At 44.7% G+C, this 142774-nt stretch overlaps 4 protein-coding genes and 1 long non-coding RNA gene across 8 annotated transcripts in view; 3 read left to right on the top strand and 2 right to left on the bottom strand.

Annotated features, from left to right (window-relative positions):
* The window catches only part of POLG (DNA polymerase gamma, catalytic subunit), a 35187-nt gene extending 18063 nt beyond the window's left edge, over positions 1–17124 (top strand). The window contains exons 13-23 of the mRNA XM_080980287.1: positions 477–581; positions 1286–1446; positions 1910–1963; positions 3040–3157; positions 3585–3720; positions 4393–4639; positions 5443–5565; positions 7263–7431; positions 8566–8774; positions 9362–9522; positions 16733–17124. Of these exons, the coding sequence (XP_080836413.1) occupies positions 477–581; positions 1286–1446; positions 1910–1963; positions 3040–3157; positions 3585–3720; positions 4393–4639; positions 5443–5565; positions 7263–7431; positions 8566–8774; positions 9362–9522; positions 16733–16797 (1548 nt within the window). The 3' untranslated portion in view covers positions 16798–17124. The remainder of the gene's footprint in view (positions 1–476; positions 582–1285; positions 1447–1909; positions 1964–3039; positions 3158–3584; positions 3721–4392; positions 4640–5442; positions 5566–7262; positions 7432–8565; positions 8775–9361; positions 9523–16732) is intronic.
* On the bottom strand, positions 16082–45557 carry FANCI (FA complementation group I). Of its 3 annotated transcripts, XM_080980281.1 has the most exons (39): positions 45471–45556; positions 45103–45173; positions 44493–44587; positions 43246–43318; positions 42394–42524; positions 40976–41132; positions 40825–40882; positions 39949–39990; positions 39320–39443; positions 38752–38837; positions 38460–38592; positions 37033–37125; positions 36715–36851; positions 36189–36369; positions 35608–35695; positions 34300–34430; positions 33618–33688; positions 32691–32805; positions 32455–32577; positions 32013–32081; positions 30356–30457; positions 28579–28776; positions 28362–28483; positions 27696–27860; positions 26636–26815; positions 24767–24933; positions 24235–24314; positions 23811–23927; positions 23492–23543; positions 22450–22577; positions 22005–22073; positions 21505–21595; positions 20708–20892; positions 20218–20274; positions 20050–20109; positions 19159–19245; positions 18655–18750; positions 17693–17818; positions 16082–17273 (listed from the first exon to the last, which is right to left on the bottom strand). In XM_080980281.1, the coding sequence occupies exons 3-39, from the start codon at positions 44574–44576 to the stop codon at positions 17208–17210; spliced, it is 4044 nt and encodes a 1347-aa protein (XP_080836407.1). In that variant the 5' UTR covers positions 44577–44587; positions 45103–45173; positions 45471–45556; the 3' UTR covers positions 16082–17207. The 3 variants fall into 3 exon arrangements, with proteins under 3 accessions (XP_080836407.1, XP_080836405.1, XP_080836406.1); XM_080980279.1 differs by having other exon boundaries at positions 16082–17818; positions 45471–45557; XM_080980280.1 differs by lacking the exon at positions 45471–45556 and adding an exon at positions 45369–45448 and having other exon boundaries at positions 16082–17818.
* Positions 45558–52245: 6688 nt separating this feature from the next.
* RLBP1 (retinaldehyde binding protein 1) lies at positions 52246–68860 on the top strand. The gene is made up of 8 exons (XM_080980519.1): positions 52246–52541; positions 54043–54082; positions 55896–56024; positions 58614–58818; positions 61617–61795; positions 63266–63424; positions 66362–66472; positions 68136–68860. The coding sequence occupies exons 2-8, from the start codon at positions 54071–54073 to the stop codon at positions 68292–68294; spliced, it is 954 nt and encodes a 317-aa protein (XP_080836645.1). The 5' UTR covers positions 52246–52541; positions 54043–54070; the 3' UTR covers positions 68295–68860.
* A 3351-nt stretch (positions 68861–72211) lies between these two features.
* Positions 72212–76923, top strand: LOC308462737. Its single transcript, XR_013979289.1, has 2 exons — positions 72212–74960; positions 74992–76923. It is a non-coding gene; the product is annotated as an uncharacterized lncRNA (long non-coding RNA).
* A 996-nt stretch (positions 76924–77919) lies between these two features.
* On the bottom strand, positions 77920–116884 carry ABHD2 (abhydrolase domain containing 2, acylglycerol lipase). Of its 2 annotated transcripts, none has more exons than XM_080980476.1 (11): positions 116529–116884; positions 107276–107357; positions 104860–105061; positions 97293–97468; positions 95940–96107; positions 93349–93532; positions 83390–83482; positions 81539–81649; positions 79894–79963; positions 78986–79070; positions 77920–78127 (listed from the first exon to the last, which is right to left on the bottom strand). In XM_080980476.1, exons 2-11 carry the CDS (start codon positions 107322–107324, stop codon positions 77934–77936), a joined length of 1332 nt encoding a protein of 443 aa, XP_080836602.1. In that variant the 5' UTR covers positions 107325–107357; positions 116529–116884; the 3' UTR covers positions 77920–77933. The 2 variants fall into 2 exon arrangements, with proteins under 2 accessions (XP_080836602.1, XP_080836603.1); XM_080980477.1 differs by lacking the exon at positions 116529–116884 and adding an exon at positions 109395–109455.
* Positions 116885–142774: the final 25890 nt, after the last annotated feature.

Genomic DNA, 142774 nt, shown 5'->3' with positions numbered 1-142774 from the left:
CTAAACCTGTGTGCTTTGAGTAGTGGATCTTGAGACTGCTAGGCAAAAGCCTGAATGAGGGGCTCGTCTGATTGGGGAGGTAGTAGGAAGAGCGTTCCCCAATGCCCCAAACCCTTTGTCTACTCCAGCAACCCTGATGTTAGGTATAATGGGAGGGGAGGAACCATAGCAAATTGGTGGCATCAAGCATTGCAGAATTTTGAAAGCAGCATCAAGAGTTCCTAGAAAGATTGAGAGGGATTTATTTCCACAACTTTTTGGTGACTGTTCCTTTTAAATATGACAGAGGTGGTTGAGACCTTTCTGGCATGGATGGTAAAAACATCATTCAGATATCTAATCAAGAATGCTTCTCTAAAACTTTTTGCTTTGCCTTTATGAGGTGGGGCATTCCTACATCTTGAGTTGTCTATTTTGTTTTCTTGTACATCCTTGTACATTCAGGTCCAACTAACCCTGCATTGGTTTGCCAACAGGATGAGCTGGACCATTCAAAGAGTCATCCTGATTATCACCATGGCAATGGTCCTTACAATGAGGTCAATATCCCTGGGTGCTGGTTTTTCAGGCTACCTCACAAGGTGAGCAGGAATTTCTTGTATATAGAAATAAATTGATAATTTTCTCAAGTTCAGTTAATTGAACTTTAAAACCAGAAATTCATTAAAGTATATATGCAATAAGGTGTCTGTGATATATGGAGGATGTTAAAAACCAGACAAGGAATATTCCCCCACCCCCTTGAGTATACACTAATTTTTTTCCACTTGATTATTTTTCTTTTTTCTAATATCCTTGGGGGGGGGGGAATAAGAGTGTAGTTATGGTTTTATAGACCTCTCAAAGCTATGCACCTTTGCCACTGAAATGAAGCCTCTTATTAAATTCTTTTGGAAATGTAATATTTCTTTCCTGAATAGAACAAAGTATGTGCAAGAGGTGCCAAGTATTCAGATCAGCCTGGAAAATGCAGTTTGTGATCTAGAAGTCTTTATCCCTATTGCCAGATGTTCTGAGTGGTGTTAAGGATTGTTCCTTGGGAAAGGAAATACATCCTACCCATGCTCCAAGGCATTGCTTCTTTAACATTTCACAAGTGTTAAGGAGGTCATAATCCAGTTATCGGAGTTGCTGCTGGTCAGAATAGAAGCTGCTGGACTGGACCGTTAAGGGTTTCTGTAAGGCAACTTCATATGTAGTAGGGAGGAGGGTTTTATGCTGGCTAATCCCGTTTTATAACCGATACCTTAAGCTAAAGCAAACTTCCATCTCCTGCTGTTAAAAGGATGGGAATGAAAACAACGTTGGAAGCCCATTTGCTAAGGATTTCTTGCCCAAAATGGAGGATGGCACCCTGAAAGCTGGCATAGGGGCCACAGAAGGGACACAAGCTCTTGAAATCAACAAGAAGATCTCCTTTTGGAGAAATGCTCACAAAAGAATCAGGTGAGGGGTGACTTCCTTTGAATTAAATTACCAGTCTGCAGAACTGCAGGACACTTTAATCCCCGCTCCGATGCTGTATGGTGATAATTCAAGTTCTTCTTTCAGTACCAAGGTAAATGTGCTTCTTGTGCCATGAACCATTCAGTTTGTATACTTTACTCCAACCTTTAAATTTTAATCTTTGCAACAAGAGAGGAGCCCCTCCCCTGAGTCATCTTCAATTCGCTAAGTGCTATGGGGAGGTAGGTTTTTGGGGTGTGTGTGCTTGGTATAGTTCAGTCTTATTACTGGGCTTGTTGAGCCCTGGATAAAACGCTAGCTCAGCTCAATTCTTCCTTTTATGGCCTGCTAAGGGCTTGAGACTTGGTGTGGTCAGGCAAGGAGACAAGGACCAATGCAAGACATTAGTTCTTTAGCTTCTGCTGTTTGCTTTCTGAAGTTTGTTTCCCTTTTGTTTTGTCAGTTCCCAGATGGTGGTGTGGTTGAAGAAAGGGGATCTGCCTCGATCTGTGACCAGGTACACATACAGAGATGTCATTTTTTTCCTTTTATTTCAGCCAAATTTAGTTACCAAAGTGACTTACAACAACAACAACAACAAACAACACAATATAATTTGGGATGCGTTCACAAGTCTCTTCTGATCTCTAGAAGTAGGTGGTGTGTCTAGGTTCCAAACTTCTGTTTTTCTGCTCTTCAAAGATCTTCAGTCTTACAAATCAGACTAGCAAGTTGCAAAGCTGGCTGCTCTCAGAAGCAGCGTTTTTGTTGATTTCTGTTGTACTACCTCTCAGTTTTCCCTGTTCCTGCCTTTTCCAGCTCCTGCGGAAAAATAGCAGCCCTGTTTTGCTATCTGATCTGTATCACCTCCAGCTTTTGCTGCCTGTTGGTGGAGAATCTTTTGAGCTCTCAGCAGACAGTTTCTGCACATTCAGGCTGCTCTTCCCTGGCAAGTGTAATGTGTAGCCATGCTGTAAATTATCTGGACTGTGAAAGTAAAAGGATTCTGTTTTGGGAGAGCAGCTGGTATTCAAAGAATCATAGAATGGTAGGGTTGGAAGGGACCACAAGGGCAATCTAGTCCAGCCCCCTGCAATACAGGAACCACAGTTAAAGAATCCCTGACAGATTGCCATCCATGTTTTTGCTATTGGGCATGGGAGGGGGGCTTTATCCCAGATACTGGAGTAATTGCAGGATACATTTCTACTTCTGGCTCACAAAGGACTTGCCTGCTGAGTCTGGTTTATTTAACCAGATTTGCATGCCACTTATTCCATAAGTCTAGATGGGCTAGTAGTATGACTTGGAATAAGTTCTGCGTTCTCTCAAGAATCTCCACCAGGTTATTGGGTTTCAAGCAAATGTCAGAGACGTATATTACCTGAAGAGTAACAGCCAGTTAAGAGTGATGAATGTTCATGAACAGCTGCTTAGCAGCTACTCCAGCAAAATCTTTTAGAACCCTTCGCCTCTGTAGGATGTGTCGGTTTACCTGCAGTCTTAGCTGTTCCTGTCAAGTAGCCACTTGATCACTAGCAAGGCTGGCTTCCTCATGTTATATGAAATGGGCTCACCCTGATGTTTCTGTAGGCACCCAGACTATGACGAGGAGAATAGCTATGGAGCCATCCTGCCACAGGTGGTAACTGCCGGGACAATAACTCGTCGAGCTGTGGAGCCCACCTGGTTGACAGCCAGTAATGCCAGAGTATGTATGGATTTTCTAATGCTTTTTATGCTTACTGAGAGAGAGAAACTGAAATACAGTTGCCCAAATATATGTCCATCCTGCTTTTCTTGTCCATAATGAGAATTCCAGTCTATAAGAAATAGACACCTTTGGCTAATTTACAGGAATAGAGAAGCCATTCTGGCAAACATAATTTATCGGTTCGTTTATTCATTACTACAAAGTCCAATTAGTTCATTAGCTATTTCGATTTTTGGAGCATTGATTTCCAATTACGAGCTCGGGCTATCACTGCTGTAACTAGAAGATTCTGTAATAATATATCCATGAGCAGGAGAGTGCTGTTGCACTCTGGGCCTGCTTAGCCACTGTGTGAACACAGTGATGGACTAGGTGGGTCTTTGGTTTGATCTAGCAGGAATCATATGTTCTCTGTGTCTTGCAGACTGACAGGGTGGGCAGTGAGTTGAAAGCTATGGTCCAGGCCCCTTCTGGCTACCATCTGGTTGGAGCTGATGTGGATTCCCAGGAACTTTGGATAGCAGCTGTCTTGGGAGAAGCTCATTTTGCTGGCATGCATGGTGAGCGTTTCCACTCACAACGGCCCTTCCCTGTCTGTTCCTTCAACAGCTGATAGTCAGGGGTATACGAACTGCCTGGGAATGTGAACGCTCTGTTTAGCTATCATAGCTAATGCTGTGTTTTTGAAATACAGTATTTTACAGTACAGTCTGTAAACTACATATTAGAAATTCCACTTTTTGCCTTCTTCAGACCAACATATCTCTTTAAAATAATTTATAGGGGTCTAGAGACTACCATATATTTGTGTCCTAAGCTCACTCAGCCAAGGAGGACAAATGGCTGGCGGTTTAATTCTTTATTGACAAAAGCAGACACTTACAGAAGCTCCTAAGGTGCACAGAATACACATGCACACACACTTCTGGCAGCTACATAGCTGGCATTTTTTCCAAGCTTGTGCCCTGGCTGAACAGTTGGAGCAACAGTGGGGCATCCCCCAGGGCTTAAGTACCCTTGTCCGACAGTGTGCATTATGGTATCTAGGCAACCATAAGGACTACAAACTTGTTTTTAATTGACATCTGAGGTTCTGAGCTCCATTTTGTATCCAGTGCCATATTTTGTTCCTGTACAGAATTACGGAGATACACCTGGCCCCGTTTCACTCCAAGGTCTCTTTTATCACACCCTCTTCAAGACCACACTAATCCCTTCTTTCTCCACCAAAGGCAGCACGGCTTTTGGCTGGATGACCCTTCAGGGGAAGAAGAGCAATGCCACAGACTTGCACAGCAAGACGGCCTCCACGGTGGGGATCAGCCGAGAACATGCCAAAGTGTTCAACTATGGGCGCATCTATGGGGCAGGGCAGCCCTTTGCAGAGCGCCTCCTCATGCAGTTCAACCATCGCCTGACACAGCAACAGGCCAGTGAAAAGGCTCGCCAGTTGTATGTTGCTACAAAAGGGATTCGGCGGTAAGAGCCCACCTCTGATTGGATAGTATCATGTTCATGCTCTGTAGTAATTTCTGCAACCTTGATTTAAAAAAAAACCTTTGATTAGTTAAAACAACTCATTGTAATTGGGCAGTGTATTTTTTAAACAACAAAAAAGTGATTAAAAATACTACTGCCTGCAGTTTTTATATCTGGAAAGAACCATTCCGTCTCATTGAGGGAAATGGCTCTTCTCTGGTGGTGCCTTAGGGTAAGTCCAGTCTCATTAGTATTTCCCTTGTCTTTGAGAATGTCAGTGAACATAGCGATGGTCAAGTAGACATTGCATACTTGGACTTTCAAACAGCTTTTGGTGCAGTATGGGATAAGAGGACAGGTCCTCTTGTGGATCACTCACTGGTTAAAGAATAGGAAGCAGAGCTTGGAAATGAATGGACAGTTCTCAGAATGGAGAGATGTAGAAAGTGGAGTCCCCCCAAGAATTGGTACTGGGACCTGTGCTTTTGTTCATAAATGATCTGGAATTAGAAGTAAGCAGTGGGGAGGCCAAGTTTGCTAATGACACCAACTTTTTCAGGATAAGAGGATATTGTGTGAGGAGAGTAGGGATGTTTCTTTCCCAGATCATGTGACTTAGCTCTAAACAGTTTACCCCCAAGGCTATTTGCTCACTCTAAGTTCCTGTTTGGCTCCAACTTGAACTATTGCCTGAACTGCCATGCTGAAGGTCCTACTTAGTTTGGACTTTGGGGGTGTTTTGTGTTGGCAGTTTTGGGTCCCTCCCAACTCCTGTGGTTTCTTATTCCATTCTCCTCTTGCAGCTGCTATCTGTCCGAGGAAGGGGAATGGCTGGTGAAAGAGCTTGGCATCCCCGTAGAAAGGGAAGAGGATGGTTCTGTGTCCCTGGAAGATGTGCGGAAGATAAAGAGAGAAGCAGGGAAATGGTAAGGTGTTTTCTACTGGAACGTTATGCTTGAGCTAAGCCAGGGCTGTTGGCACTAAAGTAAAATAAACCTTTCTTAAAAATCAAAATTCTGTGCCATGGTCATCTAAACACCATACCACAAAAATCTACAGTGGTACCTCGGGTTAAGAACTTAATTCATTTTGGAGGTCTGTTCTTAACCTGAAACTGTTCTTAACCTGAAGCACCACTTTAGCTAATGGGGCCTCCCGCTGCCGCTGCGCGATTTCTGTTCTCATCCTGAAGCAAAGTTCTTAACCAGAGGTACTATTTCTGGGTTAGTGGAGTCTGTAACCTGAAGCGTCTGTTACCCGAGGTACCACTGTACATGCTTCTGCTCCATTTTACTCAGTTCCTTCTCCTGCTGGTCACAGACAAAGGCAAAAGGTTATGTGGGCCAATGAAGCCTGGCCACTGGAAAAATTATTTAGCCATCCTTGTGGCTTCTGAGTATCACCAAGCACTCTTAGCCAAAGGGTAACAAATGTGTTTTGGAAAATGGAAATCCTTGAGAAGCTGAAGCCTATCCCTCCTATCACCACATAATGTCCTCCCCACCCCCCGTGGTGGGGTGGCATATGTGCTGTAGCTATTCAGTCCTCCTTTGGATTTCAGAAAAGTCTCTGGTGCTTTGCAGGTTTATGTGATACCATAACACAACTGGGTTGTGAACAGCCATGGCCTTTTCTCCAGAAGATGATGAACTTTTAGAGATAATTTTTGACGTTCTCTCTTACTAAAGGAGAGTAACCCAAAACAGATTATCTGTTCCCATTCATGGTCAAGGCACAGTTTGTGCAGATTACCGTATTTTTTGCTCTATAAGACACACCAAGTTTTTGGAGGAGGAAAACAGGAAAAAAAAAATTCAGAATCCCAGAAGCTAGAACAGCAAGAGGAATCTGGCTTCTGAGATAGCCTCTTACTGTTCTGGCTTCTGGGATAGCCATGCAAAACCTCTTCAGGGCAGAGGGATGAAGGCTCCCCCAAGAGCCACGCTCCCTTTAAAGAGTGCATGGAACGTGTGTGCGGCTCTTGGGGGCTTTTCCCCAAGGAGGGAGAAGGGCAGCCCTTCTTCCTCCTCGGGGAAAAGCCCCCAAGAGCCGCACACACGCTCCACGGGGCTCTTTAAAGGGAGCGCTGAGCAGAGCCTCCCGCCTGCATTCGCTCCATAAGACGCACACACATTTCCCCTTACTTATAGAGCGAAAAATACGGTAGGCAAGCTTGAAGCATCCATAGGGAGGAGTCCCTCCCTCTGCCCCACCCCCTGCCTGCTAGAGACAATGCATTTATCTGAGCAGCTCGATCACTGGGCTTTAATGCCTTGCTTTTGATTAATTTGAATTTTTCTTTCTCCACTCTAAGCACTTAGTGGTACAGGACCCAGGGTTTATATTTTGGGTGGTGGCTTTAATTTGTGAGGCCTACAAGTAGAGACTGCTACAAAACTTCTGCAATGTAGGTGGGAGAAAGAGAGGTGTCTAATGGAGAAGAAATAGGTGGGCTGGAGTTCCAGCTGCATTTTCCATGCTGCAGAGAAAAATGTCAGGAAGCGGGTAGCTGGTGACGGAGTAAGCACAATCCATGCACCCTGGTACCTGCACCTTGACAAATCCCTAAACAGAAGTCTGTTGCTGAATGACTTGTTCAGCTCTTATGTTCTTCATATTGCAGGTCTCGAAGGAAAAAGTGGGATGTGGTGAACCGACGAGTGTGGGCCAGTGGGACAGAGTCTGAAATGTTCAATAAACTGGAAAGCATTGCCATGTCAGAATCTCCTCGCACCCCTGTGCTGGGCTGCCACATCAGCAGAGCATTGGAGCCAGCTGCTGTCAAGGGCGAGGTGAGAGGGAACCCTCTTGACTCTGAATTCCAGCCCTTGCTTCATTACAGTGTGTTTTGGTGGCAGCAGTAATTTGCCCAGCTTGCATTGTGAGGGTTTTCACTGGAAAGGTGGTATTAGGTGAATGGGAAAGGAAAGATGGAGGTATCTAGCCAATGACCAGCAACACGTAGGAACAGTATTTCATTTAAATTCTCCAGCTGCCTGTATGAAGCAGAGCATGCAGCTAAAACTCTTGCTGTTGGGCGTTTTTCCATGGTGTGCTTCATGCCACACAGAGCACGCCAATATTCATGTACATGTGATTGTCCATGCTGAAGGCGGGGGGTGGGGTGCATTCCTTTCCAGGTCTATGATTGTGGAGAAAGGCTGAGAATGATTCTGGCAGCCTTCCCAAGAAGAGCAAGAGCTGTAATGCGGGATTTCACTGCCTGCAGTGAGTAAAAATCACCACTAGACAACCAGGCAGGGGAGATCTACAAGGGTTAGTAATTTATTACATAACAACAACAAAAAAGCAACACGTATTTGCAGGAGGTTGGATAGTAGAAATTGTACACCTAGTATTGTAAGTCTTAAAAGTTACAGTGGTACCTCTAGTTACGAACTTAATTCGTTCCGGAGATCCGTTCTTAACCTGAAACTGTTCTTAACCAGAGGCGTGCTTTCACTAATGGGGCCTCTTGCTGCCGCTGCGCCGCTGGCACACGATTTCCGTTCTCATCCTGGGGCAAAGTTCTCAACTCGAGGTAACTCTTCCAGATTAGCGGAATTTGTAACCTGAAGCGTTTATAACCTGAGGTGTTTGTAACTCGAGGTACCACTGTATTTGCAAGGTGGTTGTGCGTTTTGGTTATCTGTAGGTAGCGTAGCAAGCTATGTCGTGGATTAAGTGTTTGCAACAAGTTGTCTTTTCCATGCCAAGTGATTTCATTTGTATCTCTATGAGCAGTGCAAGCTCCAAGCCACCTTAAAAATGTGTTTGGCAAATTCATATATTGTGCAGTAAAGATCAGGGCTCAATAGTTTTCAGTGGTTGTGTACATTGATATGCTGGTCATGCCTTTCAAGATGCAGGCAGCCAACAAGAAAAGCAAGAGGTTTACAATAGAAAACAGTATCTCTCTCTTCCAGTTTATAACCAGCAGAATAAACTGGGTGGTCCAGAGCTCGGCTGTAGATTACCTGCACCTGATGCTTGTGTCAATGAAATGGCTCCTTGAGGAGTTCAGCATTGATGGGCGGTTCTGTATCAGCATCCATGACGAAGTGCGATACCTGGTGCAAAGTGAGGATCGCTACCGGGCAGCTCTCGCCCTGCAGATCACGAACCTCCTTACACGGTAAGCACCATTTTTGTCACGGCATTCCACAGGCCAATGTTCAGGATATCTGTTCAGCTGGAAAATAAGGGATTGCCTGACAGATTTCTTATAATACTAGCCTACCTTCCATGGCTGAGAGCAAATGTATGAAGCACTTGGGAAAGCAACTACGTAGAGAAGACATAGTATCAAATTTGGGGTTGTGGGACTCTCCAAATCCTTGCAATAAATACTTTTTCTGGGTTGAGTGAACGAGGTGTCCATCTCCACCTGGGAGATATGAGGAACCACATGACCAGCTTTTATAGACTATCCTCCACTGGTGTGTCACTCCTGTCCTTGCCTCATGTTCCTGTGAGTTCTGGCTGGGGAAAAAGCGCTGACTGTCCGAGGCATTATGCCTCTGAATATCAGCTGCTGGCAATCACAAGTAGAGAGAGCACTACTGCACTCAGATGAGTTCAGGTTTGTTTGTCTTTAAAAAAGAAAAAGAATTGTAAAAGCATGTGAGGATTTGGGCCTGTAGTTGATGTGATAACTGAAAGCTGACACCTTTCAGAAGAATTTCCTAAATTCTGTACTACTTGCATTGCTTGTATTTTCAGGTGCATGTTTTCATATAAACTGGGTATTCAAGATCTGCCTCAGTCAGTGGCCTTCTTTAGTGCTGTGGACATTGATCGGTGCTTAAGGAAAGAGGTGACGATGGATTGTGTCACTCCATCTAACCCAACAGGGATGGAAAGAAGATACAATATTCCTCAGGGTGAGTATTGTGCCACTTTCTTAATTCTAGAGAAGCTAGCACCTCCTTTTCTCACAGAAATATTATCTGAATCCTGTTGTGCTACTACTGAATAATAAATAATCTATGTCTACTCATTGGAATAGCCATATAAACCAGGAGCGCCATATATATTGATCCACTTTGCATATAACACTAAGCCAAACCATGGTTCAGCACCAATGAGTGAGTTCTTGGAATGAAGATCATAGTTGCTGTCCTACTTCCCAGCAAAGGGTAGCTTGTCTCATTATGGATGAACCAGTTTGTCTAGAGTGAGGCAAACCACAAGACTGGCTTCAGATGCAATGCGGGAAGCACAGCAGCAAGACTGGCATGAGCACAACAGCCATGATCTGCACTTTGGGAACCCATGACTGTTCATTTGCACTAAGCCATGGTTTTATGTGCTAACTAGACTGTGATGGGACGATGAGCTGCTTGTGTGTAAAATCCTAGTCCCTCAGAGTTTGGTCAAGTTTGCAAACCTCTGTCTGTAACGGAGCCCCTTAAACATGGCTCCGTCAGTCGCTGGCAGATTCCGACAGTGGTTGCTTTCGGAATCGCTTCCAACATAAAAGCTCCTTAACGGAAACACGTCTTCTGGACTCTCTGCGTGACAGTTTCCGGCGAGGAGTGGGTGTCCCTACAGGAGGTCCTGAAACCTCCCCACTGTTTTCGCTGGAAGTGTCTCTGAGCCATCCCTCCAGCTCCCTTTCCCTCAGCCCAGCTCCTCTCCCCCTACTGGTTCCCTCTTCAGCTGCTGAGTCTCTCCCAACCTGTGTGAGCCCTTTCACTTCCCTTCCTTCCGATGGCAGTTCCCTGACATCCACCTCCCCTCCAGGGCCCCCTTCATCCCCTCTCGCCCCCTCCTCTACTGGCGGTGAGGAGGCAAAACCCCGGAATGAACTTCCTTCATCTTCCGATGTCCCGAACACTTCTCTCCACCTGTTGCGGTTCCTGGTCTCGAAGTACTCCTCCTCCTCAGAGTCCATCTCCCCTTCCCCTTCCGATTCCGAGAATCCTTCCAACTCATCCTCCTCATCGGTGGTCCCAAAGTATTCCCTCCGGAACCTCTCCACAGGCTGAGGTTTCCTTGGGAACCTTTGATGGAACGTTTCTATCAATACCTCGTCATTGATATCTTCTGCCATTACCCAAGTGTTTTCTGACTCCGGTTCTCCTTCCCACGCTACCAAATACTCCACCTGATCCCCCTTCCATCTGGCGTCGAGGATTTCTGCCACATGGCTGCTGCATTCCCTTTCTTCTATGACCGGTCCCCGAGTGGCCATCCCTTCTCGTCCCCCCTCATACGGTGACAGTAACGACCTGTGAAATACTGGGTGCAATTTCATGTGGTTGGGTAACCGGAGCCTGAAAGCCACTGGGTTGACCTGTTGAATGACCTCAAAGGGACCCAATCTCCTGGGTCTTAATTTCTTACAACCTCCTTTGAACGGCAACCCTTGGGTTGACAGCCACACCCTATCTCCCACCCTTATGGTTTCACCTTCCCTTCGGTTCTTGTCTGCCTGCCTCTTGTATTCTTCCTTCGCCCTTTCTAAGTTGAGTTGGAGCTGACGATGTATTGCTTCCATTTCTTCTACAAAATGCTCGGCTGCCGGGACACCCCATCTCTCCCCTTCTCCCCCTGGGAAAGCCCTGGGATGACACCCATAATTAGCCAAGAAGGGGCTCATCCCTGTGGACACATTCTCGGCATTGTTGTAGGCAAATTCCGCCAGCGCCAACTTTTCTACCCAGTCATTCTCTCTGTCATTGACATAACACCTCAGGTATTGCTGGAGGACCCCGTTTGCTCTTTCCGCCTGCCCGTTGGTTTCAGGGTGCCGGGCAGTCGAAAAGTTGACCTCCACCTGCAGTAAGCTCATGAGCTTCCTCCAGAACCTGGAAGTAAATTGTTTTCCTCGGTCTGAGACCACCCTCAATGGCACCCCGTGCAACCTAAAAATGTGTTCTACAAATAACTTCGCTGTCTCTTCCGCCGTGACTGCATGCGAGCAGGCTACAAAGTGGCACATCTTTGTTAGTAGGTCTACCACCACCATGATGGCTGTTTTCCCCTTGGACTTCGGCAGATCAGTCATAAAATCTATCGACACTGCCTCCCAAGGTCGTTCTGGGGTTGGTAAGGGTTCTAATAGCCCCGCCGGTGCCCGCCTCTCCCCTTTGGCTCGCTGGCATTGCTCACACCCTCTTACATACTCCCGTACATCTTCCCTCACCTTAGGCCACCAAAATTCCCTGGTGACCAACCACATGGTTTTGTGTTGTCCAAAATGCCCCGCCGTGGGGCTGTCGTGCAACTGCTTGAGTACCCTCCCCCTTAAGTCTCCTTCAGGGATATACAGTGCCCCTTTGTAATACAAAGCTCCATTTCTTTCCTCGAAACCCCCTGGTTCCTCTCCCTCACCCCTAAGACCTCTGAGCTTATTCTGGGCGTATTCATCATTCTCTGTTTCCTCTACCAGTTCTCTTTGTCCCACCAATGCCGCCCCACACACCCAGCGGTCCTCTGGAATGACATGTCTCTCTTCGGGTGCTCCCTCCTCCTCCAAATATTCAGGTTTGCGTGAGAGAGCGTCCGCCCTAATGTTCTCTGGGCCTGGCACGTAACAAATCTCAAAGTTAAATTTGGAGAACTCCTGGGCCCATCTCACTTGCCGTTGGTTGAGCACTCGTGCCGTCCTCCAATACTCTAGGTTCTTGTGGTCAGTGCACACTTGCACCTTATGTTGTGCGCCAATTAGCAGGTGCCTCCATCTCCGGAACGCCTCATGAATGGCTAGTAGTTCTCGGTCATACACCGTGTAGTTCCTCTCGGATTTGTTCAGCTTTCGCGAAAAAAAGGCACACGGTCTCCACTCTGACTCCTCCTTCCCTGGCTGCAGAAGCACCGCCCCAATCGCTCTGTCTGATGCGTCAGTTTCCACTCTCATCGGTTTTTGTAAATCCACATGCAGGAGTTGTTGTTCCGAGGCGAAGGCCCTTTTTAGTTCCTCAAATGCTCGCTCCGCCTCCTCAGTCCAAACGAACTTCTTCTTACTGCTGAGACAGTCCGTAATGGGCGCCGTCAGGTGGGCAAAGTTTCGGATGAACTTACGATAGAAGTTCCCAAATCCTAGGAACCTCTGCACATCCTTCCTTGTTTTGGGTGTTTTCCATTCCAGCACCGCCTGGACCTTGCCGGGATCCATGGCCAATCCCTTGTCTGACAGGCGATACCCCAGGAATTCCACCTCCTTGGTATGAAACTGACACTTCTCCAGTTTCACCCACAGCTGGTTGGCTTGCAGCCTGCTCAACACTTCTCTGACGTCTCTCACATGCTGCTCCTCATTCTCAGAATACACCAACACGTCGTCTAAGAAGGCCACACAATTCTTGTAAAGCAAAGGCCCCAGGACGTGGTTCATAAACGATTGAAAGCACGCGGAGCCTCCTTGTAGGCCGAAGGGCATAACTAAATATTCAAATGCCCCCAAAGGGGTGAACATGGTGGTTTTCCATTCATCCCCCTTCCTTATTCGTATCAGGTTGTACGCCCCCCTTAGGTCCAGTTTAGTAAAAATCTTTCCCTTCCTGACCCTTGTCAAAATGTCGTCAATCCTGGGCATAGGGAAAGCCACTGGTTCTGACACTGCATTTAAGGCCCTGAAGTCACACACAAGCCTCGGCTTGTTCGTGTTTTTTTTATCCACAAAAAACACTGGGCTGCCCCCCACCGCCCTGGACTCTCTGATGAACCCTCTCTTCAGGTTCTTGTCAATGAACTCTCTTAGCTCCTGCATCTCTCTGTCTGACATGGCGTACAGCTTGCCTACAGGGAGCTGTGCCCCAGGGAGTAAATTGATTTGACAGTCAAAGGGTCTATGCGGGGGTAATTGGTCAGCTTCCCTTTCGCTGAAGACGTCGCGGAGATCTGCGTATTGTCGTGGTACCTTCACGTTCTCCGTTACTTCAGTCCCTGCTAGGGTGGCTTGGGCCCCTGCCAAACCCTTTCCCTCTTTGCAGTGTTCTAAGCAATGTGCTGAACCAAAAGAAACCACTCTCTGATGCCAGCCCACCAGCGGATCATGTAACGCTAGCCAGCTCATCCCCAATATAATGGGAGCTCCTCCCAAGGTGGCCACATTAAACGCTATCAGTTCGGTGTGCCTTGCCACCTTCATTATCATTGGGACGGTCTGCAAGCTGACTTCTCCTCCCAACAGCTCCCTGCCATCGATCGTGGTCACCTGCAGGGGGTTGCTTAAAGGGATCGTCTGTATCTGGTGTTCAGCTGCAAACTCTTTGCTCATGAAATTGCAGGAGCTGCCTGAGTCCAACAGCGCCTTTATCTTTAGAGGGTGTCCGTTTGGCAGCTCTAGCGCCACTTCTATCACTAGGGCGGGTTTAGGAGGTTCTGGCGTGGGCACTTTCACTGCTCTTTGGCCTGACTGCTGTGCCCCGACGGTGGCAGCCAGGCGTTGGCTTTTACTTGCTTCGGTATTTCTTCCTCTCTTCCCTCCACAGCTCCTACCATCCCTTGCCATTCCTTCCTCTGGGGGCAGACTCTGGCAAAGTGACCTGGCTGTTGGCAGAGATAGCATTTCCGGGCGCCTTTTCCCTCCTTCTTTCCCCCCTCACTGGGCTTTGAAACTGCGCGCGCGCGCGCTGTTCCGATTTCCATCGGCTCTGCCGGCGGGAAAGTTGGCTCTGGAATGTCTGGAATGCGGAACTCCTTCCAACGTTCCCCCTTCCCTTCCCGCCTCTCCAATGCTCTCGCCTCCTGGCGCGCTCCTATGGTCAGCGCTGATTTGGTCAGCTGGTCCATAGACTCCGCCCTGGGCGCCCGGGAAAGTTCGTCTTTCACAGCCGAAGAAAGCCCTTCTTCAAAAAGCATTTGAATGGGTTCCGCCGATAGATCCCACCCCAATTTATGGATCAACATGGTGAATTCAGTCCAGTACTCACGGACAGATCGGCTCCCCTGTTTGCAAGCCATTAACTGTCTGCGGACCACTCCCTGTTCAATATCGCTGGAAAACATCAGATCCATGGCGCGAAAGAACTTCATCGTGTCCTTTAGGACGTCACTATTCGCTGCCATCAGGGGTCTAACCCAGTCTCTCGCCCCCTTTTCAAGATGCCCAATCACGAAAGCCACTCTTGATTCCTCGTCAGGGAATTCATCAAACTGCAGATTGAGGGCATATTGCATCTCTGTCCGAAAGCCATGATAGTCTTTGGGCTCCCCCCCAAACTTCTGCACCAATCCTGGTACCTTTCTGACGAGCTGGGTGTCTTTCCCCTTTTTGTCTGCATCCTGAGCCCTCCTCTCCTCAAGCCTCGCCGTCTGCAGCGCTAGCTGGACCTCCAACACCCGGTACCTTTCTTCCAGGCTTGGACCCGCTCCAGCTCCTGCTTCTCCGGTTCCGGCTGGGTTGCTCATGATGCCTTCTCCTGCACAAGCTGCTCACGAAGACTGTCGGAATGCTGTGATGGGACGATGAGCTGCTTGTGTGTAAAATCCTAGTCCCTCAGAGTTTGGTCAAGTTTGCAAACCTCTGTCTGTAACGGAGCCCCTTAAACATGGCTCCGTCAGTCGCTGGCAGATTCCGACAGTGGTTGCTTTCGGAATCGCTTCCAACATAAAAGCTCCTTAACGGAAACACGTCTTCTGGACTCTCTGCGTGACAGTTTCCGGCGAGGAGTGGGTGTCCCTACAGGAGGTCCTGAAACCTCCCCACTGTTTTCGCTGGAAGTGTCTCTGAGCCATCCCTCCAGCTCCCTTTCCCTCAGCCCAGCTCCTCTCCCCCTACTGGTTCCCTCTTCAGCTGCTGAGTCTCTCCCAACCTGTGTGAGCCCTTTCACTTCCCTTCCTTCCGATGGCAGTTCCCTGACATAGACCATCCCCAGTGTATGGTTTTGGCCAAAAACTTGTTGAACTGGAAGGCTTTGCTTGGATCTCCTTTCTCCAGAATTTGTCCTCGGAGTGAGTCCAGGAGCCAGGCTTGCACTTGCATGTTCCCTTCGCCATAGGAAGAAGAGTGACAAAATAGATCCCTATCTGCTTCTGTAGCACTGGGGCTGCCACTCCTGCTTGTGTTGCTCTGCTACCCCTCTTGTTTACACAAGCACCATCACTGTTGCAAGGCTCATTCCCTTAATGACAAGCAGCCCTCATTCAGCCAGGCCACTCACTCATTTGGATCTCGGGCTTCCGTGTTGTGTGTGTGTGTGCACACATGCAAGCAGGCAGCGACAACACAGGGAACATGGGAAGGCCTTCCTGGGCCACCTGCCTGCTCACTCACCTCACCTGCTGTTGTCATGTTGTTTGTGTTGCTGCCACAAGAACTGAGTATGATAGCACCTTACATTGTTGTGCATGTAGAAAAACAGCCCTATTACCCAGCAGAAAACCTCACTCAATTCACTGACACTTATACTTGGGTAAGTATGCACAGCCTTAGTTTCCCACAGAAAGGAGAGAGTCCATCTTCACAATAACTGTGGGATGTCCCAGTCAGTCTTTGTTTCTTTGCCCAATGTAACATTTTATTATGCTTTGATACATTTGCATAGGGAAGGCGTTCTGCAACATCTGGCTTTCCCATATTGCTTGTTCTCACTCCATCAGCTCTAGGCTTGTTATCCAGCCACTGACTGGAAATAGTGCAAAGGTACAGTGTAAAAAACAGAGTGCTTACAAACACTTCAAGATGAAATCTTGTCTCACAAGTAGTAATTATGCTCAGCACTTGACATAATCACTTTTTAATTGGCATGAATTAATGAGTGTTTAAACAACTTATAACTAAAGCTTGTTAATTATTGAGCTGCAATGGCAATTTTGTTGCAACTATGACAGCTTGAGAAGACACCACTGCAGGAGAAGGGTTCATGTATTTTATTAAATTAAGCTCTGGCAGGAATGCTTTAAAGCAAATCTTTTAGGGAAAATGCATTTTAGAAAAATGGCAGTCAGTCCTAGATTTGGGAATATTCTCCACCATTCTCTTGTAATATCAGTAGTTTTGGAATAAACAGTGTGTTGATTACTTGTTCTATTCCCTTCCCAGCTTGCTAGCTATTTGAAGATCAACAAGTAGATCTCAAAGTGGTTTTCAGTATCTGTTGTGTGGCTGGGGCGTGTAAACATGACTTATTTAATTTCTTTCAGGTGATGCTCTTGATATATATCAACTTCTCAAAATAACCAAAGGGTCATTGCAGAAACAAAAATAGGGTGCAAGACTTCAACTGATGGGAAACCTACCAGCTCAGTGGATCCTCCCAGAAGCAGCTTAAGCAAGGAGACCTGCCCACTCCCTGTGATTTGCGCTTTTTCACTGAGAAGAGGGAGAAGACTTCGGGGCTATCATTAAAACAGGCTACAGCTGCAAAGGTGAATCACTGACAGAACATCCAGACAGGGCCAGGAGGACAGATTGCACTTTAACTGGGCTGTGCCAGGATGGTTATTCAGTAGCCTGTTGTGGTACAAGCATTCAGAGAATTGCATGTCATTCGTATGGCAAGCAGAAACCTAATTAAAGCCCATCTTAAAAATGAGACCTTCATCTTTCTCCATTAATGCTTCGCAGGGCAAGCAGAACCAAGCTACAGTAGTCACTTGGGAATGACCAAGGCAGCTCTTATTTTTTACGTCGCCTCTTAGTTTTGGGTTCCTGGCTGGTGTTGGATTGGGTAGATGCAGTGCTCTAAAAGAGATGAAAACAGGCTATTAGTAAATGCGCCAGAGGAGTCCTGAGTTACTGAAACACAATTTTAAAACCTGCTGTTTAAAGCAATTTTTACTCTGAAAAACACCTCTGAAAATTAACTTCTGCTAGAAAAGTGTCATGTTCTTCATTTTTGTCATCTCATTAGCATTCATGTGTCTTCCTCACCCCCACAGAGGCTGCTGAGACTCAGTGGTGAAATTGAGTAGTCAGGATGATGCAAAGGGATATTCCCCACACTTCAAAACAAGTTGCCATTGTACAGAAATGGGTATTTACCATTAGCATACAACTGACTAAGCTTCATATGAATTTCATAGAAGGCACTTTGGAAGTACAGATTTACATTTATATTGGCAGAAAATAGATTGCATCTTTTTAGAATGTCTACTACTGACCTGGTCGTTGGCTGGCTCATTCTCCCTATCTTCAGCATTTTGTTCCTGTAGAGCGTTCTCCAAAGTAGACACATTGATACGGAAGTCCCGGGAGGTGCTCAGTTTCATATATTGCATCAGGTTGACCTGCAGCAAGCAGCCCAAGGAGTAGTCAGAGTGAAAGCTTGCACCACCTATAGGCATAGCTTATGAAAACTTAAATGTAGAAGCAAAAAAACCCCAAGTTTATCCACAACTTTTCATCACAAGTTACCTCAAAGCCATTTACATACTGAAAATTACAGAACACAAATAGTAAGAGATCAGTAGTAAAAATCACAGTGTCAAGGCTCAAAAAGTTAGTGAAAACATGTACTTTTTGTGCCAAAAGTGACTCAGACCATACCGAATCAATATCATAAATATTGGATACATAAAGGAGCAGGTGTCCCTTATTCTAAGATCTATATCCCTGATGAACAGCACTTTGAAGCACAGAAGGTATTTGTCTATTTACAGAAAAGATTACTAATTATTTCAAACATTACTTTTATTCTTTTTGTCTGTATTCCTTGCAAATGGTAGACACAGGCCTTTCTGGGTTTCATCTTGGGTTCTAACAGACGTGACTCATTGCACCAAAGTATTTGATAAAGATTACCAATTACATATACAAAATGTATCTGATAAATGAGTAGTCTATTCAGCAAGGACAGTCCTTCATTTGAACTGCTTAGCTTTTTAAGTGTCAATAAAAATAATAATTCAATTTCCTGTTAACTTGCATAATTTTCATGGAATCAGAGTTGGAAGGGACCATGGGGGGCATCTAGTCCAACCACCTGCAATTCAGGAATCTCTTGGCCCAGTGTGGCCCCATGACCCTAAGATTAAGAGTCTAATGCTCTACCAGCTGAGCTATCCTAAGAAGTTGCCAAGGTGTGCCCGAAAGTTGCAGCTACATTCTTAGACTAGAATGTTACCTTTGACTTTTTTGAGAGATGGATCAGAAAATTCTCATATTGTTCTATGGCAAAAATCAAGTTAGGAATTGGCTTGGATTCCCGCAACACTTTGGCCTACAGAGGGAAGGAAAGCATTGAAGTGTATTAAATACAGTGGCAGCACAATTACAGGATCTCACAGTAAATAGCTATGTAGGCCTTTCAAATATTTTTAATATCGTTTCAGGGTGAGTATTATCCACATGATTAGGGAACCAAATGCTAAGAAGATATAGATGCTCTGAATTTGATTAAACCCTGAGCGACAAAACTGACTTGAAAAACATAGCTATTCAAGGCTTTGTGCAAGTTTTATCTGTCCTCCACAATTCAAACTGCACCTGTGAGTATTCAGTGGTAGTTTATGCTGCCATCCTCTGCTACTGAAGGAGCAGAGACTTAAGGCTTTAAGTACATCCCATTGAAACTCAAGTAAATAACTAAGGGTCCAGTGTATTTCTGGGCAGAAATAACCATCCTCACCATGACGGTGGACACCTCAGCTGTTGTCTTCTCCTTTTTCTTCTTTTTCTTTTCTCCTGCCAAGCTCAAGGTTTCACTCTGGATATTCTGAAAGGAGAAGTTGCTTGGCATGTAAAGATAGGGGATTGAGTTTCTGTATTATAGGGTTAACAAGCTGGTATAAAATGTTGGAGCAATTCATAAAAAGAGAAAGCCCCTTTTACAGGGAGTGTTCATTGCTGAATTTATATTTGGGTTTAATCCAGACCTATCCTCTCCCTTCTTGCTACTCCAGTTCTGGTCTTCCCATTGACCTTTCCATAGTCCTCACTCTGAAGAAGTCATTTTTTGCAATCGTAATCCATCTTTGCAGGAAATACTGAGCCCCTCATCCATACCACACCTTCGTTAAATAAGGGCAGGACAGTTCTGTAGTCTGCAGGTTTTTGCTGCACAGAACACAGAGTAAGAGTAGGATAGTGCCAAAATTCACCATATCAGTACCTCCCAGATTTAAAACACGACTTGGTCTAGTCAGAAGAATACGTTCCATTCTTTTCTATTATTGTTAGGATTCTCATTTTCCTGTCTTGCCACTGATAACAACATTCTCTGCATTTATGAGCAGGGCTATTTATGCTGAGAGCATAGGAAATTGTGCCGGGTACAGAATTTAGCTTCCTCAGCATCACAGCTTTCACCAAAACAGAGCAGTCTCTTTAAATGAACCTCAAGGCAGCAAGCACAGGTATGGTCCCATCTAGGCACTGACCAGACCCAAACCCACTTGGCTTCAGCAAGGTTGATGCCTCCTGTGCTGTCAGCATATGTAAATGCTGTTTTCCCCTAGGTTAATAGATGCACTGTTTGGGATTGGGAGTGTGAAATGGGAAATTCAAATTTTTGGCTTACCTGCACATATGTGATGAAGGCATAACACTGGGGGGTCAAGTGGGAGCCAGAGAGTCTAACCTAGAGAAGATAATGCCACTTATTTCAAGAATTTTCTTCGGAATTAAAGCAGAAAACATTTATTCAGCACCTACTAACAGGCATTGTACAGGATCACGTAACACCCACCAGCTTTTCTAGCCGTCCTGGAATCGCCCATGTTGTGGTTCGGCATACTTGGAGATACTAAAAAAAAAGCAATGCAAGAGGACATGGTATATGAGCCACAGGAACTCCCTGCTACAGAATGCAAATGGTCTGGGCATCCTTGCCTGTTGTTAGCATTTGTGTTGTGTAAGATCAGCAGCAGAGATCCTACAGAAATAATACTTTTGGCGACCCCCTCAACTGAAATTTGGCAGGTAGCAATTTATTAAGAGTCAGGATATTCTTAGTAGTGGTGGCCTTCCACTGGGATTTTCTGCCCAAGTAGGCTAACGTAAACTACCGTAAGAATTAGTCAGGCTACATAGCAGGTTATACATTTTAGAAACAAACTTGCATGATCTATGCACTACTGGCTACCTGAGAGTAGCCCACCATCAGTTTTTAGGCATCTAGGCTAAGAGGGCTTAGGCCCTCAAACCCAAACCTCATGCCTCAGGTCAAGAGCACTCACATATTTTACAAGACTTGTAAGAGTGGTGTACATCTTGCTGACACTCCTGAGCAGTGTGTCCACACAGCTTCCCGGAGGCAAGGCTGTTTGTACCAGCTCATGGTATGCAGTTAACAAAGTCCCAAGCTGAAGAATGATTGCCTTTTCCAGAGGCTGGGTTGGGTTTGTTGCTTGAGAGGCATCTTCTACAAAAGGAAGGAAAAAGCTTCGTAAAAACCACAAAGACAAAGGTCCTTGAGATCTAGAAATAGTCACATAGCCTGTTTGAATGGGTGTGCACTCCCCTTTAAAAATCAGGTACACAGTTTAAACGTGTTCCAAGTTCAAGCCCAGTTCCTGGTTGGTCAAATAGCAGCAGCATCAATTAAGTTCACTTCTTACAGCTTTGATTTATGTGTCTTTTCCTTGAGATGCTCGCCTTGATCATCATATCCTGGTCACTACTGGAACAAGCTCTACTTGGTGGTGTCCTTGAATTCAGTTTGGAAATTTCAGTTGGTCTAGAATGTGGCTGTCATCTGTACTGATTAACAAATTTGTTCCTGAGCTTAATTCAAACAATTTCACAGAGTTGACCATGTTTGGGACAGATGGACTTTTTTTGTCCTATGAAAACTTGTTTCTCTTGGGTCTTTTCCTAAAAACTGTGCCAAAAGGCCTTTTGTCCCTGATCCTGTGTTGTTTTTTCTTGACGACAATAAGGATGAGAGTGGGAATCGTCAGCTGAGCTGTTCATACTTCTTAACAAGAGACAACCCAATAGGACACCATTTGAGAACTACTGTTCTTTTTCTTACCTGCTGCCTCCGGTCCCAGATGACTCTTCATCTTATTGATCAGCCAGTCCACCTCTTCGAGGACCTTCTCTGCTCGACTCAAAATCAGTAACTAAGAAGAGAAGAAGAGTTTGGATTTGATATCCCGCTTTATCACTTCCCGAAGGAGTCTCAAAGCGGCTAACATTCTCCTTTCCCTTCCTCCCCCACAACAAACACTCTGTGAGGTGAGCGGGGCTGAGAGACTTCAAAGAAGTGTGACTAGCCCAAGGTCACCCAGCGGCTGCATGTGGAGGAGCGGAGACGCGAACCTGATTCCCCAGATTACGAGTCTATCGCACTTAACCACTACACCACACTGGCTCTAAGAGAGAAAGAAATTGCTTTGAATAGCACAATGGGCCTTGCAGCCATAGGAAATTCCCAAGTAGAATTTACTTGTCACATTTATGTATCACCTTTCATTAAATTTGAACCTAGTTTTGTGTTGTGTTTTTTGTTTTGTTTTTACACCAACTCACACAAGCTGTAGGAGCTGCTGTCTTGGCATTCACAATAGCAAAGTGGGACTGGTGCTCCATTTCAATATCCTAGGTAGAGAGTGGGGGATTAAAAAGATGAAACAAACAGTAATTTAGATACCTATCTTTTATTATTATTATTATTATTATTATTATTATTATTATTCCACCATTCCTTTTTATCTTCACAACAACCCCACGAGGTAGGATAGGATAATAGTCACTGGTTCAGTGTCACTCAAGTGAGCTTGGTCTCTAAATGGGAATTTGAACCCAAATTTCTCTGGTCTAACACTTTAACCACTACACCAGCCTGATTCTACGTTCTTTCAACAGCTATATCCAGGAAGGGGATTTGGGGATACAGAACAAGTGCACAAGCACTGCATTGGCAAATGCATGCAGACTGATAAGCTCAGTCTAAAAGGCCCAACTGATAGGTTACCTGGTCTATGTCCCCAAGCTGAGCATGGATATCCTGGGCAAGCTCACGCAATACACTGCCTGGGCTCTTGATGAGAACATGCAGACTGAAGAGCAGGGCTAGCAAGCCCTTGCAGCAAGGGGCGTCATCTGTGGAGAGCGAAAACACAAGTCAGCTTTGGAGACACCATGGCTGGTCTACTGGGTCAGGCCAACAACCAACCCAGCCCAGCCTTCCATCTCTTAACAGGCCTTCTGCAAATCTAACACTGCTTAATCTGCTTTTCTCATGTTCAAAGCAAATTAAAGTTAGCATACTCGCAGTCTATCATAATTTTCACTAAACAGGGCTAAAGGTAAAGGGTAAAGGGACCCCTGACCATTAGGTACAGTTGTGACCGACTCTGGGGTTGCGTGCTCATCTCGCTCTATAGGCCGAGGGAGCCGGTGTTTGTCCGCAGACAGCTTCCGGGTCATGTGGCCAGCATGACTAAGCCGCTTCTGGCGAACCAGAGCAGCACATGGAAACGCCGTTTACCTTCCCGCCGGAGCGGTACCTATTTATCTACTTGTGCTTTCGAACTGCTAGGTTGGCAGGAGCAGGGACTGAGCAACGGGAGCTCACCCCGTCACGGGGATTTGAACCGCTGACCTTCTGATCGGCAAGTCCTAGGCTCTGTGTTTTAACCCACAGCGCCACCCGCATCCCGTAACCAGGGCTAAAAAGTGCTATTTAGTGCTGCTTTTGACAAAAACACCGAAACAGGCATAATGCTGACCAAAAATGGTAAGTAAGGAAGGGAGAGAGAAAGAAGAGAATGTGAACCCACAGGATGCAACCTAATCATGGCAAGGAAATCAAGCAGTGTTGCACTTGCATTGGGTCGCATGAAGATGTTTAGTGGCCTGAACTTCTGTCAAACAACTTTGGGTACCTTTTCTCCCATTAATTTATTTAACCCTTTCTTTAAACCTGGATGCTACATTTCATTTGATGACCTAAGCTGCAGATGTCATAAGGCCTAAGGCAGGGGAACGAAGTCTTACCTGGTCAGAAATCTTACCTAGGCTAGTTTCCTTGCAAATCTTGACTGTCCAGGATAACAGCTGCATGAACTGCACAAGAAGAGAGAGGGTGACTTTACTCAGTACAGAATTATTAGTGTTTATGTTGTTGTAAAGCCATCATGAGAGCTGTTTTCAATGTGGGTTGAAAGGCAGATCAGAAGAGTTAAGAGATAATAAATAAATGATACGTATTAAAAGCAAGAGTTTAATCAGATAGATTGGACTGAGGGCTGGTCCACATGTAACACAGAGACCAGCTTAAACATGAGGAACGGCTGATGGATCAGGCCAGTGGCATCACTCTGCAGTATATACCTGGAGGGAGGAGGGCTCCAACAGTTTGGAAAGAGTTGCAAGGATGTTGATTAACAGAAGTGCTTCCTTGCTGCTGAAGTCATCGTCAGCGTTGCTGAGCTGGTTCACTAATGACCTCTGAGAAGGAGGGAGAAAGGAAAATAGATTGCATGAGCAAACAACAAATGTAGGAAAGCAATGAAAGGAGGGGAGGAAGGTGGGGTGAACACTTTTTGAGACTCAAACTTTCTGTTCCTATCCAAGTATTCTTAGGCAGTTCCCTAAGTAGGAGATGCTCCTTTCCTAGATCTGCTCCAATGGCTTTGCAAATTGTAAGCAGCAAACTGAGAGCACAGGCCCAGTATCTCTGCCTGCATCCTCCTGAACAAGAGTCAATCCATCCCTTCAAGAAGTTCAACCCTAACATCACCTTTCTGCAGTTCACCTGAAACTGTCGAATCTGAAAGGCTGCTTTCTCAGTGACGTTAACGTCTCCGTCTTCTTCCGCATCTTCGTTTGCAATATCTGGCAAAAAGGAAAAAAAGGAGGAGGGAGAATGGCAACAAGGTAGAAGCTGAGATCAGGAGAGAGAATTCATCACAGCTATGCACATGGAGATTATCATTACTTTGAAAAGCAGTGGCCGGCAGTATATTTGTTTATATTTATAAAAATACTTGTATGCTGCAGTTTCTTTAAAAAATATCAGTAGTCTACAATACTTTTATATGCATATACAATAAAAACACCATGCAAAAACTTAAATTCACAGATCATCAGCTCACTTTGACAAAAAATAGATTTATTAATTGTCTGCATAATCTTGGCAGCATAGAAAAGTGTTTAGTAGACACCCAGAGGTTAACAAAGAAGGGGCCTGCAGAATCTTTACAGAAAGAGCATTCCGCAGGAGTGTTCCGATGACACTTCCAGCCCCTTCACTGACAATTCAGCAGAAAACGAGCCTTAATGCTTACCCAGTGCCTGCAGAAACTGTGGGATCTTTGCTGGATACAGCTGTTGCACGGTGTTAAAGATCCGCAGCAAACCCTCCAAGCACAACAGTGAGATGCTCTTGCCCTTCTCCTTCTTGCCTGATTCTTCAGCTGCGGTTGGGATTGAGGTGTATCTCCACAGCAGGACTCTTTGGGGAAAGGGGGAAAGTAGGGGGTGATTTAAGGCAGGCTTAATGGCCATGTGTGATGACTAGGAACAGCCAACTCTTGTACCCAAACTACTCATCCGCTATTACTGTGCTTAACTCTCTATTCATGCATGCAGAGGAGGGTGGGAGCAGAAGTTCACGTCAAGTCATCTCTTACATGCACCTCTTGCTCAGTACTGTCAAAGTTAGTACAGTGGTACCTTGGGTTACAGACGCTTCAGGTTACAGACTCCACTAACCCAGAAATAGTACCTCGGGTTAAGAACTTTGCTTCAAGATAAGAACAGAAATCGCACGATGACTGCGCAGCGGCAGCAGGAGGTCCCATTAGCTAAAGTGGTGTCTCAGGTTAAGAACAGTTTCAGGTTAAGAATGGACCTCCGGAACGAATTAAGTTCTTAACCCGAGGTACCACTGTACAGTCAAAGTCAGGCTTGCACAGTTTGTGGCCAACAAAACCATGCACAGCCAGCAAGCCACACACTGGGCATGCCAGCTGCTTGATAATTTCTCAGGTTTCTGCCGTCTCAGGCAGGCAGCAAAAACAGAATGAAAATCAAATCCCTGGTTGTCCACTATATATAGCTGACAAGCTGCACCCTGCTGAATGGGTGCATCTTATGACATCTTATGACAAGTCCTTCATTATGGCTAGGACTTCCTCAGTCTTCAGTGGCACAATGTGATCCCAGTAAGAACTGGCCAGGAGTCCACCTAGTCCAGCATTCCATTCTCACAGCGGCCAGCCTGTGGGAAGCCTGCAAGCAAGAGCTGAGTGCAAGAGCATTCTCCCCTCATGTGGTTTCCAGCAACTGATATTCAGAAGCGTCACTGCCTCTGACGGTGGAGGCAGAACATAGCCATTGGGGTTGGCAGTTGTGTACTTAACATGCTGCAGCCTGTGCAGGGAACCTGGCGTGGGTGGACACAACTTAGGCAAAGAATTCCTGCCCCAGAGAGATGGAAAACATCTGGTTGCTATTAAGCCTAGAAGCCTACCTCCCCACCCCCCTGGCTTCTGTGGGAGTCAGCAACATCAGCAAGAGGGTAGGGGAGATGATTTTAAGAATCACTGCCTCTGCATTGCCTCCAACAGTCAAGAGTGCTGAGGACTGGGAGTTATGGATACCAGTAACAGCAGAAATGCCTGATGGACTCTTAACTTCCCTTTGCCCCCACTGTCCCTGAGGAAGAGCAGAGTCAGGGGAGGCATGGCAGATGAACATCTGTTCAGGTTTGCTTGCTATCATTGGGAACCACCGGCATACCTAAGACAGGCAGCTTCAAGAAACAGCTCATTTCCCTTGCCTTGGGGATTCTCTCAAGCCAGAAGGATAAAAAATATTCAGGATGCATATTCTTCTTGCCTAGATACACTTTATGATGGCAGTATCTTCTGCCTGTATTATAGAGCTGAATTTATTATTGGAAACCTCTATACAATATTGTTTACAATATTGCAAAAACTGTACAAAACAGTTTGACTTAACTAACTACTGCAGAAGTCTGCTGCTCAGTGGCCTCAAAGACCAAGAGGCTACTTGCTCAGAATCCCAACACTGGCTTAGTTTCAAACTCCTCTTTGTTTTCTTTCTCCATTTTTTAATATGTAAGAGCTTGAGATATTTAAGAGGTACCCTTTACTAATACCACACCAAAGTCTTCAGGCCATGGGACTCACCGAGTGATTCTACAGAGGTTCTGGAACATCTTATCTCTGTTCTGCCCATCAGGCCCATCTGTTTGTCCCGTCTCCTCCAACTGCTGTACTTTCTGCAAGGCCACACTGACAGCATAGCGCATGAACTCACTGCTGGAGCGCAGAACGGCCAAGCTCTCCTCATGGTTCTGGGAACAGTCCCTGGGGCATCAGAAGAAAGCAAATTCTCAATGGTTGTCAACATGGCAAAAAAGGAATCAGGGATGGAGCCAGAGGAGAAAGTGGTGTAATCTCAGGTGACTTACCGTATTTTTCGCTCCATAGGACGCACTTTTTCCCCTCCAAAAATGAAGGGGAAATGTGTGTGCGTCCTATGGAGCGAATGCAGGCTTTCGCTGAAGCCTGGAGAGCGAGAGGCATCGGTGCGCACCGACCCCTCTCGCTCTCCAGGCTTCAGGAAACCATCCGCAAGCCTTGCAAGCCCGGTGGGAGTTCCCGCGGGCTCACAAGGCTTGCAGGCAGCAGCCTGCAGCCCCGGCGATGTCCGCAAGCCTTGCGCGCCCGGCAGGAGGTCCCACCGAGCGCGCGAGGCTTGGGGCAGCAGCCTGTCGCCCGAAGCACAGGGAGCCCTCCGGAGGGCTCCCCGTGCTTCGGGCGAGTGTCTGCAAGCCTTGCGCGCCCGGCAGGAGGTCCCGCCGAGCGCGCGAGGCTTCGGGCGGCAGCCTGTCGCCTGAAGCACGGGGAGCCCTCCGGAGGGCTCCCCGTGCTTCGGGCGAGTGTCTGCAAGCCTTGCGCGCCCGGCAGGAGGTCCCGCCGAGCGCGCGAGGCTTGGGGCGGTAGCCTGCAGCCCGAAGCACGCGAGGCTTGGGGCGGCAGCCGTGGCGGGGGGGGGAAATAATTTTTTTTATTCATTTCCCCCCCCCAAAAAAAACGAGGTGCGTCCTATGGGCCGGTGCGCCCTATAGAACGAAAAATACGGTAAGCTACCACTAAGATTGGGTAAAAGCACAATCAGGTATCAAGAGAGATACAAAATTTCTAGATACCCTAGATGAATGTGCCTTGAAACATAGCTCCTTACCTGAAGAGACTTATAAGTAACGTGCACACAAAGCCCATGGAAAGGAAGCTTCGGGCAATTTTATTTGCCGAAGTGGGTTTGTTCTTCCCAGCTTTCTCTTTCAGGATTTCGCAAAGTTTGGTATAGCACTTGAACAGGCCCAGAACATCTTCAAACTTGCTCTTGCTGCGACACACATTGCAGAAATAAAAATGCAAAAAACTATGAGACAAACGATTTCAAAACAGAACCTAGGTATTTTTATTTCGTGTTTCACTCATGAAACACACAGACAAACATGCAGATATTAGTCATTCACTAGAATGGACAGGTAACTTAGTTGGACCCATTTGCAAAGCTGTTTTAAAAGAAATTGAGGGAGGATAGGACAAAGTAACGTCTGAACTAATTTCCATCCTACTGGGATTAAAGGACCACTACTACACGAGGAGAGCTGGGATGAACACCACTGGCAGTCACCTGAACCCAGAACCTCCAGAGACTTAGTCACGGGCCCAAGTGTTAAGCTCAACAAGACCATCTAGGTTTTCTCACTATTTCTGCTATCAGGAATTGTGTTGAACTTGCAAGATCTGTCCCATGTAGTTTGCAGCTGGGAAGTCCTGCTGGCTGTATTCGTAGATGCTGGTGGAGGGCAGAGGGAGGGAGGATAATTTCATTCCTTACCTGAAATTCCCTATGCTAAAGTTGTACTCAATCAGGACCTCACAGACGCCCATCACTAAAATAGCGTAGATATTGTTCTTCAAGCCCACTCCTGTAGACTGAGAGAAGTCTGCCGACTTATCCTGAGCATAAAAAGCAAAGAAATTAAAATCTCATCTCCAGGACTTTGCAGAAAGAAAGAAAGGAGCAGTCTTCTCCCTTCCTGTTCCTAACTTACAAGTTCAAAATCTTCTAATTCACTCTTGATCATTCGCCGTGTGATCGACTCCAGCATCTCCTCCAAGTCTTGCTGGAGACCTTTATTATCATCATCATCTTCTTGTTCTTGTTCTTCTTCTTCCTCAGCCTGTCGGCGCAGGCTTAAGGTGCTCTTATACCAGGTCAGACAATGCTGAATACAGCAGAGTAAGTGAGCCTGAAGGAAATTGCAGCATCAATCATTAATGGTCATGCAGGTTGCTCAGATGCCTCCTCCCTCCTCAGGAAAATGTTCTTGCAACAGATACCAGCTTCATATAACCACCATGCTTAAGTCAAATTAATGCACAGAGGGGTTAATACTATACAGCAGTGGTTTTCAACCAGTGTGATGTGGCACCCTGGGGTGCCTTGAATGATGGCCAGGGGTGGTGCGGGCAACACTGGCCTCTGTCCCTCTTTCTTTCCCTCCCTACTCTGATGTCCTCTTGCATCTCTGCATCCCAAAGGCTTGTACAGCTGTTTATTGCAGCAATCCTGGCTATAAGCTCCACATGCAAATGGTGCCTCTGGGAGACCAAGGAGAGGGGAGAGGAGGCTGAGGGAACCCTCCACAAGGGAGGATGTTTGAAAAAGGGCAAGAGGCTGCCAGCTCTGCAGGCAAGGGGTGGCATAACTGGACTTCTGAGCCCCACAGGGGTGCTGCAGAAAGAATGGAGTTGATCAAGCCGTGGACCCAAAAAAGGTTGAAAACTTCTGCTATACAGTAATCTGTTCTGCCAGGGCCAAGCTGGACAGGACACCATTCACGCCATTTCACTAATAGTGCGGGTGGGCCTTTAACCCTCCCCCAGCCTCCTCCCTTGTGCTTCTGATTCAGGCCCAGCAGCTGCTAACCGCTCTGGAAGCTTTTCTTCCAAAGCTGTGCAGAGTTAATGCATTGTTTAAGATAAAAGGACCTGCAGTTTATTTATTTATTTTATTTAATAAATTTATATATTGCTTGTTAAAAAGAACAAACAAACCTCAAAGTGGTTTACAAAAAAGATAAAACAATAAAATGGAGGAAAAAATCACAACCGTACTTTAAAAACATACAAAAGTAAAAATACTGAAACGGATTAAAATTACCCCAACTTTCTAAGCATCTGGTTAGGCTTGTCTAAAGGTAAAGGGACCCCTGATCATTAGGTCCAGTCGTGGCTGACTCTGGGGTTGTGGCGCTCATCTCGTTTTATTGGCCGAGGGAGCCGGCGTACAGCTTCCGGGTCATGTGGCCAGCATGACTAAGCCGATTCTGGCTAACCAGAGCAGCACACGGAAACGCCGTTTACCTTACCACCGGAGTGGTACCTATTTATCTGCTTGCACTTTGACGTGCTTTCGAACTGCTAGGTTGGCAGGAGCAGGGACCAAGCAACGGGAGCTCACCCCGTCACGGGGATTCGAACCGCCGACCTTCTGATAGGCAAGTCCTAGGCTCTGTGGTTTAACCCACAGCACCACCTGCATCCCTTGTCTCGTAGGTGCCAAAAAGAGTACAGTGATGGCACCTGCTTGATCTCTATAGGCAGGAAGTTCCAAAGTTCAGGTGCTGCCACACGAAGTGATCAAGTTCTTACAAATATGGAATGGGTATTATGTGGCGTCTGTAGTGGTGCCAGTTCTTAATTTATGAGAAATATGCTGGCACTTTCCTTTGAAAGATGCTAGTTACAAGCTCCAGATATCAGTGGAACTGAAAACAAACTTTTAACAGCCATTATCCAAGTGACTCAATCCTTCAACGCTCTCACCAAAGGTTCTTGCAGGAAGATTTGGTCTCTCTGTGCCAGGATGCATCCCTCTAGTTTTAACGGGGGCAGCAGGTCAGGTTCTGGCTCATAATACCGCTTTATCTGCCACAATAAATAAGGAACAACATTTTACAAGTGAGAATCATCCCACTTTACTGCCAGGCAGGAGAGGGAACAGGGGAGAAAGGCTAAGCATCTGAATTAAAGTTAGAAAGAAAAAACAAATCTTCCCTAGCTTAGGATTGCTGAACTAGGGTGAAAACAGATACATACTTCCTACCCACACTTCTCTGCCCAGGAACAGGAATAGTCTTTTTCCACCACCATGTGTGAAATCCACTGACATACATACCTGGCTCAAATATACATCAGTACAGATTTTCAACCCTCTCCTCCCACTACCCCCTGCTCCCATTTAAAACAGCATCCCCCCCCCCCCCAGGTGCCTGACATGTTTTTCTATTTAAATAGTTAAAAAAACAACCAATCACCAACTCTATGCTCCTTTGTTTTTAAACTTAAAGCAATGCTCTGGGCAGCGAGAGAGGGAGGTGGAAAGGAAGTGTCTTTATGACTGACACAAAGGGAAGCCAATTAACCTTCTGCACAGACAGCTTCACCTGGAAACAGGAGAGACAGCTTACTCCCAAGTTTGGGAGTTTGTACATCTGTCCAAAAAGGAGGGGGAAGCATGAATCCACATCTCAAGTGCATTGCTCAAGATATGTGCATTTGCCTTCTCTCTTAGGAAACTGATGCACTGCTTACTGACCTTCCATTCGTTTTATTTCCCCCACCACCATGCGGCTTCTAATACTTGTATTGAGTTTCAGGTGCTTTGAAGCAGAGTTGGAGAACCCCAGGCCACAACCTCCACTGACAACGCTTTGCACCCACTTTGAATGATTTTGCCTAGCTGGAACGAGTCCCTGATCTGTGATAATATCTCTTGCTTGCATGGATGAAGGATGGAGAGCAAACACACACAGTGTCTACCTTAAGAGTCACTTCTGTTGCTCTGCCCACTTTTGCCCCTGGTCCCACCCACTTTTTACTTCTTACTCTGCCCGCCACAAGCTTGCATCCCTGAGAAGGTTGCCAATGAGGGAATGAGGTCCATGGAAAGGTTTTCCATCCTTGGTTAAACCATCAATGACTGTACATTTCCCAACGGTGGCAGCCAGAAACACAGGTATAAGCAGCAGTTTTAAAAAAATAAGAGAGAGAAGGATAAGATTCTAAGTTGATGCACATCCTCACTTCATCTTATGAGTTACCTCCTCTTGCTGTGTAAACTCTGCTACCCCACCAGATAGCAAAAGCAATGAAGTGTCCTATGGCATCTTAAAAACTAACAAAAAATGGTAACAGAAAAACCTTCCGGGTCTAAGGCTGCCATTTTGTCTGAACCAGGATGCTCTGGTTTGTGCTTTCCCTATTAACCTGAATTTGAAACCAGAATCGGAAACTAAGATTGGTAATGGCCCTTGGCTATGCACAATAAAGGCCTGACTTGACTGAGAAGCCAAGATCACACAGGGAGGGGAAGACTGGGGAGAAGAGAGCATGTGAGCCTGGGGCTGGGACATGCAATACCAAACTATGGTTTGTCATACTGTCTGAACCAAGCCTGCAATGTTTTGATCTTGCCATATACCTGAGACAGCAGCATCTCCAGAATGGAATTACTCAGTTGGGAGTTTCTCCGCAGGACATCATAAAAACCCTGAGAGGAAAGAAAGGTTAAAATAATAATAATAGAGCCTTAAAAACACTCACAGGCAATTTTCATCACTGTAGGCAATGGAAGACAACCATGTTGCCTCTGCTGCCTGCCACTATGCTCAGAAGCAAAAACTGATCCTCACAATGTAACACACAAAACCAAATCAGGTCCCATCGCACTGCCATGAAGCACAGCAGAGGTGCGGAAGGGTATTATACAACTAGAGCGCTACAACACACCAGCACACAAACACTTACAGAACACCAGGAACCAGCTTCCCAAAGGCCTGCAGATGCTGACATTAATCCACAACCTCGACACTGCTTGAACCAAAGAAATTATGTGGAACCACGGCCAAAAGGATCCTCCTTACCTCATAGAGCATGAATCTGACATCAGCCTGCTGACTTAAGCATCGCCTCAAACTGCCCAGGATTTCTAGGCAGAAGGCCTCATTGGCTGCTGCGTTATAGCGGGTATGAACATCCACCTGGACCTAGAAGGCAGTAACAGAGTCATGAGAAATCATCTCCAATTTATTATGACTGAAGCCACAATCCTATGTGCCTGGGGCTGCACAGGACCTTTGGGAAGCTGCTGGCTGCTTACCTGACTCGCACCAATTGCCTGGCTGCATTGGGAGGAGGTCAAGCTACCCAGAACCTTAAAATTCTTTAAGAGGAGCAGAAACCCAGCAACTGCTGACTTACGGGCCTCCAGCTGCCTGCGATGGAAACAGAGGCAAGGGAGAACAATTAAGGACACCCATGGATGCTTCTTCTGAGAATTCTGGGGTGCCCTGTCCTCCCTACCTTGTTCATGCTGGACAAAGCTTGATGAGCTGAATTCCCTTAAATAAAAGTTGGAGCGAAGAGATAAAACGACTAACAAACAAATCTAGAGTGGAAAACCACAAAGGTGTGCAGGGTTGCTTGTTTACAGTATGATCAAGTGGATAAAATGTGCTGTGTGTTGTTTTTTAAAAGACAGCAACCCTGTTTTTTAAAGACAGCTACTTTTTTTTACATTTTATCATTGGGACCCATTATAAATAATTATTTCTATCAACCAAGCATGATGAACTTTGGTTCATTTTTCATGTCGTGGAGAAACTAATTCCCCCGAGGCTTCAGGAAAGGGCTTGCCCACACTTGTCCTGTGCCTAGAAAGTCATGGGTCCAAGCAGAAAACCTACTATTTTGTGCTAAATCAGAACAAACAGCAGTCTGCAGAAAACCCAGTTGCTGTTTGCTCTGATTCAGCGCTAAAGACTGGGTTTTTCCAGCCAGGGGGTGGGGAGAGGCAGGGCAAATGGAGTTGTGGGTAAGCCCTTGGGTAAAAAAACTAACGCAAGCAGAATTTGGAGCGTATGGCACTCCTGGCGACCCCATCTGGCTCTTGGGACTCTCCTCAGGTTACATCCTCCTTTCCACATGTGTTGTTTATGTGATAAAAGCAGTGAGGGGTGGGGGTAGGGAAACCAAGGGACTCCATAGATGTCTATTTACTTTGAAAGCATGAAAAATGGCAGCTTACCCAGAAAACATTGATTTGCGAAGAACAAGGATCAGAGAGTCCCTCATGGACATGCTAATTTTCAGCAGGGGCTGGGAGAAAAAAAGGACGTATTAAACCAAGTGTTCTGCAGTTTCACTAAAGGAGCAGCAGCAGCAGCAGCAGCAGCAGGAAGGCCAAGAAGAGAGGGGTGAGGAGGACATTGTATCAGCCTAATCAATGAGCCACCTCAGTCATTCCCAATCTATGAGCCGCAAGAGAACTGCAAGAAATAAACGGGAAGCCCACAAGCAAGAACTGAGTGTAGCGTTTGGTTGACATACAGGTGAAAGCATCACCTAGACTTTAGAATGCCTTGTCAAGGGGAACCTGTCCCACATTCTCCACAACAACTTTATGCCACTATGCAGAAACATCAGTTTTCTAGCAATTGTCTGGCCTGCTGAGTTCTTTGATCTCTGAAACATTAACTTTATATCCCATGCCCTTTCCATCTTTTATTGATTTTTAAATATACGGATGAGATTGCAAGGTGTCTCAAGGATTTGTTTTAAATGGAAAGAAGGGATAAAAAGATATTTTAATGAATGAATTTAAGAGTAGTAATATATTTTGAAGTATTTTTTTTAATATGCTGCACTCTTTCGTAAGATATTTTGAGGACTTTTTGAGCTGAAAACTGACCAGTATAAAAGAACTTTACCTGCACGGCCTTAAGCAACCCTTGTACTGTGTCAAGAGGCAGGAATGACAAATGATCAAAGGCCTCTGCGACTTTTGAAGAAGACTGCTGAAGGATGAGCGGGGCAGACAGGATAATACCGGACAACAGATCTGAAAGAGAAAACGGTAACAAGGAGAGCTGCAGCCTTCAATAAGAGAAAGAGAAGGCCAAGATGTCAAGAACCAGGGACAGAAAAAGAAGTGCATTTGATTCGTAGGTTTACAGATCAAGAAAAGACAACTGCACAAATTATGAAGTCACCTTCCAAAAAAAGTAGAACATTGAAAGATAAGTGGTCATACAACTGACTTCTTCAAATATGTACTCACTAAGGATTGAGGGCCACACACTAAGTATTTCAGACAAAGACCAAAAAGACTCATGTTCAAAGCCCTAATCAGCCAGGAAGCTCAGTTAGCAAATGAGAGTCAGTCTCCATCTGTCAACCTAACCTACATCGCAGGGTTGTTATGAGGATAAAATGGGTATGGGAAAATAACTTTGTATGCAACTGGGGCTCTAATTGGGAATAAACTGCATTTTGACTACAACTGCTACAAACCACTGGTTTTTAGGTTTGGCAGCAATCTGGTGTGATTTCCTTTGCATAAACTCCCTTGGACTTTCTTTGCATAAACTCCCTTTCTGTAAATGGAAAGACTGGTATAGTTTTTCAAAAACAACAAAACATATAATAACAATAAGGTACATGAGAGAGTGTCTAAACCACTGAGCCTCTTGGGCTTGCCGATCAGAAGGTCGGCGGTTCGAATCCCTGCGACTGGGTGAGCTCCCGTTGGTCTGACACAGCTCCTGCCAACCTAGCAGTTTGAAAGCACACCAGTGCAAGTAGATAAATAGGTACCACTGCAGTGGGAAGCTAAACAGCGTTTCCTTGCGCTCTGGTTTCCGTCATGGTGTTTTGTTGTGCCAGAAACAATTTAGTCATGCTGGCCACAGGACGCGGAAAGCTTTCTGTGGACAAACATCAGCTCCCTCGGCCTGAAAGCAAGATGAGCGCCACAACCCTATAGTCGCCTTTGACTGGACTTAATTGTCCAGAGGTCCTTTACCTTTACATTTTTACACAAGAGAGTATGACTGCTATGTGAGACTTCTACTTCTTAAAGACAGACAATTACGGCTCTGGAAAACAGATGGAGCACCACTCCCTTCTGAAGTTGAGGGAGGAAAGAAACCAAGAAGCTGTTTTATCGAACTGTGCAGACATGAGATCATGAGATTTCCCTTGCAATAATGTGCCCCCTTTGCTCATTTCACAGTTACCTAAGAAGTGGCTGATAGGGGAGCCTGCATTTGTGATGACTCTGTTCAGGACCTGTTCCAGTATTTCACTTCTGATCGGTTCATGGACCTGAAAGCAGACAGGACACTAAAATTCAGTCATAGGTCGACTTTTGAGGCTGTAGCCAGACTTGCAGATTTATCAGACCATAAAAAAAGTTTACTCCAATATTGCTGCTATGACTAACATAGCCCTAACGATGGAGCAAGTGGAAGGAAAGACCCTCACCCGAATTAATGTCCCTCCAGCAAAGGATGATGGATCAGTCACTTTTGGTGCAGACAAAGGCAGCTAGCCAACCTCAAAATGTGTGCATATCACTACTGTGTGCTTAGCTCAGCCTAATCATAAGTTGTGCTCAGAACTGTGACTCGTGCAGGAAAGTACAAGGGGTGTGCAATTCCTTCCCTTATATGGTGTAAAAGTAAACATTTTTGGATTTAAGGAAGAAAGGTGTGGCTTCAATTTTAACTGGAAGATTCAACAATGTTTGAAATGTTATCAAAGAACTGGAGAAGATAATATAAATCACAGCTGTTTCCCTATAATGGCATCTCCTTACCTTGAAGGCTTCCAATAGGAGATCAGTTCCCAACTTACAAGCTTGCTGGGCTGGAGTTTTGGAAATGCCGTGGTTCGTTTCCATGACTTTGCCTCCCAAAGTTCTTTTTGGCCCATAGGAGTCCATCAGGATGAATCCAAGATCCACCAGGCCCCGAGTCACATGATCCCAACCGAACACACTGGATGGAGTCATTAAAAGAAGGGAGAGGGAGACAGCAACTTTAAAAGAACATTTACTTTTTATTCATTTGCTTACGGGCTTTGCATATGCATATAGTTCACCACTGTAAGAATAGGTTGCTGAACCAGATGGGCATAAGCAGATTCTTTTTATGTACATTCTTGGGCATGGGCAGAACCGGGCATTTTTGCAAAGGCAACAATACTCTACAGCATCCTTATCTCCCCACTTACTAAATGTGTGCATTACTATCGAAGAATAATGCCAGGGGTTGAGGAGAGAGAAGAGAAACGGTGATAAATTTGTCCATCAAGTTCTACATTGGTAGACTGCAGAAACTCACCTGTTTGCCACAACTTCCAAAACCACGGCAGATATGTCATAGTTTTGAGGAGCCAATTCCTGCAGGAACTTGGAGCCCTGAAGAAACTGCTTGTCCTTGAAGCTCCTCATAACTGAAGATTTCAAAAAGTCAAAGACCTAAAGCACAAAAGTTGAGTGGGCATGAGAGATTACGCTTGTCCAATTTCCACCACTGAGAGTCCCAGCCAGAACCAAACATTGCGTGAACAAACCTGCCAACTAAAAGCTCCATCAGCCCACCTAAATATTTTCTATCAGGCTCACTGATGTAGTCAAGCGCTAGCAGGGAAAGACATACCTGGTCTTCAAATCGGTGTATTCTGGTCACTGAGAGCAGAATGGTTATGCTGAAGGGACACAAGACCTTGCTAAGATCCCCTTGTTGCTCAGTCTACAAAGCATCAAGCAAATGGAGAAAGTTAGAGAGCTTCATATTTATCATGAGATGATTATATATATACTGTGTGTGTGTGTGTGTGTGTGTGTGTGTGTGAGAGAGAGAGAGAGAGAGAGAGAGAGAGAGAGAGATTTATAAAGTAAATGTTTCATTTTTTATTTAAAACTATAGTTAGAATGGAAGTTAGACCAATAATGAACATGAGTGTTCCTCTTGTCTCAGCGGACTAAGCTTGGCAGCTATGTCACTGAATCTGTTTCACCATGTAATTTATTCCACATCGAGCTGTCTTATAGTGACTCAGACCACTGATTCATGTAGCTCAGTGTTTTCTGCAACAGCTAGCATTGGCTTAGTTATTCGGACACATAGTTCTCAGCTTTGGTTGAATGTCCAGCTCTTCTAAACAAAAGTCAAAAGCCAAGTTTGCACTTGGATGGCAGAAGCCATCACAGCATTCCCAAAGCCCCTCTGGATCCTTGTGCCCCAAATACTTTTCTCTCCAAAACTTCAACAAAAGATGGGGATGGTTAGGCAGCAGAGTTGGTTCAAGCCTGTGTAAAGCCTTTCGCTCTCCTTTTTACAGGAAAAGAGACCATCTTGCAAATAGCCTCCCTAACACAGTCCTCTTTGAGAAACTGCTCTGCTATAAATGCAGTGCTTGGGACTGTTTTGCTCCCACAGCTGTATAAATGCTACAGAGCTGAATTCTGAATCTCCCTTCTACCCCTTTCTCTTTGTCTTGCAGGGAGAAAGAGCCAAAAAGAGGACACAAGTCCAGCCACTAGGTCCATGTGGTTGGGTTAACATGAGCAGGGCTGCCAGATTACTTTGATTTTTGTGTCTCTCTTTCTGCAAAAGAGGGGCTCCATTTGGATGTAACATTCCTGATTTAATAAGTCATAATTTATTAACCTGGGAACAAGCATCAGACCCACAGAGCCACACCCCCCATTTCAACTGCCAGTTTCATCAATGCAATTGTTTAATGTGGTAAGATGACATTACACCACAGCTCCCTATAAATCAGATATAAAGAAGTGTGGCTTAAAACAACCAGGAACACAGTGCCAAAGCCAGCAAGCATTTCACCCAGTTTAAAAAAAAAATGAAAGCAGGTAAGACATCACAGAATTCTAGGAGTGACTGGCATTCCAAGCCACAATTAGCTTACGTCAGAACAATGTCCCATGGGGTGAGCTCAGTCCTAGAAGACTGCTATCAACAGCTATCAATGTTATATCTAACATTGGCATAAACAGATTAATGCTACCAATATCTGGCATATCAGCGACATCCTCAGCATCAACATTATGCATTTGATATACCTTTAAGTATTTTATTAGCTCTTTTCCCAAATCCTGGTCCAGAGTAATAGCCAGCACGATATGCAGAATGACGGTGCCTTCCACATGGCGAAGTTGGTCCAGGGGCACTGTGGCTTCTTCAAGGTCCATTGATCTGAAAAGAATCAGTCACAGAGAAGCCAAATATAGAAAGTCAGTTGTGGCACAGAGAAACTAAGACAACACATTTGCCCCAGAATCGAAGGTGTCCTTACAGGGAAAAGAGAGTAACAAATATCAGGGCAAAAAAATGAGAATATAAGAGGGGACTCACTCTGAATTTCCCTGCTCTTCTTTTTGCTTTTTATCCATCTGATTGAAAAAGCTGATTATCCCTTCCAAAATGTTTTTCTTGCTGCCCTGAAAGATCACAAGACAAAGTAAACAGAAAGTGCACCACAGTATTACAGTAATAAAGCACAGTAACAATAAACATTCATACAAACATTTGGAGCGAGATTGTGTCTCAGTAGTGCAGTGCATGTTTGGATGCAGAAGGTATCAGATTAAAACTTTCTGGCATCTCCAGTTAAAAGGACCAGGTACCAGGAGAGCTCTTCCCAAGACCCTGAAAAACTTCTAACAATCAGACTAGGCAATGCTGGGCTGAATTGGAAGTTGTTAATGTTTAATGTTAGATAATGTTTTTATATGTACTGGAAATCACCTAGGGTATAAATGAGTAGGGTATAAATAATAATTATTAGTATTATTACTTATTGTTGTTGTTATCATCATCATCATTATCTGACCTGAGTCATCCACAGAACCTACTGCATGTCAGTTGCAGGGTCCAGGTTTTGAGATTTGCGGAGCCTGGTCAAATTTTCCTAAAAGCTTACCTTTGCCGAAAGCAACAGAAGCTGATAAACTAAAGGAGGGATTTCTTGGAGGTCCAACTGAGAGAACATCCTTAAGACCTTTTCCACCACAAACTGCAGCTCTTCTGCACTCAGTGGGATGTCCCTGCAGAGTAAAGATAAAAGCCAGTCCAGATCATCTACCCAAACATCAGTCCAAAACATCAGCAGAGAAGCCTCTGGGGCCACAAACACCATGGTACAAAAACCAGCAAATATTATTTATGATTTACATTCATAGCCCACCTTTCCTCCAAGGGGCTCAAGGCAGCCCCACCCCTCAAGTTATCTTCACATCAATCCTGTGAGGCAGGTTAGGTGGAGACTGGCCCACAATCATTCATGGCTAAGTGGAGATCTTAATCCAAGTCTCCATACTCCATGTCTGATACTGTCTCCACTACACTGGCCCCCAAATGGTATATCCCAGAAATCAGCCTTGGATCAAGTACCTTTCCCACTTAGGAAACACTTGGCCAACTAGAACTTCTTCCAAAGTGCAAGCATGGATTATGACTGACATGCCTAGTGACACTGCTCTCCCCTCACCTCTGTAAGTGCTCCCCAAGTCAGCAATGAAAAAAGAAAATAAAAAATTGTAGAGAGGCTACCTGAACATGGAGGAGAGATGTATCACATGTTGAGGACTCCACCTGCCCATATAAAAATCAATCAGAAGGTTTGAAAACAGAAAATAAAGTACTAACAAAAAATACTTCCAGCAGGGATAGTTGTGTTACACATGACAGTTTGTGAAATAAAGGGGTGATGAGAGAGATGTCTGCCCCAGTGCACCTACAGTTGGATTAATTGCAATAGCTGCCCTTGAAGATGACTCAGAAACTTCAATAGCCAGATTACTGGCTGGGGGCCTAGTTACAACACATATAACTGCCCCCCCCCTTTCTAAAAAAGAAAGCAACAACCCTGTACAGGTTGCCAGTTCATTTCCAGACGTGATTCACGATCCTCATGTCGGTGTTCAAAGCCCTAAAAACTTAGGCCCTAAATATCTGAAAAGACTACCTCCTTCCTTACAGACCCTCTTGGGTGTTAAGACTGGCAGAAGGAGCCTTCTTTGTTATTCTGCCACCCTCAGAAGTTCAGTGGTGGCAGCCCAGGAGAGGCAATTCTCTGTGGCAACCCCTAAGCTGTGGAATTTCCTCCCCAAAGAGTTGTGCCTGGCTTTTCTCATACGATGCAGACACACTTCTTTACCCTGGTCTTTGACACCTAAAAATATATTTAGGACCAACCCTGTTCTTTTGAATGTAAAATGTTTTAACTGGTTTTGCTATTGCATTTTTATGTTGTTGCAACTCACCATTTTGGTGGAAGTCAAGTGAACACCAATAAAAATCAGCAGCAGAGTTTAACATTTGACTGGATAAAACATAGCAAAGAGTTGCTTACATAAAACTGGTGCATTCTGAACAATTCTAAAGGCAAGCACAGAACTGTACATAACCTGCTGAAGACATGCCTACCTGCTGGAACACAGTGTATTGATCAGCTGTTTCTTAAACTCTTCCCCACTCAGCTCACCTGAAAAGGGGTGGGAAAGCACACAGTGCAAGAGCACTTAGGACAAGTTGCTAGTCAAATGAAAATAAGGAAGAAAGAAGGGATAGGGCTTACCTGCCCCATAAACCAGCGTCTCTTTAGCTGTCGCTAGTGCAGTCAAAACTGTAGGGAAAAGCTCCAAAGACCTGCCACTGAGCAAGATGCCACCTTTGATAGCTTCAACAAACGAAGTTGCCAGGTCAGCCAATGCAGAACCTGGCAGCTCATGAGCCTGAAAAATGAGGGACAAGATATGGGAAGATGCATATGAAAATATGCACCAAGGGGGGGACAAAAGTATTTTAAAAATGCAATCTCAAGTTGCCAGTGAAAGCTGCATTAGAAATAGTTGTTGCATGAACACACTGGGATGTCTTTCCTCGGGTGAAAGGAAGTTAACGGTATCACTTATTTATTACATGACACAATAGCCAATAAGAACCTGAAGGCTTAGAATGTTCTAACTATACAAACTACCTTTGATCATAGATTCAAGTAGGTAGCCGTGTTGGTCTGCTATAGTCAAAATAAATTAAAACAATTCTTTAAAAAGATAGTTAAAAAGACTCTTCTTGAAAACCTAAAAACTCATTTAAAAGAATCAAGTCTTCAAAAAAGTTATATGATCTAAGAAAGTCTTTAAAAGAATCCTTCCAAAAGAATTTAAAAATTATAATGTAGCACCTTACAGACCAACTGAGTAGTTTTAGGTATAAGCTCTCATGTGCATGCACACTTCTTCAGATACACTGAAACAGAAGTCATCAGACCCTTATATATAATGAGAGGGTGGGGAGAGGGAATGGGTGATTGGCTACCTTTGATCATGTTAAATATGCACACGTGCAGTGGGGTCCCGATCCTGTACTTCAAGCACAGAAACTGAGCAGATGAAAACTTTCCTGTGATAGACCTAAGTGGTAGGAGAAGCCTCACTTACAAAATTACACTGTGCTGAACTGTTGTCAAAGGCACAGGTGTAACACCAGGAGGAAACCTATGACCTAGAAATGATTTCATCACCAAGGAGATGGACAGAGTAATGGCGTGTGTGTATGTGTATAGAATCCGTGTCTGGGGAACAAGGAGGCTTTGGATCTGGAAAAATCACAGCCTCCCACAATGTGTCCCCATTCGTGGCTCCACCACACACAGAGCATTGGTGGCAAGTCAGTGACCACAGCACCGCTTTCTTCCACCACACTGGAGACTCCTCCATCTGCAGAGAAGGAGGCCCACAATATCAAATAACCCCTTCCTTACCTACCCTTCTTAATAGTTAAGGATTGCTCTCTAAAGCTGCAATCACATGTAGTGTCTTGAAAATCAGCCCCACTAGATAACATGCATGTTCCGCAACATGCATAGGGTCAGGATTCTCAGGAGATGACCGCAATGTAATTTAAGCGTGGAATCTAGAAGTGGAAGGGAACCATCATCTCCATTTCACTTTGCAGAGCTGGAGAAACCAGTCTTGATAACTCCATTCCTACCTCTAACATAAGCAGCCGTATAATTTCAGATGCAACTTCCACATGCAGGTCCCCCGACTCCACCAACTGGACACAATGCTTATAAACACTGAGCCTCCTAACAACACCCGTCTGTTGGAAGCAAGGAGAACCTGGAGTGGAATTTCCAAGGGAAACATTAAAGAAGTTACTTGAGCAAACATTTTAAGACAGCTCTTACAAGAGACAAAAGAGCAGCTGGTGGCCTAGACTTCACCAACACTCTCAATAATTTTTCTGACCATTTACTCACTTTCTTCTGTGCAATTTAAACAGCTAAAGGGTTCTGCATGACTCCCAAATTCCTTTATTAACAGAAGCTCCAAATTAAAATATCCCCTTTCATAGTCTATATTTTTGTATCTTGTTCACAAATAAACATCAGTTGTGTCTACATGGAATTACTTAACACTGGCACATTTAAGTGGAAACCCAACTGCTGGGACAAGTTCAAAAGAACTCTCCCCACCTGCAAGCAATACTGTCTAGAACAAGGGTTCCCAAACTGTGGTCTGGGGACCACTTCATTCAGTTGGTCCACAGTATGTCTCTTAAAAAAAAATCTACAAGATTCTTTACAGCACAGCCCCATATTTCTCTGTTCAGTAGCAAGTCCCACTGACATCAGCTGAGTTTACTTCCAAGTAAATGAACATAGGATTGCAGCCACACTCAAGTACTTGCTTAAGGCTGCAATCCTAACCCAATTCAACAGGACTTGCTTCTGAGTAGACATGATTAGGATTGAACTGTAAGATATCAATGTCATACATTGAACAGTTGGGTAAAAAAAAGGATTCATAGATCAGTCTATCACAACTCATTGTGTGGTACCTTTGAAGATTCCTCTCAGGAGGGCACCAATCTCCTTTCCCTTCAAAGCCTGCTTTGTGATTAAGGCTTTCAACTGCAGCAAGAAGAGGAGGAAAGCACAAGATTCATTTATCATCACTTTAAGCTTCTACATCTAATGATAATAGAAACACTGTGTGTAACCAGGTACTAATTTCCATACAATCATCACTAAGGCACATAAATTTACCGTCCTCTTAATACGGCCTTGCAGATACATCCAAAATATTTACTAGCCTACATACTTACATTAATCATTTGTGGCTGCCTAACCCTAAACTTTTTTCAGTTCTCCATGCCTGGTCACCTGGAAGCAACCTCCACTCATCATAGATGACTAGATGAACGGCCTGTTACTAGATAACCTAACATGCAGTTAAAATACACCATGTTCATGAAAAGGGAGAACCACAGAGGAATGAATGCACCCAAAAATATTTTTGTGAATTATATACAGTACTACAGTAACACTTGAAGGCCATGAAAAACTGGAAGTGGCAATCCACTTGCCTATGATTTCTAAGAGGAGCAAGAAATGCATTGGATATAGATGTCATTAGTAGTTAGTAAAAGGCAGGAGACTTGGCAACCTTAACACAATGATGAAAAATGTAAGCAAAACGGCATTATCTAGCTGTCATAAAACTGTACAGGAGGTAACATTGCAGAAGGAGGGAGACGTATAAAAACATACAAATTGCATGAGATTCTGTTTTGGTTCCAGATACTGCATAGTGCAGAATGCAAAAGTTGCAGAACCTGGGCATACGGCAGATGCATAGCTGCCCACTGACAGTCACCACAATTTTTACCATTTTCCCAAATGCACGGGACATCCCACAGCTATGAGTTAGTAGAAGGAAACGGAAATACAACAGGAATAAATACAAATATCTAGCGACTTGCAACTCGTGCAATTAGCAAACTATGAATAAAGGTCCATTAATGTACTATATATGGATGCCTCACAATTTGGACACAAAACTACTGATCATGGAAGCCATGATGGTGAAACAATACACTGAAGAGAATGAGAAATGTCCAAATGAAGGGATAGGAGTGGTTCTCCATGTGTTTTGGGTTGATGGGAGTTGCGAGTTCAGCTACATACATAGGACCACAGATTCTCTTTCCCTCTTTACAATCAGCCCCAAACAAGGGCACTATCAGTGGATCCACACACACACACACCCCCCAACTGAAATGCTGTGAGAATCACAACAGCTCACCTCATTTTCTTTCAGGCTTTGCAGGCATGCCTGAAGTTGCTCAGCTTTTTCATCTGCCGCTAAGGTCAGGATTTTCTGGTCCATTGTTAACAGAGCTGGCGAAACAAAAACAAAAACTTATGATCTGTAAAATTAGCAAAAAGAGATTTAACCTACAGAAACAAACAGAGGAAACTCAGATTGGCTCCGTATCTAAGGCCTCGAAAGGTAAACTGATGCGAATGGCAGCCTCAAACTGTAAAGCTTTTTGTGGACTGCACCACTCTGCACTACAAGCGGGGATGTGTTTGAATCCAATAAAAAAAGTGCATTACATAGGTTGGAGTGGGAGGGAACTGAAGCTTGGATGACTCCTTAATGACATGCTGGGGTTGTCTTTGTATTTTTGTATGACTGCAGCGAGTGGGAAAGTATTCAAATGTACAGCCATGTGCCACAACTTTGCTGCAACCGCTGGGTTTCTTTTCACATCTTCTATCAAGCTTCCCTATCTGGGGTGACACAGGTGTATCCATGATGGTGCAGCCAACCAGGAAGACTCTTGTTTCAACACACACACCACACATACATAAAGCTCAATAGGCCAATCTCAACCCTCAGCCAAACCTACCTCACAGGCTTGTTACGCTGACAAAACTGGAAATATAGGGAGTGGGAATCATTTATGCCACTTTGAGCTCCCTGTAGGGAAAAAAATTGGTACAGAAACCGTTATAAACAAAAGAGGCACTCTCCACATGCTCAGAGACACAGTTTCACCTTCCCCCTTTTTTTCTAACCTGGCTCAAAGGAAGCCCCCCCCCCCAAAAAAAAATACTTGTCATTTTCCTTTTTTTGGCTAATGACCAACAATCACCGCTCAGCCTCGTGACCCACCTTCGGCCACGACCCCGGCCACGTGACCCTCTCACGTCCGCGCCCCCTCCCGCTGCCGACCCTCTTCTCTGTTTTGCCTCAGGCGCGGCTTCCCGGCCTCACCTTCCTTCAAAACTTCCCCGAGCGCCGAATTTCCCGCCTGGAACTTCGTCGGCGTTGCCCCGGCAACGGAGTCCCGCCCCTCTCTGAACAGCTTCCGTTTCCCTAGGCAACCCATGCGCCGCCTCCGCTTCGCCGTTGATCTCCCCACCCCACGCCCCGCGCTGCAAGCTAAGTCCCCGGATGGTGCTGTGGCGCAGCGCGTAGGGTGGCCGGCGCGGTAATGGGAAGATCGCGCGTTCGGGGCTTGCTGCCTGCCGATTTACGAAAACGGTGGGGACAGGGACAGAAACTAGATAAAAGGGGCGCTCACTAAATAATAAGTCCAGAGAGACTCTCCTATGAAGAACGGTTGCAGTGCTTGGGGCTTCTTGCTTTTAGCAAGTTCTTGGTACTTTTTATACAATTATGCAAGTTCTTGGTACTTTTTATACAATTATGCATGGATAGAGAAAAGTGTTTCTCCCTCTGAACACAAGAAATCATCGGGTGAATCTGAATGCTGGAAGATTCAGGACAGATAAAAGAAATTACAATGGTACCTTGGTTCTCAAACTTAATACGTTCTGGAAGTCTGTTCCAAAACCAAAGTGTTCCAAAACCAAGGTGCGCTTTCCCATGGAAAGTAATGTAAAATAGATTAATCCATTCCAGACTTTTAAAAACAACCCCTAAAACAGCAATTTAACGTGAATTTTACTATCTAACGAGACCATTGATACATAAAATGAAAGCAATAAACAATGTACTGCAGTCACACAATCAATCAGTAGCTGAACTGAGTTCCACACAGTCACAAAAACAAAAAAGCCGCAAAAACAGAAACGCAAAATAGCAAAAACAGACAGACTTCAGCGTAACACTCAAAACGGAAGTGTGGCACTCAAAATGGAAGTGTGGCATTCAAAACGGAGCACGTTCAGCTTATGAAAAAAGTGCAAACTGGAACACTTGCTTCCGGGTTTGCAGTGTTTGGGTTCCAACTTGTTTGAGTACCAAGGTGTTTGAGAACCAAGGTACCACTATACTTCTCAGCACTGCACGTAATTAAACTATAGAACTCATTCCCACTGGAGGCAGGGATGGTCACTGACGTGGATGGCTTTATAAGGGGATTGGACTAGATTGGGCTATGGGTGTCATTCAGTAGGTTCTGCTGATGGCAGTGAAGTATTTGTTGTTGTTTAGTTGTTTAGTCGTGTCCGACTCTTCGTGACCCCATGGACCAGAGCATGCCAGGCACTTCTGTCTTCCACTGCCTCCCGCAGTTTGGTCAAACTCATGCTGGTAGCTTCGAGAACACTATCCAACCATCTCGTCCTCTGTCGTCCCCTTCTCCTTGTGCCCTCCATCTTTCCCAACATCAGGGTCTTTTCCAGGGAGTCTTCTCTTCTCATGAGGTGGCCAAAGTATTGGAGCCTCAGCTTCAGGATCTGTCCTTCCAGTGGGCACTCAAGGCTGATTTCCTTAAGAATGGAGAGGTTTGATCTTCTTGCAGTCCATGGGACTCTCAAGAGTCTCCTCCAGCACCATAATTCAAAAGCATCAATTCTTCGGCAATCAGCCTTCTTTATGGTCCAGCTTTCACTTCCATACATCACTACTGGGAAAACCATAGCTTTTACTATACGGACCTTTGTTGGCAAGGTGATGTCTCTACTTTTTAAGATGCTGTCTAGGTTTGTCATTGCTTTTCTTCCAAGAAGCAGGCGTCTTTTAATTTCGTGGCTGCTGTCACCATCTGCAGTGATCATGGAGCCCAAGAAAGTAAAATTTCTCACTGCCTCCATTTCTTCTATTTGCCAGGAGGTGAAGCAATAAAGTATTAGTGTTGTAATAAGCCACACAGAATAGGCCCACTTAAATTAATGGACCCAAATGGCTGTTTATCTTAGTGGATCTACTCTGAGTATACGTTAGTTGAAAGCAACCCATAGTCCTTCTGTCATATTCTCTCTTCCACCATCCCAAATGAGGGTCACATCAGCAAGACCTGGGAATCTGCTTCTGCCCTGACCTCATCCAACCTCTCTCTGCAAAACAATCTGATTTTTTAAAAAACATTTCATTTACATAACATTTGTTCCAATTGCTGTTGTCCCGTGCAGCCTTAACCCTTGAGTGACTTTTCTTTACTGCCAAGAGCTCGGACAGAAAGCCCATTCAAGACCTGCCAGGAAGGATGATAATAATAATAATATCACCATCATGAAACCAAATCAGAGTGAGGGTAACACTTCTTGCAGGTTGGCCTTTTCCTGGATTTCTTTTTTGCCTCACGCGTGGCTTGGATCATTTTGTACGAAACCCCTAAGTACCCAGTAACAAGGGGAAGCCTTTGTTCCATGAGGCGATTTCAACCTATGTTTAAAAGGAAGCAGAGATTAACCTAAGTGGCCTTTCTTGTTGCAAACACACCAGCTTATTTCTGAAGCTTTCCACAAAAGCCTGAACTGTTCAGAGATGGGAGCTAACACAAGAGAACAGAAGCTATCAGTGGTGCAATTAGGTAATTTTAGACTAAGGAGCAATTTTTCACTTTTTGCTACTGTACCCATCTAGGTTATATTGGGGGGGGGGTGCCCAAATGTGGATTATATACTGTATTTGCAACAGCACTGGAAGCCAGTAACCAGTTTGCTTCATTCTCCTATATCCAATCCATCGTATCTTCACGTGCTAAAAGAGTTTGCACCAATTTATTTTAGAAAAAGAAAAAAAAAACACCCTTCCAAGTTGGTTGCGTGAAGCAGCAGCCCTCAAGACTGGTTCAAACATGCAGTTGCTTAACAGTTGCTTTGCTTTTGGCTGAACCCCATCCATGCCTTGTTCACACAGCTCCACCAATAAATAGTCCTGTACCTCTTCTCTCCCCCTTTCTCCCTGTCTCACAGTGGGAACTCATTTCCAGCCACAGTTCTGGTGATAATGGAATTCAAATCCTTAAATCTCAACACATGGGGGGTGGAAGGTTCGCAGGCTACGAAGGACTTTCTCACAGATTTATTGACAGCTGTGCGAATTTTTACAGCTAGGAAGTGGAAGGGGCAAGGTGAATATAAAATGGAAGAATGGTATAAAGAGGTGTGGGATATAGCTGTTAATGATAAATTAACATGTGCTATTAAGGTAAGATGGGGAATACAGTGGTACCTCAGGTTACATACGCTTCAGGTTACATACGCTTCAGGTTACAGACTCCACTAACCCAGAAATAGTGCTTCAGGTTAAGAACTTTGCTTCAGGATGAGAACAAAAATCGTGCTCTGGCGGCACGGCGGCAGCAGGAGGCCCCATTAGCTAAAGTGGTGCTTCAGGTTAAGAACAGTTTCAGGTTAAGTACGGACCTCCAGAACGAATTAAGTACTTAACCCGAGGTACCACTGGAGAAATGGTTTTGAGGAGATATGAGAGGCATTTGTAGAATTTGTACTGTTAAAACAGAAAGGGGTTAAACCATCACAAGAGGTGTTGAAATTTTGGGATGTTGGATAGTTACAGTGGAATGGTCTCAGGGGTGGGGTGTACATATTTATTTTTATTTATTAATTATTATTACTTCGTTCAAATATGCAACTATATATAAAAAATAAAAATAAAAACCTCAACACAGTTACAAAACATGCCTTGCATAAGCTCCCCATAGCATTGCACCATCCCTTTTGCCACTGTGTCCCCTTTGGTGTGAAGCTCTCTGGACTGAAAGAGGAAGGCAACGGTGACTGTTGATACTCACTGCTGTCTTTACTGCCAGTGAAGATACACACTTTGTCCGATTCTCTTCTGTCAGAATTCAGCAGAATCTTCTGTTCTGGTTACATAGAAAGAGACTCTGTACCTGTGGTGCTGCCAGAATAGCGCAGAAGTCCAGGGATCCAGTCAACAAAATAAGCAGGAGCCCCCCACCCAAACATAGCAGAGCTGGCTTGCCACATTTTGAAGAAATCATGCACAGTACCATTTATTTATAATATTTCTGTTTATTATGCACCCTTCTCCTTGAGGTCCCACAGCAATCTAAAATTTCAACATGAAATGCACTTTAAAACAAATGACAATCCAAAGAATAACCAACAGCAAAGTGCACATATAACAAAAGGAAAGGAAACACAGAATCAAGTTACGTTTGCATTTTTTTGCGGCTGTTGTTGTTAAACTATTTAAAAAAAAAACCAAAACAAATAAAAAATAACATCAAGCCAGGCTGCAGCCTATAGTGCAACCACACAAGACCCTGCATGAGTCAGGAAAATTCCTGACATGTCCTGGTTTTCGGGTGTAAAAATGGCGTCGGGGAGGAATTTTGCAGAATCGGCAAAATGTAAGGGAAAAGCCAGACGTATGCAATGGGAAAAGCATCAGAAACAGCTCAAAAAGCTTAAAATCACTATTTCTGGGGTTGTCAGGAATTCTACTTTTTGAAATATGGCAACCCTACGTATGAGGGTTCGTCTTAAGCAGATCCTGCCTGCCTGCACAGGCGGAGGAAGGGGGTGCGGTGGGTGTGGACTGCCCCGGGTGTCATCCCTGAGGGGGGGGTGACATCGCCGCCGCCCCTGGGACGCTCACCCCGCCCCCACGGGCGGCTAAGCTCAACCCCGGGTGCAGCTAGCTCCGCCTCTGCCTGCCTGATCAATTTTGACAAGAATATGTAAATATTTAATTTAATACCTTTATTGTCAATGTACAACCTGTGTACAATGAAATTAACTGAGCCTCCCCCCACACACATACACTCAACCTCATTGCACTCTGTGTGCTTGTCGCACAAAACACCAACCCCGAAAGTCAGTTGCACTATATTATTTTCCGTTCAGCAGCCTAACAGCCCACAGATAGAAACTGTTTTTTAGCCTTTTTAGCCTGATTATACTTCTATATCTCCTGCCCGAGAGAAGAAGATTAAATAGGTGCTGGCCGGGGTGTGAATCATCCCTGAGAATTTTTCTTGCTCTCCTAAGGCAACGATCCTTTGCGATATCATCTAGCAGGCTCATGGGACAGCCCATGATATCATGTGCTGTGTTCACCACCCTCTGTAAAGACTTTCTGTCTGTGGCTGTCAAGCCAACGTACCACACTATGATACAATACGAGAGGACACTTTCTATTGTGGACCGGTAGAAGGAGGTCATCAATTGTTGTTTAACGTTGTTCTTTCGCAAGACCCTGAGGAAATGGAGTCTGTGTTGGGCCTTCCTAACCACCTGAGTTATATTGTTTTTCCAAGTGAGGTCTTCACTAAGGTAAACTCCCAGGAATTTCAAGGAAGAGACTAACACCTAACAAGAAACATTTTGTCCTTGACTAAGGGAAAAGCAAAAACCTCCCAACTAAGAGACAAATTGTGGTTGGGATCAAAATTTCTTTCTGGACCAGAAACCAACCAAGTCCACAGTAATGGGCAAACAAGGAAGGGTGGCTGGGATGAACCTGCGGTGAAAAGGTGTATATTCTGGGCGGCCAGCCGTGTCCCATCTTGCAAGAACTCAGGAGCTCCTATAGGGTTTCATGAGAACTAGGGCTGAGCCAAGGCCGCCTCCACCGTTGGGGTTCATCACACAAGGCGGTGAAGAACCTGATTTGCACAGCCTGAATTTGTCAGTGAGCGACTGAATCCCACCCCAAAGTAGCAGCAGCCTGGAAGCACCCTTGAAATTCAACCTAGGGGCCAAAGTATGGTGATGTTAAATGCCTGGTTTGGCATTGACCCATAGAAGAGGGAATTTCAGCGTGGCTTGCTGCTACACTAGGGATGAATGAATCCATCAGTTCTGGTTCCTCTCAGTAGGGCTGGCACTGGATGCAACCCATTGTTTAAATGTACGTCAGAGAACGGCTTTTTAACTTGCCCTAAATAAGACCTCGGGACGCGGGTGGCACTGTGGGTTAAAGCACAGAGCCTAGGACTTGCCAATCAGAAGGTTGGCGGTTCGAATCCCTGCAACGGGGTGAGCTCCCATTGCTCGGTCCCTGCTCCTGCCAACCTAGCAGTTTGAAAGCACTCAAAGTGCAAGTAGATAAATAGGTACTGCTCTGGCGGGAAGGTAAACGGCGTTTCCGTGCACTGCTTTGGTTCGCCAGAAGCGGCTTAGTCATGCTGGCCACATGACCCGGAAGCTGTATGCCGGCTCCCTCGGCCAATAAAGCGAGATGAGCGCCGCAACCCCAGAGTCGGCCATGACTGGACCTAATGGTCAGGGGTCCCTTTACCTTAAATAAGACCTCATCTGCACTGTATACTTAAAGCAGCGTCATACCAATTTAAAAAGACTCGTCTACCCATGTACTATCTGAAACCAAAGGGGCACATTGGTTGCCAGATGTGACCCCCCCCCAGCTGTCCTACTCCACTATACAGTTCCCAGGCTGCTCTGGGGGACGCCATGACTTTTTAAAGTGGCATGATGCTACTTTAAACATATTGTGTAGATGGGGCCTATATTTGTCCATCTAGGCTGGTGGACATCCTGGCGGACATTGGCTCTCCAAAGCAGAAGCCTTTCCCACTTTTGCTTAACTAGAGATGCCAGGGTTTGAACCTGCGACCTTCTGCATGCAAAACATGTGCTCTGCTCCTGAGCTACAGCCCTTCCCCGTTGAAGTTATGGACCCTCTTCCCTCCTTCCCTCCCTCCCTCTGCAATGTCCCCCAAAGCCCTTCCCTCCACCCTGCATGTTACACTAATGAGTGTGGCCCAGTTATACAATAAGAAGCTTTTATACTTGGCTAATCGGCCCCAGAATGCTGCCAGCCTCCCCGCCATGAACTTCTGTGAGCCAAGACCACTTGCTCTCGCTCTCTCCCCTGCCCCCTCCTCGCCAGCCTTTTGTAATTTTTTAATGGGGTCCCTCGCCTGGTTTGTGCTGACCTAATTAGAGAGCTCTTGCGAGCGATGCCTTGTGATGGTCTAATCCCAGCCCGGTGACTCTACAAAGCTTTTGCCTGGGTTTCCTCTTGTTGCACTTCAGCCTTTTCTCAATTCTTTGCTGCCCGTTGCATGTTCAATTTATTCACTACGGTGATTCTGCCTGGATTGCACACTGACCTTCTTGGAACTGTTTCACCTCCCTGGTGAGTATTTCGAGATTCTTTTCTTCAGCTTAGATTCTGCCACTGCAACCCTTCTTGTTAAAGTTGGTTGGGAGAGTATAGGTGCTGCAGGTTTAATACTGCTTCAAATCACAGCAAACGCAGCCCAGCCATTAAAAACAACTGGATGTGTTTCAGCAAGGACTAGATGTCTACATGTCAGGGATGCTCTGCTTGGAACCCTATATTGCAGATTCGGCATTGCATGGGGTTGGACTAGACAACTGCTATGTACCCATTCAATCTCTGTGAGCTGTGTCCAGGGCTGCTGAGCTAGCACATGGACGAGTTTCAGTGTTGTACAACGGAGGAATCAATACGATACGATACGATATCTTTATTGTCATTGTCCCATACAGAACAATGAAACTGAAAAACTACATAAAACATTCTAAAACCCCTAAAAACTCTGAAACCCCATTTTAAAATACAATATACTATAGAGATTCCTTATGCTGTGTTTAGAACCAGAATAGCATTTGTGTAGAAACTGTTTCTCAGGCGGCTAGTCATGGCCTTTATAACCCTATACCTTCTTCCAGAAGGCAGAAGCTGAAAGAGATCATTTCCGGGGTGCGTACTATCCTGTCCTGTGGTATCTCTCCAGTGCAACAGTTGCACTAGCAGAAACTCGTGGTGCAAGAGATTGCCCAATCTTGTGCAACAAGTTACCGGCAGCCTGTTCATGTAGTCTCATATGTAGCAAACCTGTGAGTCTATGAACACGGGAACTTAAAAGCTACATTATACCAGGGCAGATCGTTTGTTCATCTGGCCCTTCACTGCTGGCTCTGGAAGACAGCTGCTCTCCAGGGCAGAAATTGGTCTCTTCCATCCCTTGCTGACTGGAGATGTCAGGGAGTGGACCCAAGACCTTCTGCATATTGCGCTGGCACTGAAATAAGACAAAAAAGCCAGTTCCAATGCATGTTTACTGCCACCAAGTTTAACAGGACTTCCTGTATGTCCCATCATCCCTGACTACTGGTCCTGCTAGCTAGTCTTGTACTCATGTACTCATCATGGCCAAGGATAAACAAAGGCAATCAGGACATTAGCTGACGTGGTGATAGGATAGGGATGTTGGCCCCACCCTTATCAGTAGATAAAGACTCAAACAAACAGGAGGAGTGGTATAATTGGGAAGTTCCACAACCAACAAAGGCTAGCAGCTGGAAGCCTTTAGCAACCTAAGAGAAAAAGTAAACATTGGGGACTGTATAAGTATAAGACATAATTAAAGGAGGCGGCCCAGCAATGTTCTCTGAAAATTAAGTTCCTGGTAATGAGAAGAGGCTGGGACTTCCTGCGGACAGCCTCGCTAGGTCTCCTCTAGAACCCTCAAGGCGGACTTGGGATTCTGAAGGATCCTCAGCTGCGGAAAGTTGCCAGATCTCTCTGAACCAGAGAGTGAACTGCAACAGGTGTCAGTGTGTTGCCTCCTGGTGATGTTAGCCTGACAATCCTCATTCTCTCTTTTCAGTGGTTGCGTGGATTAGGAAAACGACAACATGACTTCAGTGGTGAGTACAGATCCTGTTTGTTCCATTCCATTTGTTCCCTTTTCCTGATTCTAACCGGGCTTAGATTAAGGAGATCTTGATTCATTTCTGCTCTCAGCAGGGCTAGCATCAGTCTTCTACATCCTCAGGCTGCTACCAATGCTGAAACCAGCGCTGACGACAATGTCACTTTGGCTTTGCCACATGGGACAAATAGTGGCTGCATCCAGGAAGCTGCCTACCATGTGAAAATGTTGTTGAATATTTATATGCTGCAGTTTTGGAGGAAAGCCCTTCCAAAGCATCTTAGCCCATCCAAAGCAATGGAAAGATACTCCATGGATAGGGCAAATCTGGACTGGCATTTTTATGCTGATGCCATTGCGTGGGCAAACTGCAAAAACCTTACATTTGTGAGCAGCGTTGAGCCCACAATAAACACCTGCTTCTGTCTTGCTTCAGCCCAGATGAAAGGAAAAGGTAGATGAACAGTAACAGGCAACTGAGGAGCTCTGCCTCTAAGATGCATAATGTCAGGAGCAAGTATCAGGAATAAAGCACATGGAGTAAGTGATTCAGAAGAAATAAGACCTGTGCAGGAATGCCAGGCCTAATGAGGACAGCAACTCTTCTCAGTGGGTTTTGCCCCTATGAGACAGTTGTGGGGACTGAAGATCCCCGCCTTCCCACAGCTTCCTAAATCTCCACCTTCCTTGGGTCTTCCCCAAGCAATCTGAGACTCCACCGATGTGCCTGTCTCTGCTCCTCCCTCTTCAGACCTCTTCTATTCCTGGGAGACAAGGGGGCAGGGGAGCTTGTCACAGCAGGAGGGGAAGACACCCAGCCTGACTCATCTCTGCCTCTTGGCCTCCCTCCTCTCTGCATCCACCCCTGCTTCCAATTCTGTACTTCTATCTGCCACAGATTTTCCCTGCTCACTAAACCCTGTTACATCTTCTACTTCTGACACCTCCTCCTCCCAGTCTTCTCCCTTTTTCTCTGACCACTCATCGTCACCCTGTCACCAGTCCCCGGATTGAGCCCGAAACCTTCTAGATGCAAAGTACGCACTTTGCCACTGATCTACAGCCAGTAGTGTAGTGGCAAATTCAGTCACGCAGGGTCATGACAGTTAAAGCCATCTCCCCTGACAGTCACACCCCTTCAAACATTATGCAACCTTCTAAGTTTATATAGTAATATTGTACAATAATAATAATTAAGGATGCATTGCAATGATCATTGCAAATCTCCACGAGTTGCCTTTCAGATAGATCAACAATTTTCTGTGTGGGTACATGGACAAAAATGATTTGGACTGCTCCACTAACTTCTTTCTGAGTGTCTTAAGCTGTGTTTTCCATGAAGTCTGATTGTACGTAACAGAACTTGGGCACCAAACTCTGGAAAGAGAAAACACTATGTTTTCAGTTCCTAAATGCTCTGCTTTGGGTGTACAGTGGTGAAAAAACTCCCCTTTCATGCTGATTGGGTGCCACCTTTAGAAGACATCTGAAGGCTGGGTACAGGGAAGTTTTTAATGTTTAATGTTTTGATAGTTTTTGTATATGCTGGATGCTGCCCAGAATGGCTGGGGAAACCCAGTCAGATGGGCAGGGTACAAATATTTATTTATTTATTATTTATTAATTATTGAGATACCTGTAAGGACCCTGCTGCAAAAATATTCACAAGTCTTCTCCTTTTAGAGTCAATATTTTTTACATAGGGTGCCAAGTATTATGCAAGTTTTGTCAGTTCTTGCATGAGCAGTTGACATGATGGGGATGTTTCAAGTCAGGAGTTCATTTCCCCCTTGTGCTTTCACCCCTAGACTGGCACATTCAGGATCGTTTCTGAGGAGGAGCAAGCCTTGCGTTCCAAACTTGAGAGGCTGACCACCAAGGACCATGGCCGCGTCTTTGGGAAGTGTGAGAAAATCCCTGACTATACCTTGCAAAAGGTGAGCATCGCTGGGTGGGGTGGAGAGGGAAGGCCAAAGTCTGAGAGCTGTTAATGATTCCAGAAGGTGGCCTGTTCATGGAGCTCAACGTGGCTAATTAACCTTTCAAAAACTAACTACTTACGTAGCTCTGTGTGTGAGAGAGAACAAGAGGTTTCAGTGATGTCAAGATGGTCCATTGTGAGACTGTTGTCTTACCTTCCTGAGAAAACAGAAACTGAATTTTTATGCCTCGTCTCCCTGCCAACAGGGCTAGCTAAGAATCCTTCAAGGCCCGTATCAGGGACCCTTCTTTGAAGTTTGCCCCTGTTTTGCATGGCTGTTCCACTGCAATTTAACCAGTACGCCTCTGTTCATGTCATGTAGCATTCAGTGGAGACCAGAGGGTCATAGCAGGGGGGAAGACAAAGGGGAACACACACAGACACACATGGGTCCTGAGTACACCAGGGCTTCTGCTAGGCCCTGAGCCACAGAGATGAACCACAGCCCAAGTCCATCACTGGGAGTCCTAACAGTTGTTACAGCAGTTACCTTGTTCTCCCTTGAAAAGCACAAAGAGCTAAAGGAGAAGGTTGAAAAAATGGCGCTCCAGATTTGATGCTGCCATTGATGTAGAGGCAGAGACAACCCTACAGGGAGGCCCAGTGTGGTGGCTGCTTTATGCAAGAATCATCAAAGGGCTGCAATGTGCCCATTGTTTAATTTCCTACATACAATTGTATCAAAGGCAACAGTCGCTAATTAAGAGCATAAGTCCTGTTAGGTCAGACCAAAGCCATGTCTGTCTCAGGGTTTCCTACTGCTGTGCTGAAAATCCCACTCTTGCATTTTTACCATTCTCCATCAATTAATGAGAAAATAAATTGCGTTATGAAAATGATCAAAGGGGAGAGGAAGCGCTCAGGGCACTCAGTGCATGGTTTTTTTGGTCACACTCACCTTACATTTGAGGTTGCCAAGGGATTATTTGTGAATGCCAGGGACGTGGGTGGCACTGTGGTCTAAACAACTGAACCTCTTGGGCTTGCTGTTCAGAAAGTATTTTTGGAAGATATTTTTCCAAGCTCACATTGCTGATTGGAAGGTATTTTTGGAAGATATTTTTCTAAGCTCACATTGATCGTTGGACAATAAATATAATGCACAGGGCCTGAAATGGTTGGAATCTGTATACCAACATAATTTATATAGCCTTCACGGGAGTCCTGTAGCATATCTAAGGGTCAATATACTTATTTGGTGGAAGTGCTATCAATCACATTATAGTCTCCTTCATTGGGGATGCGGGTGGCACTGTGGTCTAAACCACTGAGCCTCTTGGGCTTGCTGATCAGAAGTTCGGAAGTTCAAATCCCCATGAGGGAGTGAGCTCCCACTCCCACTGCTCAGTTCCAGCTTCTGCCATCCTAGCAGTTCAAAAGCACACCAGTGCAATTAGATAAATAGGTACCGCTGTGGTGGGAAGGTAAATGGCGTTTCCATGCACTCTGGCACTCGTCATAGTGTTCCATGTGCCAGAAGTGGTTTAGTCATGCTGGCCACATGCTCCGGAAAAGCTGTCTGCAGACAAATGGCAGCTCCCTCGACCTGAAAGCAGAGATGAGCAGCGCACTCCATAGTTGCATTTGACTGGACTTAACCATCCAGGGGTCTTTACCTTTACCTTGTGAATGCCCTTTCTTCCATACCAGTGGCATGTATACCATGTGGGTATATAATGGGTCATTTTTAATTCATGGAATTTTATTGCAAGGGAGGAAATCTGGATTAAATGTAAAAAGAAAAGTATGGAATGCCCATAGAAGTTTTGAGTTGTGTGGTATCTTGGAGGCCTTTTAGTTTAACCTGCTGCTCAATATAGGATCTGTGAACCAGCACACTTAATATCCAGAAAATGATACGATTTTGTTCATACTAGCTATGTGAAATGACAGCACTTGGATTCTACAGGGAAAACTAATTAAAGCGAGCTGGGCTGGACATTCTTTGCCTATTTTACTGCTTGATATGCCAAAATACATACAGTTGTCTGCAAAAGTGTTTCCTTTGGTGGCTCCTCAGTGAGTTGCCTAGCAATAGCAGACAAAAGCCATTTTAGTTCACTGCCACCAATTTTCTTCCTGAATAGTACAACCACAAGTGGAATGCTAGGTGTGTTGTTCTATATATACTCTGGTTGCAGAGGGCAATGGTGTTAGTCAACAGGCTGTCACTCCATAGAAATATTAAGAACATAGGCCAGAATCCTTTGCTATGTTCTGGGCTTGTATGGCAGATGTTCTGGTGTTGCTTAGAAGACAAGTTGATCTAGAATAGGGCTCAGCGATGGAAGGAATTTTGAAACCTACAGCATTAGGTTTAGGGCAAGAACAAATAACTGGTTGAGCACCGAGGGCCATGCCAGATATGGTATCATGAGACCAATGGCCACAGCTAGCGAACATGTTTCTGTTTAGGAGAACACTTCCTTGAATATGAGCACACAAGTGCTATTTTGCGTGGGAGAGAAGGGAAAGCAGGTATTGTCCCATTCCTGTGACATCTTCTACCTTTGAGACACAGTCCAGCTTCTCTTCTCCTCCACAGGCCAAGGATGAACTGAACGAGACCCTGGAGAAGCGCGAGCTGGCTGTGAAAGAGCTGCGGGAACTGGTGCAGGAGAAAGCCAAAGGAGGAGAGGACATCTGCAAGGTGGTGGCTGAGAAAGTGAAAGGAAAAGATGATGCTTTCTTCCTGCGTTTCATCCGAGCCCGTAAATTTGACATCAGCAGGGCTTATGATCTGATTAAAGGTGGGGGTTCTTGGCACGCAAACAGACCCAGTCAAATCTTGTTGGTATGCTGTAGTCACCCTTCCTTAGGGTAGCATAGGGAGTGGGCAGGTGATATTGGCTTATTTATCTAGCCTATTAAAAAGAAAAAAGGAGGAGTGCGGGGGCAACACCTTTAATTGCCAGCAAAACCCAAAGTTAGGTTGTAGGAAGAGGTTTTTCTCCGTTTGGGTGCTTCCGCTGTGTGTACCTCAGGTTACATACGCTTCAGGTTACAGACTCCGCTAACCCAGAAATAGTACCTCGGGTTAAGAACTTTGCTTCAGGATGAGAACAGAAATAGTGCTCTGATGGCGTGGCAGCAGCAGGAGGCCCCATTAGCTTAAGTGGTGCTTCAGGTTAAGAACAGTTTCAGGTTAAGAACGGACCTCCGGAACGAATTAAGTACTTAACCTGAGGTACCACTGTATTGTGTGTCCCCCTCCCTCTCTCTGAGAGGGATTTTACTGGCATTGACCCTGGACTCTGGTAAACTGGAGAGATTATGCTGGAGAAGAAGAAAAATATTTGCTTGGCTCTATTTCAGAGCTCCCTTTGTTTATGCAACAGGGCAGTAATTAACAAAACTAGCCACGGAGATGAGGAACAAGGGAAGGATTTTTGCCCGTTTTTATTTAACCGCCCCAAGCTACGCTTCCCCATTTCACGCCTGATGGCTCTTAACAGGAAACAAGTGAAACAAGTTACTACCCCTGCTATTCCTGCCCCCTGCAGAATGGAAATCTGGGTTGATCATCCCCTTGTTGGTAAACAAGCATGAGAAAAATAAGGAGGCAGAATGATTTAGTTTTTACTGAGAAGGAATGTAGATGGGCGGGTGGGGGATGAAAAAATAAATAAACCTAGTTAGGTTCCTGAGTCCTGAAGCAACAAGTTTTAAGTACTGTGGTAAAAGGTAAAGGTAAAGGGACCCCTGACCATTAGGTCCAGTCATGACCGACTCTGGGGTTGCAGTGCTCATCTCACTTTATTGGCTGAGGGAGCCGGCGTACAGCTTCCGGGTCATGTGGCCAGAATGACTAAGCCACTTCTGGTGAACCAGATCAGTGCACGGAAACGCCGTTTACCTTCCTGCCAGAGCGGTACCGATTTATACATTTGCACTTTGATGTGCTTTTGAACTGCTAGGTTGGCAGGAGCAGGGACCAAACAACGGGAGCTCACCCCATCATGGGGATTCGAACCACCAACCTTCTGATCAGCAAGCCCTAGGCTCTGTGGTTTAACCCACAGCACCACCCGTGTCCCAAGTACTGTCCCAAGTACAATTCCAGAGTTTGCACTTCATGGTATTATTGGGGGGGGCAGTGGGAGTGGGCTTATCGGAAGCTGCCTTGTACTGAGTGATATGTTTGGTCCATCTAGCTCAGTACTGTCTGCACCAGGAATGGGGAACCTGTCCTCCCCATCCCTCAGTGTTGGATTACAGATCCCTTCATCACTGATCATTGGCCATGTTGGGTTGATGGGAGATGGAGTCCAACAACATCAGAAACGCACGGGTTACTGATGGGTTTTATTAGGTAGGTGAGGGGATGCATTAACTATCTTTGATCCCTCTGCAGGCCCATGTGTGTGGGTTGAGACAAAGAGAAAATGGGGCTACAAGCCTTTTTCCAAAATACAGGGCTTTTGCAGATACTCGCACGAGATAAAGCCCTCTCAGTGGAGTTTATAACTCCCATCTGAGCAAGTATAATTGGAAGCACAGGAATTAGTCGTTAGGCTGATGTCTCCCTTTTGTTTCCCTGTTTATCAAAGAAACAGGCTCCAAACTGAAAAGCAAGTTTAAAATGTATAGTTTACTCACAGTCAAGCAATCATCCTTACCAGCAACAGAAGTAAAAACTAATGCAGATAAAATACTTGTATTTACAGCCAAAACAACTTCAGGCATGTGCCTTATACAGGAACAAGTGGAGAGATGGTTGCTCCCATAGCTAGTTGAAGAGAGAGGGGAAAGGAACAGGAAATACTTATTTGATCCTTCCCTCCCAGGAGAGGAGGGTTAATGACATCATACAGAGCATTCTCTACCAATTACGTTTCTATGGTCTGAGTCTGCCTATCAGCAACACAGCTCTATGGTCTTAACCCCTTCATGTGCCAACAAGCAAAAATATGCATTGTTAGATTTGACTGCAAAACTTCCATAGTTTCCCTCACCCTAGTCTACCCTGACTGGCAGCAGATCTCCAGGGTTCTTTCTCAGACCTACCAGGAGCTGTCGAGCATTGAACCTGTAACCTTCTGCAGGCAAAGCAGACACATTACCACCAAGCGACTGACCTTCCTTTGAGATCTTTGCCTGGTTTCATTACTTACCTCAATATGTGATGAGACATCACTGCTATGTTAGCTGACCCTCCTCCTTCTGCCAAGTGAGGTCCTGAGCTTCTGACCTGAAATTCTGCCCTGATAGCCCCACCATTTAAGCACACAGCCTCCTTGCAAGGATGGGGAACATTTGCAAGGACGGGGAACTAGTGGGCCTCCAGATGTTGCTAGACTGCCACTTCCATCATCCCTGACCATTGGCCATGCTAGCTGGGGATGATTTTTTATTATGTTTTATTATGTTTTTATATGACCTGGAAGCCACCCAGAGTGGCTGGCAAAACCCAGCCAGATGGGTGGAGTATAAATAATAAAACATCATCATCAGGAGGGCCACAGCTTCACCCATTCCTAATCTAGCTCAATGCTTCAGTCTCTCTTCCCACGCTCATCATTTCTATATTTCTTCCCCCTCACACCAGGTTATGTCAACTTCCGCCAGCAGTATCCAGAGCTCTTTGAAAACCTGACTCCCGAGGCTGTGCGCAGCACCATTGAGGCTGGCTACCCAGGCATCTTGGCCAACAGGGACAAGTATGGACGGGTGGTGCTGCTGTTCAACATTGAGAACTGGGATTACGAGGAGATCACCTTTGATGAGGTGAGCATCTCCGAGCAGAGGTCCTACACCGCAAGCACTTGTGCCCCCCCCTATTAAACTACCAATACTTACCACTGGGATGGGTAACTTGTGGCCTCCGTATGTTACTGAGCTACAATAGCGAATGGGGGACCTTTTCCACCGCAAGGGGCACATTCCCTTCTGGCCAGCCTTCCAAGGGCCTGTGGAGGGGGGCCAGTGGTGGGTTAGTGATGGGTGTGGCCTTTGCAGAGTTCCATGGGCCAGATAGAGAAACCCAGAGGGCCACAACTGGCCCCAGGTCTGAGTTTCTCCACCCCTGGACTGCATCTCCCACCATCCCTGACCACTAGCCATGCTGGTTGGAGCTGATGTGACTTGGGAGTTCAATGGCACCTGGAGAGTCAAGTGTGCAAGTTTGTAATAATAATAATAATTTATTTATACTCTGCCCATCTGGCTAAGTTTCCCCAGCCACTCTGGGCGGCTGTACAAGCATACACAGCAACCAAATAAGACACCAGAATGTCTCAGATTCTTTTCTTGTATATTTGACCCACCTCCTGGTTTGGGCTGCTTGGTAGTGAACAATGGCCTGATGCAATAGGCGCTTCATATCTGTGCAGGACTATTTTCTTTTTGTGTTAGAATCCGACTCCTGGAGCAATGGAAGGTGGTGGTAGTGGGAGCCCTCTCACAACTATTTTAGCCCTCTAGCAAGGACAGTCTGCCTTGCCTCTGGTGACTAACTAGACAAGGAGGGAGCGACTCTCGCTAGTGCAAGGATGCTCATGAAAGATTATCCCCAAGGGAAAACAACCCTCGATACAAAAACATTCCCCGTTCCTGCTGCAAGCTACTGCTTCTCATCAAGGTGTTTCAGGTTCTTTCGGGACAGGCGTGGGGAACCTTTGGTCCTCTAGATGTTGCTGAATTCTCAACAGCACCACCAAGCATGGCCAACGGCTAGGGACGATGCAAGTGCTAAATTCAGCAACATCTGGAGGGCTAAAGGTTTCTCACACCTGGCTGCTGCTTGCAGGGGTTGCAAACTCCTAGTGTGATGTTTTTGCATCAGTTGTTGACTGTTTTTAAGGTTAGATATCCCAACCACTCAGTCATATGGGCTAGAAACATACTTAGCTTTTTAAATGAAAGCTGAGAATCTCAGATAGCTGAACTCTGCTCCCAACTGGAGGGTCAAAGTTTCTCCACATCTGCTCTGCATTCTGTAAGATGGAGCATCATTTGGGCTTTGGGGGGTGGGTATTGTTTTTGTTTGCTACTATGTTTTGTGTGTGTGTGTGTCTTTATTGTAAACTGCCCCGTGATCCTCGGATGAAAGGAGAAATTTAATTAACAAAATAAATACTGACTTCAGCAGCCTGGTACAGAAAGGTTGCCTGTTTCCCAAGGTATGGGAGGAAGGAAATCCATCAACTTGGCCAGAGTTCTGGACATAAGCTCCTGTCTCCATGTGTTTTGATCCAGATTCTTCGCGCCTATTGTGTGATCCTAGAGAAGCTGCTAGAGAACGAGGAGACGCAAATCAATGGCTTCTGCATCATTGAGAACTTTAATGGGTTCACCATGCAGCAGGCCTCTGGCATTAAACCATCCGAACTGAAGAAAATGGTGGACATGCTGCAGGTGAGTCTGCCTTATTGCCCTCCCTAGAAAGCAGTGAAGACAACCTGGACCCCATAGATTACAGTGGTGCCTCGCAAGACAAAATTAATTCGTTCCGCGAGTTTTTTCGTCTAGCGAATTTTTCGTCTTGCAAAGCACGAAATCCCATAGGAATGCATTGAAATTCAATTAATGTGTTCCTATGGTCAAAAAAAGTCCAACCAAAGCCAAATTTGGTACAACAAGAGTTTATTAAGTGCTCTTTAAAGTCACACATACTGTAAAGAGCATTTCAAAAATTTAAGGAACAATAAATTCAAAAATTGAAGGAACAATAAAAATCATAAAAATGCAGGGGGGAAAAACCAAGCTTCCAGATTCTTGCAAACCCCTCCCCAACAGCAAGTCCTTGAATTCCAAACACCCCAACCCCAAATCCAAAAACCCCCCAAAAAGTTTTAAAAGTTTAACTTACCAAATGGCTGCAAAAGAAGTTTTGGAAAAGCTTCAAAAATTGCCAAAGTCTTCAAAAACCTCAAAAAAGGCTACCACACCGCGTGCTATGAGTTGCTCCTCGAAGTCAAGTCGCAACTGCACCTCTTCAAGCAATGCACCTTGGGTTTTAACGGTTTTACGAAAAAGGAAACAAACTTGCAAGCGTTTTCGTCTTGCAAAGCAAGCCCAAAGGGAAATTCGTCTTGCGAAGCAGCTCAAAAACCGCAAAACCCTTTCGTCTAGCGAGTTTTTCGTCTTGCGAGGCATTTGTCTTGCGGGGCACCACTGTACTGGTTATGCAAGAGGCATTCCTAGAACCAGGGGGCAAACAGTATACCACATGACCATTGAGTGTCATCAGTGATGTCAATCAACCCTGGACAGTTCCTTTGTAGAAACATAGGAAGCTGCCTTCTACTGATTTGGACTCTTGTCCAATCTACAGCCTTGCCCCTGTACAGTATATTCCCCCATGCAAAACTCATTCAGGTGGCAGCAATTTCCTTCTCACCAGCTTGCCACTGCAGCCAAAGTCCTTTCGCCTACGAAGTACCGTATTTTTCGCTCTATGGGACGCACCCAACCATAGGACGCACCTAGTTTTAGAGGGGGAGAACAAGAAAAAAAAATCTCTCCCTCTCTGCGCAGCACCCCTTCAGCAGAGCGGCAGGAGAAATGGAGCCCCTTCCATTTCTCCTCCCGCTTCGCTGAAGGGGCGCTGCGCAGAGAGGGAAAGATGTGCAGCGCCTCTCCAGCAAAGCGAAGCCAGGAGAGCAAGAGGGATCAGTGCGCACCGACCCGACTCACTCTCCAGGCTTCAGCGAAAGCAACGCGAAGACTCTGGAGCACGGCGGGAGCGTTCCTGCTGTGCTTTGGAGGCTTCGCGTTGCTTTCGCTGAAGCCATGGAGCCTGCATTTGCTCCATAAGACGCACACACATTTCCCCTTAATTTTTGGAGGGGTAAAGTGTGTCTTATAGAACGAAAAATACGGTACTTCCTCTATCTAGGCATGTAGGCAACTGAGTGATGAAAGTCCGCTGCTTATTGGTGCTCAGAACGGGAACAAAAAGATGATGTATCCACAACCAGAAACATTCACAGGAACATTTGAGGTGCTGGAGAGAAAGGGCTATATGGTCCTTCACGACCCCATGCAAGTCATCACATCAATCTGATGAGTGTGATGGTGCGATTTGGCCCTTTGGCTAAATTTCAGACAGGAGAAGAGATCTGTAACAGGAAAGCATGTTTTTACATGAGAGAATGTGTTCTTTTATTTAAAATGCATCTCTGGGTTATTTGTGGGGCCTGCCTGGTGTTTTTACATGAGTAGAATGTGTGCTTTTATTTAAAATGCACCTCTGGGTTATTTGTGGGACTTAGGAATTAGTTCATTCCCCCCCCCCCCCGCAAAAAATATAGGCCGGCTCCCCACAAGGTCTGAGGGACAGTGGACTGGCCCTCTGCTGAAAAAGTTTGCTGACCTGCTGACCCCTGAACACTTTTGCCCTTTAGCTCAAAAATGTGTGAAGTATTTCCTTCAGTCTTCCAGATTGCTGTTTCTCTCATGGGTGCTTTAGCTGAGATTCCTGCATTGCAGGGGGTTGAATTATATGACTCTTGGGGCCTCTTCCAATTCTACAATTTAATGATGGATGAAAACTCTAACTTTTTGCACAGGCGGCTACATTCCAGCCCCCCAACAGTTGACACCCTTCCCGTTTCCACCCTATATCCCATCAAGCAAGAGATGTTGTCTGTGTACACCTTCCCCCAAGAATCCTGGGAACTGTAGTTTTACCCCTCACAGAGCTACAGTTGCCAGCACCCATAGCAAAACTAGTTCCCAGTATTCCTTGGCGGGGAAATGTGCTTTAAATTCTTGGTGTCTACACAGCCATTATCACAGTTCAGAGACACATTCAAGCCAGGGGGGAAAGTGCTTGAGTGAGGGGTATGACTGTCCAAAGAGTCCAAAAAGATGGAGTATTTGGCCCCTGGACACAAAGTACTTCATCCCTGCCCTTTACATCCATACAAAGAGCACAGCCCTCAGTGGTGGTTTAGTGGAACTGCTTCGCTTCCTCCACCCATCCAAAAAGGAGAAATCAGGCTTTTGAAACAATAAAAGTCCCCTCTGCCTAGCTGCTCTGTCTCACCTTTGCACTACAGTCATACCTCATGTTATGTTTGCTTCAGGTTGCGTGTTTTCAGGTTGCGTCCCGCTGTGACCCGGAAGTACCGGAAAGGGTTACTTCCGAGTTTCGCTGCTCGCGCATGCGCAGACGTGCAAAATGATGTCAGGCACATTCACAGAAGCAGCAAATCGCGGCACGTGCAGACGCAGGTTGTGTTCTGCTCATGTTGCGAACGGATCCAGTTTGCAACCAGAGGTACCACTGTATTATTATTTTTTTGCGGCTGGCTGCCTTAACCATGTGCTCCTTTTGGAAATCCCTAGGATTCTTTCCCAGCTCGTTTCAAGGCTGTCCACTTCATCCACCAGCCGTGGTACTTCACCACAACCTACAATGTGGTGAAACCGTTCCTGAAAAACAAACTGCTGGAAAGGGTGAGTTATGCCGCAGAAGGGTAAGGAGCAATGAGAAGACGAATACAGCATTGTCAGTCAAGGAATGCAAGCATGCCAGGGCAGAAATGAGAAGTTACTGGGATTGGGCATCTTCTGCCAGGAATTGCAGGCATGGAGACCTTTTGGCCCTGCAGATGCTGCTGATCTATTATTGATAAAACAACAACTTTTGTCTCTCACATGTTTCTCCACGAGCAAAAGGTGGTGTACATAGTTCTTCCCCTCCTCATTTAATCCCCACAAACACCCCATTATGTAAGGTAGGCCAAGAGGCAGTGACTGATCCAAGGTCACCCCCACCCAGGGAGCATCATGGCCCAGTGGGGATTTGAACCCTGGTCTCCCACATTCTAGCCTGACACACTAAATGTTACACCACACTGCCTGCAACTCCTATCAGCCCCAGCAAGCACGGTCAATGGTCAGGGATGATGGGAGCTGTAGTACAGCAACATCTGGAGGGCCAAAGGTTTCCCCACACCTAGCTGCTGCTTGCAAGGGTAGCAAACTCCTGGTGTTACGATTTTGCATCACTTGTTGATATTATATCCAGCCACTCAGTCATATGGGCTAGAAACATGTTTCGCTTTTGAAATGATAGCTGAGAATCTCTCTTTTTACCTACATGCATGCATGCATACATACTTTATTTGGTTTTTCAGATTAAAATTTTAGTCATATATCGAACATAGAACATAAAAATATGATTCCAATGAATCTCTTGGACTTCCCTCCTCCCCTTTGTGGGTCCTATTATTAATCATTTCCTCCTGCATCTTTTATGATGATCCAAATCTTTTACCTCTCCATTGTGTCTAAAATTCACCATTAAGCTACAAGTGATATTCCAATCCTGCTAACGATTTTAGCTGTTTACAATGGTCCTTAAGATAAGTTATAAATTTCCCCCATTCCTTATTAAAATTTTGGTTTTCCTGATTTCCGATTTTTCCAGTCATTTTAGCCATTTCGGCATAGTCCATCAACTTCATCTGCCATTCTTCTCTGGTAGAAGACTTTATCTTATTTCCATCTCTGGGCCACTAACTTCTGCGCAGCTGTGGTCACTTACATAGTATTTTCTTCTCCTTTGGGATTTCGGCACCTATAATTCCTAAAAGGAAAGCTTCAGGTTGTTTTTTTTAAGCCAAGGTTATTTTAAACATATATTTCAAATCATTATATAATCATAAGTAAAGTAAAGGGACCCTTGACCATTAGGTCCAGTCGTAGCCGACTCTGGGGTTGCAGAGCTCATCTCGCTTTATTGGCCGAGGGAGCTGGCGTACAGCTTCCGGGTCATGTGGCCAGCATGACTAAGCCGCTTCTGGCAAACCAGAGCAGCGCACGGAAACGCCATTTACTTTCCCACCGGAGTGGTACCTATCTATCTACTTGCACTTTGAGGTGCATTCAAACTGCTAGGTTGGCAGGAGCATGGACTGAGCAATGGGAGCTCACCACGTCATGGGGATTCAAACCGCCAACCTTCTGATCAGCAAGTCCTAGGCTCTGTGGTTTAACCCACAGCGCCACCTGCGTCCCCTGTTATATATCATATAATAGCTCAAAAAGCTGAACTCTGCCCCCCGTTACACAGCATCTCTCAGCTCAACCTTTCTGTCTTCCTTTTCGCACTCAGGTGTTTGTGCATGGCGACGAACTCGACACCTTCTACCGAGAGATCGATGCCGATATCCTGCCAGCAGATTTTGGGGGCAATCTGCCCAAATACGACGGCAAAGTCACCGCGGAGCTGCTTTTTGGGACCCGACCTGATGCTGAAGACACAGCTCTTTAATAGCAACATCTTGGCATAGAAGATAGGGCGCAGAGGTGTCCCCCAGCTATCCTGTTAAACGTAGCTTTGGTTGAAAGATCTGTCGTGGCCATAAAATCTGGGTGTACATTGCTTTGCCACTCTCTCTCCTTCTTTGTCACCAGATGGCAGTAGAGCAATGAAAAGTCCCCTGCCATTTCTCTCAAGAATAATCCTTTTTTCTTTTATTACCTCACCCCCACCCAGGAAAAACAAGAAAGTGGAATGAAAGAGAGGGGGAAGGAAGAAGAAAGAGAGATGGTTTGTGGTGGGGACATTCTAGATGAGGCAGTACAAGCTTTGTTGACCAAGCACCCAAGTAGTCAAGTAGTTGAGATGTGCCTTCATAGATTTACTGGCTTGCCCTAATATGGTGGGGAGAAAGTGTGCACCCATATATAGCTATGTATTTTAGAGCCCAGGTGTCACTGGATTTGGGGACAAGTGGCTAAGGAAAGAGGAAACAGACAAAGCTGTCACAAAGGCAGTGCAAATGGCACAGCCAAGGACTGTTTTCAATACAGAATAATAATAATAAAATAACAGCAGCAAGGGTGTTTTTCTTCATTTGTGAGTCACAAAAAGCAACATTCGCAAGTTTCTCTGTGCTTTGGAGAAATCAAAATTCTCTGAGAAGCCCAGTTGTGCAGCCCATGAGAATTACTTACGGTCGAATTTTTTGCAGAATATTTTCAGTAAATTTGTACTATTTTACATGCTTTGTGTTCCCAGCAACCATGCCATGACCTATAGATGGTATTAAGGCCCCATACTCCAACCACTAGAAATCCTAATGTGCAATTCCTCCGGCTTCAAAGATTTCAGAAGGCATTGATCAAAATGTTCAAGTGTATGCTCCTAAAAAAGGTGCTGTTGTTGTTTCAAGGAATTAAAAGCTTAAATTCTTAGGAAGCTGGATTCTGTGGGTGATCCCACATTCCGACAGTTTTCTGCACTTCCTCGAATCACAGCACACACACACACAGAGAGAGAGAGAGAGAGATCCCTCTCTATCATTCCTGGGCAAAAGGTGAAAGAGGGGAAATGGCAGCCACTGGGAGAGGAGACATGCCTTCAACATATGTCTTCAACGTTTTGAATGCAACTTCAGCAAAAGACCCAGAAATAGCTAATTGGAATTTGTATCAATGAATGTGCTTTGAGGTTTGTGGAGACAATGAAGTGGCTTCACCATCAGAAAAAGCTCCAGGTTTTGTGGATTCCTAGAAAAGACATCCACAAAGATATCCCCCCCCCCCGCAATCACGAGTTTGATTTGCTTTAGAGATGGAGGTCCAGAGGCTTGAGGGCCAAAATACAACCTTTCAGGCCTCTGTATCTGGCTCTTAAGACTCTCACCAGCCACAGCCCTCAACAGCCCTGCTTTGCATCTTGAGGGTTGCAAAAAACCTGAGGGTTTTTGCCTGGCTGGAACATATCCTTGAACTCTGAAAATGCTTCTTGCTTGCCTGGATGAGGCCAAAGGGGAATGTGTTTAGAAACTAGTTTATGGTATAAAAGAAATTCATTCATTGTTTTGCCCAGTTTTACGTCTGGCCCTGACCACCAATGGCATGTGGGCCCCAGAAGGTTGCCCAGAAGAAAATGTAATCCTCAGGTTGAAAAAAAGTTTCCCCATCTTGTTTTACTTCTTCATTTACATAGTCTTTGTTGGTCCTTCATGCTGGTTTCCAAGGCCCCAGACAGAGGCGCTGTCTTGCACTCAAGTTGGGGGGGTTGGGGGTTGGCGCACATCGTACGCATGTCACAGGCGCCCAGCAACAAATCTGTGGCAAGGTTTACTGTTGCCTCAGCCAGATTTTTCATTTTTACTGCACACAGACCCGCTGTATTCTCTGAATACTAAATTTCAGATGAGGGTATGTAGTGATATGATCAGTTGACCAATTTCATTCATACAACCCATGCTTCATACATACTCCCCTTTTTGCTCATTAAGGCAAGAGGCACCAGCAGTGCTGGAAAGCAGACATGCTTACCCAAGGAGAAGTGGGTTCTCTTCCTTGTTCTATGAAATTAGATCTACAGCAATCCCCACCTCTCTCTCTTCCTCTTCCTAGAGATAAATACCAGGACTGTTTGATTTGTAAAGCAAACCAGCAGGGGTCCCTCTGAAACAGAAAAAGCTCCAAAGAAGCCTACAAGAGGTGCATTCATTAGACCACTGGCTCCCACTCAAGCCAAACAGGATATCTACTCTGATGCTGCAGAGAAGACAGGGGTCTTTCAGAGTGGAGGGTGGGGTGGAAGCTGGTTGAGCTACCGACTTCAGCATCACAATCTCACCCTACCCAGAGACATTAATATGACTTAGGTGGAGCAAGGGATGTGGATGGAATTAAGTGTCCCTCTGCCACTCTTTCTGATGAATTCACCCATGTTAAGTCAGGTTAAGGTTTCCCAAAGAAATAAAAGAAGCACCCATCACTCCACCACCCATATAACTAGTATACGGAATAAGCATTTCACCCTGGATCACAAAAATCAGCAAGTTATAGAAAGGAGTTCCAGCTGCACCACTACCTTCGACTTGATGTTTTCCCAAATGCGGGGAATTTAGAGTAAGCAATGCAGACCTGCAGTCTGCTGTGACAGAGCCCACCAAGAGCAGCACATGATTTTGTGGGTCATATACAGCTTGGTTCCTAGAATTTCTGGGGGCTTAAGTAGGTTGCAGTACAAAAAGCCAGTTTGTTGTGTGTTGTTGACTAGAAGCCACAAGCCCCAAATCTGGATGGTTATTTCAGATCAATTTGTGAACTGAAGCATTGTGCATCTCTGCAATGCTGTACTTCCTCCTCCCAGGTCTCTTTCTCTAGGCTTCTTTTCTCTTAAATAACTAGGTTAATATTAAATCTGGATATAAGCATGTTACCAGTACAGTTGACTCAGTTCAAAGATTAACTGTAGGGGTAGCAATGCTTCCACTAGATACATTGCAAGTTAAGAGGCTTTTCCATGTAAATGAAGAATCAATGCGATTATTTCTCAAAATATGTATACTTAAATATCTGCTGTGCCATGCACAGACATTTTCATTTTTGTTAGATGGAAACAAACTGTTCTAGTCTGCCCAGTGACTCCCAGATTTTTCTCTTTTGCTGTGCTTTGGCCAGTTCAATCCTCACAAAAACCAAGTGGCAAATGAAAGGAAAATGCTAATCACAGACACATAGCAGTCATTTTTGTTTGCTGCTGGTTCTGCAAGGGTTGGGCTAGCCAAGGCATAGAAAAACAGAAATGAGCAAGTGTGGAAAGAAGACTTGTCCAGTGCACAGGTTCCTAAATTCTCACACCCAACCTCACAGATGTTATGGAAGCTGCTTGTAGAAAGAGCTTGTATGGGATTTTCATTGCTATCTATTTAAGGAAAGCATGCACAATGTACAGTGGTACCTTGGTTTACAAACTTAATCCGTTCTGCAAGTCCGTTCTTAAACCAAAGCGTTCTTAAACCAAGGTGATCTTTCCCATAGCAGCGGGGGACTCAATTTAGAAATGGAACACACTCAACAGGAAGTGAAACATGTTCTTAGTCCAAGGCAAAGTTCACAAACCAAAACACCAACTTCCTGGTTTGCAGCATTCTTAATCCAAGTTGTTCATAAACTAAGGTGTTCTTAAACCACTGTATACTGTGTGACAAAGAGCTTCAAGGCCTGGGTATAGGAATGAAACTGTAACTAATACTCTACTTTGCTGTAAACTAAACTTGGTTTAGTAGTCAGATTTCCTTGCAGATCAGTTTCCCCGCCCCCTTGCTGGTTTAAAATTATGATTTAAAATCAATCCACCCTGAATAGTTGTCATAATATCACTTCCATTTTGTACCTCCTATGCTAGTTGAAACCAATGACAGACAAAACAACGTGTTCTGAACTCAAATAAGTTCTTTATTTTTTTAAGCAAAGAAATTCCATTGAATCAAATATAACAAAATTACTCTGTTCCGCATGACTCTGTTTATCACACACAGAACAAAAAAATTTAAGAAAAAAAGATCAAGGACACACTTTTAATAACTTGAAACGTTAGCAGATTTAGAAAAATTGCATTGCTAGTTGCAAATTTTCATCTCAGCAGCAACTGGTTCCCAAGAGACAAGAAAGGAACCAGCAACCATGAGAGTCACTTACACACATGAAACCTGTTCAGGGCAGCATTTTTGTTTCCAAAGGAATTAGGAATGTGAAAGTGATGTTTTCCAAAATGTCTGTCTGGAAGCAAAAATTACCAAAAAAGAAAAAACTGAGGTTGAAGAGACATTTTCTTTAAAAAAAACAAAAAACCCTAAAAAACCAAACACTCAACTCACTCCAATAAGGCAGCTGCAGTGACAGAAATCAAAGAGCGCACAGGTACAGGTCTAGCTTCCTGAGGTGTTTGGATATTCCTCTGTGTGTTCAGGAGAAAAATGGGGTGTTTATCTTTTAAAGTTGTGCTTTCTTAAATAAGGTGAAAGACTGTCAGAACGAATCTATGAATTAACTATCAAATGCAATCGAAATAGCTGTGATGAAATAATTGAACGGACAGACTCACAGATTCTAACACACTACACTGATGAATCTCAATGGCAGATTAAGTTCTTGAGGTTCCCAGCACGAAACAGCCACACAAATTAAGCCGTGATGTCTGCATAGGCTTTTATCAGCCATTGATCTGGAACTGAACCTACTTCAATTCTGGAAAAGGCTGTTTGGTACAAGCAGAGATTCTGCTGCATATAGCAAAATAATAACTCCTGCGAGTTGCAAAAAAAAAATAAAATGCTGAAAAACAGTGAATCCCCATCTCAGGAATTTTGAAACAATGGGTTACTCTACAAGGATTTGAACCAGCAAAAGTGCTGGAAGGTTGGTGGTCCCAGAAACTGAGGAAATGTCTTGCACGAAGGAAATAGGGATGGTTGCTCTGGTTGCAAAATGGAAAAAAGCGGGGGGGGGGGGGGAATACCAATTCTCAGTTCCAGCTTTATAAATGCTGCCCTTTCATGGTTGTGCCCTTTAATGTAACCAGCAAAAAGAACAGAACACCAGATGCTTCAATGAGATACAGTACAGTTCTTGATTTAAAAAAGGGGGGGAAGATCCCACTGCCCCCGCATTCCACCCGGCTGATTTCATCTCATTTTGTCAAGCAACCAAACCAGAGGCGCTTCAAGGCAAAGGAGATTTTAAAAAGAAAACAATTCCAGATAAGGAACATGTGGAGACAGCGAAACAAGATGTTAGAATAGTACAAAGGCCACAAAACTCCAGCAGCGTTGCATGGCACCTACCACCCCTTTTCAATGGAGACCTTGCTCAGTACACTACCAGCAGGCTACTTTTCGCCCTCATTTATATCACTGGCAATAAGTGTGCCTGCTGTGCGACTAAGAGGTCTGCATAACATGTAGCTAAGGAGGATTGCTTAGGCAACTGATATATGGGAGGGGGCCGGTGGTGTGTTTCAGATACTTTACAACCATCTTGTTGGCTATTATTACTCTTGTCAAGACTACTCAGTGATACACACCTGGACCTCTCCTTGTAGAGATGCTTTCCTATGATAAGAGTCCCCAGACAGGGAGTTGGAAGTTTCTATTCTGGCAGAAAACTCAAAGGCCAATGACAATACAATTGGAAGAAAACTGCTAACCTCTGTATAACTGAATGTAGGGCATGCCCTTTTAGAAAAGAATATACCAAACACTTTCAGCATGAGTCTGGGACAAAAAAAGAGAGAGTTGTAAACATGGCCTGCTACCTAGTAATATAAGCCTTCACAAAAAGACCGAAGCCAATCTTAAAAAGGTGCCCAACCTTAAGAGTCCATGAATATCTGGAATACAAACATTTCACCCACAACCAGGCCACTTTAGTGCAGGCATCAACAAAACAGTGAAGATATGAATGTTGAAATAGATGCACAGCTTACAGAAAGCTGCAGATGTTACCAGTGAAGAGCTGCTTTATGCTTTCATCTGATGAAATCTGCTTTGAAAATAATTGAACATGGCAGCTCTTACCACGTGGCAAACCAATTGATGGCAACAGATCACCTCAAACAGAAAGGTCTGAAGTGGCGTGCTCCTTTTTTTTTTTTTAAGTAACAAGATCTGGTGAGCTCCTATGCACAGTTACAAACAGCAAATCGTAACACAGAAAGCATCACCAAGGTCAAATTTACTGGCAAAAACAACGGGATGGAAGAAATGTTAGTGTCCTGGATGCTTCCTTGTTTTTGTTTGTTTGTTTCCATGTAATATCTTTCGGGGGGGGGGGGCTGAAGTCTAGCCTACTGATAAGCAGGGAGATGCATTACAGCAGAATCACAGATTTACTGGAAAATACTAACTGAAAGTCAGAATCACATATATTTTTAAAATGGAATTTGTAAAGCCACTTCCTCCTGTTGGATCAAGTTAACTCGTTCTTTCCCCTACTGGGTTTTTTTTCTGGGGGGTGGGGAGCATTAAGTGTATCCCCAAGTGTGTCTATCAAGCAGACTGAGAACCTCAATTTTATGGTCTCACTGGTAGTGTTATGGGGCAAAATAGGTTTCCAAATTTCTATATGGCCATGTTAATGAGAATTAAAGACTCTGTAACAGCTCCACATTTTGGTGTGTGTGTGTGTGTGTGTGTGTGTGTGTGTGTGTGTGTAGGGAAAAGGGATCCCTTCCAACATTTCACAAGAGCGCTAATGATTTTCAAGGGTTTGATAGTTTTAGACAAGAGTGGTTCATGCTCTCCTCCATTTAAAAGAATTTTAACCACTGAAGTGATCTTCTTTGAAAAGGCTGTATTACATAGGTGCATTGCCATGTGATCCCTGAGTACTGAAGCTTAAGAATGCCTAAATATGAACACTGGAGTGCCATCAAAAGCAGGCATCAACTCATCTTCTTGTTCAGGTGCAAAACTAGTTCCATAGCTGAAGGGCCCTTTACAAATAATTGCATCCTCACATCCAGCTTCAAGCAGAAGGTAATAAAAGCCTTTCCATTGTGAAAAATGCAGTTTCCCTTTTAAATGCATCAAAAATGTCTTACTTGGGTAGAAGTCAATGGTAGTGTTAAATTCCGCTATTTAGCACCCATTTGCTAAGAAGTGGGGCAGATGAGATTTATATGATCTAAAGGGAAACCAGAAGTGGGGCAGATGAGAAAGATGGCTCTCAGTGGCAGGTCTAGAGGAACTTCTATGCTTATGTGCTGCTAGGCAAACTCTTTTTGGCAAAACAGCTGCACACTAAAGAGGAAAAAACTAATATTGTGGAAACTGATGTGAAACAGACACTCTCATAGCTAACTTTCTAAATTTTAAGTGGGGGTAAAGAAGCTACATTCACTTCCAATATATATTTGCAGTAACTAAAAATGATTTCAACATCTACTTCCACTCAAACAGAAAGGAGACTCTAGATAGTGACCTGCACTGCTTATGCACCTATAATTTCATCCGCACACTAGGGTTTACGTAGGATTTTGGCAGTTTATGGATATAGAAGAAAATTCCAAAGAATAACATATAAATAGGCTGAAAAAGAATCGAGAGCCAACTCTTTGAGGAAAACGAAAGAGCCATAAGCACTGGCCAAATCATGCCTTGCTAGGCTTGGTCACTCCCTCAGATTTGAGGGGGTAGAACATGAGTTCTACACAGCTTGCCAGACATGTCAAGGTTGTTGAACTAAGGCTGAAGGAGTTTTTATTCCTGATGTGAGAAGTGCACCTCTGCTACAGTAGCTAATTATTGCTCAATAAATAAAACTAGAAGAGAATAGAATAACCCCCGAAAACTCAACATACACCTTTCTGAATTTCAAAGCTGCTCCAGGATATGTTCTATGAAGCATCCAAGTTCAGAAAGGATTCCTACCCATGTTAAAATAAAAAAAAAATCACACTATAATTAAAGTGCCTTGAAAAACGAAACAAAAAGGTTTAAACAATAAAGTGCTAACTGTTATGAAAAATGGGGTGCGTGAGAACTCCTGCAAAAAGAGGTGAAAGGGACCACAAGGAGGCAAGAGTGAGCTGACAATTCTGAAGGGAAGCCAGTGTCTTACTACAACGTTCCACTGTCTTAATAGAAAAGTAATCTAAATATCAGATTTTTAAAAAATCTTATTAATACATATATGGCTGAATATTTTTCTTCCAGGGTGGAAACTCTGTAGCTCAGTGAAGAAATATGTCTCTCTATTGTGTGGTAGTAAAAAAAACTTTTTCACTGTAACTCAGCCTAATGCATCATTCACCAATTTTCTGTTGGTGTCTTTGCTCTGAAAGACAAGTCAGAACACTGGCCTCATCAGATTGTCCTATATAATCTAGTAACTGTAGATGCATTAGATACAGAACTTTTTTTTTCCTTTTAAGCATTTCAGTATTGTAGACACCAAATCCCCATCTCCTCTAAAGCAAGGCATACTGACTGAAAATAGCCAGTTCAACGCTTTAGAAGTCTGGGGATTTAATTTATTTATCTATTATGTTCTTCCCTAGCAGACATGAAATGTGGGCAAGACCAAAAAATAAAAATAAAAAGCATAGATGGATATTATATTCTCTCTTTCACACACACAAAAAGTTCCTAAGAGTATACATATAGATTTGCTAAGAAGTACTCTAGAAAACAAAACACAAAAAAGGGCCACCTACAAACTGATAGCAAGTGGCTTCCATTCGGAGACCGTATTAAAAGGCCTGGGTTAAGAGCACACAAATGTCTTGTGTCAAAATAAAAATTCCTTATACTAGAAAAGGCAAGTATCACAAGGCTACTTGTTTAGTCTCGAGTAGTAACACAACAGGGAATCCACTGGTCTGATCAACCCAGAAGCCATCTTTGAGCCAAGTCTCAACAAAACGCAAAATGTGACTGTACACACCCAGCCATCACTCCAGAATTCTGGAGCAACTGTAGTGCTGATTACACATCAAACACTTTCAAAGCAATCTAAACCCTCGAAGTGCATTAATCAGAAAGGGCAAGCCCCCCCACCCCCCTTCTCAAAGGGATGCAATTCCGGAAACTCAAAATTCTTTCAACTTTCCCCTTGTTTTGTGGACAGCCTTTCCGATGACTTGCAGAGCGAACTACGACTGATTTCCTCTACAGATAGATATAGATGTCTCCCCCCAGGTGGGGAGGGAAAAAATGCAACCACAAACAGACTGTAACTCCTAACGCACATCACTGACTGCTAGACAAGTTTTGCAAAAACCAGAAGTGGGTTTTTTTGTTTCAGTTTCTATCAGTGAAAGTGTGAACAGATGGTCAAGAGCATCAAAACTTCTTGCTAATTTCAAAAATGTTCTTTTGTTGCACTTGTTTCAGAACCTTGAAGCAAGCTATAGATGGCAACCCACCAATACAGTGCATCAGTTCTTCCAATACACAACTGTACTGCAAATGATCAAATATACTCCCAACTTGCTCAGTGCCAGTCATTAGCCTCTCTGGCCATAGCTCTACTTTGGCATGAAACACTATCGTCAATGCCCAAGTTCAACGTGTTCAGAAGTTAGGTCTGGAAAAGCAGAAGAGATTAAGAGTTCCAGAAGATGGGGATTAAAGGTGAAACAACCTGAAGTCTTTGGAACTGTTTATTCTTGGCCAGATGATTGTTCCGTATCGGAGCATTGTGATTTATTCTTCTCCCACTGACAGATGGCATTGGCATATTGGACCACAAGCTTATCCATCCAGGTGAGGGGTTCAGGAAAGAGTACTGCACCCTCAAAAAAACCCAGGTGACCTCCATGCAATGGCAAAACAAACATGACATTCTCCCGCTTTTCTGCAAGAGTGAAAAAACAAAGTTTAGAACTCAACAGGATCTGCATCTTACCAAAGTACAGTACTCTGTCCAGTAAAACCTCAGGCTTAAGGTATAAAAGGTAAAGGGACCCCTGACCATTAGGTCCAGTCACAGACGACTCTGGGGTTGCGGCACTCATATCGCTTTACTGGCCAAGGGAGCTGGCGTACAGCTTCCGGGTCATGAGGCCAGCATGACTAAGCTGCTTCTGGCGAACCAGAGCAGCGCACGGAAACGCCGTTTACCTTCCTGTCGGAGCGGTACCTATTTATCTACTTGCACTTTGACGTGCTTTCAAACTGCTAGGTTGGCAGGAGCAGGAACCGAGCAACGGGAGCTCACCCTGTTGCAGGGATTCGAACCGCCAACCTTCTGATTGGCAAGCCCCAGGCCCTGTGGTTTAGACCACAGCGCCACCAGCATCCCTTATACTCTATTGTATTATTTTGGCTGGAAAATGTATATACAGCCACCTGTGTTCCAGGTAGGCATAATACTCCAGTTATAAGGCAGTTGCATTAGTCAAGATGCAAGCTACATGAAATCAAGTCTGTGCTGGGTATTTCCCACTGATCCTTCTAGAAAGTAAGATACCCCATTACCCTCTTCTATGGCTCCTTTAGTGTCGAATTTTAGGTTGCAAACTCCTTGGGGAAGGGGCCTATCCTATTGGACTCTGTAAAGAATATGCACATTATGGTGCTATATGAGACACATGCATAGGTTACAAGTTTGTCTGGAAAAACAAACATGTCTTCTGCCCTCCAAGGCTATCTTTAGGTTATCACAATGCTACACTGCCTTGCAGAAATCTATTTACTGAAGCTTTCAGCTCACCTGAGAGGGCTTTTGGTATTGATAAGAGACTATCGTGCACCAGAGGGTCATCAGCAGCATTAACCAGCAAGAGGGGAACAAAGATCTGCAGATTAAAAAAAAATTATTCTGTGTTGGAACACAATCTTGTTTGTAGTCTAGTTATGAAGTCACAATTGAGTACAACAAGTGCTATAGGTGCCCTGAACCTGCAGAAACACCACTGTTCAGATAATACACATTTAAAATTGATGGAGGGGCTCCTTAGCACCAGTGTAAGTGATTTCTGTCACAGAAAGCTTTTATTACTACAAGCAGCAGTCAATAGCATATCTTCTGCAGTGCTGGGTTTGAGGCAAAACAAATTCACTGTTTTGCTATAGGTGGAAAAGATTTTGAACTAGTATAAAACTCAAGACTGTAGAATTGGCTACGGTGACTTAAACTTAACATTTCCAGTGACAGACATCTGCTGCTTTCTAAATTTAGGGAAAACGGAAACAGAATTGGGGGGAGCACTAATGACAGCTTATGTAGCCTATTCCATAGAAGTTAATCAGAAATTGCCCTACAGAAAAACAATAGGTAAATAGATTCTATAAGAAATGTTGGTCTCCATGTAACTGACCATAAGATAGAGGAGCTTTAGTTTCTTCAAAAGATAATAAACTGGTTGTAAAAATTTCACAGATATGCATATTTCCACTTGCTGACCATACCACAAATAAGCATACTTTCCAAGGCAAGGAAAATTATTGCTAATTTATGATGACCCCACATAAAGCCTTTTGATTAGAACTACTATTCAGCAACGTGATATAAACTTGGCTAGAAGCACATGGGGACGTTCTCCATCTCACCACAAATCTCACGTACTTACATATGTGGTGCATGTCAAAAACTAGAGTAACAATATCATATCAACTTACTTTCTGCAAGTAATGCAGGCAGCTCTCCTGTTCATAGTATTCCTTTAAGGTGCTGTAGCCATGGAACTTCCTGAGACACAGTAAAAAGAAAGCTTAAGCATTTAGATATTTTCTTGTTATTGAATCACACATATTTTCTTCTAATTCTTATACACAGGATTACAATAGTTCTCCAAATAAGACACTTGAAATAATTACTTCTATACAAGTTAAAGCCAACATTCTGCTTTGACTTTCAAAAGAACTATCTAGTGAAACATCCAGAGAATATGGAACTATTTATATGTTCCTCATGTTCTTAGCTTTAATATCTAAATTCCATTCCCCAAAACTGTCTGTCCTGCAGAAAAAAAGCATCAAAAGAAGAATGTGGCTACTTAGTAAACAATTAGCTAGGGAACAAAATACCAGGCAAGGAAGCAGTAAGACAAATATGTGGAAAGGAGTGTACACACACCGTAGCCATATCAAATACACTGGAAACATCCTTTCCGATTTAACTGCAGAACCCCTAAGTTAAGGAAGTTAAAACTAATTATATTACTAGCCCCTCTTTAGATGCAACATCAGGCTCCCAAGTTCTTCTAAGAACAGAAGTCAATCCCCTACCTAACTAGTAGAACGTAATGCTGATGTTCATATAACTCCCAGCCACCCTAAATATTATTTGTAGTGGTCATGAGTCATAAACAGGGCATCCTACGAATTATTTGTGTGCAATACATTCCAAGACTCCTTGGATGAAGTAACAGAAGCAAGCAAAAACAAGCAAGGAAACACACATAGGAAGTATAGCAACTCCTAGTCCGCCTATTTGGGAATGCAAGTTTTACTGAGGAACAAGTGTGCAGCCAAAAAAAGGAGGGTGTCCTCTGAGGACAGGGTTGATTTCTTGCCATATCACTATAGGGTGTAGGGGAAACTAAGGCTAACCAACAAAGGCTTTATCTAGTTTCTACTGGAAAACCTACCCTTGAAACTCCATGACAGAAGTTCAGCTATGTAACACAATATGTAGAAAGTGGTAAGCACTGATCATAAGGAATCACAACTTTTTGTTATGCCAATGGCTACTGGCAAATCAGTATATGAAGAATTTGATACAACTACAAATCTAAAAAACACATTTCGTTCAGACCGGCTTCATTTTCCATCTATTCCATAACTGAAAGTGATTCAGCAGTGGTGCTAGCATTTGGGGGCATTGGTGCTTCTAACAAAATAGCTCTATTCTGATGAACTTTTACCAGCACCCCTCAGGTGTTTCTGTAGCACCACCAAGTAACTCAAATTACTGGAATTTGCCAAAGGAATTAGATGACAAGGATCACTGTTTTCTAACCATTCAGAAAAGATTTCTAGTACTGGCTTAAGATATGTTTCACAGAAACACTGTAGAACCTCAACTGCATAGTCTGATTCGTCACCCTGCACCCTAATTTTACTCACTCAGCAGCTTTGCTATTTACAGCATGGTAAATTCATTTTTAAAAGTCTAACGAACAAGAGGCAAGACAAACCTGTAAATAATAAGATCAAGAAAGAATTGGGAGTTATATGCACAATGATGATAACAGCAGCCTCCATTTCAGGAAGGTCTAAATGACGGGGGAGAGTTACCAAATGTGCTTCTTGATGTCCATACCTCATGATACTGTCATCAATCTGCATAAGGGATGTTGCTGTGTGAAGTCTGCTCAAGTCCGACTCTAATAAACTCTGAGGCTTTTTAGGGCTCTCAGCAAACAAGGTGTGTCTGAAACGTAGAGAATGAAGTGAGTGACTATGAAACACAGACATACTGTAACTATTAGAGAACCTACTCTATTGGGTTTACTGCTGATCTGAAGGTTACTCCATAAATTGCTTTATGTTGACACAGATCTTAAGATCCATGTTACTGTCATCTCCAATACAATTCTGAATCTGTCCCGTGTGAAAAAAATACAAAAGGCAGTTTTGTTCAGCCCTGAAGACTTGATACTGGCACAGATTTTGACACTGGTGCAGAAACTGGTGCAGATACAAACAGTATACCTGAAGGAGCGTCCCCCATCGTTCAGCCCAGACACTGAGGTCCAGTCCTGAAGGCCTTCTGGAGGTTCCCTCACTGCGAGAAGTGAGGTTACAGGGAACCAGGCAGAGGGCCTTCTCGGTAGTGGCACCCGTCCTGTGGAACACTCTCCCCTCAGATGTCAAGGAAATAAACAACTATCTGGCTTTTAGAAGACATCTGAAGGCAGCCCTGTTTAGGGAAGTTTTTAATGTTTGATGTTTTATCGTGTTTTTAATACTCTGTTGGGAGCTGCCCAGAGTGGCTGGGGAAACCCAGCCAGATGGGCAGGGTATTAATAATAATAATAATAATAATAATAATAATAATAATAATAGTAGTAGTAGTAGTAGTAGTAAAATTGAGCCAAGGTCAGAAGTGCTTAAGAATCAGTGTACTGCAGTAGTCAGGAAGTTGGCCTTAGAGCAGTAGATCCCAGTTCAAAGTCCTGCTCAGCCATGAAGCTTGCTGGTGTTGACTTAACTTGGACCAGACATCTCAGTCTCATTTTTCTCACAGTGTTGCTGAAAAATAAAATGGCAGTGTGTGTGTGTGTGTGTGTGTGCGCACGCGCGTGTGCAACCACGTATGCCACCTTGGTCTCCTTGAAAGAAGGAATCTCTCTGCCCATCCCAGTGCTGGAATTTATTTCCACCTTTGTGTTGCTGCAAAAAGCAGTGGGGTCTTCAGGGGCTGAATGAGGCCCCTCGACCAGAGGTTAGCACTCCCTGCACTAGGCCCTGTGGACAATTACATTACTAAGCAATAGCCCTGTCAGCAGAGGTGAGAACAATGAAAGAGGGTGTGTGCTGTAGACTATGGATCAGATGCATGATCATGTTCTCCAAAAAGCAGAGGTGGAGAAGAAAATGTGCAAAAGGAAGTTTGGTTTGAGGGTTGGCCTTGGAGCACAAAAGATCCATTATGGAGACAAAAGTGTTTTTGTAGATTAACAAGCCATCCTTCAAACCTGCCAAAGGTTGCTCATGCTTAGAACTAAGAGCTCTTTTAACAGGGAGATTAATATATTTAGTTAAGTTGTCATAATATTTAGTTATCTGGGATGAATTAAGGGGGTTCTATATCCTATATATAATTAGAGTCTCTTTAAGCTGTTTTTTCATACTGGTTTAAACAGGAAGCAATACAGCAACTACAGTTACAAGCTTTGACTACTGCTAACCTGGAACTGTTCAAACAACCAGTTATTGTAGTTTCACACCCTTTCCCCAAGCACAGCCAAAGTGTCACAGACTTTCTTAAGTAAGATGTTTCTGAAAGTAAGGTTACTAATGCACATGGTTCTTCAGTAGCTACTGATCCAGAGAATTAATTTTGTTGGTACCCTGCTCAACTTGGCGACACATAAGAACAATTTATGGTACTGCACATTATCAGCTGACACAGAGGCCCATTTAGAATATAAAGAGCATCATTTTGTACCTGTGAGACAATATGATTTTCTTCAAGTTGTCTGCCATGAGGAAGTTGTAAAATCTCCGACACTGATCCCATTGCATGAAGGTTTCCTGTGCCCTAAAGATATGACATGGGGCAAATTAATTAAAAGCTGGAAAAGCAAGCTTCCAGGGTCATAGCAACAAAAAGTACTCTGCAAATAGATGGCAGCATTTCCACATAACTAATTTGATTCACTTCAAAGGGCCACCTATAAGCTATCACACCTTCAAAAGGAATCAGCTTTTTCCTTTTTCAAACGCACAGTAATGCATAAGAGAAATGTGTCATTAAAGGATTCAGCCAGCAGGGGGAACAAAAGCATTAGAAACTGGAGCACAAAACAGCCAACAGCTTGCAAAACAGAACTTTCCAGGAAGAGATGGGTTGTTCTATGTTGTCTCAACAGGTAATTTCAAACATGCGTTACAAAAATTGACATAGCATGGACAGATGAACTCAAAACTGTATTTGAAACTGCTATTTTTTAAAAAACAATGTTAACTAAGTAAGGAAAACACAGACAGAGCAACTAGTACTTTATAAGAATGAGAGGTTTTTGCACAATACCCACCTCCCTTTTAAAATAGCAGTCCCTGAATGTGTACACATGCCAAAGGTGGCACAGTCTTGTGAAGCAATTTGTAAAAGTCTAAAATCTATCTTGCAGTTACATGCAGTATCCTCACATTTTTCTCAGGTTCAAACAAAGTTTGACAAATATTTTAGAGATGGGGAGGAGAGAAGACACGGTGTATTAAGCTTATGTTGTTCCAATTTCTAATCCCTTTGCTTAAAAAATTTAATCCTGCCACAACATTTCTGCAGCTGCACAGTCTTAAATATAAAGGGAGCCTTTGTTGTCCAGTTTGGAACCAGAGCTGAATTGCTATGTGTTCTATTAATATGGAGGTTGCCATTTCCTTAGCCTGCTCAACACTTTCTCCAACCAGAAGGGCCTCCTGTGTAGTATTTACATTCAGATACAACATCCTTTAGTTAAAGTGCAGTTACAGCTACAGTACTGCAACTAACGGATTTTAATTGCATTTATTTCCTAATAAGCAGAACTTTGCATACTAAATGTCATTCTAGGGAAGGCTTCCAACTCTAAATCCATTTGTGCAAGTGGATGACGAAATAAATTATTGGTTGTTGTTTTTTAGAACAGTACCCTCCCCTTGGGTTTTGACCTTAAAATACACCAGAGCTCATCAAGGTTAGGTCAAACGATTTTTAACCTTTCTTTCAGAGTACACTGCCCTCAGCGCACAGGACTATAAAAAGCATGGTTGCTACATCCTCTGCCTGAATTAACATTACTGTAAATGTACAAATATCTAATCAGATCTGAAAGAACACCAAGAAATTCCCTTCCTAAACCTCTACTCATCATTTGGAGACTGGCAAGAATATAAGACTCTATCTTTCAATATTCCAGTGTAATCTGGCTTTATAATACTTTCGATACCATTGACCATGGTGTCCTTCTGAAGCAACTGTCCGAACTAGGGGTTGGGTGGCACCACTTTGCGGTGGTTCCAGTCCTACTTCCCAGAGGGTGTTGCTTGGGGAATGCTTTTCAGCCCCGTGGAACCTTCACATCCACGTAAAACCGCTGGGTGGGGTTATCCAGAGGTTTGGAGTACATTGTCAGCAGTATGCCGATGACACTCTGCTTTATTTCTGCTTTACAACTGCAGGTGAGGCAGTGGAAGTGCTGGACCAGTGTCTTGCCTTGGTAATGGACTGGATGAGAGCCAAAAAACTGAAACTCAATCCAGATAAGACTGAGGCACTGTTAGTGGGTGGTTCCCTAGACCAGATGGGTGGAGATCGCCTGTGCTTGATGGGGTTACACTTCCTCTGAAGGAGCAGGTCCATTGCTTTGGGGTACTCCTGGATCCTTTGCTGTTGCTCGAGGCTCAGGTGGCCTCAGTGGCCCAGAGTGCTGTCCATCAGCTTCAGCTGGTGGCCCAGCTACACTCCTATCTGGACAGGGATAGCCTAACTACTGTTGTCTATGCTGTGGTAACCTCAAGGTTGAATTACTGCAATGCGTTATACGTAGGGCTGCCTCTGAAGACGTTTCAGAAACTTCAGCTAGTGCGGAATTCAGCTGCCAGGTTGCTCACCGGAGCAAGATGGCTTGAGCATACTACACCAATCCTGGTCTGACTTCACTGGCTACCAATTGTTTCCGGACCCAATTCAAAGTGCTGGTTTTGACCTGTAAAGCCTTGAACGGCTCAGGACCGCAATACCTCAAGGACCATCTCTTCCCATATGAACCTACCCGGACCTTGAGATCATCCCCTGACCTTGAGATCATCCCCTGACGCCCTTCTTCGTGTGTCTCCTCCTTGAGAGGTCCAGAGGGTGGCAACATGAGAACGGGCCTTCTCTACGGTGGCTCCCCATCTGTAGAATGCGCTCCCCAGGGAAGTTCACCTGGTGCCTTCATTATATAACTTTAGGTGCCAGGCAAAAACTTTCCTTTTTAACCAGGCCTTTGGTTGATTTGACTGACATCCTATGTCCTTTTAAAATGTGGGGGTTTGGGGGGGAGGGAGGGGGTTATTGTGTTGTTGTTTTCATTTTTGTCAGGGGTTCAGGAGCAGAGGCACAGGAAAGGGAGGAAATAGAGAGCGAGGGGGAGGAGTCCGAAGGAAATGTTAGCGATGACAGCGGTCCGAGGTCTCTGAGTCTTTCCAGCGAATCGGAAGATTCACAGAAAGGGGCTCCCATGGTCAGAGCAAGGGGGGTGCCGAGGGGGACACCCCAGGAAGAAGGGGCCAGAGGGGACTCAGAGAGCAGCAGTTGGAAATCAGGACCAGCGTCCACACCAGAGTGCAGTAGGGGGGAGGAGTCCCAGGGATCGGGATCAGGCGGCGCACTGCCAGTGGGAGGACATGAGTCAGGATTGGCCACGCCTCCATCGGGGAGCGAGGAAACGGTCGAGAGGAAGGTTGAAGGCTGGGCGCGCGCGCCAAGTTCAAATGTACAGGAGGGCGGCGCAGTTGGCAGCCCGGATAGGGAGCCAGGTCCCAAAGCCCGCCGAAAAGAGGGGGAGGAGTCAGGGGGGTCAACGTCAGCGTCAGAAGAATCCAGGAAGGAAGGGACCCCGGGGGGTAGCAGGACCCAGAGGAGAAAGGAGAGACGTAAGAGGTGGAGTAAGGCTAGAATCTTAAACTGGTGTACAGGGGGCGGAGACTCAGATGGAGCTTCGCCGATCTAACCCCTAGACGTAGAGCTGGGGCGCTGCGGCTTGAAAATGGAAACTGTACTTCAATAAAGACTTTTGTACATTACTGCCGGCTAGCGTTGGTCCTCTGTGAGCTGGGACCTGGAGCCAGCTCTGACAGTAAGCTCCATCTCAAAAAGTTTGCACCAAAAACCTCGTAACGTGAGTGGACGCAGCGAGGGAAGAAGATTGGTGCTTCGCGAGCTCACAAAAGTCAGGCAAGATGACTACAGAACAGCAACTAGCAGCCCTGCAAGATGCAGTGACACAACTCAACGCGGAGGTACTCGCATCCAGGAAAAGGGAAGAGGAAGCGGCTGCCGCCTGCAGGGATCTCCAAGCCAGGTTGGAAGTGCTTGCTAAGCAGGGGCAACCGGGACCCAAATCAGAGGGGATTGGGCTGGGGAAAAGAGGAGGCAGCCTGGTATCTCATTTCGATGGGAATTTGCAGCAGTACCCTAACTTCCGAGCAGACGTGCTGTTTGCGCTGGAACTGCTGGATAAAGACTTTAGAGATGAGCAAGAGAAGGTGGGGTTTATCTTGTCCCATTTGCATGGGGAAGCTAAAGCGTGGCTGCGCAATCTGTGGAGAGATAAGGATCCGGCGCTCCAAAATGCGGATGCATTCATTAAAGCGATGGATTCGTGTTTTTTATCAAATATAGACATTGATATCGCCAGAAAAGACATACATGGGCTCAAACAAGGCAGAGCCAGTGTAAGGCAGTACCATTCCCGCTTTTTTGCGTTAGTCCATGCGCTGGGATGGGAGAAGGATTCTGCCCCAGCCAGAGACCTTTTTTGGGAAGGCTTGAATGCAAATGTGAAAGATGAGATTGCAAGGGGGGAGAGACCAAAGAGCACTCAGGAGGTTGTCCGGCGGGCGCTGCAAATTGGGGTGCGTCTGGAAGAACGTCCATGGAACAGAGAAGAAGGACGTTGGGGACGTACGCCAGTGAGAGCACCTCCCCTCTTTCCCAAGGATGCAGCGCGTGCGCAATCCACACCTCCGCAGGGAGGGGGAGAGGAACCGATGGAGATTGGAAGCGCCAGGGCTCAGTCAGCAACCGGAGCCCTAACACCGGGAGCAGTCAAAGCGAAGCCTCCTAGAGGGAACAGGAAGTGCTACATCTGCGACAGTGCTCAGCACATGGCGAAAGAGTGTCCCCAGAGGCTCCACAAGCACACTGCAGCCTCAGCAACAGTAACAGACGCAACTCAGCAGAGAGAACCACAGCAGGGAAACGACAGAGTCTGGTTGGAGGAAGAGGCACTGGGGCCCAGCCAGACAAGTCAATGAAGCCGTCCCCAGAGATTTTGCAGCCCACAGACCCTCTCCCGCCCAAACCAGTGGTGCAGCTCACAGCATCGCTCCAACTACCCAATGGACTCACTATGGAAGTGCCGATTACCATTGACTCTGGTAGTAACGCAGACTTCATAGGACTGGATTTCATTCAAGAGCACAACATAGCACTCCTGCCAGCCACGCTGCCTCTGAAGGTTGTCACGGTGGATGGCAGGGAATTGCTGGGGGGGCAGGTGGTGCAGCAAACGCCTCCGATGGTGATGCAAATTGGGAATCACCGAGAAGTCATCAGCTTCAATGTCACCCAACTGTCGGACACGCCTATAGTATTAGGCATGAGTTGGCTGCACAGGCACAGCCCAGCATTGGCGTGGTACCAGCGACAACTGACCTTCGGCTCCTCATACTGTGCGGAACATTGCATTCTGCCTAGCCCGGAAGGGGAAGAGGATGACCCGCAGCTACAATTAGGCACGCTGCAAGCAGTGCCACTCAAGTACGCAGCGTTTTTGGAGGTTTTCTGCGAGAAGGAAGCGGACAAGCTGCCTCCCCACAGGTCCTATGACTGCAAGATTGACCTCCTGCCAGGGGCGACGCTGCCAACCGGGAAACTGTATTCCATGTCTGAAGACGAGCTGCAGGAACTCAGGGAGTTCATAGACCTCAACTTGAAGCGCGGTTTCATCCAGGAGTCGAAGGCAGTGGGGGGCAGTCCTGTATTCTTTGTGAAGAAGAAGGACACGCCCCAAAAAAGGCTTGTGGTGGACTATAGAATTTTGAACTCGAAAACCAAGCCCACAGCCTTTCCCATGCCCAAGATAGATGACCTGCTCGCAACGGTGAGGAAAGGACGCGTTTTCACAAAGTTGGATCTGCGAGGGGCGTACAACCTGATTCGCATACGGGAGGGCGACGAATGGAAGACTGCCATGTTCACGCCCCTGGGCACCTATGAATACAGAGTTATGCCCTTTGGATTACAAAATGGCTCCCACTGTTTTCAAGCCTTCATGCATCACGTATTGGCGGGTCTCCTCTACAAGAAATGCGTCTGCTTCCTGGACGACATCCTGATATTTTCAGAATCAGAGGAGACCCACGAGGGAGACGTCAAGGAAGTTCTGCAGAGACTGCAGGAGCACAGGCTGTACGCCAAGCTGGAGAAGTGCCAGTTCGACATGAAGGAGGTAGATTTCCTGGGCTACAAGTTGTCGGACAAGGGGCTCGCCATGGACAGCGCCAAGGTTCGCTCAGTGTTGGACTGGAAGAGCCCGCGCAATCGGAAGGAGGTCCAGCGGTTTGTCGGTTTCGCCAACTTTTACCGCAAGTTCATCAAGGGGTTCGCGATGCAGACAGCGGCCATTACCGACACGCTCAGCTCCAAGAAGAAGAAGTTCATCTGGACGGAGCAAGCGGAGCAGTCCTTTCAGAAACTCAAGCGTCTCTTCTCGTCCGAAGAGCAGCTACTGCATGTGAATCCCAGCAGACCGATGAGGGTTGAAACGGACGCCTCAGACAGAGCCGTGGGGGCAGTACTGTTGCAGCAAGACCCGCATGGGGACTGGAGACCGTGTGCCTTCTACTCCAGGAAGCTCAGCAAGTCAGAGCAGAACTACGCCATCTGGGACAGGGAGTTGCTGGCCATTCATGCAGCATTCAAGGCGTGGCGGCACTTCCTCATTGGAGCCAAACACACAGTGCAGGTCCGCACGGACCATAAAAACCTGGAGTACTGGCGCACGGCAAGGTTCCTGAACCAGAGGCACATACGATGGGCGGAGTTCTTTGCGGATTTCGACTTCAGGATAGAGTACATCCCAGGCGACAACAACATCATGGCGGATGCACTGTCCAGAAAGCCGCAATACCTCGAGGAGGCGGCACCAGCAGCGGCCAAGCACATTTTCGCACCGAAAGCGTGGGCGTGCGCTTCAGCAACCGTGGACCTGGAAGCTGTACGTCGAGCACTGCAGAAGGACCCTTTCGCACAAGCCAAGATGGAGGAGGTGCAAAGGGGCACGGCGGAGGACGACGAGTTCCAGATACGCGACGGATTGCTCATCCGCAGAGGGGCCCTCTACGTACCGGGAGACGACCTCCGCGCGAAAGTACTGCAGCAGTTGCACGACGCACCCACCGCCGGGCACTTTGGCAAAGAGAAGACGGTAGAATTAGTAGCCAGAGATTTTTGGTGGCCCAAGATGCGGGGGGAAGTCGCGGATTACGTCTCGAGGTGCGACACCTGCCAAAGGGCCAAGTCAGTGCACAAACCGCCGGCGGGACTGCTCGAACCGCTGCAGACACCGCTCGAACCGTGGGAGAGGGTGGCCCTGGACTTTGTCACGGATCTACCCAGCTCGAGGGGCAAGACGACAGTGCTAGTGGTGGTGGACATGTTCACCAAAATGGCCCACTTCATTCCGTGCGCGAAGGTGGCCACGGCGGAACAGACCGCCAAACTGTTCATAGACCACGTGTTCAGGGTTCACGGTCTGCCACGGTCTATCCTGTCCGACCGGGGGCGACAGTTCATCTCGAACTTCTGGCAGAAGCTGATGGGTTTCCTGAACGTCAAGATCAACCTAGCGTCGGCGAGACACCCGCAGACGAACGGACAAGCGGAGCGAGTCAACGCCATCATGCAGCAGTACCTGCGATGCTACGCAAATCAGCAGCCGGCAACATGGGTGGACTACCTGCCGCTCGCTGAGTTCGCCTACAACAACACGAAGCACGTGTCCACGGGGGTGACACCGTTCTTCGCCAACAACGGGAGGCATCCCAGAACCTTCCCGGGATTAGCGAGAGCGGGGGAGGGGGAGCCACAGGCAGCGGAAGCCTTAGCATCAGAGTTGCAGGAGGTTCACGAACAGCTTCGGAGGCAGTTTGAACTAGCAAAGCACGCATACAAACTGCAGGCTGACAAGCACAGAAGGGTTGGGGAAGACATACAGGTGGGAGACTGGGTTTGGTTAGCAGCCCAGGCAGTGCCGGCCAGATCGTTAGCGAAGAAGAAGCTAGGGCATAAGCAGCTAGGACCCTACCAAGTCGAGGCACAGGTCAATCCAGTGGCCTTCCGGTTGACACTGCCGGAGGGATCCAGAATGCACCCAGTTTTCCATAGATCAGTGCTCACGCCCTACAAAGCACCTCATAGATTTCAGGAGCCAGGCACGGCACCAGACCCGTTCAGGGAAACGCCCACAAGGGGGGGGTCGCCAAGGCGGGAACCCGTCAACGAAGTCACAGAGATTTTAGACTCGAGATGGGGGGAAGAGGGAGTAGAATATCTTCTCGCCAGAGAAGGTACCCCGGCCAGCGCCAACAGTTGGGTGCCAGACTATGCCTTGGACGAACCTCTTCTCAAGGACGAGTTTCATGCCCTTTTCCCACACAGGCCCATGCCAGCCGAGTATTTCGACGACTGGCTTTTCACACCCACATTTTCAGCTAGCACATTCCAGGGGTTCACCTCGGACGAGGAACCGGCACTAGAAACACGTTCCCCGGAGGGATCACCCTCGGGGTCTGCCTCAGACCGTTCCTATTGGTGGGACAATCGACCAGAGGAGCAGTGGCGCAGGAAGTGGCTGGGGGGTCCTTGGCAGGCAACGTCCCCGGAGGAGACCGGGGGAGAGACGGACATGGACGTGTTGGGGGAGGACCTTGGGTTCGAGCACGGCGGCAAAGAGATGGAAGCAGAGGAAATTGAGGTCGGCGAGAGCACGGAGGACGAGCCGGACTTATCCGGCTGGATGCACGCCACGGGGGACGAACTGTATCCGGCACTCACCCCCACAACGACGGAGCACCCAGTACCCACACCTGAAGGAGGGGAGGGGGGAAGGGGGGGCTTCGAGGGGGGGATGGATGTCAGGGGTTCAGGAGCAGAGGCACAGGAAAGGGAGGAAATAGAGAGCGAGGGGGAGGAGTCCGAAGGAAATGTTAGCGATGACAGCGGTCCGAGGTCTCTGTGTCTTTCCAGCGAATCGGAAGATTCACAGAAAGGGGCTCCCATGGTCAGAGCAAGGGGGGTGCCGAGGGGGACACCCCAGGAAGAAGGGGCCAGAGGGGACTCAGAGAGCAGCAGTTGGAAATCAGGACCAGCGTCCACACCAGAGTGCAGTAGGGGGGAGGAGTCCCAGGCATCGGGATCAGGCGGCGCACTGCCAGTGGGAGGACATGAGTCAGGATTGGCCACGCCTCCATCGGGGAGCGAGGAAACGGTCGAGAGGAAGGTTGAAGGCTGGGCGCGCGCGCCAAGTTCAAATGTACAGGAGGGCGGCGCAGTTGGCAGCCCGGATAGGGAGCCAGGTCCCAAAGCCCGCCGAAAAGAGGGGGAGGAGTCAGGGGGGTCAACGTCAGCGTCAGAAGAATCCAGGAAGGAAGGGACCCCGGGGGGTAGCAGGACCCAGAGGAGAAAGGAGAGACGTAAGAGGTGGAGTAAGGCTAGAATCTTAAACTGGTGTACAGGGGGCGGAGACTCAGATGGAGCTTCGCCGATCTAACCCCTAGACGTAGAGCTGGGGCGCTGCGGCTTGAAAATGGAAACTGTACTTCAATAAAGACTTTTGTACATTACTGCCGGCTAGCGTTGGTCCTCTGTGAGCTGGGACCTGGAGCCAGCTCTGACAATTTTGATTATGTATTTTGTGGTTTTATATTTTGATTTTGTTCTGTGAACCACCCTGAGACCTCTGGGTATAGGGCATGGCATAATATAATATAATATAATATAATATAATATAATATAATATAATATAATATAATATAATATAATATAATATAATATAATATGTGTTGTGCTTCTAAGTAGCACAAAGGTCCTTTTTTAAATGTCACTTTTGATCTCTTGGGATATATGTAGCTCCTGTGTGCACACATGGACACTACTATACATCCTGTTTGGAGCCTCAGTTCAACACTGGAAATACACAGAGCCAAAGTAGTTTTGGGAGACTGTGACTCTGAACAAAAGAACAGCAGGAGGGAAGGGTGTGCCTAATATTTTTCCCATTGGCACTAGATATCAAAAAAATTGGCCATGACAAAGCTTCAAAACAGACTGCTAATAATGAATAAAAGAGTACAAAACAATAGGCTGGGTATATGTGGAAATGGTTTGCACCCTTTGCTCTCAACTAAATGCGTATAGCAACTGAATATGCCAACAGCAATTTTAATGATGAAATTTGCTGTAAGTTCCCAGTTCCCTTTTTTGTGCAAAAAGTTCAAAACACAGTTTAGTAACAAAACTTCACACAACTAAAGTTTTTATGCCCCTGAACCCCAAAGAAAGCTTTTGGTATCTGTAGCATATCTCCATGACCAGCAGATTATTTCCTTAGACATGTACCATAAGTTTCTCCTGTTCTACAAGACCAAGCTTACCTCAGTGCACTGTACCCTTGACATACGCTGACACAGCACAATACACCCTCTTGGTTAGTCTGGTTCTCCCCCAGATATTTGCACACTATGTTTCCACCAAGGCTGAAGCCCACAACAACCAGCTTGGACTGAGGATAAGTTTTCCTGATGTAGTTCACCATGGCTCCAAATTCCCATGTGCAACCTATAGAACAGCAAAAAAAATTAAACATGACATATCGCAGATGCATCTAAAGTCCCAATCTTCCCCTAGAGCTCACATATGCACTTCAAGAGACAACATTTCTAACATCATTGTTCATTATTGAATCACAATGGGCATTTCTGCACATATACAGTGATATTCCAGAAGATCATACAGAGGGAGAATACACCCACATTAATAATGAAACCCACACCTGCTCTTCTAAAGAACCTTTTTATTCCCTTTTTTACTGCCATATGAACAGAGCCTCTAACTGCCGGCTACAGCAGAAAACTCCCCCCCCCTTAAAGGATCATAGCAAGTTTTTCAAAATATTTCATTCTCTGTTCAGCAGTCATCAGGTTCCAGCCAAAAGCTGTAACTAAAAATACTACACACACTGTCATTTCTTCCAACTGTGAACTGGGAGAGAAATCTATAAAGTATCCCCCTCCCTGCAAAAAAAACAAATTGCTGCTCACAGTCCAGATTTCCAGCAGCTATTCAGCGATCAAGTCTAATTTGTGCATTTGACTGTAATCCTTCACATGCAGGGATTTGTACAAACTTTTGGGAACTGAAGACTGTATTCATACACATAGAACTCCTGTGCCAACATGGCCTGACTATTATTTTCTACTGTCAATGGCCACTCCTTCAAAAACATTTACAGGAACCTAGGAAGCTGCCTTATACCGATCAATGGGGTCCATCTAGCTCTGTATGGTCTACAATGACTTACAGTGGCTCTCCATGGTTCAAGATGGAGTCTCTCCTAACCCTTCTTGGAGATTATAAGGACTGAATCCCAGACATTCTGCATGCAAAGTAGATGCTCTACCTCTGAGCTACAGCCCTCAGAGACATTATAACCCTTCAGGAATTTTTTAGAGTTAGGGACAGCACCAAGAAGCCTTAATACCAATACCACGCTGATCCCCAGGGCTTGCTTGCAGTGACTGAAACAGGACTATGTTGTGTTTCAGCTAAGCAACGTAACATGGGTTTCTGAGACACTCTGTCAGCCCTTAAGTGGGCACAAACAGTTATTGCCAAGCTTCTCACCTCCATATTCTGGAGGGTCACAGAATATGGGGAGATGGGGATCTTGGCAAAACATTTCAGACATTGGTTGGACAGTGAGCTTCATATTGGACCCTTGGCTACAGATGCAGTTTCTCTTTGGCTCCCATCCCCTTCTCCCAGGAAAGGGTGCTTAGCTTTGCACTAAAGTAGGGCTGCCATATGTCCAGGAATCAGACTGCAATTTTTTAAAAATTGGACTGCAATTTGGGAATATGGCAGCCCTATACTAAGGTTTTGGATGCACTTCATCTCTTTCCTTTCAGAGGATGTCTTCCCAAAAAGAACAAGAGGATAGGGTGGCTAGGTTCGGACCAGATGCAGCTCCGTGGCTGGGCATGCTCAGCCTGTTATATACTGAGTTGATTTCCCAGCCCCTGAGAGGATACATGTGTCACAGCTTGATATTTAATACTTTGGGGAGGAGAGACATTGCACAGCACTTTTTTGGTAGGGAGGATGCATCTTCATTCTTGAAAATGTTTTTCAAGCCTTGTTTATGAACACCATACCTAAGACTCAAAGAACATAACTCCCATAGGAAGGAGGGGCGGTGCAGAGCTTTACAACAACATTTTGGGTTGCTCAACAACACTCCAGAATTATCTCCTGAGGGCGGAATAGACTATGGTTATTAAAGAGCAGCCATGCAGTAGACCGTACCCTGGAGGCTTGAAATTCTAATCACAAGCACTGAGATACAAGATGTGACAAGAGCCAACAGGCCTACATCAGCTAAAGAGATCCCCACTCTCCTTTAATAGATATCAGCTTTATGCTCACCTATCTTGAAAAGTTACACATCAATTACTTTTCTGGCAAAGAGAATCTGAGTAAATAGAGAGCTACTTTTCTCCTAGGTGGATGAATGTACTGGACACACAGACGCTGGGAAGCTGGTAATGCTATAGTGGTTGCATCTTCAACTGCTATCTCATGGTCATCCCATTTTGAAGCATTATATATGGCAAAACATTGGCAAGGTGATCATGGTATTATCTCACCAAGTCATCTTGTCCCTACTACTTTCCCTTCCCAATGCTTCCCAATATAGTGTACTGTAAAGAGAGGGGTTTCAGGAATCAACCTTTGGAAACAAAATTAATGCAGACTTAGAACAAGTAATGGCTGCTACTTCGAATACTTTTTTTTTTAATTGAGCAGATAAGTCATCCTGCTTGGGAATTAGCAAAAAGGAGGAGGTTTTATCACAGACAACACTTTCAAGCTTCAGAAGGCACCATCTAGTGTGCTTTGACATTAGAGGAATTTGTCCAGTTGCAAAGTAACTCTGAAAGGTTAAGATGAAAGAGCCAATATTTACCATAAGTGAACATGCGTGGTGAAGTCAACTCAATAGTTGGCAGAGCTCCAAGGTGGTTTAGCACAGCACATCGATAGCCATTCTTCTGGGAATAGTCAACAAAGGTGCGGATGTACTGCTTCTCACTGTGATTGGCTATTCCTGGACAAATTACCATTGTGATATCTTCTGCACAATGAAAAAGGTCGGGAGAGGTAAGTTTTAAAGCAAAAGCAAAAGAATACATGCTAGTTACACCAGTTTCATATTCCACAAAAACAAAACACATTTATTTCACAACAAAGCTATTTTTGCTCCTCATGCATACAGTTTGTTCAATCTGTAGTGATGTTTTATATGCTATGTTTATAACATCAAGGGAAATACACAATATGCCCTGCACAATTTCAGAGTTTGTTCATCTAAGTTCTTTCATCTGACTGAGAGGAGTTTATTTTAACACATTACGATGTCACTGAGAGAAAGGATTTCTGTCAGTTCTGGTACATTATTTTGAAACGCTTCATGAAGAACCTTGAGGTAATGTATCTGATTAAAATTGAAGGTCTTTGAGCCTAACTAGAAAGAACTTTTTAAGAGAAGGAATGGTTTGCTTTTGCGACGTCTGTTGACTAAATAAAGGGTCCAGATTTGTACATCTATCTGAAAAATATCCATTTGGTCAGCAATGCTTCCTTCTTTTGAAGATCAAATCAAAGTTGCCGAGAAAGCAATTGCTGAGAACAGCTCTACAGCTCATTGCATTGCTATCTACATTGGGAAACAATGCTTGGTAGTAAGAATCAACCCTCCAGCATCTGGTACAATTCCACATTTGAGAGTGAAATTCTTGGAATATTTAGCAGCAGCTTCCTATGCACTAGAGCAACATTTCAAAACAAGCAGAATCAACAGCCCCTTGTACCTCACCTTCAGAAAGACATGTCATTACTCACTAAATTTTGATATATTGTTTTTAAACACACACGCACGGACACACACACACACGTTCCAGATGCGATTAAGCCCATATACACAAGAGAAAAATCCTACAGGCCAAGCAGCCTGTTTAGAGACCTTAATCCTAAGCATTATGTTATTTATGGGTCAGAGGAATAGCATTTCATGCCCATTAACTCAACGGGAAATCTAGGCCATAAACCTTGTATCTTATCACTTGGTTGTAAAAACTGTTTTTTTGGTACATGATTCATAACAGCACTAGCTGCAGAAGCTTACAACCCCCTAAACATGTCCCGGAGTTGTGAAAGCAGTGGCTCCCTAGCTTGCCAATGGTAGCCAAAAATAGTAGTGCATTTCCCCCACATTTACTCAAACTTCTAATAAAAAACCCACAACTGTTGGTTATCTCACCTCTAATGCAGTTTTCAGCCAGTGGTTCAAAGAGGTCAAAAGTTGCTGTTGCACCATCTGACATTGTGAGGTACTTGCGAAGTCCATAAGGATGCGGTGATCTTACTCTCCCCATCTTTCCATAGAGGGCAGTCTGAATGTGCCCACTCTTTCCCCAGATCAGAGGTGGAATGTACCTACAAAGAAAACAAATGCATTTATTTGCTTTAGGACAGCAGATCTGCTATTGAAACAAGGGCACTTTCTTTCTAGAGTAGTATTTAGTGAAGTGTAGGGGTAAAAATAAGGAGCAGCTGCTTGGTAAGTGCATTGGCCAACAGATATAGAACTGGAGCCCCCAACCTATTGATCTGGTATCAGGTATGATTTAGTGACCTCTGAAAAACACTAGCTACAGAATGCTTACAAAAGCATTTCCTTTCAAAGGAGAAGAGAACATCTGTACTATGCTTATCAGGAAGGTGGTACGGCCTGGTGCCAAAGCAGATGGCCTTTTATCTCGGATTTATGCTTGCTGGTGTACTGAAGAAGAAACTTGTGGGGGGGAGGGAGATAAAGATATAAAGATGATAACTTTATCTGCTTTAGGAACACCAATCTAAATGGGAAGGAATCAGTAGGTGAGCAATACAAAGCTGCCAGACAGGAGGGACCTTTTCAATGCATATCAGGAAACCTAGTTCATTACTCAAAAGAAGTATGTCCTTGGTACCAATACAGAGGTCATGAGCATATCAAAGTGGTGGAAAGCAAGCTTTCGACTGTACACAGAACAATCATGCCTGACACTGGTGAGCTCATCAGAACCTGAGCTCCCAACATAAAAGTATAATGAATGTCTAAATTATGTGCTTATACTATCATTGGATTTTACCTGCCACCTGTCAGAGAGTCTCTAGGTGACTCACATCAGAATAAAACTTAATAAAATTTAAAACATAGCAGCTATCACTAATTTGGACCAAAATACAAAACACAGAAAAGCAACAGTATTAGAATGTCACTACACATTGCTCTGGGACGCGGGTGGCGCTGTGGGTTAAACCACAGAGCCTAGGACTTGCCGATCAGAACGTCGGCGATTCGAATCCCCGCAACGGGGTGAGCTCCTGTTCCTCGGTCTCTGCTCCTGCCAACCTAGAAGTTCGAAAGCACGTCAAAGTGCAAGTAGATAAATAGGTACCGCTCTGGCGGGAAGGTAAACGGCGTTTCCATGCACTGCTCTGGTTCGCCAGAAGCGGCTTAGTCATGCTGGCCACATGACCCGGAAGCTGTATGCCGGCTCCCTCGGCCAATAAAGCGAGATGAGCGCCGCAATCTCCGAGTCGGCCACGACTGGACCTAATCGTCAGGGGTCCCTTCACCTTCACCTTTACACATTGTTCTACAGCGACTGTCTGTCTGTCAGCAACTGATTCTCAGTAATTCCCAGTAATACACAAGCAACGGACCAAAACAGCACATTCTATCAAATGCCTGGCAAAAACATGAACTTGGTGCTGAAAAGTTACTAACATAAGCACCAGACAGTCATCATAGGGGACAACATTCTTAACCAGGAGCTCATAAGAGAAACAGCCCTCTTCCCTTCTTATGTGGAGAGGTGCTCCAATATTTATTGTGTCCTAAGCCCTCCAAGACCTGGGAACCCATTATGAAGAGAGATCAGGTCAACACATGTGAATGCACCTGCTCCAATAAATAAATAAATCAGTAACCTGACCAGTCAAACAATAGCCAAATATTGCAGCAGAGATTTACTAGAAGAGAGGGGAATATGAAAAGAGATACTGTGGCTCTAGAAAACGTCAGAGCCCAATCCCTTCTACATGACCCCAGAGCAAATGAAATGATCTCAGAGATAGCCCCAAGTCTGGGGCATTTGCAACATGTGCATGCTTGATTTATGCTTTCTCTTGAATCTTACTTCTGATTAGACATGGCTGTACTTATAGCACATTGCCAGTGGGAAAAGTTGGCCACATGGCTTAATTTGGAAGAGGGCAGGTACGGATACTGAAATTATTGCAGAGCTGCAGCTAGGTCACACTGTACCACATACACACGCTAGTATTGTTGCAAATGCAGGAGCATTAATCAATAACTGATTCCCAATAATATAAACATTCTTAAGAGGACAGCCAGTCAGTATTGCTTAGGAACATAGAAAAACTTTGTAGATCAATAAAGGAAAGCATGTTGTCAACCGCCTTGAGATCTACTGATGAAGGGGGGAATACAAATTTAAGAAATAAATACAGGAAAAGCAAGGCTGCAGTGCAGAGGTGCCTGCCCCCTTTTAAAATTAGACAAACGGCTTTACTGAGTCTTGTAGGTAAAGCAAAATGGCCCTCAATGTATTGCTATCAGAGGACAGCATGATACAACGAAAAAGGGGGCTATCAGTCACACAGACTTTGTGATTTTTTGGAATCTTTGACAGTAATCAAATAACAGATAGTCAATTGACTAGCACTGCAATCCTATCCAATTTGTTCAAACACATTCATACATCTTTCATATCCTGTGCAATGTTTGGTGTTGCTAATAGAATTATTCATGGAAGGTCATCAGCATGATCTAATTAGACATTAAACACCAGCAGTGGAAATACAGATAGTTGGTGGTTTTTTTTAGCAGGCTGGAAAAAAGAAATTTCCATTATGCAGTTAGCTGTCCTAAACTGGTGTTCTAAATGCCCTTAACAGCCTTGTGGTTAATAATTCCAAAATATATAGACCAGTATCGTGGCAGCTCCTACAACAGTAGTGCAAATGATACATAAGTCATGTTGATTATATGCAAGTAGAACATATGTACACAGACATTTAGCTTCAGTTTCTACACAAAGCTCCTCTTCTTGCTCTAGTAAACAGCACTGCATTCATGCAATTGTGCTGCTTATAGTCATGCTACTCTGAAAAGAATGCCAGAGATGCTCCTAGTTTCCCGTGGACAACAGTAAGAGCATTTCACAGGATCTTCAGATTAATGAGCTGCACTAGCATTTAAATTACTTGTTCCCATTATAGGCATATGACAAGACTTCGAAGTTTGGAAACTTTACTAAGAGAGTGTTGTTAAGATGCTGCTTAAGAATATGCCTGAATCTTTAAAAAAATGTTAAGGTAGAATTATAATTAGTCAAAATTGAGCAACCCAAAGTTTTATCCAAATTTAGTCATAATCAAAGTTGACCCAATGACACTAATGGACATGACTGAATTAAAAGATCTGCTATGAGTAAACTTTAGTAGGGGCACAGCCCTCATTTCCCAAATTAAGAAGATTGCCATCAGCTACAAGATCTTGTTGATACTGTGCTACTTATACTCTACCTTGCTGAAGCTAATTAGGTCTGGGTCAGGTCAGCAATCGCCTTGGAACCATATAGATGCTGCCTTGGGTTCCGCAATGGAAGAAAGGCAGGATTTAGAATGAAAAATAAATAAATAAGCAAACAAATGATGGCGCCTAGAATTGTGCTTTTGTCCTGGGCTTCTAGTGCTACAGCTCTCACATTAAAGTTATTACTGATCCAGAATTATTGCCAAGCTGAAAGTTTAAGAGGGAAAAAACATATAAATTATTATTAACTATGCTGCACACTGTAGAAACATAGGTTACAGAAGGACACCCTAGGCTGATGGCAACTTTTAGGAAAAAAATCTTAACTTTAATTGTCACTGGTTCCAAGTGTTTTGATTAAACCACTGATATCAGTGGGACCACTCTAAAAATGACTTAGTTTTCTTACCACCACTGACTTGCCCCACAAAGTAGTTCTTGCAAAAATTTCACAGCGGGAACTACCTTTTCCTGTTTTTCTCACCAACCACAAACACAATGCATTTATATGGCTCAAGAGTTTCACCAAACTCTACACTTCCTTTATGAAGCAAAGCATTTAGCAGCCTAATACACAGCTTCTTCTCCTTCATGTCTGTTCTCCTAATAAAGGTGTATTTGCAGTGCAGTTACTCACAGTTCAAACATGCATTATGCTGGTGAGAAACACAGAAACAGTGCATAGCTGCACACAATTACATTAGATAACAGATAACACTGTCACTGGGGAGTGGTTTATCAGTGAGCAGTTTCTATTGTACTGCTGACAGACTTTGGATCAATCCTCTTTTACCATCATTCCATGGTATTAATATCTAAGGGCCTTTCAAGAGGCACCCAGTGTGCAATTTAATTCACATCCAACTACAAGGAGTCTCATATGAAATAGCTCATGTTCTGCAAGTAGCCCAGGAGCGTTGGGAATAATGATGAGTCTGTGCAATGTTTCCCAAGGCCAATGCAGAGTGTCTCATAACCAAGTGCCCATAACCAAAGCACTAGTGATGCAAATGTATGAAATATTCTTTTTGTTTGAGTGTTAGTATTTTGCTTTCCAAATCACATTACTCTAGCAGCCAACTAGCCTCTCAAGATCATGTACATGGAAATATTACAAGTTTAATAAAATCTTGCTTTTCAGTATTGCACCATCTCAGCACAGGAAACCAACTGTCTAGCCTGCAACATGTATTCCATATTACCCCGAGAGCTGATCCAAAAGCAAGCAAGCAAAAGCAATTTTTACTTGCTTGTTAAAATTGTGCTTTGCCTTTCCACCCAACTGCACACTTTACCTTAATATAGAATGTAAAAAGCTCAGCGTGGCCCACTAGCCATTAAAATATTTTATCCAGGTTGAACACAGAAGTATTGTGCTATGTGTACTATGGCAAGAGGATTAAAACACTTTATCATGTGCTGCTTGCAGTCCTGCTGACCCTGCCACCCCATGACAAGTGTTCACTACTGCTGAATGATTTTGGGGGAAAGAGAACAAAAACTCAAAAATTACTACAAATGCTGGTCAGGTGGAAAGTGAAGTTAAACCTCATCAACTGTGCTGTGTTTGTCATTATTTTACGCTCCTCTCAGGAGTCCAGTTCCTACACAAGCTAACTTGATTAAAACAAAAATTACAGTTTGACCTGTGTGTGTTTTTACTCACTTGTTCCAGCAGTCCTTTAAAATCAGGAGATCAAGCTAGAAGAGGCATGCAAAATCCCTTAAGCCTCAGTAAGGTCCTTGGAATATCCCAAGGAACACAGTAATTAAGATTCCATGCATTTTGTACAGGGTTTAACAGCAGTTTTTTACTTGGTTAACTGGAACCCAATCCTGCACGTTTCTCGAGAAGAAAGTTCCTCTGTGTTCAATGCTTACTCCCAAGTAGATTAAAAAACAACAACAACTAACATGCTCACTAAACTATTAAAGAGCCTTCAAATGCAGACATTACCAAGTCTCAGTGATAAAAATAATTGTTTAAATTAAAAAATTAAGATTTTAAAATTTTGAATAGGATTTTAAAAATTCAAATCAGACCGTTTAACAATCTGAATCCAGTATGCTAGCCCTACAGTTTGTGTCTGACTAAAATAAATGTCTCTCCCAAATATATACAATGCTTCCTCTAAATTAGTGTAAATTAAGAACCAATTTGTTCATTCCTCAGATATGAATATTTGCATTCCACCTGATGTAAATAAAACAAACTGCTCAAATCTGTCCAGTAATTATCAAATCTTACTTAGTTATATTAATTGTGGACATTTAATTTTGTTTAATTAACATTAAACAAAATTTATTAACATTTTGTTTTCTACCTTATTTTTGAGCTGCTTGCCAGCCCCAAACAACCAGTTTGTGGACCAGCTCTGGTCTAGACATTAAAACAAAATCATACTTCTGCTTTACATCAGAACCAAGTCAGAATGAGAGAAGGGGAGGGGCTTTTCTACACAAGTGTATGACAAGTATTTGGCTATACAGTACAGCAAATTCAGATGGTTGAAGGTGGTTTTCCTTCAACCCACTCAGATTATAATGGCAAAAAAACAAAAAAAACAAAAACAGTTTAGATCAGATAGCAATGCAGTATTTGAAAAGGCCTCATTTCTGGAAAGCTCTCCTTCCTATGGAGAGGCACCTGACACTTTTTTTTCTGAAATCTGTTTTTACTGCTCTGCTGTTTTAATACATATTCATTTTCCAATCCAACATTTAGTTTATATTCACATTTAAACAAGACAGACTTGCAATAGTTTACCTGTATAAAAATCTTTCAGATTTTTGTATCATAATGGTAGGAAACTTTCTATAAAGCTATTGCTTCCCACACATATCAAACATAATTTTACATTAATGATTTAACCAACACTTTATTTAGCTACATAATTATATATGTATAATTATATTCAGCTCTGATAATCCACAGGAAGCCATGAAGTATGAAATTCTATACTACTGGATTCAATAATAAGTTTCTCTGAGAGGTTCTTCCTTTGTATTTGCTGCCTTCTTTCAATGAAACTCAACCAGTAAGGAGATGTAACAGTGGACGTATCTCCATAATGGAAAAGGGGGTTGCTGTACATTTGCATCAAAGCAGAGTTGTGGCAGATAAAGATGCAGAAATTCCTGCTATTACAGTGGTACCTCTGGTTACGAACTTCATTTGTTCCAGAGGTCTGTTCTTAAGCTGAAACCATTCTTATCCTGAGGTGCACTTTCGCTAATGGGGCCTCCTGCTGTGCACAATTTCATTTTTAAAAAATATATATTCACTTTAACACACCAAAAATAAAAGACAAATATCCATCAAAACAAAGCAAAAAGAAAATTAATACATTGAATAGTAATCTCAAAACCTTAAAATAAAAATGGTCTTTTCCTATAGGCCAGACTTTCCATCTACTCCTCAAAGATTCTTACTTTGCCTAGCGTGGAGGAGTCACAGTAGATTAAAATGTGGATTGTTCATTCACCTTTGTGCAGTATCTGCAGGTACAGATAGGTAGCTTAATGCATTACTGCCATGAAATCTCCTGCCTCCCCCAACGAAAGTAGATTTGACTAATTATTTTGGTGGTTTTTGAGGTTTCACAGTAAGTAATATTGTTTTAATACTATTTCTCCAAACCAAAGATCTCACTGCAAATGGGTATTAATCCAACTCAACAAAATTAGTTTATTGCTACAAAACAACTTCAACTAAGGACATAGCAATGACCTGGTCATTTCAGCAAATAACACTTCCTGATGCTAGACTGATAGCTCCAAAAAGTACAGGAGCACTATCATTCCCCATACTAGATCTGAAGACTGAATAGGGGAAGGTCATTACCTTAATTGCCCTGCTTATGATCACCAGAGACATGTGGTTGTCCGTAAAAAATGGAAAACTGGACTAGATGGGCCTTGGAGTTTGATCAAGCAAAATAGGTTCTTTCCACATGTTATATGGCAACAAACCCAGGCTTGTTACCAAGGATGCAGTCAGCCTCGCTCTCTTAAATCCAACACCTCTAACGATACACAAGTTTCCAAAGATAGAAATGTTTCATTCACATAATAAGCCTTTATGTTCTTAATATTTGCACAAAAATGTTCCATTCTATTCCCAATAAAAGATCTCTTCCCATTTGTAAATAATTCCCTTCTTACGTATGAATTTTTGCATTTGGACACCTAAACATTCATATATTCACTGGATACTCACTCTTTGGTTAGAAGAGAGCATGACTTGAGTAGAAAGCGGGACAAAGGAGTGTCTTGGTATATGAGATCTGGAGGGGCAGTTGGGCTCTTCAGATTCAAGCAGCGGACAATAATGTAAAGAACAGCAGCGACAGCAGCCAACTTCACCCCATCGAATACTGCCGGCAGCTCAGGGGTTTCCATTAAGGAATTCATCTTGAAATCTATGAAAGAAAAATAAAGCTCAGAAATCTATTTTCAGCAACCGAGACATGCTTACAAAGCGGTGCCATGGAACAGTGTTGTTAGAAATGCTTTCATGTATAAAAAACATTCATAAAAAGCCCAGATCAGGGCAGGCTCACACAGAACAGATTATCCAGTTTAGCTTAAGAGCTATGTGTACATACACAATAAATCTCTAGACTCTACACCAGAACATTTTGACAAAGCAGAGATTTCTGTTCTTGGTTGACAATCCTTATCTTAATTTGTATCTCTATATTACCAATTAAAGATTAGACACTCCAAAGAACAACTGCATGGCAGAATTATCAGTCAGCTGCTTTGACAGTGTCTAGAATTCTGTAGACAGTGTTTAGAATTAGGATATTTATTCCAACCCCCCCCCCCAAATGCTGTCTAAATGTTGTTTGATGACTCTGCCAGTATTGATAAAGCTCCTATCCAAGCAAATGATACAAAGGAACAATTCTGGTGCCTATTCTAAAAACAAAATCAGCTAACTGAAACAAGATACAAGAATCGCAAGAGAAGTTACACAAAGATGCTGAATCATGGAGGAGGAGAAGCAAATGCATCCATGAAGGAGATGACTTGTGCAGCTGTCAATGGCAAGGAGTGTCTATTGTCAGCACCAGCTGGTTTGCCAGCTACAGCCATTCCTTGACAAACTTGCCACATAAACATGGTTGGATAACCTTGAATTTCTATCCCATTCTACCTACCTTAAGAGCCCAAGGAAGAGTACAGATAAGCAAAGAATACAAACATTACAACCTTAAAAACACAATACAGAATATCAGTAAAGCAATTAAAAAAACACAAACACAACACAAAATAATATCAATAATACAATTTAAGACACAGAACTCACAAGTACAACAGAAAAGGAATTCATTGGCCCCATTCTCCTTTCCTGGATAAGCAAGTGGGGTCCTCAGGAACAGTGTAATAATTATGATGTAAGGGACAATCACAACCCTACCACGAAGGAGTTCTGCTTTGAGGCTGCAGCCACAGAGATGTACCTATCCTATATCGCCAGCAAAAAGGCCATGTCCACTGATGGGACCACAAGTGGGGGCTACCCTCTAGATCTAAGGCTTATGTAAGTGCTGAGGTTATGTGGCCAATTACATGGCTTGCTGGACTAGTAAAAATTGCATTGTAATTTTTATCCAACAATCTGATGACATGTTGTGGTAATGGTTAACGTTACTGCAATAGCCCACTCTGTTTTATGTTGCTTTTTATGTTGTATCCCACCCTGGGATCATTATGATGAATGGTGGGCTTGTAAAATGAATATAATATTAGTGAAAAACACAACCATCTGTTATTACTAAGCTCAATTTGTTACTGCAGTTTCTCTCGTTGAAGCTTTTAAGAGTTTCCCCAGAACTAACAAGCTACAAAAGTCCACGTGAACATGGCAATGAGTAAGGCTGCTTGTCCTTGAGCTCTGTGGTCTGTTTTAATTTGTTATTTTGAATAGTTTTAAAATCAGTTGGCTCAGCCACTAATGTTAATTGCATTATACAGGCAAGGAGCATATCTGCTTTTACTTTTACGTGGGCTTAAAAGCAATATATTTTAACTGGAGGACAGGCACTGGGAGAGTAGCATTTAGCATTCAACTGGTAAGGAATGCTTTTTAAAAGCTCACTGCGACGAAGGACTCTGCAGTTTTAATACAGTTACCACAAAAACACAGACCCATAGTGCTTTAGATAAATTGTCTGGAACTCCTTTGTCAGGTTTAGTCCACAAATCTATGCTTGACTATTGTGAATCAAGGGAGGCAGAAGTAATTGCAAAGCAAGATGAAATTAATTTGTCTTATATGGACTACCTGGTTCTTCATATGGCAAGAGTGCAAGAAATGGGGCTGGAGATGCCTTATCTCAAGTAAGAGGTTTTGCTACACCTCTACTGAAAGCTTAACTAACTGGTTAGCAGATCTGGACTTGTTAGGAGCTGATACATATGCTCCCGGGCAACCTAAGCTTCCTCCATATAATAAAACCTCAACAACAATTTTGGCACGATAGACTCGGCCACAGCTGAGACCAGCAGAAAAAGCATTGCTAGATTACATACCAAAATAGCAGCACTCTGTTTAGCAATAATTTGCAGGATGTTGAGAGTAGTCCTTGACAACTCTCAAATAATGCATTCAATCACATAAAACCCACCTTGTGCAGTGTGCCACTTATTCTTAAATGCAGGAAACTTGGGAATCATCTAAGCAAATATGTTGTTCAAATCAAGGTTAACCTATAAAATAAGAGACAAACTGAATGTTATTTTACTGGCAATAATAACACAGCAAAAGTCACAACAGGCTCAGAGCACAACCCATCTAGAACACAAGAGGATAGCTGTCATAGGTCCACTTCATGCAAGCCAGCTACCCAGGGGCCACTTGAAGTTGAAGAGAGCTAATCATGTGCAGTAGCACACCATATGAATCTGTGAATATGATTTGCTTCCATGTTTTGGCAAAACCATATTGCAAAGACAACAGCATGGCAGAATATATAATCTATACATAGATTTATATATACATATAATCTATGTAACAGTATGTTACATCTATGTAACAGATTTATATATACATATAATCTATGTAACAGTAGTAGATTCCCATTTTATACAACAAAAAGCCAATAAAAGCTGGCATAATCAGCAATACTGGTGCCACGAGATATAGTCCTGTATAATATTTATGCTACATAGGAGAACAAGGTTGTACATCTGCCTGAGTCAAAATTAAGCTGACAATAAAAACTTTTGTACCTATAAACTATAAAAAGTTGTTCAACCTGAATTCCTCTAACATTAGCAAAACTTGTATTGTTCAATATCAGCTGCCCCAACACATATCTGACAGCAGCAACGTTTTACCTGAAGAAAACTCAAAGAAAGTCTACATTGAAGTTAAGTCAATGCTAATGCAAAACTGTGCAAAATATCTGCTGGATGAAAGATGGTTGAAGTGATGGCTGTTAAAATGGATAAAACCTTTGGTGTGCGTAACCACAGGAACTGAGGCAATACTGTAGAACAGGCTTCCTCAAACTCGGCCCTCCAGATGTTTTAGGCCTACAACTCCCATGATCCCTAGCTAGCAGGACCAGTGATCAGGGGTGATGGGAATCATAGTCTCAAAACATCTGGAGGGCCGAGTCTGAGGAAGCCTGCCATAGAAGAGTATAAAAGCAGAAACATATAGATATTATAATGCTTTGTCCCTATGAAGGAAAGATTGGAGGGTGGGACTGATGAGATAAGATCAAATGCAACACCCTGTGCTAGCAATTAAATACTCTAGAAGAAACTAAACCAGCCTAAAGCAAAGGAAGTTAGTAATAACTCAAACTCCAATCAAGCTCTTGACATTTAAAGGGAATGTTTGCAGAAGTAGAGCATACACCCTTGCCGCACCCAGGGAAAAGGGAGGAAGGAATATGGCTGTAGTGTCATTCACCTCTTTAATAAGCTAAATAATTCAAAATTCAAAACTGGAATATGTTCTATATCCTTCAAAGGTATAAATGGCAGAGCCTGTTGTCAAATGTACTGAGAGTACTTCCAATGGGCACTGATACAGTACTAAAAATAAATTGGAGTCTATTTACCTGACAAAGCAGAGAAGTCCACAAGTATCAAATGCATGCCTTTCATTCCCTGTGTTTACTAACCAAACAACTAAACTGGCAAAGAAGGCCAAGTGCTAATAAGGACATTAAGTTTAGAATGGGTGCTGCCTCTCCAAGACGAGTTAACAGTGGTGAATTCACAAGTGTGCATTATTTAGGACTGGGAAGGACAAGCTTCTCAACAGCCACTAACCATGATGGCTACATGCTACCTTCAATATTAGAGGTTGCGGGTGAGCACAAGTAGGGAGAGTGCTAATTGTGGATTTTCCATAGCCATCTGGTTGGCCACTATGGGAACAGAATGCTGAACCAGATGAGCTTTTGGTCTGCTCCACCAAGGCTTTTATGCTCTTAGGAGAGCAGATTCCCAGACATGAGAGCTGGGTGAACATTGAGTCTTTAACAAGGAAGCATTCTAGTAATTAGACAGCAGGAATCCAGGAGCTGTAGCTTCAAGTCTGACTACTCGGTAGAAATTGGGAAGCAAAAGGCAGTGTGTGTTAAACCAGCCCTCCCCAACCTGGTGCCCTCTAACTTGAAACTGATTTGAGCTGTTCTAAACATCAGGAGGGCACCAATTTGGAATAGGCTAATGTCCATGAGCATTAATTATCACCAGTTTAGTTGTCTCTAATGTAGCTTAAGTTACCTTTGACAGATTCCTCTTTAGTCTGCTCCTAGGATGTTTAAAAGGAGAGGTGGCTGGGCATAGTGACATCTCATTCACTCTGGGGGTTTCTGTATTCCCCCATTGTGATGCTTTCCAATAGCAATGCATTTTACATTGAGGAGGGTAAGTGAGAAAGGGCTCTTGTGAGTCCTCAAAGGGGAGAACCTTTGTGAAAGGTTTCAGGTGCCAAAGCACCCAAGATCTTTGAAAAAGATTAGTGCCTTTGAGGCTTCACAATGGGAAAGTCAGAATCCCCCAGTGAGCTGTTGCTACATCCAGACTCTTCTTTAAACATTCTAGGAACAGACAAAGAGAGGAAGCAGTTACCAGTAACAAAGCTGTGTCAGAAGCATGGGAGGGGGAATTTTAGGGCCAGTCTATAATACGGTATACCCAAATCACAACTGTGCTCATCTAGAGAAAAGGTGGAAGGGGACAGGAGAAAGGAAGGAAGAGGAGTGAAAATCAAATAATCTAAAAGAGACCTTTAGCACTCTCTTCTATTTGTTAATCTAGTTCCTCCAAGAAGACAGCAGTACTTACAACCAGCTCAACATTTTCTCCTTACCCAATGCCCTTTTTAAAAGCTAACAAAAGGAAGGGAAAGACTGTTCAAAGAATTGGAATTTGAGCTCACAGCTGTTCTTTCATCATTTATAAGAGCTACTTCTTACAATTCAGGGTGGAACACTCTTAACTCATATGCCATCCCCACTCGTCTCCGCCAAAGGTAGCAGGGTTCAGAAACGCAGTTGCTCGGGGCATAGTCCATGTGTGTTTGCATAAACTATCAGGTATCAGAAAAGTAAATAATTTTCTCCATCAGGAAAATAGGATATGAAGGGGGTTTTATTCAACATTTTTTCATTATCAAGAGGAAAGAGATTATTAATATAGGGACTTTGTATTTTCAAGGATTGTGCAAGTGACCCAGTATGAGGGACAGAGTTTCAGATTTGAAACATCTGAGGTCACTGCTCACTAATATTGCACAAGATCACTATCTAAGTTCAGATCTCCATCTGCATAAATTGGAATTAGCATAGTCTCTACCTGGATTTTTGATAAAGAAGCAATGTGCAAAGTATTTTATTCTCAAGGTGCTATAAAGGTATATCATACAAAGGTATGATAAAGGTCTACTGTTTTGGACTGGATGGATGAAGCATTTAATGTACAGTCAAAAGCAAAAATAGAGATCACCAGTTACTGATGTTAATGAAAGCATTTATATGCCAAAGCACTACAGAAATTCTACAACCTAATATCCAAGGTTTGGAAATCTGCAGCCTCTATTTCAAAAAGATGTACATTTCACTTTGAAAGTTACTGAAGATCTGAAAGACATGCAAAGACTAATCCACTACAAGTCTGAATTCCACATACATTTCTATCTTTAACTAGTGCTTACATTCTTCAGTTCATGATTCTACACCTCAGAGAATACAATGAGGGTCAAATTAAATGCAGTTTGTGGAAGATCTGTTATTAAGATCTCTCACTTCTCATTCTTTTAAACTCCATATAATCAATCAGAGGCTTCATAGTCAGCATTGGCTCTCAATTTTGGGGCTCTTAGGTAATATGTCCTCAGGAAGCCCATCTGCTTGCAGCGTTCACCACTGCCTATTTGCTTGTGCTATGAATGACCCTATCTAGTAAGTAAAGCATCCTGTTTTTCTGCGTGGCCAAGCAGCTGCATTTGAGACACCCACAAAGCAGAACATGATGGCAATAGCATTATATTCCCCAGCAACTAGGGACATGCTATCTCTAATCCTGGATGTGTGCCATAATCACTGATAGCCTTATCCTCCGTAAATTTGTCAAATACCCTTTTAAAGCCATCTAAGTTGATGGCCATCACCACATCTTGCAAAAGCCAACTCCATAGTTTAATTATACGCAAGTATGAAGCGGGTGGCACTGTGCTCTAAACCACAGAGCCTAGGGCTTGCCGATCAGAAGGTTGGCAGTTCGAATCCCTGTGACAGGGTGACCTCCCGTTCCTCGGTCCCAGCTCCTGCCCACCTAGCAATTTGAAAGCACGTCAAAGTGCAAGTAGATAAATAGGTACTGCTCCAGCGGGAAGGTAAACAGTGTTTCCTTGCGCTGCTCTGGTTCGCCAGAAGCGGCTTAGTCATGCTGGCCACATGACCTTGAAGCTGTCTGTGGACAAATGCCGGCTCCTTCGGCCTATAGAGCGAGATGAGCGGGCAACCCCCGAGTCATCCGTGACTGGACCTAATGGTCAGGGGTACCTTTACCTATGAAGTACTTCCTATTGACTGTTGTGAATCTCAAATCATTCAGCTTTATTAAAATAATCTCTATCCACTTTCTTCACAAATTTTATAAACCATTATCATGTGCTTCTCACCTGCCTTCCCTCTCCAACTAAAAACCCCAAACACTATGACCTACACATTTTTCCAGTGCTGCACATGGAACTAGTATTAGAAGAGATCTTCTGCTTGGCAGAAGATGGACTTATCTACTTCAGCCCCTTCTTCGTTTTCAATTGCAGTCGCTGGAAACATTTGCTGAGCTAAACAAGCTGCTATACAATTTAACTTCCCCATTGCAGTTCTGAATACTGGTTTGATGATGAGCAATATTTCATTCTATATACATTTTCAGGCCTACAGAATGTTCTCAAAAGAAAGTGAACTTTGGAATATAATCATTCATTGCTGAACTGTTACATAATTCTGACAAGTACGTGATCTGCATTTTTTTAGTGCTAAATGACAGGAAGTTCCAAATGTCCTACTGTATAATTAAACTGTAAATATTATTAGTCACAAGGCGAAACAGGTCACCAACAGTGATGCTAAATAGTTCTCATTTATTTTTTACATGCCAGTTATCAGCATGAGTTTATTTGCAACTAATTTTAAGCCACACAACTAATTTTTTTAAAAAGACAAAAATACCCTGCTTCTCCTATGTAAGAGCTCTGGTAATCTCTACTGCACAACCCAAAGTTTCCACTCCTAGATCTTCAAAATTATTTCTTCTATGAAATGTCATAGTAATTTAAGATTACACAGTGTTCAGGATGAGAAGAAAACTTTGAAAGAATGATATAAACCAAGCTGAAAGATAAACATTAATTCATAGCCAGCCAGCACCTTCAAATATAATAATAAGCAATATCACATTTAGCTCCTTTCCCAACAAAGGGAAAGCCCTCTCTATTTTAATAATGGAATCTAACTACCAAACAAAGCCTTCATGAATCTATAATTCCACAATAAAAACTTATCTTCCAAAATAGCTCAAAACTTCCTACACGATTACTAGAATGCTTAGATGATTATTTGATTGTTTGTCTCAGCTGCCTTAAGACATGAAAGTATCTGCCCAGGAGAGTGAAGGACTTTATAAAAGCAGACTGATCCAAACTCTGTTATAATGATAATGTTATAATGCCATGACATGACACAGTTTAGAAAGAAAAGAGTAGAACATGAATTTTAAAACAAATGGAGTACTGTAATAGTATAAAATATTAAAATCAGTTAAAGCAATTTGCAATCAGAAGAATTGGGTGGGTCCCTATAAGGGAGGGACAAAGTGATATTGTGGGCAAAATATTCACTGTGAAAAAGACATGGATCCAGTAATATGTCAGATATGCTTTTTATTATATGAGCAGTTTTGAGTGTCAGAACTCTAAGAGGAAGAGATAAACACCCATGCTGTTTGCTTAAACAGAAGCAACACTGTTGGACTCTGTGCAAGATAACTCTCAGAAGAGGGTTTCTTTTAAGTCCAAGAAAGGTTGACTGCTTGCAGTTGCTGTCTGTAACTTGAATAGTGAAAAAGCAGGAATTGTCTAAACATAACTTCTGATTTATGGAGTATGATCCTTTGACAATGTTATGGGTATTGAATGATATACTAATACTAAGAGACCAATTAAAAGGCAAGGAGAATCAATATGTCTACTCTGAGTAAATCTTAGTTGGACCATCACCTAAATCTTTTAGGTGATGATCCAACTAGTAGTACATTTATCAAAGTAGTAGTACATTTATCAAAGTACTACTACAGATACACAGAACATATTTCAGAACAACTCATACAAACCATTATAGATCTTTCTTGACAGTTTTAAATTGACTCAGATACGCAGAAAAAATATGCAGATTTATATCCCATTTTTCAACCAAAGTCCCAAAACAGTTAACATCATTTATAAAATGTAACAGATAAATCAAGCAAATAGCAAAATGGAAAGGCCCACAGTGAATATAAGCACAATAAAGCATTATCAAGAATCATAAGACACATATGCAGCAGGAGACATTTGGTCTTTATGGCCGAAGAAGTCTCAGAAGGATCAGAGAAACCAAATTTGTTGCCACTCAAAGCCAGTACCCGCTCTAGCCTTTGTCACTGCATCTCTGCATCTCACTTTTCTGTATGAGACAACTTATGACTGCCTATACAGAACATGTATATACCACTGGGTGACAAGCCCTGCCAGCTATTTGTTTTAACTGCTACATATTACAGAATATGTACAGTTGTATTTAATACCCTTTTAAGGGACACAATACAAGATTTACAGTACTTTTCATTTCTTCATGCAAAGCTGACAAGGTTGTCATTGACAAAAGAGCAATTGGGTGAAATCTAAAGCAGGATACAAAAACAGTCTATGCAGTTAATTCCACCACTCACTCCAAACAGAAATAATGGATCTAGAGCATGGTAAATTGGTGAAAGGCTTCAGTATAATTATCAGTTATAATCAGTATAACTGTATAACACAAAAGAGCAAAAGCAAAAGGGAGAGGGAAATGCCCCTTTTTAGTCTTCTTGTGCATGGATTATTTTAGAGTAAGTCTTATTCTATCAGTGTAATCTCATCTATTTTATGGCTTATAACAACATCAATTAATCAAAATAATCCCAGGTGATTGGAGCAACTAACTTTATAAACAGTCTTTAAATTAAGTAACCAACCAACCAACCTATAAAGCCTAGCTATAAGACAAGTGTGGAATAGATAAGATTCAGGAATAGGAAGACAAATGTCTACACATTACCTCACGTTCCACCTGCAAGACAGTGCCCTTTCTGGCTTCTTGCTTCAGAATTTCATTGACATTTGTCATTATTCCCTCCGGCAACATATACTTGTAGAGAGGGGATAACAACTAATGTCAATGAAATACTGAAGCACGCCTGGTGGGGCACCATTTTGCTGGCTGGATACGGGCGAACATGTAGGCATTGCACAGAAGATCATAATCACCAGTCAATATATAATAGGAAGTCTGTCTTGGGTACAATTCAGAAACGGCAGGAAGTAGAGAAAGACCCTAGGAGGAACAGTGGGCTAGTTCAGTGAAATCTCCCAAAGCAGAAGCAACACATGGCTCAAAGGATAGAGGTGACTAGCACTTGGATAACCATAGTTTGGACCAGAAAGTAATAAACAAAACGACAGGAAGGGAAGCATATTTGAAAGAAAAATTAGGGAGAATAATTTTTACTCTGTGGGGAAAAGATGCTGAACCTAGGCAGTAAATGTTGCTGCCCTTGCACACACAAAAATATTGGGGAATAGGAGAAAAGGAGAGAGATGTGAAAACTCACCTCAACCCCCTTACCCCAGTCCATAATGTAAAAAAAGGATAAACCGAGTCTAGTAATACTTCATGTTATGTTAAACCCATGCAGTAACGTGAAACAACAATGGGTATGGTAGGTGGGGCGTAGCCCATGAAACCAAACCATAAACAGACAAGAGCCTTTGTAAGAGGTGAAAGAGGAAACAGTTGGTAAAGGACAGAACCTCAGCCATCACTGTTACAGACCATTTAGGACGAAAAAAGCAGACTCGATTACAATTCTTGAGTTGTAGACCCTATCATTTCTCAAGAGCATTTCCATTATGATAAAGAATAACCACATAAAATGCTGTTAAGATGACACCTTCTTCTTCTTTTACAACTTAATCTTGGAGTAATCATTGTACCTCTTTACTACCTTTGCTGGGGCACAGGCAATGACTGTTATTGAACAGGGGAGGACCCTTGCCTCCAGGCTTTGCTTACTAAATAGACCTTTTTTCTGATGGGGGGGCTGTTTTTAAAACACACAGCCCTGATACTGAAAACTCTCCCTCTTTCCCCAGTTTTGAAGTGACGGATCTGCTGATTTTAACGTGCAGAAAGAGGAAAGCTAAAGGGACGCCACTGGAGCCAGTATTTTTTGTTTAGGCTACTTTCTACACCCCATTATTAAAGTAATACTCAAAGAGATGGAACAGTAACAAAATAATTGTGTGTGGCGGGGGGGGTTGGGGGTTGGAGAGGAGAGAACCTAAAAACCACCCTGCTGGATTAGGCTCTTGGCCCATCTAGCCTAGCATCTTATCCTCATAGCGACCAACCAAACGCTTGTGGAAAACAGATGAGAGAAAGAGAGCGATTGAGAGGGAGAAGCCCACATAAGATGCTACGGCTCTCGTTCTCACTGTGTGTATATGGAACATCTAATTAAAAACGTCTTTCAAATTAAATTAAACGAACAGTTTGAGGAGGAGGTGAAGAAATAGAAGCTGGAAAGGAGAATAGGAGAAATCAACAGCAGAAATTTAGGTGTTTGTGATGGGGGGGGGAGGGGCCTGCCTTTCCCTGCAGAGGGTGATGATGATGGATGGGCAGCCCGGGCATGGCTGGGAAAGGAGGGAGGCCTCTGGGCCAAGGTCACAAAGCCAACCCCGCCCCCCCCCCACGTTGTCGCCGCTTTGGGTGGCAAAATGTGGGGGGTGCGAGGGGGAGGAATCGACAGAAGACCACCAGCCGCGCTCCTCCCCACCCATCACCTGCTCCTTTCCGCCACATTAGGCAGGTGCGAAGGTGCCTCGGCCTCCCGCATCTCACCCCCCCCCCGGACCAAGTGGAAGAAGGGCGAGGGGACTAATAGTGCCACCATATCCCCCCTCCCATTTTTTGGGGGGAGGGGGTTGTCTATTGGTCGCCGCCCAATTTGGGAGATTGCCTCAGCCCCCCCCCCCCACATAACAGACATCCTTTCCTCCTTCTTCGTGCCCGCCCCACCCCCCAAGCGCACCTCACGCCGCAGCCTCACCTGCGTAGGCCCGGTCCGGGCTCTCCGGCTCTCTCCTGCCTTGACTGCGACTCCCATCGAGATACGCCGCCACACACCCGCGCCTGGTTCGGGCTCCCAGCTTACCCCTCCCAGCTCCCTCTCCTCAGCCGCCGCCTTTGTCACTCCATTGGCGCCCGCGCCTGCCACTCTCCACCTTCAGCCGGCGCCGGATTGGCTGTCGGAAGCCGGCCTTTCGTCTGAGTGGGAACGGGGAAAGAGAAGGGGGTGGGAAGAGGAGGGCCTGGAGGTTGTCAGGGCGGCGGCGCCGGCGGCAGCGGCGGCGGTAGCAGCAACGACGCCGACGCCGCCCTGCCCTCCCCGCAGCAGTCCGGCGAAGAGGAGGAAGAGGAGGAGGATGCCCATTGGCTCCTTATGACGCAGTTGGGCGGAGACACGAGGCGCCATTGGGCCAGGAGGGGTGTCAGTCAGGGCTGGGTGGAGAAGTGACGCGTGCCTGAGCGTTGCGTCGCGCTGAGGGGAAAGAGGGAATGAGCGGGAAAGGGGCGGGAAGGGTGTTGGGTTTTTTGTTTTTTTAATTTTTACCTCAGGTGGAAGATTCTGCCTCAGTTCTTTTGCCTCAGGCTGTATCATTCATTCATAATATTTCTTCATTGCCCACCCTTTCCAAGAGAGTAACATACTGTACATACAAAAAATAAAAAAGAGCCACAAACTTCAAAAGCTCAAAATATTGTATAGAACAGAAAGGAGCCATAGCTCAACTATGAGAGCAGGTGCTTTGCATGCGAAGGGGTGCCAGGTTCAGTTTTCAGGTGGGGCTGATGCCGATCTGTGTAGACAATGCTGAGCAACATGGGCCAAGGCAGCTTTCTGTGTGATGTTGAAAACAATGGGGAGATCTGAAAAATGGGCCAATAGGAAGGCCTTCGCCTGGCTTGGAAAAGCTTGTAATGTTAGGCAAGCCATGTTTCCCCCTCAGAATGTATATTGGCCTGTGCACGACTTGTTTCCTCCCCACTAGGAAACTGCCAGCTTTCCCCAGGACAAATGGATCAGGGCAGCTTTCCAGTAAAATCAAACAAAATTCAAAAATGTTCTGTTAGTGAAAATAACATACGAAATGCATAGTATCAGCCATGTTGCTTTGCAAAGATTGGTATATTATGCAAAATTGCATACAAAAACGTGCCTATTAAGAGGCATTTGCACTAAAATGCTGATTAATTTTTTTATGATTGCTTTTCAAAGAATCACAAACATACGTGGAACTAATTCAAGATCGGAGAAAATGGCAAACTGAGAGGAACTGAACGTGGCATATTTGCTCATCCCTAAATAGCACTCTGCAAAACTCTAGCCATTTATTGACCTTTTCTCAAGTGGTTGCCTACACTGTCTGGAGAGAGGGTGGAGTTCCACAGATCCTTTTGTGAGGCCCTATGATTCATCCTGCGGGTCTCTTTAAGTGCAGTCTTAGCCTCTGCACGTGGCAGCTCATGTGTTTATGAACAGGTCCCTTGTCCAATGCCATTCATTCTCCTCCTCTGTGTGCAAAGCCAGCCTGTAGGCTGCGCAGAGAGGCTGGTCCAAACAGAGTGAGCAACAGCCCCTTTCATTATTCATCCAAGTGTGCAGGCCCGTGCTGCATGCAGAAGATATGAAAGGAGGAAGGCAGCTGCTGTGCACAGACTGCCAATGAGATCGGAAAGCTGCCTTTGCAGTTCCTCTTTCAGTACAAACATTTGGCTGCGGGCTACCACAAAGAGCTGGCCCTGCCTATCTCCCTCTCCCCCCCCCCCCCGTGTGCCCCAAGTGACATACTCCATGTGACAAGCCATGTCAAAAAATACAAGTGGGCATTAAAACAAAAAGTATTTTGGGAGAGACAAGGGCATGCCATGATTGTGTCCTTGTCCCTGTTCTGTGATTGCCTTGTCCTGTAATACATCTGCACTTACAATTCACTCACTAGGCATGACTTATTCTCATTGCAGCCATAGTGAACATAGTTAAAAAGGATGACCAGGGATGATTTTTTTTCTTTTACAAACCCCTCCAAGGAGAGAAAGAAAGGCAGGCGTGCAGCTGGTGAGAGATATATTGGTCTGACTCATGCTTCTACGCTTTAACCTCTAGAACTTCCTTTCCATCAGCTATTCTTGGATGAAGAAAGAGCTGGTGCCTTTTAAAGAATGCTACAGTCGCATGCATTAGGAATTTCTATCCTAAATATTTGGGCAGCAACTGAAAATTCTTCATACTCAGCTTACCAGAAATTAGTAGTATTGTCCTCTTCGCAATTACACACATGCAATCCTTTTTGAGCACTAAAAAAGTCATGAATAACAACATGGGGAGGGGATGTTCTCCACATCAAATAGGAATTAGCTACAGATCTGAGTGTTTCCTATTATTGCTATCATTAATAAAGAAGGAAAGAACTGGGGGAAGAGGAGAGAAAAAGACAGCAAATAATTTTATAAAAATCCCAACTGCAGCCATTGAGGCTTTATTTACGGTGGTCCCTCGGGTTACAGACACTTCATGTTACAGACTCCGCTAACCCAGAAATGGTATCTCGGGTTAAGAACTTTGCTTCAGGATGAGAACAGAAATAGTGTGGTGGCGGCGCGGCAGCAGCAGGAGGCCCCATTAGCTAAAGTGGTGCTTCAGGTTAAGAACAGTTTCAGGTTAAGAACGGACCTCCAGAACGAATTAAGTTCTTAACCCGAGGTACCACTGTATTCCCCACTAAAATGAGATCTCTTAGATGCTTTAAAGCTGGTTGATGGTGGGCCTGCACTAATAAAATAATTGTTCATCACATTTGCATCCAGACTTCATTCCAGTGAGCTCTGTGCTAAGCATACTGTGTTCTTTTATTTGATCCTCACAGCAACCCTGCGAGGTACGGGCAGCTGAGAAACTATGATTAGCCAAAGGTCAATGAGCTTCCTCCTGAAGGGCAAAGTACACATTGTGCACAAATTTTATTTTTAGAAAAGGGCGCAAGTTAAAGTGGAAAGGTAGCGAAAGAGAAGGCACTCTATTTTCAAGTGTTTAAAGCATAACTCAGTTTCAGTAATCCACATATTTTCCTTATAAAAATACCAAATGTTACGTCTTTTAAAAATGTATTATTATAAGTGATACCTTCACTGGAACATTGCAGGCTGGAGCGCTCCTGCCGGCTAGTCATATACTTCTTCTGGCTACTGCATTCCATTTCCCCTTCTAGTTGGACTGTTTCACTCCAACAGTCAGTCAGCATTGCATGGACACTTAGCAAACCTCTGAGCTATTTTGGGGTTTCCCTCCCCATTAGGTGTTCTCTGGGGGTTTTTTGGGGGGGGGTTGTATGTGCACATCTGCAAAGCATGGGCTTCCCATGAGCCTGCTAATATTTCCCTCTTGTGTGTGGATGGTGACATTTTGGCACAAAAGCACTGACACTCACATTTGGACCCTGAATATAGAAAGAATGGTTTGCTTAACATTTGCATGGCCTTCAAATTATCATGTGCATGCGATTGCTATACTAGACCTTCATAGCGACTGCCAAAGGTGGCACTTGCTGATTCAACGTGACAGCTCCTTTGTGTGTCTTGGATTCTCATGTGCTTACAGAATAATTGAGTCATATGTTCTCATCGCTGCCTCTTGATAGCAGCGGCTGCAGTCCTCCCACTTATTTCAGAATGGTCCTACTGAATTTAGTGGAAGTGCTCCAAAATGGCTTGAGGACCAAGTGTAAACATTTATTCAGTTTGGTAGATTAGTCCAAACTGCAGCTGGTAGCTGTAATAACAGCCACCAGCAAAAGCAAAAATAGACCAAAAATAATACTTATTCTAGCCTGCATATTCCATGGCTGGGGTAGAAGATATGGGGACCCTGTGCCAAACCAGACATAGGAGTTCCTAACTCTCCTCTATAAATGACTCTCTTTTCTATTAGAATTCATACCCAGAGACAGCCCCTGCAGAGGATCCATGTGGCTATTAAGTACATTATTTGGGCATACAAATTATTGTGGAAGCAACATCTTTGGACTTGAGCTCAGGAAATACTCTTCTGTCAGTTTGCAGCAGAAACTATAGATGGCACTGATTGACTGGCAGCTGTGCTGTGATGCATTGTCATAGAAGTTGTAAAAGGAGACAGCAATTGTTGCTTTATATGTGGGGCTGCTGTCGAAGATGACTTGGAAACTTCAACAGGTCCAAAATGCAGCAGTCAGATTACTGGCTGGGGTTAGGGCTGCCATACGTCCGGACATAACCGGGATTTCAAAAGGTGGAATTGACGTCCGGGGGTAATTTCTGAAAGGCAGCACTTTGTCCTGAATCTTAGACAAGTCAACTGAATATATGGCAACCCTAGCTAGGGTTCCATTTAGAACTCATAAGTTTTAATTGCATTGGTTGCCAGTTTGTTCCTGAGCCCAATTCTGGGTGCTGACATTAGTGTATAAAGCGCTAATCAACTTATGCTCCAAATGTCTTAAAACCTGCCTTCTTCCCTACAGACTCTCTTGGGTGTTAAGATCAGCAGAGGGGGCCCTCTTGGTAGTTTTACAATCCTCAGGAGAGGGCAGTCTGTGTTGCAGCCCTTAAGTTGTATAATTCCTTCCCCACAGAGGTGTGTCTGGCACCACTTTGTGCAGAGACTTTCAGCACCCTGATACTTTAAACTAGAAATGCCAAGGATTGAATCTAAACCACGTGTTCTATCACCCTGAGCTACAATCTTTTCCCATAGTCAATGTCTGAGGCAGCCCTGTTGTCCGAGTTTAAAATGGTGACTTGGTCCTAAATTATGTAAGTCTCAACAGTACTATTCTACATTAATTCTGACTATATTAGTATCCTGGGTGTTTGACATAGTTCTGTAAAAATATCCTTCCTTCACTACTGTGTTGGTTTTTCTGTGTGTGCATTTGCTGAAAGCGTAATTTATAAAAACAAGTTTGTAAGAATGTAGTCACATTTTCCAAAGGCTAGTACGTCTATCAAGGTGACTAAGTCCCAAAGATTCTGAGTCACCATGGAGGAATGGAACAAAGCCATAAGGAAGAAATGGCTAAATTTAAAACATGTAGCCTGATCCCATGGTAATTTGGAACATGTAAGCTTGCTTAATGAAGTAATTGAGCATAGATATGCCTGACTCTGCCTGGAGTACTGTCATGGATTGGTTTGACAGAAAGGAATGGTGGGAGGAACCAGCTGGGGAACCATCAAGGAAAGAAGGCTCAGAGCCCAGGGAGTGGTGTGGGACCATGATGAGTGGTCCAAGGGAGAACACTGAGAAGATGAGGTGTTGAAAGCTGAAAAGGTAACAGGCTTTATTGAGCTGGGAAAGCCTGTGACAGAGAGAAGTCCAGAATCCAAAGCAGAATCTGAAGTAGGCAAGTGGGAGGAGGGATGTCAAGAGGCAGAGATGAGTTAGGCTGGTATATTCCACTCCTGCTGCAATAAGCTCTCTTCCCCACTGGCCTCCCAGAACGAAGAGAGGCATGAAAAGAGTGAAGGCGAGGTTAGTTTCACGCAGGCGCAGTCTCTGATTGGGAAAAACCCTGGAGAGGAGAGGACTTAGATGGCTGTGGGGAGGCAGGGACTTATAGTCTCAGCAACTGATACATGGGGCAAGACCTATCAGGGGGCAAGACCTACCAGGGAAGAGCTACTGTGTTCAGTTGGCCTGACACTCCTCCAAGTCTGTGCAGGTCATGTTCATGCTAATAAAGAGTTAACTCCAAGTTGCACAGTGTGATTTACTGTCGGCTCACTCCTGACACAGGTACCTTTGCCAACCTAGCGCCCTCATGATGTTTTGGACTACACCTTCCATCTGCCCCAGCAAGCGCAGAGGGAGTTATAGTCCAAAACCTCTGGAGATGGGTATCAGTTTGGCAAAAATAAGAAGAGTCTGCCGGATCTGGTCAATGGCCCATCTAGTCGAGAATCCTCATAGTGGCTAATCATATGCTTGTGGGAAACCCTCAAGCAGAGGTGGAGCAAGGTGGTTGTGGTGTGCCCCGGGTGTCATCCCTGAGGGGGGTGACATTGCGACCCTGCCCCCCCAGGATGCTCGGCGCAGGTGTCACACCCCCAGGATGCTTGCCATGCCCCCTGTGGGCGGCTAGCCCTGCCCCCTGAGTGCACACAGCTCCGGGTGCCGGAGCAGCTAGTTCCACCACTATCCTCAAGCAGGACCCAAGCACAAGAGCCCTCTGTGCAACTGGTATTCAGAAGCATTGCCTCCAACTGTGGAGGCAGAGCATTGCCATCATGGGCAGTAGTCATCAATAGCCTTTTCCTCCATACATTTCTCTAATCCCCTTTTACAGCTATCCAAGGTGGCATTCCCTGTTCTATGTACACAAGATAACTGAACTCATGGCTGAATCTTACTTCAACAGTGGTGACTGGACTAAGGTTACCAGACATCCCCGTTTCCCGGGGACAGTCCCCGGATTTGCAAATCAGTCCCCTGACAAAATTCATCTATTTAGTAGGAAGTTGAAAAGTGTCCCCAGATTCATTGAAAAAAATCTGGTAACCTTAGACTAGACAGCATACCCTCCAACACTCCTCAGATGAAAATAGGGACATTCTAGTCTACATCCATATCACTGCCAGAGCAGCATGAGGGCCCCCCCCCCAATCCAGTAAGCACACTTCCATTTCATTTAAAAAGAAAATCCCTCAATTTGTGGGGGCAGATGTTATAGGCGAAGGGGATCGAGATACGGATATGCTCGTACCCCTTCCAATCTGCGCCCCATCCCGAGAGACGAGGGTAGGGTGAGCAAGGAGTACTCACCTCCTTCACTGGTGCTGTGCAATGCCAGGTCTATAGGCAACAAAACCGCTACCCTGCGAGATTTCTTTACCTCGCAGGGGGTCGACCTGGCTTGTGTGACGGAGACCTGGGTGCGCGAAGGGGTAACTGTTACCTTACGAGAGATGGCGCCCCCGGGTTTCTCCATCCTCCACCAGTCACGGACTGTGGGCCGGGGGGGAGGGGTGGCAGTATTAATCCGGGAAGATTGTTCTTTCAGGGCTCTACCTTCGCCATCGATCCCCGGCATTGAATGTGTTGGCCTAGTGTGGGGCTCCGAGGAGAGCTTGGCTGTCTGGCTGGTGTACCGGCCACCTAGCGCACCATCAGCCACCCTGTCAGGCCTGCTGGAGGCAGTGGCCGGCTGGGCCTTGGAGTTCCCTAACCTATTGGTATTGGGAGACTTCAACTTCCACGCTGATGCCACTCCCTCCTCACAGGCTCTGGACCTGGTGTCTTCCATGGCGACACTAGGGCTCTCCCAGTTTGTTTCGGGCCCCACACATCAAGCAGGCCACACGCTGGATTTGATCTTTGGCGCCGGTATAGATGTGATCATGTCTCCTTCGATGAAGGTGCCATGGTCTGATCACTACGCTCTGAAAGCCAGGATTGACTTTCCACCCCCACCCTGCTTAGGTGGCGAGCCGATTTGGGCTCGCCCGCAGAGGCTGATGGACCCTGATAGATTCCGTCAAGCCTTGCGGGACCTTGCTCCCCCTGGCGACTCATTGACTGAGCTTGTTGAGGGCTGGAATACCCAGTTCCTGGCAGCCATCGATGAGATCGCACCTAAGCGCCCTCTGCGACCCCGCAGAAACCGGGCTCCCTGGTTTACCGAGGAGCTTCGGAAAATGAAGCGGGACCTCAGACGGCTAGAGCGAGTATGGTGGGGTGCCCGTGACGGAGCCTCAAGAACATCTTATAGGGTTTTTATGAAAACCTATGAGATGGCAGTGAAGGCCGCTAAGAAGTCTTACTTCTCGGCCTCCATTGCATCCGCTAGCTCTCGCCCGGCGCAATTATTTAGTATAATTCGGTCTTTAACGTCCCTTGAAGGACAGCCAAATTTAAATAACAATCTGACACACAGCTGTGAGGCATTTGCGAGCTTTTTTGCGGAAAAGGTCCTGTTGCTCCGCCATGACCTCCCTGCCAATTTGGATACAATAAAGGAACTGGAGGCCCCTCGACTGTCCTCGGGTCCAGTATTGGACCACTTTGACCGGATATCTCCAGCCGATGTGGACAGATTCCTCCAAGCTGGAAAGCCCACCACCTGTCCTCTTGACCCGTGCCCGTCATGGCTGATTAGAGCGTGTCCAGACGAGGTGCGGGCCCCCCTGGGGGATATTATCAATTTGTCCCTTGGCACCGGGATATTCCCAGGGGAACTGAAGGAGGCAGTGGTGCGTCCGCTCTTAAAGAAAACATCATTAGATCCCTCAGATCTATCCAATTACCGCCCGGTCTCGAATCTTCCATTCCTGGGTAAGGTGATTGAGAGAGCGGTTGCTGAACAGCTTGGTAGGTTTCTGGATGAAACATCTGCTTTGGATCCATTCCAGTCCGGCTTCCGCGCTGGTCATGGGACCGAGACGGCTCTGGTCGCCCTAACAGATGATCTCCGCAGGCAGCTGGATCGAGGTGGGTCGGGGCTGCTGATTCTTCTAGATCTGTCAGCAGCCTTTGACATGGTCGATCACGAACTCCTGGACCACCGCCTTGCCAACGTGGGGATCCAGGGCACAGTCCTTCAATGGCTGCGCTCGTTTCTCTCTGGTCGGGGACAGAGGGTGGCGCTTGGGGGGGAATTGTCATCGCGCCACTCCTTGGTGTGTGGAGTGCCTCAGGGTGCGATTCTCTCCCCGATGCTTTTTAACATCTTTATGCGCCCCCTCGCCCAGCTTGTCCGGAGTTTTGGGCTGGGTTGCCATCAGTATGCTGATGACACCCAACTCTATCTGTTGATGGATGGCCATCCTGACTCGGCCCCAGACACACTGACCAGATGTCTGGAAGCTGTGGCTGGATGGTTACGTGGGAGCCGGTTGAAGTTAAATCCTTCGAAGACAGAGGTCCTCTGGCTAGGGCGGGACGATATGGGATTGAGGGGGCAACTCCCATCTCTTGCGGGGGTGCAATTAGTGCCAGCACCGTCCGTTAAGAGTTTGGGTGTAATCTTCGATACCTCCCTTTCTATGGAGGCGCAGATTACAGCTATAACAAAGGCGGCATTTTTTCATCTCCGCCAAGCTAAGCAGTTGGCCCCTTATCTCTCTCGCCCTGACCTAGCCACTGTGATCCATGCGACGGTCACCTCCAGACTGGATTATTGTAACTCGCTCTACGTGGGGCTGCCCTTGAGACTGACCCAGAAACTCCAGCGGGTGCAGAATGCCGCGGCGAGACTCCTTATGGGGTCTTCGCTGCGAGATCACATTCATCTGGTACTATACCAGCTGCACTGGCTCCTGGTGGAGTACAGGATCAGGTTTAAGGTGCTGGTTTTAACCTTTAAAGCCCTATACGGCCTAGGACCCTCGTACCTACGGGACCGCCTCTCCTGGTATGCCCCACAGAGAAACCTACGGTCTGCAAATAATAACATCCTCAAGGTCCCAGGCCTCAGAGAGGTTAGGCTGGCCTCAACTAGAGCCAGGGCCTTCTCGGCTGCGGCTCCAATCTGGTGGAATGCTCTGTCACAAGAGACTAGGGCCCTGCGGGATTTGACATCTTTCCGCAGGGCCTGCAAGACAGAGTTGTTCCGCCAGGCCTTTGATCAGGGCGCAGCCTGACTCCCTCCTCTGGCAACCTGCACAGAACTTTGCTTAATTGGTTGCCATCAATTTGATTTAATTAATTTTTATAATGAAATATTTTTAGATTGTGTGATTATTTGATTTTTTGATTATTTGATTGTTGTTAGCCGCCCTGAGCCCGGCTTCGGCTGGGGAGGGCGGGATATAAATAAAATTTATTATTATTATTATTATTATTTTCTTTACAGTTTTAATTCGGTGCTTAATTAAACCCAACAGAGAGGGAGGAAATAGAACAACAACCTTTACATTTTGCTCTGGGCATTCTTTCACTTTTCTCGAAAGAAAATAGACCCCTTTCCTAAATATATATTTAGATTATGATGACTGTACTGCATGCTCTTTTCCCTTAGCCAAAGCTTTTTCTCTCTCTACCATGTTCATGCCCTGTACAAACTCAATTCTCCACTGGTGCCACAAGTCGTACAGTGGAGACATGGCCAGCCCCTTTATTTGTTCAGCTACAGGGACTGAACATACAACCTCCAAAACAAAACACCAACCACTGCAGTGGTGCTACAGAAGCTTGAATGATACAGGGGGTTCTGTAAAAGGGGGGAGGGACATTTTCAGGTTCTGAAAAAACGGAAATGCCTTGCTATGTTATGCTGAACCACAGCTCAGGTCCAAACCACACATGACAGCAACAAATTCCTGGGTGGGATTCAACTAATGGGTCCCATCAGCAGATGGGCTTCCACTCGGGCAAAGGAGCTTTTCCTTCTATCATTTCTCAGCACCCCAGAAAACTGGATCTGCTGAGCCAGGAGAAGCCCCAGATCGGTGCACGGGGCAGAGAGGGATGTGGTCATTCCATGTAGCAAGCTGAAATGCTTGCCCTCATGGAACAATGTTGAATTCCTCCCCCTATCTTTGGATGTGCATTGGCATCCTCATTCAGCCCAGACACTGAGGTCTGGCTCTGAGGGCCTTCTAGTGGTTCCCTCACTGCGAGAAGTGAAGTTACAGGGAACCAGGCAGAGGGCCTTCTTGGTAGTGGCACCCGCCCTGTAGAACAACCTCACATCAGATGTCAAGGAAATAAACAACTACCTGACTTTTAGAAAATTTCTGAAGGCAGCTCTGTTTAGGGAAGCTTTTAATGTTTGATGTACTTATTGTGTTTTTAATATTCTGTTGGGAGCTGCCCAGAGTGGCTGGGGAAATCCAGCCAGATGGGCGGGGTATGTATACATACATACATACATACATACATATAGTGGACACTCGAGTTGCAAACGTGATCTGTGTGGGATGCACTTTTGCAACCCGCAGCGGCACGGGTTGCGATTCGGTGCTTCTGCGCATGCGCAAAGCGCAATTTAGCGCTTCTGCGGATGGGCGACCGCCAAAACCCGGAAGTAACCCGTTCCTGTACTTCTGGGTTTCGGGGGTCTATAACCTGAAACAACACAACCTGAAGCGTCTGTAACCTGAAGTATGACTGTAAATAATATATTATTACTACAGTGGTACCTCGGGTTAAGAACTTTTTTTTTTTTATAAATGATATTTATTGGGGGGGAAATTTTTTTTTAAAGTTACAAGAGAAAAAAAGAAAAACAAGCCACTTCCAACAATACAAATACAAATTCAAAATATGAGAAAAAAAGGGAAAAAAACAAAAATACACCACAAACATTTAAAAACATTTAAAAACAAATCCATTATTCTCAACTCCTCAACTGTCATTACCTTCTTTCTTTGACCTCCTCCTCCTCCCTTTTTTTGTATCCTGGTTGTTAATTGTCACAGCAAATCCTTTCCATATTTCATAATATTCTGTCATTACATTACCTTAAACTATTTTAATCTTATCTTACTATAGAAAACCTTAAAACGTAAAACTTAAATCTTATTTTTACCAACTTCTCATAACCATAATATTCTTACATAATTCTTTAAACATTTTTACTAAAGCCAAGTAATTTCATTCCAACATTTTTCTAACATTCATCAATTTTATAAAACAGTCCTAGTAATGGAAAAAAGAAATAAAAGCAAATCCAATCTTCATCCAGCGTCCCTTCCTCCTGGTCCCGGGTTTTGTCAGTCCTTATTATCCCATCGATCTAGCGCATTAACCTGGTAACCTTATATCCGAGGCCCTTAAGTCTCTTCCATGTCCCTTCCGCAGCTCTTCTTCATATTTGTAACCATATTTTCCCTTGTCTCCTGCTCGTTTCACTCGTGGGAACTCCAGCTTAGCAATATTTTTGACCTTTCTCGACACATCAGCCCCTTTTCCATAATCGACACTAATTTCCATGTGGTATTTAAAAACATGTTTCAAAATCCCTCCAAAATTGAGAGCCCCCACCATCCCAAACATCTCACGGCCCATTGCCAGACTTGAAGAGTCCAAACATCCCTGCATAGGGGGGTCTATCCAACCCCCCATTTCCAAACCAAACCAAACTTTTTCTTTCCAAATCTGCCTTTTTCCAAGTTCATTTGTCAAATCCGAAAGCTCATATTCCTGTTGGGCCTGTTCTGTCAGGGCACACTCCTGATTTAATTCCTGGGTGGGCTCCACATATTTTCCCACTGCCTGTTCAAAATTTCCCACTGCCTGTTCAAAGTTTCTAATCGAATCAGCCATCAAATTCGTCTTCTCATGTAGCTGTTCCAGTAGGGCATTTGTTTTATAGAAAGCACACAACAGAGCTTCTGAATACATTGTCCTGCAAGGTCAGATGTCTATTCCCACGACTGTAATCTGTAACAGCTGCCAGCTCCCCGGAGTTGGTTACAGTTTCACAGTCTCCCTCTAGGGGGAAAACTTCTATTTGATCTTTCTTTTATAGACAAGTCTAGCAACAGAGTTTCCCTTTTCAGATATTTTGTCAATATTTGTTCCTTTAAGGTGCGAAAGGAAACAATGGAATCACTATGTTTCTCTTCTTTTAGCTATCTGTCAAAAGCGTTTGTCTCTGGTCAATGAGCTTCAAACGTCAGTCCTGACACCCCGCTCCAGGATCAGGACGGTGGAAAGTTACTTTACTTTAAACTCACTTCTGCAGGTTTAAACAGTCCGAAAAAGATCCCCCTTCTTCTCCTGCTGCCGAAGGGGGGTTCAACAATTTTAAATGATGAAAGCCAATCCTTTAGAGGCGAATTTCTGAGCTCTAGTTTATGTTGTCTTTGCTTTATTCTGTCTACAAAGAAACGGAAGGCTGACTTCCTGTTTAGACCTTCCCGTTTCAGTACCAAATTGAAGTAAAATTTTAAGTCCAATTCCTTTCTGCTCGCAAGTCCTTATTTAAAGTCCAATTGTTCAAAGTTTAAGTACTCACGGGTGCATATTTTAGAAGCCAAATTGTCCCAGGAAAAAGGCAGCGCTCTCCGGCAACGGCTCTGCGGCTTCGCTCCACGGAAATAGCAGTTGACTCACAGCACCGCGCCACTTCCCCCTCTTCGCTTCGGAGCCCGTTAGTGGGTTCCTTTGTGGGTTGGGGGGGCGCTAAGGGTGCCCGCCGAGTCCCATGGTCACAGGCTTCATCCGCCTGTGATTTTTAGAAGGGTCCCCGCTTCGCCATAGCGGAAAAGACCTGTTTCGCGCGGAGCTAGTCCCTCCAGTTCAGAGGGAGTCCGCCATTGCCGATGGCGCCACCCCGGAAGTCCAAGAACTTAATTCGTTCTGGAGGTCTGTTCTTAACCTGAAACTGTTCTTAACCTGAAGCACCACTTTAGCTAATGGGGCCTCCTGCTGCTGCCGCACCGCCGCTGCACGATTTCTGTTCTCATCCTGAAGCAAAATTCTTAACCTGAGGTACTATTTCTGGGTTAGCGGAGTCTGTAACCTGAAGCATATGTAACCCGAAGCGTATGTAACCCGAGGCACCACTGTATTATTATTACAAAGTGGTGGGGGAAGTGGGTTAAAATGTAAAGTGCCACAAGGAGTAAGAACAAATGGAGTCATGAACCGCTCCCCTACCTCAACACACCCACAAAGGTACCCACCTCACCCACACAAAGATCCCCCCATGACACCCAGGTTTGTTTTTTTAAAAAAGGGCTGCCGTGTGGCGAAGGCAAAGGAGGAGCCACATGGGGAGGAGGACCTGACTGCTGCCACCAGACCCACTGCTCCCTCCCTCCCTTGCCCACCAACCTGCTGCCTCGGGCTCTCTCAGGGCAGCCGAGGCCGCAGGTACTCTGCTCAGGCATGGCTGTTCCCTCATCCGCTATCAGGAGCAGGTGCCAGGAGATAAATCACACAGCATCAGTGAAGTTAACTCTTTATTCAACAAGGTCAACTGACGATGCTAGGCCTAGTGTGTACAGCAACACATCCCGGCAGTTGTGAGGACTGATGGTTCCCACCTTCCCACATTTGTTTCCTCCTGGTTACCATTGTTTGCTTGCTTTGCAGTCGTATTTGCAATACAAAGAAATATTGTTTGCTTTCAGCCCAACCCTGAGAGGAACACCCAGAACCACTGTTAATTTAACATGTGTTCTGCAAACATGCATTTACAAAGAGCTCAGCCACTGAGAAATGAGGGGTGTGGGGGGAAAATCCATGTGAATCAAGATAAATTTTAAAACCCTCTTCATGTACCATAGCGGCTAGGATTTTGATAGCAAAGAATTGGAAAAGCAACAGTATCCCCACCAAAACAGACTAGCAAGCGGAAATGATAGAGTATTTACAACTCGCAAAAATGAGAATAAGAGGAAATTCAAATCAGAAAGTTAGAAAAGACTAGATAATATTTGAAGAATACCTTAAAAATTATTGTGATAATGCAAATCTCCCAACAGACCTAGATTGAATTTTGAAAGATGGAGAAAGCATATAACAAATTTTTCTTGACAAATAATGGGAAAGCTAAATCATAACGAAATGCGTATAGATTAACAAAATGTAAAAAGTACAATGAAGTGAATTGGAAGTTAAAAAGGGTGTTTTGTTTGATGAGAAATTGTACGTTAGTGTCTATGGTGTGTCTATGTTGTATGTATTGTATGTACTGTCTAAGTTATATGTAAATTGTTGTATAATAAAGGTTATTTTAAAATTAAAGAGAGAGAGAGAGAAATGAGGGGTGTGATTGACTTGATATCCACAAATCAAATAAACAAAACCACCTTCTTTAGAGCTGTTGTGTGGCCTAATCAATAAGGCAGCTTTGAAGCAGAAGGCTGAGGGCAGGATGGCTTTGAAAGAGGATTAGACAAATTCGTGGTGGATAAGACTTTCAGAGGCTACGAACTCTGACAGGCACGTTCTTTCCCTGCTGTCAGGTGCAGTATGCATCTGGATACCGGGTTCTTTTTATGCTTTAATTTTAATTCAGAAGCAAACTTCTTCCAGCTCTCAGGAAACACCAACATAAATTTACTATAAGTTCCTCAAGCTCTAGGATCATGTTTTTAATGTACATAGCCTTGAGATGATTGTGTAGATAGAAGGTGATTAGATTAATAATAGTAATAATAATAATAATTACGCTGCAAAACCAACCACATCCTGTATTCCTTTAAGTAGCGATTCCATGCAAGCTAAGTGTGTGGTTTCTGCATGCATTTGTGGGTGTAACACACAGCATAATGACACACTGCGAGTTCTATTAAAAAAATGCAGAGGCTTGCTTTTAAAGATGGGTAATGTGCGTGAGCATGATTAATGGTTTGGGTAGTAGGCATGCATGGAGGAGGTGGTGTAAATGCTTCAAAGTAAGGAAAGGTAGATTTAGCAAACAGGAGTTGGCTCTAGAGTCTGAATGCTCTGTGGATATCTTCCAGTCTTAAGCACTGTGCCAAATAATAATGTGTCTATAGCAATACGGGGCTAACATAGCAGTTTTGTTCTGCCCTTTCCTGGAACTAAACTGAGCACAGATCCCAAATTAATTCTCTTTTGCTTTCTCAATTTGCGTGTGCCATTTTTTCTCTTAACACGAAGAATATTGGGCAAAGGAGTGTCAGTACCTGGCAGGAGTTAGGCTCTATATACCGTATTTTTTGCTCCATAAGACGCACCTGACCATAAGATGCACCTAGTTTTTAGAGGGGGAATGCAAGAAAAAAAATATTCTTTAAAGGGAGCGCTGATCAAAGGCTGTATGCATCCCAGGCTCTGCTCAGCGCTCCCTTTCATGAGCTGTGTGGAGCGTGTGTGCGGCGCTTGCGGGCTTTTCCTCGAGGAGGGAGAAGGGCAGCCCATCATTGACGGGTTGCCTTTCTCCCTCCTTGGGGAAAAGCCCCCAAGTGCTGCACACACGCTCCACATGGATCTTTAAAGGGAGCGCAGCTCTTGGGGGCTTTTCCGGAAGGTGGGGGAAGGGACAGAGCACGGCTAAGCCAGAAGCTAGAACAGCAAGAGGGAGCGCAGCGATCCCTCTCACTGTTCTGGCTTCTGGGATAGCTGCGCAGCCTCTTCAGGGCAGCGGGATGAAGGCTCCCTGCTGCCCTGAAGAGGCTGCATGCAGCTAAGCCAGAAGCTAGAACAGCGAGAGGGAGTGCTGTGCAGCGATCCCTCTTGCTGTTCTGGCTTCTGGGATAGCTGCAAAGCCTGCACTTGCTCCATAAGACACACACACATTTCCTCTTACATTTTAGGAGTGAAAAAGTGCATCTTATAGAGCGAAAAATACGGTATTTAAGGACCCTGCGAAGACAGCTGCAGCACTGGCTCCAGACAACACCCACAACATTCATTTCCTTAAAAAAGTAAAATCAAATTCTTTTGTCTGATCCAGCAGGGCTCTTAGATTCTAAAGAGCCCCTGTTCAACCTGTTGCCGGGGTGGTAGGTAGGTGGGCATTCCCAGATCACAGTGAAAGTATGATGTTAAAGGGAGGGTGTTATGTACTGAAGTTCTCACGCTGGGCCAGGAGGGGGATACTGTAGATAGTTTTCACTCAGGTCCACATATGCAAATAAGGGATTGACAGTGACGTTCAGTGATTGGATAGTTACAGAAAATGGTTACTGTTGTGTTCTAGTGGAGCTCTATATAAGCAGGCTGGCTGAACCCTTCAGTTCAGTTCTGTTCTGTTCTGTGAATAAACAAGAGCTGTTTGAAGAATTGCTATGTCGTTTGATATGTTCACCCACAAATTAAGATTCTCAGGAGCTCAAATGAAATCAGTGATAATTGTAATTCTTGCTTACTTAAGTACGTGCACAAAAACTTATGCTTTATAAATGAGGCTGTACATCATTTTCTTTTCTAGCTCAGGCCACTGCTTACAGTGTGTTTGTGAAATAGAATAAGCCAAATGAGGATGACACTTCATGCGTCTGCAAACTCTAATCCATGCACCATAATTGGTAGTTCCACCAACCTCAGAAGCTCAGGGTGGCAGCAGACCAGGAGAGGGCATTATCTGTGGCACCCCCTAAGTTGTGGAATTCCCTCCCTACAGAGTCACCTTCACCATACAGTTTTCAGCAAATGCTGAAGACTCGCCTCTTTGCCCTGTCTGTTTGACACCCAAGGTGTGTGATTTCAGGACCTGCCCTATTTCTGCAGCTGTAATTTGTTTATAAACTCTTTTTAATACTGTGTTTTAAATTATAACGCTGCTTATGGCGAAGGGTGGGCAACAAACATAATAATGATATAATAATGAGGATGATCATTGCGAGTATTTAAAAGTATCACAAGATTCTCTTTTGGCAAATTAGTTCCTTCCTTGAAATTAGTCCACCATTAGCACTCCTTGTCGGTGTCAGATATCCTAGAGCCGCCACTGGGTAACATTTGGGAAATATTTGAAGAGGAAACTGGAAGTCAGGCACGAATACCAAGTCCTACAACCCACGCTCAAAGAATTGCGACCATCTATAATTAAAATGGGTAAGCCCAGTTAATAACGTACAAAATACCATGTACAAGTGCTAGGGGGCACTGTGGCACAGGAAATGCTGATGACTCAGTGATTTCCCTTCTATGCAAGACTTCGCTGGTCTTGGTTTTTTTTATTTGTAGTGAGATATCAATACGCTGTTTGCATTCTTTGTACTATGCCACTAGGTCTGGACAGATTCTAAAAGAGCCTGCACATTTGAAGCCCAATACGCTACTGGAAATTTGTACAATCCTGCATTTCTACCGGCTCTCTCGATACTAAACTGCCTGCCAAGAGAAATAATTGAAATTAAAATTTCCATCATTATCACCATCACCATCAATTCATTATTACAGTGGTACCTTGGTAGTTGAACGGCTTGGCTCCCGAACAAATCAGATCCCAAATGCTGCAAACCTGGAAGTGAGTGTTCCGGTTTGCGAACGTTTTTCAGAAGCCGAACGTCCAACGCGGCTTTCGCAGATTCCGACTGAGTGTAGGAAGCTCCTGCAGCCAAACAGAAGCAGTGCCTTGGTTTTCCAACAGTTTCGGGAGTCGAACGGACTCCTGGAACAGATTAAGTTCGAGGACCAAGGTACCACTGTACTTCAAATGACAAAACATAAATATAAATAAATATATTATCTTGTGGCAATTTTTTATCCCAATGAGCAATTATTATTATTATTATTATTATTATTATTATTATTATTATTATTTTAAAAACTTTGGAAACTGCTGCCTTAAAAACTAACAAAGTTGGTGAGAGAACAGAGATCCATAATTCATACTCTTGTCACTTTCATTTTAAGGGAGCGGTGATGGGTATATTTTCTTTTAACAGGGCAAAAAAACCCCGCCAGTTTTGTGAGGCAATTTTCATAGGAAAAACTGCTTTGGAGAAATGGGTTAAACTCCCTCTCCCCCAGCGCCAAAGTCCCAATCCATATCCCTCCTCTTGCATTTCACAACTGCTTTTTATCAAAATTTGGATGAGGTGGGAGATCCAATCATTGATCCCTTTTCTAGTCTACACTTGAGATACCAGCCCAGCAGTGGGAGATATGATACTTCCTGTTCTCTTGTTAGGCAACCAACATAGAATCATAGAATTGCAGGAAAGGATCCTGAGGATCATCTAGTCCAGCCCCCGAGACATGTTCACTGCCAATGAATCTCCACTCAGCCACAAAGCTCACCAGGTGACCCGCCTCTCAGCCCAACCTACCTCACAGGGTTTTTGTGAGCATAAAATAGGAGGAGACCTACGTACACCACCTTGAGCTCCTTGAGGAAAGGCAAGATATAAATGCAGTGCTTTTTTCAGGGGGGGGGTGCATACCCTAAATATTTTGTGAACCTTTGTACTTTTGTCCATTTACTGTATTTATTTCCCCCGATGTGAACTATAAAATGGCGATTTTCTTCAATCAAAATGAGAGTACCCCTAAACATTTTTTTAAAGAAAAAGGCACTGTATAAATGTAAAAAATAAATAAAACAAATACATATTTCTAACTTAAAGGTAAAGTGACCCCTGACCGTTAGGTCCAGTCGTGAACGACTCTGGGATTGCGGCGCTCATCTCGCTTTATTGGCTGAGGGAGCCGGCGTACAGCTTCCGGGTCATGTGGCCAGCATGACTAAGCCACTTCTGGCGAACCAGAGCAGCGCATGGAAACGCCGTTTACCTTCCCGACGGAGTGGTACCTATTTATCTACTTGCACTACTTACAGTGGTACCTCGGGTTCAGAACTTAATTCGTTCTGGAGGTCCATTCTTAACCTGAAACTGTTTTTAACCTGAGGTACCACTTTAGCTAATGGGGCCTCCTGCTGCCGCTGTGCCACCACTGTGCAATTTCTGTTCTCATCCTGAAGCAAAGTTCTTAACCCGAGGTACTATTTCTGGGTTAGCGGAGTCTGTAACCTAAAGCGTCTGTAACCCGAGGTACCACTGTATCTACTTATCTACTTGCACTTTGAAGTGCTTTTGAACTGCTAGGCTGGCAGGAGCAGGGACCGAGCAATGGGAGCTCACCCCGTCACGGGGATTTGGGGATTGTGCTGTGCAACCTTTGGAACCACTGTTGCTCCATACATTTCAATAATAATAATAATAATAATAATAATAATAATAATAATAATTTATTTATACATACTTACATACATACATACCCCACCCATCTGGCTGGGTTTTCCCAGCCACTCTGGGCAGCTCCCAACAGAATATTAAAAACACGATGAAACATCAAACATTAAAAATATCCCTAAAGATGAGCAGCAGACTGAGGTTGACATTTGGGACACGGCTTCTTGTTTCATCCATCGGATGTGTATCAGCCGCTCACAAGTTTAAAGAAGAAGGATGTACTCGAGGGCCTGGGAAGGAGCAACCAGTGATGAAAGCAGGAAACAGGAAAACGAGAAGTAAAAGAAACAAAACAGCAAGCAGTAGCAGAGGGGGAAAGAAAAGCAAACAGAAGAAAAAGAGGAGGAGAGGAAGACAAGCAACGATACAGGAAATATGAGAGATGAAAGAAGAGAAAAGAGCGTAGAAAAACAGGGTGAGCATTACGCCCGTGTTTCTTCGACATATTTCGAACGGAGGCGCCTTTTCTAAATGCTCTGCCTTTAAGGATTCCTGTCTCGATTCGCACCATCTGGGAAAATACTAAGGATTGATCCCAGCCGACTTGCCTTTGCTGTTGAATTGTAATTGATAGCTCAGTTGGTTAGAGCGTGATACTATTAATGCCAAGGTTGCAAGTTCGATCCCTGTAAGGGACAGCTGCATATTCCTCAGTGGTGTGCGATCAGTGGACTAAGCTAGCCCCCTAAATGTTCCCGGTAAATTAAAGTATTAAAGTGTTAAAGCCTGGCACCTCCTCCCCAAAGCCCAGAAAGCTGCCCAGCTTAGGGAGGGCGAAATGTCAGGATGTCATCCTGTCCAATCACCCTCGCATGCTGCCACCTCTGGCCCTGTTCCCCTATGAAAAATTCCACCACACGCCACTGATACTGCCACACTGCAGGGGTTTGGACTAGATGATCCTAAGGGTCCCTCTATGATTCTATGAATTCTAGCGCTCCCAATTGTTCCTTTTGCAGCTGCGGCTTTATCTGCCCCACACCAGAGATCTATCCCAGTGACCTGTTTGCAGGTGAAGCCCCTGTCTGGAAGCACCCAAAGAAGCAGGGCGTGGGAGGCAGATGCTTTGCACATTGCCTGGTCCTTCGTCCTTTCACAACACCTTGCGCTGCAGAAATAACCCAACAATACTTTTCACAGCACAGAGATGCAATGTCTGCGAATTAAAGGCACAGAAAGAGGACCCGGGGCAGGTGAGGGTGGGGAGTCGCCAACCCTGCTATGCCATCTTTACCCTTCTTCAGCTGTGCGCACATTGCAACTTTACCTTGGCTCCAGTGTGCTCCCGCCTCTGATGTTTGAAGCCGTGTGTAGCCACAGTCCATATGTATCCTGCAGCTTTTAAAGAAATGCTGCTGTTTTCTGCATTTACCCGTAAACCAGCTTCCATCTGATTTGAAAAGGTAAGCTGCGGTTAAGATGTGGCATGTGCTTTCGAGACACCTCTTGCTCATGTGCAGACAGGGCCGGATTTAGGTTTGATGAGACCCTAAGCTACTGAAGATAATGGGGCCCTTTATATGTCCAGCTGTCCTTTGCCAACAACAAATTGTCGGTGTGTTTTGTGTTGAATATATGCTATAAATGGTAATTACGTACATCATAGGAGCCTACACAACACAAAACACTGTTGCTGTATGTAGGTTTTTGTTTTATCTTATATTTTGGAAATCCGTTTATTTCCTTTGATTTTTGGGGGGGCCTCCGAGAGAGTGGGGCCCTAAGCCAGGGGTCAGCAAGGTTTACCTTGCCTGGGCCGGTTCACTCCAGCGGAGATCCAGCTAGATTGTGCGCGCATGTAAGCGTCCATGATTTCCGGAGTCTGTGTCTGCACAGATTCAGTTTTTGGCATTGGCGTCTGCGCAGACGCAATTTCCAGCACCGCAGAAGCGAATCCCTGCACTGTGCTGTGCCAGTTTAGCGCAGCGCACGGGGACTCGCCGAGTGGGTGGCTCAGTTTGGGGACAACTTGTGGCCCAGTTAAACGACCCTCGTGGGCTGCTTGTGGCCCATAGGCCTTAGGTTGCCTACCCCTGCCCTAAGCTATAGCTTCTTTAGCTTATACGTAAACCCGGCACTGTGTGCAAATGACAATTTCATTGACTAGGAAGGACTTCAGTGCAGGGAAACTGGCAATGTGCATTAGACGAAGACACCATTGTCTTTTCTCTGGGCAACGTAAAAAGTAAAATAAAAAATGACTTGAAATGCAGCTGGGAAGACAACTGCACTGCATTTTATGCTGCTAATGTGCACATTGCCATATTTCCACATTGGCCCACAATCTCGTAGGGAATCTTAATTCCCAGAATTGCTGTTGGTTTTTCTATGATTCACGCTAATCTTTTCCCATATGACTATATAGGTACTTGGCTGAGAAGGAATCATCACTGATTTGGAGATGCTACTTTTGTTAGTTGTCATAGTATCACACCCGGAACTTCAGATAAGTCCATCTTTGTGCTTAATTATCTAGAACAAATAGTGAGGAAAAAGGAAGCCCTGCTTTCAGAGATACAGTGCTGGAGACATTTTTATTTATTTTTTTAGAACAAGTTTCCAGACTTCTGATATTTGAGAGATGCTCTTTATATGCGAATTTTATTTAGTTATTTATTTTTGTTGTTTCTGCTGCTGCTACTTCTACTACAGTTGCACTGTGGGGGAGTGCTTGTGTTCAGGGTTTCAGTCAGCTGTCTTCCTGCAGGATACTCCATTTCATTTCCTGGTTCCTACCTGGTTCCCACCTGGGAGCCGGTGTGGTGTAGTGGTTAAGAGCGGTGGACTTGTAATCTGGTGAACCGGGTTCGCTTCCCCCTCCTCCACAAGCAGCTGCTGGGTGACCTTGGGCTAGTCACACTTCTCTGAAGTCTCTCAGCCCCACTCACCTCACAAAGTGTTTGTTGTGGGGGAGGAAGGGAATGGAGAATGTGAGCCGCTTTGAGACTCCTTAGGGTAGTGATAAAGCGGGATATCAAATCCAAACTCTTCTTCTTATTACTATTTTTCCCAAAGGTCAGTCAGCATTTCATGACCTCGGAGCATGTTGCCAGCAATACTGTATGGGTGCTGGGAGGGGAAAATCCTTGCATCCATGAAGAGCAACAATAAACACCTCTCCTGAAACACCATCCTTGAAAGGACTATCCGTCAAGTAATATGCATGCCCAAACAGAGAGTGAATGCACGGGGGGGGGGGGGGAGGCTGTGCAATAAGTAGCCCTAGCAACTCAGGTAAGTAAGTCAAGCCTGCACACCATAGCTGTCAACTTACAGATTTGAAACTAAGGGACCAGCAGCCTCGAAAATAAGGGATCAGCAGCCAAAATAAGGGATTTTGCTTAGCTTATACATAAATCCAGCACTGATGAAGCTATGCTGATTTTGCTGCGACTGACTGTGTTTTGCAGGGGATTGGACTAGATGATCCTAAGGGTCTACAACTCTGACCAAAGAAGAGTGGCAGACAAAACTGATGAACGACGTCCAGATGGCAAAGCTTACAGGCAGAATTAGAACCAGGAAGAGGACCTTTTTAATAAAGAATGGGGAAAGTTCATAATTTATTTGAAAAGCTATTGTCAAGAGTTACATACATTGATAGGATTGACAGAAAACTTGTAGTAAAAATTTGAACTATGGATGGACATATGATTTATAAAAACAGAGTTATGAAAGGGATGCAGAGGGGGAAATCACTGCATTAAGATGCTGCACTGGCTGGAGGTTATGCTAAGCAGCACTTCGGGGCTGCTGTCGTCCTGGTGCGAGGAGTTCCCTCGGCCCTTCCCCACCCGAGAGGGAGGGAGGGAGGGAGAGAGACTCTCGCCCATGCCACCCGCAAGCCCGGCATGAGGCGGTTGCAGCGCGGCGGCGGCCCTGAAGTGCCACCCTTCTGCGTCCCTCCCCATCTGCTCCTCTTCCTCCTCCTTCAGGCTGCCTCCTCAGCTGCCATCTCCGGCTTCCCCTGGCAGCGCGGTGGAAGTCTCGCAAGAGAGGGGCTGCCTGCCCGCCCGCCGCCACCCGTCTCCTCACAATGCGCCCCTGAGGAGGAAAAGGGAGAGACGGAGACGCGGCAGCTCGTGCGCGTGCTCTCTCTCACGGCGGAGGACCCCGAGCCGCTGCTTCCCTCCCGAGCCGGGCGAGCATGAAACCCAGGAAATTTAAGGGACATCATCAATAAGGGACAGCAGCGGGACATGGCGCTGGGATAAGGGAGTTTCCCGCCAAATAAGAGACGGTTGACAGCTATGTTGCACACTCAGGGTACATACACACTAGAGAGAAAGGAAAGGACATGTAGTTTTTGTAACTACTGCCTTTGCATTTCAGATTTAACCATCGTCATTTGGAAGTACCGTAAGTTGGAAATAAAAAGGTTTAGGCTGACAGCTTCGGTCTGGTGCCTGTGGATATGCCTTTGTGGGGGCCCAGCTGTGTAGGCTGTCATTACAAGCCCCTGTGTTTCAAAATTTGCCACTACACCACTGCTAGGAGTGGTGTAGGATTACTTGGTTGAAAGATGGAGGACAAACTGAGCCATACAGGAGTGTAATGGAGTTATAAACATCCCTTCTCAACTTGAAGTGTAGAAAGAAAGGGGATTTCTGTTAATTGCTTACATGGCACACTATAGTTTTCCTGCCTATGGAAAACATCCTGTACATTTCCTTACACACTGAGATGCACACACACCATCTTCTGAAATGTGCCATAAGCTTTGTCTCTCCCAATTTCTCATTTTCCCCATCTTTAATTCAGTTCTCCACATTCCCTCCTCAGTTTGCGATTCTTTATTTTTTAAAATTCATTTGCGTTTTAGCACAAATGTCTTCCAATATCCACATTTTGATATGCAATTTTGCCTATTCCACACATTTTGGCAACCACTGCTTTCCCCGATGCAATGCATCTTGTATATTATTTTCACTAATACATGCATTCATATATAGACACTGAATCTGGGCATTTTTGTACCCATTACATGGTTGGAGAACTGCACTGCAAAATTTAGGGAAGTGTGTATTTTGGAGGATGACTGCCTTGTGGTTTGCATGTTGCTTCAATAAGTGTGGAGCTGGTAGATTCTCCCTTAAATGAAATCTGAACAGAATTTCTCCCCTCTTCTTCCATGCAAGCTTTGTTTAAGCAAATCAGAATGAGTACACAATAAATAGGTTATCCGCAGCAAGATCCCCTCTCTTGGCTTTCCGCAGGCACCGCTCAAACAGCTGCTGCAGCAAGGAAGGCTCGCAATCCCTGCGTCATGTAGACCACAAACCAATGCAGGTGCATGAACCGTTTAGACAGGTAAATAAAAAAAACCACCAGCATTTTAGTGCAAAATTCTCCTCATGGGCACATTTTCATGTCATTTTCTCTAATATACACATTTTTTGCAAAGCAGTGTTCCCCAATTGTCATGCTTTGTTTGTGTGCTATTTCCACAAATATGTGCATTTTTGTGCACATGCTACCGTCATGGACTGGCTGGATGCAGAGGAGTGGTTTGAGGCAGCAGCTGGGGGAGGTAAAGGTAAAGATAAAGGACCCCTGGACGCTTAAGTCCAGTAAAAGGCAACTATGGGGTTGCGGTGCTCATCTCGCTTTCAGGCCGAGGGAGCTGGCATTTGTCCACAGACAGCTTTCCGGGTCATGTGGCCAGCATGACTTCTGGAGCAACGAACAGCGTGACGGAAGCCAGAGCACACGGAAATGCCATTTACCTTCCTGCCACAATGGGACCTATTTATCTACTTGCATTGGCATGCTTTCAAACTGCTAGGTTGGCAGGAGCCTAGGACAGAGCAACGGGAGCTCGCTCTGTTGCAGGCATTCAAACCGCTGACCTTCTGATCGGCAAGCCCAGGAGGCTCAGTGGTTTAGACCACAGCGCCACCAGCTGGGGAATCCCCAAGGGAACCCCTGGGGGAAGAAGGCTCAGATCCAGGAGATTGGTGGTGGGATGGCGATGAGTGGTCAGAGGGAGAAAAGGAGGCAGATTGGGAGGAGGTTCGGAAGCTGAAGAGGTGGCCAGGTTTAGTGAGCGGGAAGAGGCTGTGGCAGAGAGCACTCCAGAACCAGAGGCGGCAGCAGAGGTGGGTCAAGAGGCAGCGTGGAGGCAGGCTGCTGAAGAAGCCAGCCTCCTGATATGACCAGTTCCCCTCCCTCCTGGTCTCCCAGAACACACCGATAAATGAAGAGGGCAGACTGAGCAATGAGATGCAAAGCGACAGAGCCTTAGGCTGCTGGTGAAGGAACCAGGGAAAGAGCCTTTGAGAGCGGTGGGAAGGCAGAGACCTTCAATCCTCTCAGCTGCCTCATTGGGGCAAGACCTACCAGGACGGGTTGCTGTCATCACGAAGCCTGTGCTGTTTTAGTTTATTTGAATAAATAGTTAACTTTAAAGACACTGGGTGTTTTATTGCTGTCTGCTCCTGGCAGCTTCCCCTAGAATATTAATTTTTGGCTGCAAAAGTCCGGGGGGGGGGGAAATGCGAGTTTTTAAGCAAAGCTGTGTTTCAGCTTAGACACTGTTTTGAAAATTAGGTAAATTAGGTAGGCTTGCCTGTAAACACAAACTGAATCAAATTTCTCCCCCACCCCTAATCTTAGCATAACAAGCGTCAGAGCCTCAGG

Source organism: Podarcis pityusensis (assembly GCF_964106645.2).
Source record: "Podarcis pityusensis genome assembly, chromosome: 14".
In the NCBI taxonomy this organism is placed as follows: domain Eukaryota; kingdom Metazoa; phylum Chordata; class Lepidosauria; order Squamata; family Lacertidae; genus Podarcis; species Podarcis pityusensis.
The sequence above is the reverse complement of the archived record's forward strand: the minus strand, read 5'-3'. Positions and strand labels throughout refer to the sequence as shown.

Bases quoted from the DNA above. Each gene is read 5' to 3' on its own strand.
- RLBP1 (XM_080980519.1), top strand. The intron at 56,025-58,613 runs GTGAGCATCGCT...TCTCCTCCACAG, and splicing joins CTGACTATACCTTGCAAAAG to GCCAAGGATGAACTGAACGA. The intron at 63,425-66,361 runs GTGAGTCTGCCT...GGAAATCCCTAG, and splicing joins AAATGGTGGACATGCTGCAG to GATTCTTTCCCAGCTCGTTT.
- FANCI (XM_080980279.1), bottom strand. From the start codon at position 44,576: ATGGACCAGAAAATCCTGACCTTAGCGGCAGATGAAAAAGCTGAGCAA. The intron at 28,484-28,578 runs GTAAGTTAGGAA...TTTTATGCTCAG, and splicing joins AATTAGAAGATTTTGAACTT to GATAAGTCGGCAGACTTCTC. The intron at 22,074-22,449 runs GTAACCTATCAG...CTCTCTACCTAG, and splicing joins AGCTTGGGGACATAGACCAG to GATATTGAAATGGAGCACCA.
- ABHD2 (XM_080980476.1), bottom strand. From the start codon at position 107,324: ATGATTCCCAAGTTTCCTGCATTTAAGAATAAGTGGCACACTGCACAA. The intron at 93,533-95,939 runs GTAAATATTGGC...GCTGTTCTATAG, and splicing joins ACCACGCATGTTCACTTATG to GTTGCACATGGGAATTTGGA. The intron at 83,483-93,348 runs GTAAGCTTGGTC...TCATATCTTTAG, and splicing joins CAAGGGTACAGTGCACTGAG to GGCACAGGAAACCTTCATGC.